General features: G+C 34.9%; 8 protein-coding genes, 3 long non-coding RNA genes and 1 other non-coding gene across 21 annotated transcripts; 7 read left to right on the forward strand and 5 right to left on the reverse strand.

Moving 5' to 3' along the window:
- The first annotated feature begins 17487 nt into the window (after positions 1–17487).
- LOC109184026 lies at positions 17488–23891 on the forward strand. The gene is made up of 3 exons (XR_002054687.1): positions 17488–17580; positions 19518–19523; positions 23881–23891. It is a non-coding gene; the product is annotated as an uncharacterized LOC109184026 (long non-coding RNA).
- Positions 23892–28541: 4650 nt separating this feature from the next.
- LOC109184023 lies at positions 28542–32683 on the reverse strand. The gene is made up of 2 exons (XM_019334058.1): positions 31570–32683; positions 28542–28564 (listed from the first exon to the last, which is right to left on the reverse strand). The coding sequence occupies exon 1, from the start codon at positions 32233–32235 to the stop codon at positions 31573–31575; it is 663 nt and encodes a 220-aa protein (XP_019189603.1). The 5' UTR covers positions 32236–32683; the 3' UTR covers positions 28542–28564; positions 31570–31572.
- A 25913-nt stretch (positions 32684–58596) lies between these two features.
- Positions 58597–67188, reverse strand: LOC109183948 (F-box/LRR-repeat protein At4g14096-like). Its single transcript, XM_019333975.1, has 3 exons — positions 67176–67188; positions 64906–66288; positions 58597–58640 (listed from the first exon to the last, which is right to left on the reverse strand). Exons 1-2 carry the CDS (start codon positions 67186–67188, stop codon positions 64907–64909), a joined length of 1395 nt encoding a protein of 464 aa, XP_019189520.1. The 3' UTR covers positions 58597–58640; position 64906.
- On the reverse strand, positions 62876–63391 carry LOC109183946. Its single transcript, XM_019333974.1, has one exon. It carries the CDS (start codon positions 63389–63391, stop codon positions 62876–62878), a length of 516 nt encoding a protein of 171 aa, XP_019189519.1.
- Positions 67189–68574: 1386 nt separating the features above from the next.
- On the reverse strand, positions 68575–88510 carry LOC109184021 (heme oxygenase 1, chloroplastic-like). Of its 2 annotated transcripts, XM_019334057.1 has the most exons (5): positions 88498–88510; positions 71141–71764; positions 69342–69565; positions 69062–69169; positions 68575–68980 (listed from the first exon to the last, which is right to left on the reverse strand). In XM_019334057.1, exons 2-5 carry the CDS (start codon positions 71550–71552, stop codon positions 68885–68887), a joined length of 840 nt encoding a protein of 279 aa, XP_019189602.1. In that variant the 5' UTR covers positions 71553–71764; positions 88498–88510; the 3' UTR covers positions 68575–68884. The 2 variants fall into 2 exon arrangements, with proteins under 2 accessions (XP_019189602.1, XP_019189601.1); XM_019334056.1 differs by lacking the exon at positions 88498–88510 and having other exon boundaries at positions 71141–71898.
- LOC109184020 (2-oxoglutarate dehydrogenase, mitochondrial-like) lies at positions 77082–82620 on the forward strand. 3 transcript variants are annotated; one of them, XM_019334053.1, is made up of 9 exons: positions 77082–77271; positions 77698–79331; positions 79522–79748; positions 79856–80188; positions 80325–80571; positions 80901–81029; positions 81109–81324; positions 81532–81655; positions 82087–82620. In XM_019334053.1, exons 2-9 carry the CDS (start codon positions 77784–77786, stop codon positions 82320–82322), a joined length of 3060 nt encoding a protein of 1019 aa, XP_019189598.1. In that variant the 5' UTR covers positions 77082–77271; positions 77698–77783; the 3' UTR covers positions 82323–82620. The 3 variants fall into 3 exon arrangements, with proteins under 3 accessions (XP_019189598.1, XP_019189600.1, XP_019189599.1); XM_019334054.1 differs by having other exon boundaries at positions 77116–77271; positions 77702–79331; XM_019334055.1 differs by lacking the exons at positions 81532–81655; positions 82087–82620 and adding an exon at positions 81444–81525 and having other exon boundaries at positions 81109–81382.
- On the forward strand, positions 87039–88701 carry LOC109184024. 2 transcript variants are annotated; one of them, XM_019334059.1, is made up of 2 exons: positions 87039–87302; positions 88177–88701. In XM_019334059.1, the coding sequence occupies exons 1-2, from the start codon at positions 87146–87148 to the stop codon at positions 88419–88421; spliced, it is 402 nt and encodes a 133-aa protein (XP_019189604.1). In that variant the 5' UTR covers positions 87039–87145; the 3' UTR covers positions 88422–88701. The 2 variants fall into 2 exon arrangements, with proteins under 2 accessions (XP_019189604.1, XP_019189605.1); XM_019334060.1 differs by having other exon boundaries at positions 88180–88701.
- A 9830-nt stretch (positions 88702–98531) lies between these two features.
- Positions 98532–98603, reverse strand: TRNAE-UUC. Its single transcript has one exon. It is a non-coding gene; the product is annotated as a tRNA-Glu (tRNA).
- A 1299-nt stretch (positions 98604–99902) lies between these two features.
- On the forward strand, positions 99903–102026 carry LOC109183975. 3 transcript variants are annotated; one of them, XR_002054668.1, is made up of 4 exons: positions 99910–100013; positions 100672–100891; positions 101140–101293; positions 101603–102026. It is a non-coding gene; the product is annotated as an uncharacterized LOC109183975 (long non-coding RNA). The 3 variants fall into 3 exon arrangements; XR_002054667.1 differs by lacking the exon at positions 100672–100891 and having other exon boundaries at positions 99903–100013; positions 101603–101933; XR_002054666.1 differs by lacking the exon at positions 99910–100013 and having other exon boundaries at positions 100462–100891; positions 101603–101933.
- Positions 102027–116350: 14324 nt separating this feature from the next.
- LOC109184044 lies at positions 116351–120558 on the forward strand. Of its 3 annotated transcripts, XM_019334083.1 has the most exons (6): positions 116351–116436; positions 116615–116755; positions 119091–119347; positions 119763–119850; positions 120085–120151; positions 120259–120558. In XM_019334083.1, exons 2-6 carry the CDS (start codon positions 116688–116690, stop codon positions 120310–120312), a joined length of 534 nt encoding a protein of 177 aa, XP_019189628.1. In that variant the 5' UTR covers positions 116351–116436; positions 116615–116687; the 3' UTR covers positions 120313–120558. The 3 variants fall into 3 exon arrangements, with proteins under 3 accessions (XP_019189628.1, XP_019189629.1, XP_019189630.1); XM_019334084.1 differs by lacking the exon at positions 116351–116436 and having other exon boundaries at positions 116458–116755; XM_019334085.1 differs by lacking the exon at positions 116351–116436 and having other exon boundaries at positions 116464–116755; positions 119086–119347.
- On the forward strand, positions 116762–118412 carry LOC109184045. The gene is made up of 2 exons (XR_002054697.1): positions 116762–116908; positions 116949–118412. It is a non-coding gene; the product is annotated as an uncharacterized LOC109184045 (long non-coding RNA).
- A 2493-nt stretch (positions 120559–123051) lies between the features above and the next one.
- Positions 123052–125220, forward strand: LOC109184042 (probable glutathione S-transferase parA). Of its 2 annotated transcripts, none has more exons than XM_019334081.1 (3): positions 123052–123150; positions 123530–123852; positions 124691–125220. In XM_019334081.1, exons 2-3 carry the CDS (start codon positions 123541–123543, stop codon positions 125033–125035), a joined length of 657 nt encoding a protein of 218 aa, XP_019189626.1. In that variant the 5' UTR covers positions 123052–123150; positions 123530–123540; the 3' UTR covers positions 125036–125220. The 2 variants fall into 2 exon arrangements, with proteins under 2 accessions (XP_019189626.1, XP_019189627.1); XM_019334082.1 differs by lacking the exon at positions 123052–123150 and adding an exon at positions 123263–123308 and having other exon boundaries at positions 123520–123852.
- The last annotated feature ends 18959 nt before the right edge of the window (positions 125221–144179 follow it).

Below are 144179 nucleotides of genomic sequence, written 5' to 3' on the forward strand. Positions count from 1 at the left end.
TTACAAGTGAAGAGGGGTTTTATTTAAGTGATCAACAAGCCTACAGGGCAATGTGGAAAGCCAAGAAACAGAGAATTGGTGATGCTGAAGACAACTTCAAGAAGATATGGAGCTACTGTGCTGAAATGGATAGGACAAACCCTAGGAGTAGGTATAAAGTGAAGCTGAGTGACTTGCAAGATGGGATTACTGGCCAGGAAAGATTCTTAAGGATGTACATTTGCTGGGATGCTTCCAAACAAGGATTCAGACATTGTAGACCTCTAATAGGTGTGGATGGATGTCATTTGAGAAGTGGATCTGGTGGGATGCTCCTGACTGCAGTGGGTGTTGATGCTAATGACAGTATTTTCCCACTTGCCTATGCTATTATTGAAGGGGAAAGGAGGGAGTCTTGGTCTTGGTTTCTAAGGTTCCTAGCTGAAGACTTGGGGATAACAAACAATAGAGAACAGGAGTTTACCTTTATAAGTGATAAGCAGAAAGGATTGCTGCCAGCATTTGAAGAAATTATACCTGGTGTGGAGCACAGGTTTTGTGTGAGGCATCTGCACTCAAACATGAAAGTTGTAGGTTTCCAAGGGAAGGCATTGAAGGATGCTCTATGGGAATGTGCTAGGGCAACAACTAGGAATTCTTATACAATTGCACTAAGGAAGCTTAGGGTCTTAGATGAAGCAGCTTATCAGTGGTTGGGTGACAAGTCTCCCACAGAGTGGACTAGGCCTCACTTCTTAACCCACACTCACTGTGATATGTTGGTAAACAACATATGTTAGTCGTTCAATGCAGCATTACTTGGTGCTAGGGACCAACCAATCATAGACTGCCTAGAGAGTATAAGGAAAATGTTAATGGCTAAGTTTTTTGAGAACAGACAAAAAGCATCTGAATGGAAGTCAATGATTTGTCCATCAATTGTGGGGAAATTGAAGAAGATAGAAAAGCAGGCTTCAGGGTGTTTGGCCACTCAAAGTGACTTCTTCAAATTTGAGGTGCAACAGTTATATGGGCCCCAACATCAGGTGGATCTGGAAAGGAAAACTTGCTCATGTAGGGTTTGGGATTTGACTGGGATTCCTTGCAAGCATGCATTCTGTTGTATTTGGAAGAAATATGGGCAAGGAGCACACTATAATTATGTTCATCCCTGTTATTCCAAGGAAACTTATCTTAAGATTTATAGTTACTCCATTAACCCCCATGGCAGGGCCTGAAGAATGGCCACTGGTTAGCAGAGAACCCCCACTGCCACCTATCTATTCTGCAAGGGTTGGAAGACCAAAAAAGCTTAGATTGAGATCTGGTGGAGAGGTGGAGACAAAGCTGAGTGAAGATGGCTTCAATGTCTCTAGAAAGCATATCTTACTGCATTGCACAGTTTGCAAGAAACTTGGCCACAATGCAAGAAAATGTCCTTCAAATCCAAACCCTAAAGAAAAGGTATTATACACTGTGTTATTGTTTTACTTGAAAGTGTATTGTTCTGAAACCATATGTTACTAACACTGTGTTTTTGTTTTACTTGAAGCCAAAAAAAAAAAAGTCATTTATTCCACCAAGCAAATCCCCATCAAGAACAAAGCAAAGGTGCCTAGGCAGCAAGGAGGTACTGATCAAGGACCAATCCAGCAGCAAGGAGAAGGTAGTGATCAAGCACCTAGGCAGCAAGGAGGTACTGATCAAGGACCAAGCCAGCAGCAAGGAGAAGGTAGTGATCAATCACCTAGGCAGCAGCAAGGAGAAGGTAGTGATCAAGCACCTAGCCAGCAGCAAGGAGAAGCTACTGAATCAGTTCCAATTAAGAAGGAGGTCTATTCTGAACAAGGAGGCAACACCAAGGCCTCAAAGAAAAGGCAGTCCAATCGGAAGAAGCCCTACTATACAAGGAGTAAGACAACATTCAAGTCCAAATTCCATGGAAACAATGATGACCCTATCAACATTGAGTGAATTAACTTTAGCCTATGTTTTTGGTTTTGGTAGACTGTACTGGTAGACTGCTTCAGTAGTGGTTTTTTTGTATACTGAATGCACAAAAGCTATGTTGTTTTCTTTTTTTGCTCTTTGGGAATGTATTCACAGTCGAATTTGAAAGTTGCTAATGCTAAGTTTTTGTCTCTTTGGGAATGTCTTATGAAATGCATACTGAATTGCAAAGTTTCAGTACCAAATACAAATGCAATTACTTAATGACCATTTGATTACCACATGTCTAATTAAGTACCAAATGACCAAATGACCAATTCATTACCAAAAGACCAATTCATTACCAAATGACCAAGTCAGTACCAAAAGACCAATTCATACCATTACAACTCAAAAGCCACTGCACACAACTACAATTCATAGGCAATTACTGCCACAATACTTGGTACCAATAAAACATACAACAATTAAAAGCATTATTCCTACAATCTTCTTCAACCCATTTCCAGCCTCTTTCTTGTCACCTTCAATCTTCTTCATGTCTAGAGTTCTTACATCTTCCTCCAGTCTATTTATGCGTTTAAGCAATCCCGGAATAATTCGCTTGGAACGGTAGCACATTGGAGGGTCATACCACTCCACAAATCCACATCCAACGTGCCTGTGACTCTGATTATACAAAATTCACAAACCAACAGAAAACAAAATCAAATTGTGTATACAGGAACACTGAAAAAAAAAAAAAAAACAAAAACAAAAACCATAATTTACTTACACCACCACCAAAGCAATGCCAAAATCTTCGACCCGGATTGTCATTAGTCGATTTTGTTCGAATCTTGAGTTGGTGACCACATCTACAATGGAGAATTGGGAACCTTTCCCCAAATTCATTGTACTGATTACCAGTAGAAGAAGAAGAAGAATAACTCACACTACTCATACCCCCGTACGGAGAAACGCAGTCCTCAAACCTCCTTCTTCGTTGAACCGATTTAGGGCTTCCTCTTCGTGGAAACGCAGTCTTGATTCGTCTGTGAAGGAAGAGAACTACCAGCGACACATTTCCAATGTTAGGGCAATTAGAAATTAAGCGGTTATAATGCAATTCAATCGGGTCGGGTAGCTTCAAGGTCAACAACCCGGACAGACCAACCATATTAGCAACCTGAAATCCCTTATTTGCCCCTGCCAAATCGGAGAAACGTTTGACTAACATATTTCCGGAGGAAATTCGCCATTAATTTGGCCGTCGTGACCAAAATTGATAGAAATCGCATAGTCAAGGTACTGCATTAACAGTTTTAATAGTCAAGTGCTGCAATTAACACACCACTAATAGTCAATGGACCAAAATTGAAATTTTCTCTATAATCTATACTATATATAAAAACAAAATCCTGAAAATTTAACTTCCCGCCCAAATTCTAAAAAATCTCTCATCGCAATAAAATATATTGATTTCTACTTTCCCATTCGTACAATAATTCAGGGTAAAATTTCTATTCTAAAATTATAAAATAGTGTAATACAATTCTCTTTGCACATCTAATCTATACTACATATAAAAACAAAATCCTGAAATTTTAACTTCCCGCCCAATTCCTAAAAAATCACTCTTCCCAATAAAATATATTGATTTCTACTTTCCCATTCGTACAATAATTCTGGGTAAAAATTCTATTCTAAAATTATAAAATAGTGTAATACAATTCTCTTTGCACATCTAATCTATACTATATATAAAAACAAAATCCTAAAATTTTAACTTTCCGCCCAAATCCTAAAAAATTTCTCTTCCCAATAAAATATATTGATTTCTACTTTCCCATTCGTACAATAATTCTGGGTAAAAATTCTATTCTAAAATTATAAAATAGTGTAATACAATTCTCTTTGCACATCTAATCTATACTATATATAAAAACAAGATCCTGAAATTTTAACTTCCCGCCCAAATCCTAAAAAATCTCTCTTCCCAATAAAATATATTGATTTCTACTTTCCCATTCGTACAATAATTCTGAATAAAATTTCTATTCTAAAATTATAAAATAGTGTAATACGATTCTCTTTGCACATCTAATCTATACTATATATAAAAACAAAATCCTGAAATTTTAACTTCCCGCCCAATTCCTAAAAAATCTCTCTTCCCAATAAAATATATTGATTTCTACTTTCCCATTCGTACAATAATTTTGGGTAAAAATTCTATTCTAAAATTATAAAATAGTGTAATACAATTCTCTTTGCACATCTAATCTATACTATATATAAAAACAAAATCCTGAAATTTTAACTTCCCGCCCAATTCCAAAAAAAATCTCTCTTCCCAATAAAATATATTGATTTCTACTTTCTCATTCGTACAATAATTCTGGGTAAAAATTCTATTCTAAAATTATAAAATAGTGTAATACTATTCTCATTGCACAACTAATCTATACTATATATAAAAACAAAATCCTAAAATTTTAACTTGCCGCCCAAATCCTAAAAAATCTCTCTTCCCGATAAAATATATTGATTTCTACTTTCCCATTCGTACAATAATTCTGGATAAAAATACAATTCTAAAATTATAAAATAGTGTAATACAATTCTCTTTGCACATCTAATCTATACTATATACAAAAACAAAATCCTGAAATTTTAACTTCCTGCCCAAATCCTAAATATCTCTTTTCCCAATAAAATATATTGATTTCTACTTTCCCATTCATACAATAATTCTGGATAAAAATTCTATTCAAAAATTATAAAATAGTGTAATACAATTCTCTTTGCACATCTAATTTATACTATATATAAAAAAACAAAATCTTGAAATTTTAACTTCCCGCCCAATTTCTAAAAAATCTCTCTTCCCAATAAAATATATTGATTTCTACTTTCCCATTCGTACAATAATTTTGGTTAAAATTCATTTCTAAAATTATAAAATAGTGTAATACAATTCTCTTTGCACATCTAATCTATACTTCTATACTATATATAAAAACAAAATCCTAAAATTTTAACTTCCCGCCCAAATCCTAAAAAATCTCTCTTCCCAATAAAATATATTGATTTCTACTTTCCCATTCGTACAATAATTCTGAATAAAATTTCTATTCTAAAATTATAAAATAGTGTAATACGATTCTCTTTGCACATCTAATCTATACTATATATAAAAACAAAATCCTGAAATTTTAACTTCCCGCCCAATTCCTAAAAAATCTCTCTTCCCAATAAAATATATTGATTTCTACTTTCCCATTCGTACAATAATTCTGGGTAAAAATTCTATTCTAAAATTATAAAATAGTGTAATACAATTCTCTTTGTACATCTAATCTATACTATATATTAAAACAAAATCCTGAAATTTTAACTTCGCGCCCAATTCCTAAAAAACCTCTCTTCCCAATAAAATATATTGATTTCTACTTTCCCATTCGTACAATAATTCTGGGTAAAAATTCTATTCTAAAATTATAAAATAGTGTAATACAATTCTCTTTGTACATCTAATCTATACTATATATTAAAACAAAATCCTGAAATTTTAACTTCGCGCCCAATTCCTAAAAAACCTCTCTTCCCAATAAAATATATTGATTTCTACTTTCCCATTCGTACAATAATTCTGGATAAAATTTCTATTCTAAAATTATAAAATAGTGTAATACAATTCTCTTTGCACATCTAATCTATACTATATATAAAAACAAAATCCTGAAATTTAAACTTCCCTCCCAATTCTTAAAAAATCTTTCTTTCCAATAAAATATATTGATTTCTACTTTCCCATTCGTACAATAATTCTGGGTAAAAATTCTATTCTAAAATTATAAAATAGTGTAATACAATTCTCTTTGCACATCTAATCTATACTATATATAAAAACAAAATACTGAAATTTTAACTTCCCGCCCAATTCCTAAAAAATCTCTCTTCCCAAAAAATTATATTGATTTCTACTCTCCCATTCGTACAATAATTCTGGGTAAAAATTCTATTCTAAAATTATAAAATAGTGTAATACAATTCTCTTTGCACATCTAATCTATACTATATATAAAAACAAAATCCTGAAATTTTAACTTCCTGCCCAAATCCTAAAAAATCTCTCTTCCCAATAAAATATATTGATTTCTACTTTCCCATTCGTACAATAATTCTGGGTAAAAATTCTATTCTAAAATTATAAAATAGTGTAATACAATTCTCTTTGCACATCTAATCTATACTACATATAAAAACAAAATCCTGAAATTTTAACTTCCCGCCCAAATCCTAAAAAATCTCTCTTCCCAATAAAATATATTGATTTCTACTTTCCCATTCGTACAATAATTCTGAATAAAATTTCTATTCTAAAATTATAAAATAGTGTAATACGATTCTCTTTGCACATCTAATCTATACTATATATAAAAACAAAATCCTGAAATTTTAACTTCCCGCCCAATTCCTAAAAAATCTCTCTTCCCAATAAAATATATTGATTTCTACTTTCCCATTCGTACAATAATTTTGGGTAAAAATTCTATTCTAAAATTATAAAATAGTGTAATACAATTCTCTTTGCACATCTAATCTACACTATATATAAAAACAAAATCCTGAAATTTTAACTTCCTGCCCAATTCCAAAAAATCTCACTCCCAATAAAATATATTGATTTCTACTTTCTCATTCGTACAATAATTCTGGGTAAAAATTCTATTCTAAAATTATAAAATAGTGTAATACTATTCTCATTGCACATCTAATCTATACTATATATAAAAACAAAATCCTAAAATTTTAACTTGCCGCCCAAATCCTAAAAAATCTCTCTTCCCGATAAAATATATTGATTTCTACTTTCCCATTCGTACAATAATTCTGGGTAAAAATTCAATTCTAAAATTATAAAATAGTGTAATACAATTCTCTTTGCACATCTAATCTATACTATATACAAAAACAAAATCCTGAAATTTTAACTTCCTGACCCAATCCTAAAAAATCTCTTTTCCCAATAAAATATATTGATTTCTACTTTCCCATTCATACAATAATTCTGGATAAAAATTCTATTCAAAATTATAAAATAGTGTAATACAATTCTCTATGCACATCTAATTTATACTATATATAAAAAAACAAAATCTTGAAATTTTAAATTCCCGCCCAATTCCCTAAAAAATCTCTCTTCCCAATAAAATATATTGATTTCTACTTTCCCATTCGTACAATAATTCTGGGTAAAAATTCTATTCTAAAATTATAAAATAGTGTAATACAATTCTCTTTGCACATCTAATTTATACTATATATAAAAAACAAAATCCTGAAATTTTAACTTCCCGCCCAATTCCTAAAAAATCTCTCTTCCCAATAAAATATATTGATTTCTACTTTCCCATTCGTACAATAATTCTGGGTTAAAATTCTATTCTAAAATTATAAAATAGTGTAATACAATTCTCTTTGCACATCTAATCTATACTTCTATACTATATATAAAACAAAATCCTGAAATTTTAACTTCCCGCCCAAATCCTAAAAAATCTCTCTTCCCAATAAAATATATTGATTTCTACTTTCCCATTCGTACAATAATTCTGGATAAAATTTCTATTCTAAAATTATAAAATAGTGTAATACGATTCTCTTTGCACATCTAATCTATACTATATATAAAAACAAAATCCTGAAATTTTAACTTCCCTGCCCAATTCCTAAAAAATCTCTCTTCCCAATAAAATATATTGATTTCTACTTTCCCATTCGTACAATAATTCTGGGTAAAAATTCTATTCTAAAATTATAAAATAGTGTAATACAATTCTCTTTGCACATCTAATCTATACTATATATAAAAACAAAATCCTGAAATTTTAACTTCCTCGCCCAATTCCTAAAAAATCTCTTCTTTCCCAATAAAATATATTGATTTCTACTTTCCCATTCGTACAATAATTCTGGGTAAAAATTCTATTCTAAAATTATAAAATAGTGTAATACAATTCTCTTTGCACATCTAATCTATACTATATATAAAAAACAAAATCCTAGAAATTTTAACTTCCCTGCCCAAAATCCTAAAAAAATCTCTCTTCCCAATAAAATATATTGATTTCTACTTTCCCATTCGTACAATAATTCTGGGTAAAAATTCTATTCTAAAATTATAAAATAGTGTAATACAATTCTCTTTGCACATCTAATCTATACTACATATAAAAACAAAATCCTGAAATTTTAACTTCCCGCCCAAATCCTAAAAAATCTCTCTTCCCAATAAAATATATTGATTTCTACTTTCCCATTCGTACAATAATTCTGAATAAAATTTCTATTCTAAAATTATAAAATAGTGTAATACGATTCTCTTTGCACATCTAATCTATACTATATATAAAAACAAAATCCTGAATTTTTAAACTTCCCGCCCAATTCCTAAAAAATCTCTCTTCCCAATAAAATATATTGATTTCTACTTTCCCATTCGTACAATAATTTTGGGTAAAAATTCTATTCTAAAATTATAAAATAGTGTAATACAATTCTCTTTGCACATCTAATCTATACTATATATAAAAACAAAATCCTGAAATTTTAACTTCCTGCCCAATTCCAAAAAAATCTCTCTTCCCAATAAAATATATTGATTTCTACTTTCTCATTCGTACAATAATTCTGGGTAAAAATTCTATTCTAAAATTATAAAATAGTGTAATACTATTCTCATTGCACATCTAATCTATACTATATATAAAAACAAAATCCTAAAATTTTAACTTGCCGCCCAAATCCTAAAAAATCTCTCTTCCCGATAAAATATATTGATTTCTACTTTCCCATTCGTACAATAATTGTGGGTAAAAATTCAATTCTAAAATTATAAAATACTGTAATACAATTCTCTTTGCACATCTAATCTATACTATATACAAAAACAAAATCCTGAAATTTTAACTTCCTGCCCAAATCCTAAAAAATCTCTTTTCCCAATAAAATATATTGATTTCTACTTTCCCATTCATACAATAATTCTGGATAAAAATTCTATTCAAAAATTATAAAATAGTGTAATACAATTCTCTATGCACATCTAATTTATACTATATATAAAAAAACAAAATCTTGAAATTTTAACTTCCCGCCCAATTCCTAAAAAGTCTCTCTTCCCAATAAAATATATTGATTTCTACTTTCCCATTCGTACAATAATTTTGGTTAAAATTCATTTCTAAAATTATAAAATAGTGTAATACAATTCTCTTTGCACATCTAATCTATACTTCTATACTATATATAAAAACAAAATCCTGAAATTTTAACTTCCCGCCAAATTCCTAAAAAATCTCTCTTCCCAATAAATTATATTATTCTGCTTTCCCATTCATACAATAATTCTGGGTAAAAATTCTATTCTAAAATTATAAAATAGTGTACTACAATTCTTTTTGCACATCTAATCTATACTATATATAAAAACAAAATCCTGAAATTTTAACTTCCCGCCCAATTCCTAAAAAATCTCTCTTCCCAATAAAATATATTGATTTATACTTTCCCATTCGTACAATAATTCAGGGAAAAAATTCTATTCTAAAATTATAAAATAGTGTAATACAATTCTCTTTGCACATCTAATCTATACTATATATAAAAACAAAATCCTGAAATTTTAACTTCCCGCCCAATTCCTAAAAAATCTCTCTTCCCAATAAAATATATTGATTTCTACTTTCCCATTCGTACAATAATTCTGGGTAAAAATTCTATTCTAAAATTATATAATAGTGTAATACAATTCTCTTTGCACATCTAATCTATACTATATATAAAAACAAAATCCAGAAATTTTAACTTCCCGCCCAAATCCTAAAAAATCTCTCTTCCCAATAAAATATATTGATTTCTACTTTCCCATTCGTACAATAATTCTGGGTAAAAATTCTATTCTAAAATTATAAAATAGCGTAATACAATTCTCTTTGTACATCTAATCTATACTATATATTAAAACAAAATCCTGAAATTTTAACTTCCCGCCCAATTCCTAAAAAACCTCTCTTCCCAATAAAATATATTGATTTCTACTTTCCCATTCGTACAATAATTCTGGGTAAAAATTCTGTTCTAAAATTATAAAATTATAAAATAGTGTAATACAATTCTCTTTGCACATCTAATCTATACTATATATAAAAACAAAATCCTGAAATTTAAACTTCCCTCCCAATTCTTAAAAAATCTTTCTTTCCAATAAAATATATTGATTTCTACTTTCCCATTCGTACAATAATTCTGGGTAAAAATTCTATTCTAAAATTATAAAATAGTGTAATACAATTCTCTTTGCACATCTAATCAATACTATATATAAAAACAAAATCCTGAAATTTAATTCCCGCCCAATTCCTAAAAAATCTCTCTTCCCAATAAAATATATTGATTTCTACTTTCCCATTCGTACAATAATTCTGGGTAAAAATTCTATTCTAAAATTATAAAATAGTGTAAAACAATTCTCTTTGCACATCTAATCTATACTATATATAAAAACAAAATCCAGAAATTTTAACTTCCCGCCCCAATCCTAAAAAATCTCTCTTCCCAATAAAATATATTGATTTCTACTTTCCCATTCGTACAATAATTCTGGGTAAAAATTCTATTCTAAAATTATAAAATAGTGTAATACAATTTTCTTTGTACATCTAATCTATACTATATATTAAAACAAAATCCTGAAATTTTAACTTCCCGCCCAATTCCTAAAAAACCTCTCTTCCCAATAAAATATATTGATTTCTACTTTCCCATTCGTACAATAATTCTGGGTAAAAATTCTATTCTAAAATTATAAAATTATAAAATAGTGTAATACAATTCTCTTTGCACATCTAATCTATACTACATATAAAAAAAAAAATCCTGAAATATAAACTTCCCTCCCCATTCTTAAAAAATCTTTCTTTCCAATAAAATATATTGATTTCTACTTTCCCATTCGTACAATAATTCTGGGTAAAAATTCTATTCTAAAATTATAAAATAGTGTAACACAATTCTCTTTGCACATCTAATCTATACTATATATAAAAACAAAATCCTGAAATTTTAACTTCCCGCCAAAATCCTAAAAAATCTCTCTTCCCAATAAAATATATTGATTTCTACTTTCCCATTCGTACAATAATTCTGAATAAAATTTCTATTCTAAAATTATAAAATAGTGTAATACGATTCTCTTTGCACATCTAATCTATACTATATATAAAAACAAAATCCTGAAATTTTAACTTCCCGCCCAATTCCTAAAAAATCTCTCTTCCCAATAAAATATATTGATTTCTACTTTCCCATTTGTACAATAATTTTGGGTAAAAATTCTAATCTAAAATTATAAAATAGTGTAATACAATTCTCTTTGCACATCTAATCTATACTATATATAAAAACAAAATCCTGAAATTTTAACTTCCTGCCCAATTCCAAAAAAATATCTCTTCCCAATAAAATATATTGATTTCTACTTTCTCATTCGTACAATAATTCTGGGTAAAAATTCTATTCTAAAATTATAAAATAGTGTAATACTATTCTCATTGCACATCTAATCTATACTATATATAAAAACAAAATCCTAAAATTTTAACTTGCCGCCCAAATCCTAAAAAATCTCTCTTCCCGATAAAATATATTGATTTCTACTTTCCCATTCGTACAATAATTCTGGGTAAAAATTCAATTCTAAAATTATAAAATAGTGTAATACAATTCTCTTTGCACATCTAATCTATACTATATACAAAAACAAAATCCTGAAATTTTAACTTCCTGCCCAAATCCTAAAAAATCTCTTTTCCCAATAAAATATATTGATTTCTACTTTCCCATTCATACAATAATTCTGGATAAAAATTCTATTCAAAAATTATAAAATAGTGTAATACAATTCTCTTTGCACATCTAATTTATACTATATATAAAAAAACAAAATCTTGAAATTTTAACTTCCCGCCCAATTCCTAAAAAATCTCTCTTCCCAATAAAATATATTGATTTCTACTTTCCCATTCGTACAATAATTTTGGTTAAAATTCATTTCTAAAATTATAAAATAGTGTAATACAATTCTCTTTGCACATCTAATCTATACTTCTATACTATATATAAAAACAAAATCCTGAAATTTTAACTTCCCGCCAAATTCCTAAAAAATCTATCTTCCCAATAAATTATTTTATTCTGCTTTCCCATTCATACAATAATTCTGGGTAAAAATTCTATTCTAAAATTATAAAATAGTGTACTACAATTCTTTTTGCACATCTAATCTATACTATATATAAAAACAAAATCCTGAAATTTTAACTTTCCGCCCAATTCCTAAAAAATCTCTCTTCCCAATAAAATATATTGATTTATACTTTCCCATTCGTACAATAATTCTGGGTAAAAATTCTATTCTAAAATTATAAAATAGTGTAATACAATTCTCTTTGTACATCTAATCTATACTATATATAAAAACAAAATCCAGAAATTTTAACTTCCCGCCCAAATCCTAAAAAATCTCTTTTCCCAATAAAATATATTGATTTCTACTTTCCCATTCATACAATAATTCTGGATAAAAATTCTATTCAAAAATTATAAAATAGTGTAATACAATTCTCTTTGCACATCTAATTTATACTATATATAAAAAAACAAAATCTTGAAATTTTAACTTTCCGCCCAATTCCTAAAAAATCTCTCTTCCCAATAAAATATATTGATTTCTACTTTCCCATTCGTACAATAATTTTGGTTAAAATTCATTTCTAAAATTATAAAATAGTGTAATACAATACTCTTTGCACATCTAATCTATACTATATATAAAAACAAAATCCTGAAATTTTAACTTCCTGCCCAAATCCTAAAAAATCTCTCTTCCCAATAAAATATATTGATTTCTACTTTCCCATTCGTACAATAATTCTGGGTAAAAATTCTATTCTAAAATTATAAAATAGTGTAATACAATTCTCTTTGCACATCTAATCTATACTATATATAAAAACAAAATCCTGAAATTTTAACTTCACGCCCAAATCCTAAAAAATCTCTCTTCCCAATAAAATATATTAATTTCTACTTTCCCATTCGTACAATAATTCTGAATAAAATTTCTATTCTAAAATTATAAAATAGTGTAATACGATTCTCTTTGCACATCTAATCTATACTATATATAAAAACAAAATCCTGAAATTTTAACTTCCCGCCCAATTCCTAAAAAATCTCTCTTCCCAATAAAATATATTGATTTCTACTTTCCCATTTGTACAATAATTTTGGGTAAAAATTCTAATCTAAAATTATAAGATAGTGTAATACAATTCTCTTTGCACATCTAATCTATACTATATATAAAAACAAAATCCTGAAATTTTAACTTCCTGCCCAATTCCAAAAAAATATCTCTTCCCAATAAAATATATTGAATTCTACTTTCTCATTCGTACAATAATTCTTGGTAAAATTCTATTCTAAAATTATAAAATAGTGTAATACTATTCTCATTGCACATCTAATCTATACTATATATAAAAACAAAATCCTAAAATTTTAACTTGCCGCCCAAATCCTAAAAAATCTCTCTTCCCGATAAAATATATTGATTTCTACTTTCCCATTCGTACAATAATTCTGGGTAAAAATTCAATTCTAAAATTATAAAATTCTGTAATACAATTCTCTTTGCACATCTAATCTATACTATATACAAAAACAAAATCCTGAAATTTTAACTTTCTGCCCAAATCCTAAAAAATCTCTTTTCCCAATAAAATATATTGATTTCTACTTTCCCATTCATACAATAATTCTGGATAAAAATTCTATTCAAAAATTATAAAATAGTGTAATACAATTCTCTTTGCACATCTAATTTATACTATATATAAAAAAACAAAATCTTGAAATTTTAACTTCCCGCCCAATTCCTAAAAAATCTCTCTTCCCAATAAAATATATTGATTTCTACTTTCCCATTCGTACAATAATTTTGGTTAAAATTCATTTCTAAAATTATAAACTAGTGTAATACAATTCTCTTTGCACATCTAATCTATACTTCTATACTATATATAAAAACAAAATCCTGAAATTTTAACTTCCCGCCAAATTCCTAAAAAATCTCTCTTCCCAATAAATTATATTATTCTGCTTTCCCATTCATACAATAATTCTGGGTAAAAATTCTATTCTAAAATTATAAAATAGTGTACTACAATTCTTTTTGCACATCTAATCTATACTATATATAAAAACAAAATCCTGAAATTTTAACTTCCTGCCCAATTCCAAATAAATATCTCTTCCCAATAAAATATATTGAATTCTACTTTCTCATTCGTACAATAATTCTTGGTAAAATTCTATTCTAAAATTATAAAATAGTGTAATACTATTCTCATTGCACATCTAATCTATACTATATATAAAAACAAAATCCTAAAATTTTAACTTGCCGCCCAAATCCTAAAAAATCTCTCTTCCCGATAAAATATATTGATTTCTACTTTCCCATTCGTACAATAATTCTGGGTAAAAATTCAATTCTAAAATTATAAAATTCTGTAATACAATTCTCTTTGCACATCTAATCTATACTATATACAAAAACAAAATCCTGAAATTTTAACTTTCTGCCCAAATCCTAAAAAATCTCTTTTCCCAATAAAATATATTGATTTCTACTTTCCCATTCATACAATAATTCTGGATAAAAATTCTATTCAAAAATTATAAAATAGTGTAATACAATTCTCTTTGCACATCTAATTTATACTATATATAAAAAAACAAAATCCTGAAATTTTAACTTCCCGCCCAAATCCTATAAAATCTCTCTTCCCAATAAAATATATTGATTTCTACTTTCTCATTCGTACAATAATTCTGGGTAAAAATTCTATTCTAAAATTATAAAATAGTGTAATACAATTTTCTTTGCACATCTAATCTATCTATACTATATATAAAAACAAAATTCTGAAATTTTAACTTCCCGCCCAATTCCTAAAAAATCTCTCTTCCCAATAAAATATATTGATTTCTACTTTCCCATTCGTACAATATTTCTGGGTAAAAATTCTATTCTAAAATTATAAAATAGTGTAATACAATTCTCTTTGCACATCTAATCTGTACTATATATAAAAACAAAATCTTGAAATTTTAACTTCCCGCCCAATTCCTAAAAAATCTCTCTTCCGAATTAAAATATATTGATTTCTACTTTCTCATTCGTACAATAATTATGGGTAAAAGCTGTGATGTGTCAAAAGTTCGGCAATGCATAACTTTTCACTCGGTTGTCCGTTTTGGACAAATGTTTTTTTGAAATTGTGTATTTTTTCGAGATATATCCACCGCAAACAGCCGTATGCGGTTTGGCCCACCAATTTCTAAAAAAAAATGCTTTATTAAATAGTTTCTAAGAAAAAACTATGAGAACCTTATGTTTTATTAATGAATTTTTAAATTTTTTAATTAATAAATTGTCCCGTGCATTTTTTAATAATCTCTCTTTATAATTGGTCAAATTATTTAATTATGGTAAATTAGGGATAATTTATGATGGTAATAGAAATCCTATAAGCGACCTCTGGTGAAATTAACTCTTAAATAATTATACATCGATTTAAATATTCTTAGTATATTCCAACTATTCTATTCCGTGCATCGCATGGGTGAAAATACTAGTTGAAGTAAATAGATTATTGTTGAATTCCTGATGCTCACTAATATGTTTGGTTAAACGTTTTGGAAAATCTATGTTCTATATCAACTTTGAAAAGTTTGTAATATTTATAAATTAATCTTATAATTTTTCTTTAATTTTTAATTATGAATCAAGTCAGATGAATGGATATGATTATTTTACATTTTTTACAAGAAAGCACTGTTTTCATTTGAATTGAACTTGCTCATATATACACACACATGACACACCACATAAAATAAAAATATTAAAATATAAATACAAATTAAAATCTAAATAAAAACATTATATGTGTCAATTTAGGTCATATCAGTGAGTTTGTCTATTTTTTGGTGCTAGTAACGGTATTCATTGTACTTTAATTGTTTTACACTTCATTTTCATTTAACAAAATTGTCTTCTCCTTTCAAAAAAAAAGAAAAAAAAAAAAAAAAAAAAAAAAAAAAAAAAAAAAAAAAACGCAATTGTCTTCACTGCATTGTTACACCGTTTTAACTCTGCTACAATTTATTGTATTCTAACATGTTTTTTTTTTTTTACATTCATCGAATCTCATTACACCTAATTAAATTCTTAATGTTTTTGCCTATTAGGTAATGTGAAATGGATTTGAAAATTTCATATACTAAACCAAATGCAATGTATTCACAGCTTGATATGCTCTAAAAACATGACCTAAAAAAAGGAAATAAATCATTTTGCAGGATTAATTTCTTATATATACTGATCCAAACCTAACCCACAACTCAAAATACGACTATAAAATATACAAAATTTCTTCAAATTAAATGTATATATAACCGTAATTCTCCCTGCAAACTTAGAATGAAAATGACTTTCCATAAAAAGATGAAGCTCTTGCATAGAGGAAAGTGCTGTTGGTTGAATGTCACAATTGTGGGATGCCACAGTGAGTTTGACATTCTTATAAAAAACTCAACAGCGATTATTGTTACTTCTATGGGGATATGTGGCATAGGAAAATATCATAGCAGTGCGATTTGGTGAAAGTGCAATCCTTTTCCATTAATTTATTTGCTTTGATTCTTAAAATTCTCCATGCATTCATGATCTAAAAGAATGAATGGAATGAAAGATTATTTTTTGTTCATCCTTTCTTTTTCAGTCAATGCTAATATTAACAAGTTTCTTTCTGGCAGAGTGGTATAATTAATAATTTCTGCCAATTAGTGGATCCTGGTGGTGTTAAACAGGAGTTACAACTACTAAAGTCTTTAAACATAGATGGTGTTGTTGTAAATTGCTGGTGGGGGAGAGATTGTTGAATGATCGAAATATCATAAATATGAGTGGTCTGGATACAGAGAATTATTCAATATCATCCGAGATATGGAATTGAAATTTTGCAGGTATGAAATTTCTGTTCTGGGACATTAACGCATTTTATTGCTTCTGGTATATCAGCTCATCACTAGTTCTAATAAATGAGCGAACATTTTTTGTCTATAAGCATTGGTCTTTCTCCTTAGACATACATTCCAGAAATTTAGCTCAGCTGTTTCGTCATTATAATTTTATTATTCAAATTATTATTATTTTTTCAGGTTATTAATGAAGACTTGAGGACCACTACTTGACTACTTGAGAGTTGAAAACTTGAGAATTGAAGATTTGAAGTTTATTTTATTTTTGTTATGTACTAATGTACTTATATATGTACTAAGGACCTTGTAGTCCAATGACACCAAGCTGCCCCTTTATAAGAGAGGTTGTGGGATCGAGCCTAATAGAGTAGGTAGTATTAAAAAAAAAAAAAAAAAGTACTTATGTTTGGACTTTGGAGGAGTTTGAAACAATTTAAAGTGTTTGAACATCTTATGATTATTATTTATGTTTGAAAGTTGGAACTTTGGATATTTGTAGGAATTTGTTTAAGGATTTTAATTTTATTAATCTATGTATTTTGGATTTGGACTTTGTTTAAGGATTCAAGGCTTAATAATATAAATTTTTGATAATATTAATTTTTTTAATAGGCATAAATAAATAATGGGGCGGGGATTCTTCGTCTACGAAAAATCCCCGCAGGGATGGGGTTGGGGAATAATTCACCATCCTCGACGGGGAACGGGGAACGGGGCGGGGACGAGGAATGGAGGGAGATAATTCGGGGACGAGGACCCCATTCCCCGCCCCCGCCCTGCCCCATTGTCATCCCTATGTAGCACGTCACCAAGGCCTTGTGTCTACTCAAGAAGCCCAACAAATGATTGATTATGAAACAATCTCCTCTTGAATGTGTTCGTAAAATTTTGTATTTGAAAATAATATTTAACTTTAATTTTTTAAAATAATAATTGTTACTTATATGAAATAAACAATTAAAAGGAAAGCCCAAAATGACATATGAATCAATTGCGCAATGCTCTTGAATTGGCTATAGTTGATCTGACTTCTTTAAATTTAATGCAAAAAGGCTTATAAAATTGCTTGCAATCTTGAATAAAATCCTGTGATTCATATGTCTCGCGGTATTGTAGGCAATGTTGATTATGATGAGTAGGATCTTGAGAAATTGGAGATCATGAGTTTCTTAAAGCTGGAAACTTTAGATATTTCTTGCATTCGGTCTTTTATAAGGTAATACATCATTTAGTATTATTTGTTTATAGTAGTTATAATTTTATTTATCATAATTATTAGTAATATATATGATTGGTTGTGATTGTGAATAGAGGTCTTTATGAAGAATTTGGTTTGGCAACAAAAATCACTTATGGTTTCCTAGATCGAAAATAGATTCAACCAAAATTGATAGCTAGAGATGAGAGGATAGGGTATATAAATGCACAATCTAATATGGGTGGGTGGGTGGGTGGGTTGGGGGGATGTTTATTTAGCCACATATGTTCTTAAGAGTTTAGGTTTTAAATCTAACTAGTATTTGCGCCCGTGCGTTGCACGGAATGAATTTGTTATAATATTTTAAAAATATTTAGATCGATATACAATTGTATAAATTATAACATCGAATATTATATAATATAATTGAAGAATTGAGTTGCACCGATTATGTTTTCTGATGTTATCAATACTTGAATTCGAGTAAATAATTGCCCAATTAATAGTTAACGTGTAGATATACGCATTCGGTGCTGCAACTTTAGAGATTTTATATATCAGTGTTTAGAATTTGTATTAATTGGACTAATTAGCTCGTTGTCTAGCAACTCAGTTATCGAAATTATTTATACGGAAGATAGATTTTCTATGTAGATATATAGCAATTTTGTCATCTTTGTATATAAAAAACCATAATATCAATAACTTGAATTATACATTATTGAAAATCTCTTTGTAGACAGCATTGGTAGTAGTAACGGAATTTTATCCATTCTCGTCTAGAGTTAAAACCATCAGACCATCAGGATGGATGACTCGGGAAAAATTCACATACAATTAACCGTGATTAAAGACCGGGTTTTTTAGTAATAACTCAACGTGAGTTAGTGTTTGACCCTGACTTTTGTTGATAGTCATGGCATATGCGAGCATCAACGTGAATTGTTTTCGTTAGAACTTGAATAGCAATCTCGTATCAGAAGGGCGAAAGACATTTTAATTGAAGATTTTACTTTTATTAATAGTATAAATATAGATTGGTGTAAATAATAATTAATAAATTATTATTTTCTTATAAAATTACATAGAATTTCAAATGGATTTTCTCATTTATTACGCAGAATTTGTTTCCATTATTCTCACAATTATAATGGTTTAATTATTCTCAGCATTTGATAACCATCATCCATTTTTAAGTACACATTGACTTCAATGTGTGATAAAAATTCATTAGATATTAGTTAATTTTCATATAAATTTTTGTTACCAATTAAGCTTTATTAAATTTTGGGAAAATGACACTTTTTCCCCCTAAGTTATATACATATAGCACTTTTCCCCCCTGAATTATTCAAGTGGCTGTTTTTCCCCCTGAAATGTTAAATGGACATATTTATCCTTAAAATAAATATTTCATTTATTTTTTTCTCTAACAAATTATGACCACAAGTTGGTTCAAACCAAACAGACACTATAGAAATCAAATCGAAATATTCTAATTACAATTTAGAATCGAAACACGATATTTAGATTTTATTAAAATCGTGAACCGGGACAGCCGGTTCATGGTCCAAACTGAAAAAAATAAAATACATTTATTGTTGAATTTAGACTATTTTAAAATAAAAAATTAAAATTTTAAAAATAAAGACGATTTAAAATCGCTAACCGGATCTAGAACCGCCAGTTCACGGTTCAGGATCCAGTTTTTTTGATTCATAATTTTAATGAATTGAAATTAAAATATTGGGTTCTAGATCTGAATCATAACCGGAAACTTTTAATTCGATTGCTATAGTGTCTGGTTCAATTCGAATCGAACCGTGGTCATCCCTATGTATACGCAATAATTTATTGAAAAGGAAAAATAAATAAAATGTTTACTTTAAGGGTAGAAATGTCAATAAAATATATTAGGGGGGAAAACCACCACTTTTAAAATAATTGAGGGGGCTAATGTGCTTACATAAATAATTCAGGGGGAAAAAGTGCTATAAGTATATAACTCAGGGGGAAAAAGTGCCATTTTCCCTTAAATTTTTTTTACCAATTAATTAATATTCATATTCATTTGGGCGGGAATGTTGAAGATGAGAATTTTACTTTTATTAATAGTATAAATTGGTGTAAATAATAATTAATAAATTATTATTTGTTTATAAAATTACACAGAATTTCAAACGAATTTTCTCATTTGTTACGCAGAATTTGTATCCATTATTTTTATAATTATAATAGTTTAATTATTCTCATAATTTGGTAACCATTTTTCACTTTTATATACATATTGACTTTAATCTGTGGTAACAATTCATTAGATATTAGTTAATTTTCATATAAAATTTTGTTACCAATTAAGCTTTATTATTTTTTACTAATTAATTAATATTCATATTAATTTGGGTTGGGATGTTGTAAAGGAGGATTTTACTTTTATTAAAGTCATTTCACTAAGAACTTGGAGGGTGTGGTTGAGTGGAAGGGACGCATACATCCTTATTAACCAAAGGCAAGGATTTGATCATTGCCTTTGGGAATGGAGCAACTTTAAATCTCTAGGCCAGCCCTTTCACCCGAAAGAGGGGCATTAGTCACTTTATCTAATCATGTTATATTAATTTCATTTTGAAATCATTGGTTCACATATTTGATTTATTTATTTTTTCTTTAATTATTCCCGTTGTAAACATAAATGATATTGCAATAATTAATTTATAATATTTATCAAATTGTATTTTTTAATGTAAAATTTTCTCATGTTTAGGGATTAAAAATATTTTAAAATTAGTTTTTATTAGTAAGTATTTTTATTTCTAAAATATTTTCCAGCAACCCAAACACTCCCTTAGTCTCTAATAAAAAACTGAAAAATAAAAGTTATTTCATTAAGAAAATTAAAACTAATTAAAGTAAATCTAATCATGCTATATTTATTTGTAATTGTATATTAATTTCATTTTGAAATCATTGGTTCACATTTTTGAATTATTTATTTTTTTCTTTAACTATTATAAATAAAAATTATGATATTTATCAAATTTTATTTAAAAATATATACATATAACATTTACACATGTTATGAGGGGTCAAAAAATATTTTAAATTATTTTTTATTAGTATGTATTTTTATTTTTAAATATTTTCCAGCAATCCAAACACTCCCTTGGCTCCCATTAAAAAAAAAATTGATAAAGAAAAGTCATTTCATTAGGGAAATTAAAACTAATTAAAGTAAATCTAATCATGCTATATTTATTTGCAATTGTATATTAATTTCATTTTGAAATCATTGGTTCACATTTTTGAATTATTTATTTTTTTCTTTAAGTATTATAAACAAAATTTTGATATTTACCAAATTGTATTTTAAAAAATATATAACATTTACACATGTTATGAGGGTTAAAAAATATTTTAAATTATTTTTTATTTGTATGTATTTTTATTTTAAAATATTTTTCAACAATCCAAACACTCCCTTAGCCTCCCATAAAAAAACTGACAAAGAAAAGTCATTTCATTAAGGAAATTAAAACTAATTAAAGTAAATCTAATCATGCTATATTTATTTGTAATTGTATATTAATTTCATTTTGAAATCATTGGTTCACATATTTGATTTTTTTTAATTATTATAATTTATAAACAGAAATGATATTGTACTAATTAATTTATGATATTTATCAAATTGTATTTGTTTCCATTTCTTTTTTCTTCATAATTTTTTCTTAATATTTCATTTGGTGGTTACTAATTTTTTCGTAGGGAAAATTGTGTTATATTTCCAATAAATTTTTAATATTAAATCCTTTTTTTCATTTAACATGATTCCCATGCCTATTAGTATAACAGAATATTAATAATAGATTCTCGTGTGTAAAATTCATTCTTATTTCTGGCCATAAAAACAATCTGGTACATTTGTAATATTCATTTTCAATCATAAAAACAATCCGGTACAATGTTTAATAATCATTTTCTTTTTCCTTTACCCTAATTTTCTGTCTAGCAAATTAGTTATTTACTTATTAAGCACATATGTTTTTTTTTTTAAAATTCGAGTCCATTTTAATATTAATTTCCTTTTTCTTTTGGTCTGATTTCTGTGCCAAAAGCAGTGTTATATTTTCAGTGAAATATAAACATATTCATTCATTTTTCTTCATATTTCATTTTCTTTTGAATATATTTATTTCTTTTTTTTTTTCCTTCATAAAAAAGAATTAATATTGATTTTTATTCATTTTTCTTAATAATTGTCGATTAATTGGCCTGATTTCCGTGTCGATTAGTAACATGATATTAATAACAGATTTCTTTGTGAAATATTCATTTCCTTTCTCGTTCATAAAAAGAATTAATATTCATTTCCACATAATTAAAAAGTAATATAATTCTAAAAATATAATTACTGATTATATTTCCAGTAAACTATTAATATATTCATTTCATTTTTCCTTCATAAATAATTAATATAATTATAATAATTATAATCATATAATTACTGATTATATTTTAAGTGAAATATGAATATATTCATTTCCTTTTTCACTCATAGAAAGAGTTAATATTCATTTCCATTTCCTTTTCCCTCATAATTTTTTCTAATATTTCACGTAGTGGTTACTAATTTTTTCGTAGGGAAAGCGGTGTTATATTTTCAATAAATTTTTAATATTAAATCTTTTTTTTCATTTGGTCTAATTCCCGTGTCTATTAGTAACAGAATATTAATAATAGATTTTCGTGTCTAAATTTTATTTTTTTCCTTTCATATTCATTTCCTTTTTTCTTCATAAATAATTAATATAATTACAATAATATAATTACTGATTATATTTTAAGTGAAATATGGATATATTCATTTCCTTTTTTCATTCATAGAAAGAGTTAATATTTGTTTCCATTTCTTTTTTTCTTCATAATTTTTTCTTAATATTTCATTTGGTGATTACTAATTTTTTCGTAGGGAAAATTATGTTATATTTCCAATAAATTTTTAATATTAAATCCTTTTTTTTCATTTAACATGATTCTCATGCCTATTAGTATAACAGAATATTAATAATAGATTCTCGTGTGTAAAATTCATTCTTATTTCTGGCCATAAAAATAATCTGGTACATTTGTAATATTCATTTTCAATCATAAAAACAATTTGGTACAATGTTTAATAATCATTTTCTTTTTCCTTTACCCTAATTTTCTGTCTAGCAAATTAGTTATTTACTTATTAAGCACATTTTTTTAATTCGAGTCCATTTTTAATATTAATTTCGTTTTTCTTTTGGTCTGATTTCTGTGTCAATTAGTAACAGAATAGTAATAACAAATTTCATTATTACAATTAATTCTTTAGTTTTTTTTTTTGTTTTGAATTAGAATAATCATAATTGTAATTATATTAATTAATTAATTGTATGGATATTTTTTTGCAATGAGATACAGATCCACTAATATGCAATGTACCCAGATGTGTTCTCCTGCCTCAAAGCCTAATGAATCATACACATGTTGCATCTTAAATGCACGTAGATACAGACATTCAATTTTTTTTTTTTTAGAATGATAATCGATTCACTGATAGTTGAAGGTAGATAAAAATACTTATAATATGAAATTAAACCTTTTGGAAAAATAATATGAAATTAAACTCAAATCCAAGTTACTTTACATCTATTAACCCCTAATTGAGATTATATAAAAAGGAAACATAGATTTAAATGATTTCATCTAAGAGCTTGTAAATATGGTGACTGCTTTAGTGTTTTTAGAGAGACAACGTGCTTTACCAATTTGCCAGGAAGAACCAATCTCATGCCGGTCTGGATCTCGCGGGAAGTGATTATCGGCTTCTTGTTGTAGTGGGCCAAGCGAGTCACCTCTTGGGCGAGCTTCAAGAAGATATCATTGATGAAGCTATTCATGATGTCCAAACTGAAAAACATATTGAAGTACGTGAGAATATAGTTAGAAAAATGTAAAAAATTCATACAAAAAGAAAGCTCTTCTTTGATTGAAGAAGCTCTTGTATTTATAGGTAGAAAATACTAATTCAAAAGGAAAGTATAATAATTTATTTATTTAAGGGAAAGTATAATAATTTATTTATTTAAGGTAATAACATTATTATTATTATTATTATTATTATTATTATTATTATTATTATTATTTATTTATTTATTTATTTAATTTCCATTTGACATTTACGTACCAAATAAGTTTTACTATAAAACTTTTGGGGGGAAAATTTGTTAGGAGGATTTTACTTTTATATATATATAGAATATAGATAGATAACTTATATATAAGAACAAATTGCACTTTTGGTCCTGTGACTATTTGGGTATTGGTAATTTGAGTACTTAACTTTTAAAGCTCGCAATTTAGTCCTTTAACTATGAAATTGTTAGCAGATTTGGTCCTGTCGGTCAAATTGCCGGCCAATTTTCACGGGAAAAATGTAAATTGGTTCGAATTGTTTTTTTTTTTAGGGTAAAACGGTCATTGCAAGGGAAATGGGGGTGGGGGGGAATTCCACCAGCGGAGCAGCATGGCGGCAACTGTCGTGACAATAGAAAGAAGAGGGTTTGGATGGACTGCGATAAGCTCATCGCCAACACTGTTCTGCAACTCAACCGGAACCTTGACGGCGTTAAAGATAACACCATTTCCTGCGCCGACGTTGACGCCCAGACGTGGCTGAGCACCGCCCTGACCAACATCGAGATGTGCCGCTCCAGCGCCGTCGAGCTCAACGTTTCGAGCGTCGTTGAACCCATCGTCTCCGAGCTCATCAGCAACTGCTTGGCCGTCAACGGAGTTTTGGTGGACGAACACAACTCCACCGCCGCAGAGGATGACCGTCAATGGAATGATTCACTGCGTTGTTTCCTCTTCCTCTTTTACTGGCGTGACAGTTGACCATTAATATGACTTTATTAGTTTTATTTTTATTTTCTTTAATACCCATTCATTTTAATGTTTTTTTCTTGGTGACCAGAAAACCAATACAGCAATCGTACAACCGCCGCAGAGGGTGACTTGTTTAGATTGTATGATGAATTGATGTTATACTTTCCTTGCACCAGTTTGGAATTTGTTTTACTTTTTAGCCATATTCCCCTTTTTTCTTTTTCCGGTGGTAGTAGCTGCAAGAATGAAGAAGAAGAACGCAACAACTACAAGGATGAAGAAGAAGAGCGAAGAAGAAAGGGGGGAAGGAAGAAGAAGAGAGTGAAATGACCATTTTACCCTCGTCAAAAAACAATTTGAACCCATTTACGTTTTTCGGTGAAAATTAACCGGCGATTTGGCCGGTAGGACCAAATCTGCTAACAATTGCATAGTTAAAGGACTAAATTGAGAGTTTTGAAAGTCCCGTACTCAAATTATCAACACCCTAATAGTCACAGGATCAAAAGTGCAATTTGTTCTTATATATAATATACTTCTATTATATACTATATTCACTTAAAACTAATAAATTCCTTATATGTAGTGAACTATATATTTATATATGAAATTTATTGGTTTGATTATATTGGATGCCAACCACGTGAGGACATTAAGGATATAAAGGAAACATATGCAAACTTATATATTAAAAGGTTTTCTTAATATTGTCATGTCATCAAGTATTTAAGTATATTTTATTTCTTTTATATTTATAGGTGTTGAGGACAACAAGTATGTTGGGTGGAAAGAAATCAAGTCGTCCACCGAAATGGAGTATATGTTCGGTAAGTATTTCATATACTTGTAAAACTATATATATCTTATACGTTTTTTTTAAGATTCTTAATTGTATTGTAATTCAATTGTAGTGTGCCAAACGAATTTGAAGTACAAAATGCAGATATTATGTGATGAAATTCATGTACGATATTCTTTGATTTCTTTCCACGCAAGCATACAAAGGAATGGATAAGACAAGTAGTTTCATAGAATATATTTTAGTTTCAAATTTTAAAAAGGATTGATATTTGATGCACCGATGCATAGATGCTACACACCGACAGTGAAGGAGAAGATGTCACATCATTTAAAAACAAAGACAACATTAACCTAGCCCTTTTTTGCAAAATATCTAAGACTTTCATTTTATTAGGTAACTCTTTTATTTCTAATTAACAAAATATATCTACTTTCCAAAATATATTTATTACTTAATTATTATATATCTAATTATTAACAATGTTAACTACAGGTTCAATTCTACCACAATGAAACCTCTAAAACAATTAGGACTAACAATGTTAACAGGTTCTTTACTTCTAATTGAACTGAATTTCAAAATTATTATAGTGTTCTGATTTATAAATGCGAACAGATTTCCGGTTTGCATTTATTTTGATTCCAGTTTCGGTTTGAACCGCCAGTTACAAATTTATTTATTTACTAGTTTTTTACGCGCATTGCGCGATTGGGATAATGCTCAATGTTTTTTTTTTTTAAATAAGTACTTTAAAGTATATATAAATGCAAGATTATATTGGAATTGTTCATGCATGGATAAATGAATGTTGAATTTACGTATTTAAATAGGTAATTCTAAGTTTACAAATGCAAGATAATATTGTCAAGATAGATTATAATTGTCAATAAAATAATTTTATAGGTATGGTTGAAACCAAATACGGGACATAAGGGAGAGCAAAAAAAAATTAGTGCATAAAATATTAAATATATCATAATATTGAAGAGCTAACTGCTGATTGCCAAACAAGGATATTGCGAGGTAGTTTCCTACTTCAATTTGTGGTGTGATTTGAATACTCTTTTTGGGAATAAATCATCCAAGTAGTTAATATGATTGGCTTAATTATATATATATATATATATATATATATATATATATATATATATATATATATATATATATATATATATATATAACAATTATTATTATTATTATTATTATTATTATTATTATTATTATTATTATTATTATTATTATTATTGAATCAAGTCTAAGCTCGTGTGTGCCGGCACCTGTAGGCCGAATCCTGAAGATTAAATTCATTCGTTACGGAATTAATATTGCTTTAATTCCAATTTTTGAATTCTGAATTTAATCTCACTTAGTGGGGCTACTGTTTCAGGTGTTACAAATTGATTTTAATGCCAATTTAAATGCGATATTGAAGGTTATCCAACTCCCTCAACCCTATATAAGAAAGGGTAGAGCAGAAACATTTTTACAACATAAGAAATCCGAATTTCCATCTCCAAAATCTCTGCTTCTACTCCTTTCATTAGCCAGCCGTGTTCATCCCTTTGCTTTGTTCGCCAGATTCTTTGTTTGGGTGCTCAAACACTGAATCGTAGCACGTTTTATCTTGGGAAACCTATGCTACAACGCTCCTAGCATTTGTGAGAGGTAGCAAATAAGGTTTTAAGGAAAAGAACGATTTGTTCAACTCATGCTAACCACTATCCGAATCATCCAACTTTTCCTTCCCAGTTTTCTGCTTTTTCCCATATAATAATAATCTTTTCGTAGGGTTATTATCTTTGGAATTTTCCACCATATTACCCAACAAATAGTAGTGAATGGTCAATGGGAGACTGTGCCTTGATGACAAAAGTTAGATTAAGGGTGTGTTTGGTTAATAGGTTTAGCTCTAATGAAGAATGGGTATTAAAGTGATTGGTATTGTTTGGTTGATAGGTTTTTAGAATACTATTATGGGTTTCAAATACCCCCTTAATTGAAAAACTCATACCCAAATAAAGTAAGGGTATCGTCCCCTTTCATTCCCTTATTCATTCTCATCCCCTTTGATTAGTCCGATCCTTTTAAATTTTTGTTTTTAACTTTTTTTTGTTTAGAGCACTATTATGGATTTCAAATACCCCCTTAATTGAAAAATCCATACCCAAATTGTCTTGATTTTGTGTTGTTGTATTTTTTTAAATCTGTATTCCATTATTGGATCACACATAACCAAACAACATTATTGATAATCATTCTCATGCATTCAACTCTACCACCAAACATGCAAAATACTTTCAGTAAAATCCATTACCATTACTAAGTATTTGATATTCATTTCGATTCTAATTCCCATATGCCAACTAAACACACCCTAACTGTTTATGATAACATAAGTAAAAAAAATTCAAAAATATTCCAACAAAATCAGATCTTGTAAGTACATTAATTTTTTATCTAACATACCTTGTGGTCAAATTAAATACTCACTTTATACAGATATGTTCAAATTCATTTTATACTTGAGCCAACGACTTCTAATTGGGATCTTCATCATGGAGAATATAATAAATCAGCAAGTCCGAGATGATATGCATACACCATTACCTACAAATGATTCACATTCCAGCTGAGATTTCCAGTTCACTTCAAATAGCTTTTGTTGCTTCACTATCCCTTGCTGTTCTTTGTTGGGAAGAGGGAAGCATTGTATGTTAACATAGGGATAGATTCTAACCTTCTTGAGTTCATCATTAATGGAGGCTATGAGAGAAATAAAATGGACTTGGTTCGACAGCATAACGATTCGATTGACCTGTTACATGTAGTATATGTTAATATAAACTTTCTCAACCTACTGAAGTCCAACGATTCAAAAGGCTCTCATTTAAGAAACCTTATCTTAATAGCTTCTTATTTTAATAATAATGATAATAATAATCCAAACAAAACTATATACAAAATAAAATGAAAATTAAAAAGAAGAAGAAGAAGAACCCATCAATGTGGGCAAGTATTGATAAGTCAAAAGGCTTTTATTTAAGATGCCTTAGTTTTGGCTTCTAATTTTAGCTTATTTATTTATTTATTATTTATTTATTAGTGGGATTTGGGAAAGATTAACCCCAAATGTATGTGTTGTTTTAGTTTTTAGTAGTTTGGAGCAAATTACTGAGTTATTAATAATATTTTTGGTGTTTTGATTAAATATAAAATATTAAAATGACGAATTTGTCAATAATAATAATTTTTTTGTTTTATTATTTTATTATTATTATTATTATTATTATTTTTTTATTATTATTATTATTATTATTATTATTATTATTATTATTATTATTATTATCCAAACAAAATCATATACAAAATAAAATTAAAATTAAAAAAAAAAAAATAAGTAGAAGACAAAACGAAGCCACTGGCTCCCCTTTGTAAATAATCCCACATTGAAAATGTTTGGAAATAGGAGCTCTTGAGCTCATCTATATAAGAGGAGCATTGCTCCTCTTACAAACTTCTATACAAGGGGATGAGCATTAACATAATTGCTTGCCCATCAATGTGGGCAAGTATTGAGATGTCCAATTTTTTTTTTTTTGTTTTTTTGTTTTTTTTTTTTTTTTTTGTGAAGTGAAGGAAAATTATAAATGGAAAGGAAATATTTCAATAATAATATTCTACTTCATCAAATAGTAAATGCATATTTTAAAAAATAGTAAAGATAAATTAAAAATAGAACGAAAATATTTCAATAATAATATTCTACATCATCAAATGAAAATAGAACGGAAATTAGGTAAAAATAAATATTTATCTATATTCTAATTGACTGAAAAGAAAAAAGAATAATTGACTGAAAATGAATCTAATATTACTAATTGAATGAAAATATAAAAGGAAATGAATATTGCAAATAAAAAATGATCCATAATTGAATAAAATAAAAAAATGGTTAGATCATTGCATTTTAATTAAAAATGGAACGGAAAAAATTGGAGGAAAATATTTCAATAATAATATCCTACATTATCAATAGTAAATGTATATTTTAAACAATAGTAAAGGTAAATTAAAAATGGAACGAAAATATTTCAATAATAATATCTACATCATCAATTAAAAATGGAACGAAAATTAGGTAAAAAGATCATTGCATTTGATATTCTAATTGATTGAAAATAAAATAAAAAATAATAATTGGTTGAAAATGGATCTGATATTACTAATTGACTGAAAATATAAAAGGATCACTAATTGAGTGATATTCTACCATTATATATTTTCACTTGAGTAACCAGTCCTGATAGATTGAAGGTGTTAGCTCTAGACGAAGATGGACAAGATTGTACGTGTTGTCACTACCAATGTCGTCTACAAAGAAGTTTTAATAATGTGTAAATATAATCGGTGATATTATGTTTTTTTTTTAATGAAAAAATTGCTATATATCTAAACAAAAAAATATATATATCTTCCATACAAATAAATAAGGATATCAATTCATTTCTATAACTGAGTTGTTAGAAAACGAGCACATTTGCCTAATTTATGAAAATACTAAACAATGATAAATAAAATCTTCAAAGTTATAGCACTTCATGCGTACATTAGACATTATCTATTAATTTGAGCAATTATTTGCACAAATTCAAGCAATGATAACATCAAAATATATAAACGATCAAAGTCATATCTTTAATTGCACTATATAATATTTGATGTTATAATTTAAATAATTATATATCGATTCATATATTCTTAATATTATACAACAAATTCATTCCGTGCATCGCACGGGTGCAAATACTAGTTTTTTAAAAAAATAAAATAAATGACGTTGGTTTTCTTTGAAAATTTTCAATTCCCATTGAAGCGACTAGAATGGTCATTGAAAAAATTGTAAGTAAATATATTATAATTTACTACGATAGTTATGTTGAATATATTAAACGAAATATAATGGTAATTATTATAAAATAATGTTTATATATATTAGGATTTTCTTGAGTTGCAAGCTTTCTCAAGGTGAATTCATTGAGTCAGAAAGACAAGATATATTGTCTGGTGCGTTAGGAAATGATGAGCATCCGGCTGTGTTAGTGATATGGGAATTGAAGTAGATATGGCATAAAAAAATGTATTTGGCTATGCAGCACATGACAAATTATGCCGTGCAACACAGTTGCAAAACGGTGTCGTTTTGATTAAAAACAACACCGTCCAACTTAAAAAAAAAAAAAATCATTTTTGATTGCCGTTAACAGCGTTATGATGTGCATAATTTGAACTTATATCGAGAATTAATAAACTATATATTCAGAATTAATGAATCAAATCTTGTAGTACAAATTTTGACCTAACATTCCTTGTAGTCAAACTAAATACTCACTTTATACTTGAGTGATATACATATATGTTCAAAAACGCATTTTATCCTTGAGCCATTTAAACAACTCTCTCAATCATTTGAGACAATTCTTTCAAAAAATAAAAAAAATGATCGTACTTAAAAGATTCAAGCCTCTTTCACTTGAGCCAACATGATTGGGATCAGATATTCATGCAGAATAAATCAGCAAGTCCGGGATGATATGCATACACCATTACTTGCAAATGATTCACATTCCAGATGAGATTTCCAGTTCACTTCAAATAGCTTTTGTTGCATCACTATCCCTTGTTGTTCTTTGTGGGGAAGAGGGAAGCATTGTATGTTAACATAGGGGTAGATTCTAAGCTTCTTGAGTTCATCATTAATGGAGGCTATGAGAGAAAGCCGATTGGGTGCTTTGATTTTGATATGAATGTCCTGGAGGTTTGGGGCGATAACGTGAGACAAAGGGTTTGATGGGTGCGAAGAAGAATTATGGTATTTGAGCGAAACTAAACTTGGGGCAACAATGTTGACGCCGAGGTTGAATCCTACGTTTTCAGACAACACCAATCTGGCAAGGCTCTGGGTGAGAATGTTGCGGTCCGGGACGGAGTTCCGTGGCTGAAACCGGCAGAATTTCAGACGCAAATCTTGAACGGCGGCCAAGGTTCCGGGGATTAAGTCCATCGGGAGGCGATCTGAGCGCCGGAGAAACGTCACCCTCGTCAGCCTCAACTGTGTAAGGGATTGGTGGCGCGTGAGGTCGATGTTCATCCTGAAAAGCGGCGGGTGTTTGCCACGCACCGGCGACGGCGAGTACTTGAAACGGAAAGCTTGGAGAACCCGGGACTGGATGTCCATGGTCACCGTCTGCGGGTAGCATCTCCGAACCACGCATTCGAAATACTTGAGATTCTCCGCCGGAATCACAATCTTGTAGACGCCGCCGACGGCTCTCTCGATCCGGTCGCAGTTGCGGATGCGGAGGTGCTCGATGGCCGGCGATCCCAGCAGGAACTTGTGCAACACGCGATCTCTCCTGGACAACGCGCAATCCACAAAACCGATCTTCCGCAGATTGGGAAGCTTCACCTCTAATCTCTGAAGAGTGAGCTTGCGGCGAGAGAATCGGCGCCCAAGATTCTCTGGAACCCGGTGTAAGTATTGATCGGCGCCGAGGGACAACCGGCGAGACAAACATCCTGCTCTTTCACTCTGTCCTGATCGGCCACAATACCCAGAACTCGGTTGCAGTAGAGAAGGGATTGTTTATTTGGGAAGTCGATTTGCAGCCTGCTTCTCCGCAGAGACGACGGTATATCTTGGTAAAAGGCGCGTACGCGGCGCTCCGCTCCCGCGTAGAAGCCTTGTATGTTGCTGGGAGATACCTGATTTTCATTGGAAACTAGGATTCTCAACTCGGGGAAAGGGTAATCGGAGACGCAGCGGTGCCAGTCTTTGGACAAGGCGGATGCGCGGTGGACATCTTTAACCGGAAGCCTCGCCAAGATTTGATGAATTATTGAATCCGGCAAGCTGCTTATGAAATCAATGCCTTCTGTTTTCTGCCGTTTTACTGTCCCACCAATACAAATTAAAGGACTCATTTTTGAAAGACTTTAATAATTTTTCAAAATAAACTTTTATTTTAATTTACTAGCTTATTTTGGAAACATTACCAAACATAACCTAAAATAAGCTATGCCAAATTGAGGTTGAATGTGCTGGACGAAATCTTGTTCTTTCTTAGGACTGAATTTATAAAGAAAGTTTGGTAATAATTAATAATTAATTTGTATACATAAAAACATAATTCTATTCCTGCCAATACTAGGAAAAGATTTTTGTTTGTATATTTAAAATTAATCTTTTTTTAGAGATATTAAATAATAATAATAATAATAATAATAGATGCTTTATATATGGTAAATTATTAATATATGTCGAAAATACTATAAACTAATAGTATTTTACGCGCATTGCGCGATTGAGATAATGCCCAATATTTTTTTAAAAAAAATAAGTACTTTAAAGTATATCAAGGCAAGATTATATTGAAATTGTTCATGCATAGATAATTGAATGTTAAATTTGTGTATTTAAATAGGTAATTCTAAGTTTACAAATGCAAAATAATATAGTCAAGATTGATTATAATTGTCAATAAAATAATTGTATAGGTATGGTTGAAACCAAATACGAGACATAAGGGAGAGCAAATAAAAATTAGGGCATAAGATATTAAATATATACTAATATTGAAGAGCTAACTGCTGATTGCCAAACAAGCACATTGCGAGATAGTTTCCACTTTAATTTGTTGTGTGATTTGAATACTGATTTTGTCAATAAATCCCCAAGTAGTTAACATGATTGGCTTAATTTTATTTTTTTATTTTTTTTATTTTTTTATTTTTTAAAACAATTATTATTATTATTATTATTATTATTATTATTATTATTAATTATATGTATACCCTTAGGTCATTTTAAATGTTAATCTAAACCGCTAATTTTTTCAAATATCTTTTTACCAACCGCTGATATAATTCGCTAGTCAAATTCGCTAATATAATCCGCTAATGCCAACCGCTAACTGCTATTGTCAAACAAAGACATTGCAAGGTAGTTCTCACTTCAATTTGTTGTGTGATTTGAATACTCTCTTTGTCAACAAATCCCTCAAGTAGTTAATATGATTGGCTTTATTAATTATATTTTTTAATTTTTTCATGGTATTAATAAAATACGGTAAATAAATATATAGCATTATTTTGTATTATAACTTTGATATTTAATTAAAAAATAGTGCACAAAAAAGATAATAAACAATGTAGTGAATATAATCAATTGATGACTTTTAATATAAATAATTTTTACATTAGAGAAATATAAAGACAATATAACTAATAAAATTATTTCTCTTAATTAATTTATTGATAATGAATAATTTTTTTTTAATAAAGACATTGTAGGGACAATGTAGCGAATATAATCAATTGATGAATTTGAATGTAAAGAATGTTTATATTGGAGAAAAATAAATACAATATTGTTAAGAAATCATAGAAAAAGCAGCGATCAACAAGAAGAGGAATACTGAGAATGGAGAGGGAAAGACAGATCATCTTATTCCTTATCTTCATCATAGTACAATGATCTATATATACAAGATACAATAAAGAGATATAATAATAGAGAATAATTACATCCGTTACAGACGTTACAAAGCTATCAATAATGTCCACCATAAATCTATTTACAACACTCCCCCTTGGACATTATTTGACAATGATCTTGCCTCGTTAAAAACTTGATAGGAAAACCCTGTGGGAAAAACCTAGACAAGAAAAGATTACAATAAAAAATATATTCACGCCTCATTAAAAACTTCACTAGGAAAACCACGTGGGAAAAACCTAGTTGAAGAAAAGAGTACATGATATATGTAAAAACATATATTATATTGGTTGCCTCATTAAAACCCTTAACTTAAGAAAACCCTGTGGGAAAAACTTAGTCAAGGGAAAAAGAGTACAACCATAAGCCTTCAGGGCGCAAACTGCATAATCTTCAGGATTTTGGGGTTTGTCTATTTAAGCAATTATTTTGCAACATTTTCCCATTTACATTATTATATCATACTCATGCCTCGTTAAAAACCACACTAGAAAAACCCAATGGGAGAAAACTAGTGAGGAAAAGAGTACATGATATTTTTGTATTTACGTGTTGCAAATAGTGCGCAACTGTTAGTCTTTTATGACTTAATCTTCAGGATTTTACGTCCAATCTTCCGGATTGATTCGAGTAAATGTACTTCCCGTCTCCCCCTGAAGATAACAATCTTCAAGTTCTACATACATTTCAAAAATTTGAGAAAATGAATTGGACAAATCTTCTGGATTGTCACTAGAGTAAATATCTAATAATCTTATGGCTCTTCTAGAGCTCACATAACATTTGTGCAACACAAGTGTTATTGTCCTCATTTTGAACATTTAGGGAAATTCATTGTATAACCAGTTTGGACTTGGCATTGCGGGGATCAAACAAAAACAGCCAGTACCCAAGTAGCCTATTAAAACTGTATCATGGTTTCTTACATAAATGTCATGTCTTTGTATCTCGAAGATACCGGAGGATATGTTAATCATTATTCAAGTACTTCATTTGTAGGGGGAGCACTAGATTTTGCTAGCAATTTCATCGCAAATATGTTGCGATTATGGAACTTCTGGTTCTATAATGGTGCTCCAACGATAATGAAGTAAGGGACTTCGAGTCCAAAAAGGCTCCTTATCTGCTTCAAGAGATTATTAGGCAACCTTTAATTTGATAAAAACATGACACTTATATGCATATAGACATGTGAAAAAAGCATTTTTAGATATAGGCTGACTGGTATATATATATATATATATAAAAAAAAAAAAAAAAAAAAAAAAAAAAAAAAAAAAAACTTCAAAGAAAAACTCGATCTTCAATTCGAGATAATACTTATAGCTTTCACAAGCTTTTTATTTCAAAAGTCTCAGTATTTAAACATGAACTGACATTATCAAGCTCTTTATATATTTCATTGATGTTTACACCATCAATCTTGACTGAGATAATAAATAATAAATAAGTTCATTATCAACCCTTTATCGAGCACACAATGGTACATATTATTCCTTCAATGAGGATATTAACTCCATTCGCAACCCTTTAAAGAGTAAATAATCACACATAATAATGCTTAAATAAATCCTCACTTCGAGAATTATGAATCCATCCAGGATTTCTCAAAATAAATTTAACTGCATATCTAAATTTATTATTATGTCAATTGTGTTATGTAGCGGAACTTAATGCCATTTACCGTGGGAGAGTATATTTTATTAAAATCAATTCAGGGTCTCTGCGTGAACCCGTAGGCTACAAACTCGCTTCATCACCTCATTATTCTTATTTCTCTTTCATGCACACACCATTTTGTAACCTTCAGGATTAACGCTCAAATGGTGTATTGTTATAAAGAGAATTTATTCATTTTAGCGAGTCGAGCTATGCCTTAATTGCTCCTTTATACGTTAAATAGTTATGGCACTTCCGGTGCCTAACTCTGGATCCAGATTATCATATAACGAGCAATTTGTAATGGCAATTGTGTTGTCGACAACTATAACATTTTTGTAAAACTCCCATATTTGTAAAAGTAATGGCAATTTCTAAAACAACCAGATTCTAGACATTTCCCAAAGATATTTTGATCTGGTCATTCCGCATCCCTAGTATTGTGTTTGTTTGGTGCACCTATAAATTGACTAGGGTTTCTCGTCATCTGGACGAGCGTCTTCAGGACTAAATTGTTCAATGCTATTTCAAGAGTGACAATGTTTCTTTACTAGATTTAGTATTATGATTCGTATCTCTTCACCGATAGATCTCCTACACTTCTGGCGTCAAGGAGTATCGGTAGATATATTTGGCCCAAATTGGGGAATATATATGGGACCTAGCCACTCTTTTATGATCAGTATGATCAATAGATATATTTGGCAGATTATTTGCTAATATCGCAAATATATATCTTCTGAACTTCCAGTTCAGTCTAACTAGTACATGGATTTAAATAATGAAGATATTTTCATTCTATGAAATTTCTTGGCATTCGATTAAATTTGAACTCTTATCTCCCCCTAATGCCGAGAAAAAATCTTCATTAATTAAGTATGCAGTCAGCATACCTAAGGATATGTATATTGGTCTCCTATCATGTGCTCTTAGCATTAATTAATCAAGAGACGGAAGCTTCTTTGGTAGCCTTTTTAGAGGTACGCTGTGGTAGTGATATATTGAAATAGACTGCGCACTATAAATAATAACGCAAATAGGGAAATGTTACTTCTGAAACCACGTACTAGGTGAAAAAAAGGGGGTATAGCAATCCTTGAGGGATTGATTTGTGATATGCATTGAGTTAGACTTGGGTAAAAAGAACTTGACTCATAGTAACGTCATAGCAATCCTTCAGGGATTGATGGGATAGGAGGACCATTTTTGGTCAAGAATTTATCGTCAAGGTTCATCCTAAAGGGTGACTCATAGAAATAAAGTCCTTAATCTACCTTCTGGGCAAATAAATATAGAAAAATGAGGGCTATAAACTTAAATATCATATGCCCAAATCTCATGTCAAAGAGTTTCTATAGATGAAACTAGAACTGTAAACATGTCATAGCCTTTAATTGTTATCACATGCAAGCTAAGGTTTAACAACGACAGGTGCAACCTAACCATATTGAGAATTCATGCTATTGCCTCACTTATAAGTTGTGTGATGAATTTCAATAGCTATGGCCATAGCAAATCATAAATTGCCAACAAGAGAAATAACAAAATCTCTTATGTGAACATAATCAAGAGATTATATGCTAAATGTTGTCAATTAAAGAGAAGCACATGCAATATGTGATATAATTGTCCCTTATGTCTTGGACACCAAAAACTCAATTTAGTCATGCACATCATATTTGGTACACACAAGGCATGACATGACAAGAGATATTCTTATTAATTCATAAATTAGAAAAATGAGAGAAGTACCGTTCACCGAAGAATAATGAGCACATGTTTGCTGCCGGGCCCATTCATTCATTTTGGGGAGTCAAAAACAGTACTTTTCCAAGCAAGCTCTCATTTTATCTCATAGTTTCATATAGGTATGAAAACATCACAAAATAGCAAGATATACAAGCTGAAATCGGCAGAAAATTTCAGAATTTTGACTTGGATTGCAGAATTTTTTGGGGAAAAACGGTAACACATTTTGACTCAAAATTTTGCAGATATGTAGTTCAGCAAGTCTAGAACATACATAAAAAATTTCATGACAATCCAAGGTCTAGAAATATTTTTCCCAAAATTTTTCCAACATTGCGCCAGGCAGAAAAATAACTGGCAGCACACTGCCAAAACTTTACATAGTTTTTCTGGAACAACCAAAGCATATTTTTAAGAAAATCTTTTCACAGGCATCAAATACCACAAGTCTAGGTTCTCCAGAAAAAAATTTTCATGCCAAAAGGAGTTCAAGAAGTATTCTTTACGAATTTAATTTTCAAACTGCGCCGGTCAGAATTTCCAGGCAATGATTACAGTGTAAAAAAATTCACAATTTGTTTGCTTCAGGCAAACCAGCATTTCATAGAGTGTTGACTCTCTTCAGTGTTTTTGACACCACCATTTGTCCATCTATGGGGACTCTTAGTGGGAATTACATTCTAATGTATTCAAGTATCCTTTCCAAGAGGAATTTTTCCAACTCTTAGTGGGAATTACATTCTAATGTATTCAAGTATCCTTTCCAACGTGAATTTTTCCAGCTTTAGATGTCAAATTAGGCGAGAGGCTATTAGCATACTTAGCTATGACTTCAAGCATAGCATCCTCTACTACCTTAATCTCCAAATAAGAGACTAGATCCAACTGTTTTCTTGTTTGACAATCTAAATCACTTTCAGATTCAGACTCAATCTTTCTGATTCTTCATCTCCAATAGAATATTTAGATGTACTTGAATGTGTATGCAAATTCATTTCCAAGGTTTTTCACTAATACTAATTCGTATCTTAATAATATGCAAGTGTATCAATTTCCAGTATAGAAAACACTGGTTTTTGTGCCAGAAAAGTGACTGAATTTAGGTTCAACCTCTTGTTGAGACATGTCAGTAATTGCACACAAAGCCTTCTCAAGACAACCATTTTGAGAAAGATTATCAATGATCACATTCCAAGGAACTACATCTGGTTAAGAATTTCATCAGACGTTTTGCTTGCTTCATTTGACATACACATACAAATATACATTGCATTGATTGTATTCTAAGGATCAAGACATATATATAATGAATTCTAGGTGCATGCAGTATGCAGATATACTCATAAGTGGCAAGCAATCAGCAAGAAACTCAATGATCTAGTCTGCTAAACATTTAAATATAATACTGCCTAATCAGGGCTATCCTAATTGCAATAATTTTGGGGCAGCAGAATATATATGCATATAATAAGTTTCCTTAAATCTAGTAAATAAGCATATAAAGAATGTACTTATCTCATGCATGCTCAATTATTAATTTGTTGGTGCTCAGAATCTGCTAGGAAAATAATCTGATGCCCAGACGAACCAAAAAAAACCGGATATATTAATTCAGCCACTGCCGGAATTAATTTGGAGTTGTTGGAATCAAGAATGGTTGCCGCCCAGAAATCTTCACTGCCAACCAAGGATTATCCAGAAGTTTCCTTCATCTTGATCCCTTAATTTTTGGTTTACAGATCAGAGTTATTACGTCGCCCTCTATTAGAGGGATAATTAGCCTAAAAATATCTACATAATTTACAAGTTAGTTAAGGGGTTGTTAGCAGCAGTTAGTCCCCCTATATAACATAAGATCTGCTCTGGCAGTTGCTCTCATTCTTAACACCTGTAATTCTACTCTTCCATTCAATGTAACAGTACTTTCTCTTCCTCCTCCAAGTTCTCCTTTCATTTCCGTGTTATGGTATCAGAGCTCTAAGATTCATGGCTTGGACAGGAGCAACAAGTTCAATTCGACCCCAAGGACCTCCAATGACAGCAGCTCCGGCAGTAGCTCCGGCGGCTCCGACAATCAGCACAAACTCTGCGTTTGATCCGAATGATCCATCAAGCCCTTATTTCTTGCATCCGAACGAGAATCCTGCCTTGATTCTCGTATCTGTAGCTCTAGATGGGAGGAATTATCACCCTTGGGCCAGAGCAATGGAAATGGCTCTTCTCTCCAAGAACAAATTGGGGTTCGTGGACGACACTGTGGGAACACCTGATGTTAATGATGTAAGGTTTCCTTATTGGAAGAGATGCAATAACATGGTTTCAACCTGGATAATGCGATCTCTTTCACGGAGATTGCTCAAACCGTGTTGTGGATAGGAACGACAGAAAGGATCTGGAAGACATTGAAGTCTCGATTCAGTGAAGCAGACATATTTCGTGTCTCAGATTTGCAAGCTGAAATTCATCAAATCCGACAGGGAGATCTCAGCGTGGGCGCATATTTTGCGAAACTGAAGGTTCTCTGGGATGAATTAATGGTCATCAGACCTCTTCCTACATGCAGTTGTGTTCGAAGATGTGACTGTGGACTGCTAGATAAACTACATACATACATGGATAGTGATAATCTGTCAGTTTTCTTAAGAGGGCTCAGTGACAGTTATGCCTCAATCCAATCTCAGATCATGATGATGAAGCCTTTGCCTACTGTTGATGAGGCTTTTTTGATGGCTCAACAACAAGAAAGAAGGTTCAATAGTGGATTCTCAGCTCAATCCACAGGAGACCTCAGTACAGGGAGGGTTCTCCTAAGTCAGACTGCAGGAGGCAGCACTGATTCAAAGAAGTTTTACTCTAATGGGAGCAAGAAACCAATCTGTACTTACTGTGGCTTTACTGGACATACGATTGAGAAATGCTACAAGAAGCATGGGTACCCCCCCCCCCCCCCCCCGGATGGAAACCAAGAAGCAGGAGTGCAGGATCAGTTAACCAGACTCAAGTGATCACTCAACATCCTACAGAGGACACTATCTCTTTGTCCCAGAATGAGTATATGCTACTTAAGCAATTGCTACAGAAGGAAATCAGTGGTCACAAGCAGAATTCACCTCTGGATATGGAAGCCAAGCCACAGGCAAATCTGATCTTGGATAGTGGTGCTACTCACCACATTGTATGCAATCATCACATACTGACAGAGGCAAAGAAAGTTGAAGGCCTGCATGTGGAACTTCCTAATGGAAGTAAAATTGCCATCACACACACAGGAGTTGTTATTGTGTCAGATAACTTAACCTTACAGAATGTGCTTTGTGTGCCTGAGTTCCACTTCAACCTAGTGTCAGTTAGTGAATTGATAAAGAGTTCTAAATGTAAATTGACACTGCATTCTGATATATGCATCATATAGGATCAAGTTCTTGGGAAGATGATTGGACAGGCTAGGTTGGAAAAGGGCTTATATCATCTGATGCAACCTGATTACTTTGTTTCTTTTGATTCTTTACAGAAGTTCAAAGCAAATGTTTGTAGTGTTGATAGCTTATGGCATGTAAGGCTAGGTCATGTTTCTCATTCAAAAATAAGATTGTTGCAATTGTATAATTCTGACTTGAGAGCAAATAAAGAGAAGGCATGTGATATATGCCATTTTGCCAAACAAAAGAGATTGCCTTTTCCAGTCAGCAACACTACTTCTATTGCTTGTTTTGATCTAGTTCACATTGACATTTGGGGACCATATGGTATACAAACCATATATGGCCATCAGTACTTTCTAACTGTTGTAGATGATCACAGTAGATTGACTTGGGCCTTCTTGATGAGAGGAAAACATGAGGCAAGGGGACTTGTCAAAGATTTCTGTACCTTAGTATCTACACAATTTGGGAAGAAGGTTAGGTGTATCAGATCTGATAATGGGCAAGAGTTCAAAATGGACAAATTCTATCAAGAGAAAGGAATCATCCATCAAATTTCATGTCCTTACACACCTCAACAAAACAGTGTGGTAGAGAGGAAACATGGACATATCCTATGTGTTGCAAGAGCTCTAAAATTTCAAGCAGGCCTGGCAGATTGCTTCTGGGGTGACTGTATCCTACAGGCTGTTTACATCATCAACAGGATCCCTTCTGATGCCCTGCAAGGTAAAATTCCATACCAGATCATCTTTGGAAAGTCTCCTCAGTTCAGCCATCTTAAAACCTTTGGTTGCTTGGCTTATGCTACTGTTGTCAATGGACACAAGCCAAAATTTGCCCCAAGGGCCAGGAAGTGTATGTTTTTAGGATATCCCAATGGTGTGAAGGGTTACAAGCTGTATGACTTACACACTAGGGAAGTGTTTATCTCCAGAGATGTGGTGTTCTATGAAAACACTTTTCCCTATGAGCCACAACACCAGTCAAATACACAGATGGCCAATCCCCCCATTATTCTACCTAATGCTACCTATACTGCAGATGAAACCACATCAAAATGCCCTCCCAGTATTGAAATCACCATCCCTCTCATCCCAGACAATAACCCCCAAAGCAGTGTTAGATCTGAAAATTCCACAACAGATCATAGTGAAGATATTGGTACTGAAAGTCAGACTGAACCACCTCATCACCAGATCAGGAGATCCACTAGACAAGTGTCTAGACCCACATACCTTCAGGACTATGACTACAGTCTTCCCAGCAAAAGAACCTCTCCTCACACTTTGTCTGCAGTTATGTCATATGATAGGCTTACTCCCAAATTCAAAGTCTTTGCCTTGAATGTCTTGAAAGTGACTGAACCCAAGACATACAATGAAGCCATCCATCATGACTGTTGGAAACTGGCCATGCAAGTAGAAATTGATGCTCTTCAAGCAAACAAGACCTGGGAACTCACAACCCTTCCCCCATCCAAGCAAGCCATTGGATGTAAGTGGGTCTACAAAGTGAAATATAAGTCAGATGGAACAGTGGAAAGGTGCAAAGCTAGATTGGTAGCCAAAGGTTATACTCAAACTTGTGGGTTGGATTACATTGACACCTTTAGCCCAGTAGCAAAAATCACATCTATAAGAACCTTGCTTGCTGTGGCTGCTGTGAAAGGATGGCAATTGCACCAGTTAGATGTGAATAATGCCTTCCTCCATGGTGATCTCCATGAAGAAGTATATATGCAGCTCCCACCAGGTTTCACTGCTCAGCATCCAAGGCAAGTATGCAAACTAACAAAGTCTCTTTATGGTCTAAAACAGGCCAGCAGGCAGTGGAATTCTAAACTCACAAGTGAGTTAATTGGGCTAGGGTTCAAGCAGGCTGTTTGTGATAATTCTCTGTTCACAAGGGGCTCAGCTGATGATTTTATGCCATTGCTAGTCTATGTTGATGATGTCATTTTGGCAAGTAAGGATGGAAATCAGATTCAACAGATTAAGGATCACCTACATTCTGTTTTTCAAATCAAAGACTTAGGGCACCTAAGGTTCTTTCTTGGCCTAGAAGTGGCAAGAACTCAAAAAGGCATTGCTGTCAATCAGAGAAAATATGCCCTAGATCTATTAGCAGAAACTGACTTCCTTGGAAGCAAGCCTGTGAGGACCCCCATGGTGCAGTCACCAAAGCTCTCTCAAGACAGTGACTCACCATTGGAAGATAGTACACAGTTCAGGAAACTGGTGGGTAAATTACTATACCTCACCATCACCAGGCCAGATATTTGCTTTGCAGTGCAGCAGTTATCTCAGTTCCTTGACAAGCCCACAATCATGCATTTAAGAGCAGCTCATAGAGTGTTACGGTACATCAAAAGTTGCCCAGCTCAAGGCCTGTTCTTTCCAGCAGATTCCAGTCTCAAATTGAAGGGGTTTGCTGACTCTGATTGGGCAGCATGCCCTGATACTAGAAGATCAGTAACGGGGTTTTGTATGTTTCTAAGGGAAGCCTTGGTCTCCTGGAAATCAAAGAAGCAAAGCACAGTATCCAGGTCCTCATCTGAAGCGGAGTACAGAGCCATGGCTCTGGCTACCTGTGAAATTCAATGGCTAACTTTTCTGCTTGAAACTTTGGGAGTAAAGTTGGAAGGCCCAGCATTATTGTATTCCGATAGTAAATCTGCAATAGCCATAGCAGAGAATCCAGTGTTCCACGAGCGTACAAAGCACATAGAGATCGATTGTCATCTCATAAGGGAAAAACTCCAAAAAGGTGTCATCAGGTTGCTGCATGTTTCAACCAACAATCAGGTTGCTGACGTTCTGACCAAACCCTTGCAACCTTTTCTATTCCAGAAGTTCATCTCCAAGCTGGGGATCCATTCCATGTATACTCCAGCTTGCGGGGGGATATTAGAGTGATAATTAGCCTAAAAATATCTACATAATTGTTACAAGTTAGTTAAGGGGTTGTTAGTAGCAGTTAGTCCCCCTATATAGCATAAGATCTACTCTGGCAGTTGCTCTCATTCTTAACACCTGTAATTCTACTCTTCCATTCAATGTAACAGTACTTTCTCTTCCTCCTCCAAGTTCTCCTTTCACCCTCTGCGAACTCTCGCGATCTTCCCGAAGAACCGTCGAAGACATCTTTGCTGATGATTTCGACGTCCGATCGAGGCACGGACGGCACGGCTGCGTTCACCCCATCATCGCGGTCAACTACTGATGGTCAGATCGTCGATCGGCCAGCAGCGAGTTCTTGGCTGTTTGTAAGCAGCCGGCGAATTTCCGGCGTGTAGAGGCGGCGGACGAAGAGGCTCGATTTGGGTGCAGTCACCGTTGCCAATCGCTTGTCCGGTTGGAGAAAATCTCGGGCACCATTAGTCTGAAATCATCATCTCCAACCAACAAATTCGTTCTGGGATGTAGAAACACAGAGACTACTACGGATCATCTGGTTCCATTCACTATGATGACGGAGGTAGAGCAAAGTACTGATAACGTGTTAAGAAATCATAGAAAAAGCAGCGATCAACAAGAAAAGGAATACAGAGAATGGAGAGGGAAAGACAGATCATCTTATTCCTTATCTTCATCATAGTACAATGATCTATATATACAAGATACAATAAAGAGATATAATAATAGAGAATAATTACATCCGTTACAGACGTTACAAAGCTATCATTAATGTCCACCATAAATCTATTTACAACAAATATAACTAATGAAATTATTTCTCTTATTTCATTTATTGATAATGAATAAATTTTTTTGAATAAAGACATTGTAGACACATAATTCTAAATTAAAGAAATGCATATGTATTATTTTTTGTTGTAGCTACTAAATTATTATATTTAATTTAATAAGAGTAAAATATAGTACTAATTATGCCAATTTTGATTGGGATGAGGTTCGAACCTAAGACCTTTTTTATTGAAATCAATGAGTAAGTTAACGGTGAACTAACAGAAATTAACGGAAAAGATAATATTTAACGGAAAAGTTAACGGATAATCATATTCATTAAGGATAAATTAGGAAATCTTAAGGAAAAATTAAAATCTGATCAATCTGAGCCATTCATTTGATTAAAAAATTTGACCGCAATTTTTTCTACACATTATAGGCCTAACTATCTTGGGCTCTTATTAGTATAGTAGATTTTATGTTAAGAGTTTGTGTATTTTATGTTAAGAGTTTATGTGTACATATATTATGTTAGATTATGTGTATTATGTTAGGAGTTTATGTATATTCTACTATACAATTATGTACATATGAAATATGGGATTTGTAGAGCGCACAATGCACGATATAACAATTAACAATGCAGGCATAGTTGAGGCCAGGTTCCGATGGCTCTAGAATGGCATGACCAAAAAGAAGAAAGAAATCATTTGTCGAATTAATTAAGTTTAAACATTATTGGTTTACAGCAAATGCATAAGAAACAAAAAAATTCATGGAATCTTACGTGCATTTCTACATTTACTGGATTTGATCTCAAGGGTTTTACACTTTCACGACAAGGGGTTGGTTCATTGTGACTTAAAACTTGAAAACATCCTCGCTCTTTTCCTATCACTCGAGAAGTAAACTCATCTTAAAATTTGTTGTGTACCGGTGATAAAGACAAAATATATTACAATGATAAAGATTACTGCTATGGCGAAGAACGTTATTAGTTTTATCCATACCACTACTGTTGTGGCCTGGGAGTATAGTTTATGCATCACCGGAAGGAATATTTGAACACCGGGATACACCAATCCTTGGATTATGGCATACGAAAACACTACATGTACTCTCATTTTCTACTCTCAACTTTTACTGTATTCCCATACACAAATTCTTGATGTAGACACTTGTATGGGACCCACGTGAAAAAAATAGCTTATCAATGCTCGTGAGAATAAAATTTAGAAAGTAAGATTTGGGAGTCCATGCAACAGAGACTTTTATATATAATTATATATGGTTCTTAATTAGGTTGTATTGTTGTCAAGATGTTCACTGGATCGGAGAACCTCAAAACCCAATACACATAATCTATATATTTCTTTGGCCATGATTCCGCTCAATGCAAGGTTGATCGTAGAATAAGAGTATTGAATGAGATTATATTGTGACTTAATGACAAAAGCTGTAATAATATAATTGAAGTAAATAGATTGTTGAATTCCTGATGCTCACTAATATGTTTGGTTAGACGTTTTGGAAAATCTATGTTCTAGATCAACTTTGAAAAGTTTGTAATATTTATAAATTAATCTTATAATTTTTCTTTAATTTTTAATTATGAATCAAGTCAGATGAATGGATATGATTATTTTACATTTTTTACAAGAAAGCACTGTTTTCATTTGAACTGAACTTGCTCATATATACACACACATGACACACCACATAAAATAAAAATATTAAAATATAAATACAAATTAAAAATCTAAATAAAAACATTATATGTGTCAATTTAGGTCATATCAGTGAGTTTGTCTATTTTTGGTGCTAGTAACCTTATGCATTGTACTTTAATTGTTTTACACTTCATTTTCATTTAACAAAATTGTCTTCTCCTTTCAAAAAAAAAAAAAAAAAAAAAAAAAAAAAAAAAAAAAAAAAAAAACACAATTGTCTTCACTGCATTGTTACACCGTTTTAACTCTGTTACAATTTATTGTATTCTAACATTTTTTTTTTTTACATTCATCGAATCTCATTACACCTAAATTCTTAATGTTTTTGCCTATTAGGTAATGTGAAATGGATTTGAAAATTTCACATACTAAACCAAATGCAATGTATTCACAGCTTGATACGCTCTAAAAACATGACTTAAAAAAAGGAAATATATCATTTTGCAGGATTAATTTCTTATATATACTGATCCAAACCTAACCCATAACTCAAAATACGACTATAAAATATACAAAATTTCTTCAAATTAAATGTATATATAACCCTAATTCTCCCTGCAAACTTAGAATGAAAATGGTGTTGGTTGAATGTCACAATTGTGGGATGCCACAGTGAGTTTGACTTTCTTATAAAAAACTCAACAGCGATTATTGTTACTTCTATGGGGATATGTGGCATAGGAAAATATCATAGCAGTGCGAGTAGGTGAAAGTGCAATCCTTTTCCATTAATTTATTTGCTTTGATTCTTAAAATTCTCCATGCATTCATGATCTAAAGGAATGAATGGAATTGAAGATTATTTTTTGTTCATCCTTTCTTTTTCAGTCAATGCTAATATTAACAAGCTTCTTTCTGGCAGAGTGGTATAATTAATAATTTCTGCCAATTAGTGGATCCTGGTGGTGTTAAACAGGAGTTACAACTACTAAAGTCTTTAAACATAGATGGTGTTGTTGTAAATTGCTGGGGGGGAGGGGGGGGGGGGAGATTGTTGAATGATCGAAATATCAGAAATATGAGTGGTCTGGATACAGAGAATTATTCAATATCATCCGAGATATGGAATTGAAATTTTGCAGGTATGAAATTTCTGTTCTGGGACATTAACACATTTTATTGCTTCTGGTATATCAGCTCATCACTGGTTCTAATAAATGAGTGAACATTTTTTGTCTGTAAGCATTGGTCTTTCTCCTTAGACATACATTCCAGAAATTTAGCTCAGCTATTTCGTCATTATAATTTTATTATTCAAATTATTATTATTTTTCAGGTTATTAATGAAGACTTGAGAACCACTACTTGACTACTTGAGAGTTGAAGACTTAAGAATTGAAGATTTGAAGTTTATTTTGTTTTTGTTATGTACTAATGTACTTATATATGTACTAAGGACCTTGTAGTCCAATGACACCAAGTTGCTTCCTTATAAGAGAGGTTGTGGGATCGAGCCTCAGTGGAGGCAATATTAGGTACTGCATTGTAATAGAGTCGGTAGTATTAAAAACAAAAGTACTTATGTTTGGAGTTTGAAACAATTTAAAGTGTTTGAACATCTTATGATTATTATTTATGTTTGAAAGTTGGAACTTTGGATATTTGTAGGAATTTGTTTAAGGATTTTAATTTTATTAATCTATGTATTTTGGATTTGGACTTTGTTTAAGGATTCAAGGCTTAATAATAAAATTTTTTGATAATATTAATTTTTTTGATAGGCATAAATAAAGAATGGGACGGAGATTCCCCGTCCATGAAAAATCCCCGCAGGGATGGGGTTAGGGAATAATTCCCCATCCTCGACGGGGAACGGGGCGGGGACGGGGAATGGATAGATAATTCGGGGACGGGGACCCCATTCCCCGCCCCCGCCATCCCCTTGTGTCTACTCAAGAAGCCCAACAAATGATTGATTATGAAACAATCTCATCTTCAATGTGTTCGCAAATTTTTTAATAATAATAATACTAATAATAATAGTTGTAGTAATAATAATAATAATAATAATAATAATAATAATAATAATAATAATAATAATAATAATAATAATAATAATAATAATAATAATAATAATAATAATCATCATCATAATCATAATCATAATCATAATCATAATCATAATCATAATAAAATGCTTTATGTATGGTAAATTATTAATATATATCGAAAATACTACAAACTAATAGAAATTATAGTAATGATTTAGGTTCAAAATAATGGTTATAGTTAATAAATAATAATTTTGTTCATTTTTTCTTAAATAAGGAAGTTAATTTATTAATTATAGGTTACAATAAAGATCAATAGAATGGTTAAACATTCATTACAGTCAATTTTGTTAATTAATTATATTCAAAATAATGAAAATGATTATTTTGAATCGGATTAATAATTTGGTTTTCGGTCGATTTTTTATTATGGTCTTTAAAAAATTGGTCATTTCGATTTTTTCTAGTTAGTTATCAGTTTTAGATCGAGAAAAATAAAATCGACCGAAAAATCGAGGTCAAGTCCATACATTTTAATGTGGCAAATTATATCGTGCACCAGGGCAACAATGTATTGTGCGCCTTTGCTAAAACGGCATCGTTTTGTATCTCAACTAAAAGCCTAAGTTGATGGCTATATGCTCAATACGCCCCCTCGCGGGCGTGTGCGGTGGGTTCCAAGCAACACGTACTGAGATTTGAACCCATGACCTTTGGCATGGCTCTGATACCAAATTAAAGCATGTGCTCCATCTCAATTAAAATCCTAGGCTAATAGTTGGATTGCACATTAATGGCTATATGCTCAACATTTTTCTTTTTAGAAATTCTATTTCCCGTTTCTGTCGTTAACTTCTTAAAAAAATCCCCTATTTCGAATGTAAATAAACTCATAGCAGAATACACATAAACACATAACATAATACACATAATCTAACATAATACATAATACACATAAACTCTTAATATAATATACATAAACTCATAACATAATGCACATAAACTCTTAACATAATACACATAAACTCATAACATAATACACATAAACTTTAAACAGAATACACATAAACTCTAAATAAAATACACATAAACTCTTAACATAATATACATAAAATCTTAACATAAAAAAACATCGTATTGGGCAGGACGCACAATGCATTGTGCGCCCTGATTCACAATATAACGATTGTTTTAATGTAGCCCACTAGCTCATAAGGTCCAATACTCATTTATATAAATATATTAGTTTGCTTTTAGTCACGTAGCCCAAATTGAAACCAATCGTTATATCGTGCACCAGGGCGTACAATGCATTGTGCGCCCTGTTCAAAACGACATTATTTTTATGTTCAAATTTTATATGTAAGAGTTTAAGTGTATTATGGTAAAAGTTTATGTGTATTATGTTATTAGTTTATGTGTATTATGTTAAGAGTTTATGCGTATTATGTTAAGAGTTTATGTGTATCATGCATTATGTTAGGTTATCTGTATTCTGTTATGAGTTTATGTACATTCGAAACATGGGATTTTTTATTTTTTATTTTTTGAAGTTAAATGTAGAAATGGGAAACGGAATTTCTGAAAAAACATGACCAAACCGGCGTCGTTTTGACCAGGGCGCACAATTGATTGTGCGGCCTGGTGCATGATATAATTTGCCAATTGAAACTGCACAACATAGTGAACACACATTGAATATAGAAAATAACCTAATTCCCTTTTTCTAGCTGTTGGCAAATTATATCCTGTACCAGGACGCACAATGCATTATGCACCCTAAGAGTTTATGTGTATTATGTTAAACGTTTATGTGTATTTTATGTTAAGATTTTATGTGTATTTTATGTTAAGAGTTTATGTGTACATATATTATGTTAGATTATGTGTATTATGTTAAGAGTTTATGTATATTCTACTATACAATTATGTACATATGAAATATGGGATTTGTAGGGCGCACAATGCACGATATAACAATTAACAATGCGGGCATAGTTGAGGCCAGGTTCCGATGGCTCTGGAATGGCATGACCAAAAGATTACCAAAAGAAGAAAGAAATCATTTGTCGAATTAATTAAGTTTAAACATTATTGGTTTACTGCAAATGCATAAGGAACAAAAAAATTCATGGAATCTTACGTGCATTTCTACATTTACTGGATTTGATCTCAAGGGTTTTACACTTTCACGACAAAGGGTTTGTTCATTGTGACTTAAATCTTGAAAACATCCCCGCTCTCACTACTGGAAATTATGAAATTTCCGACTACCCAAGTGATCTTAAATCAAGTCAAAAGCCTTGTTCCGACCACTTTTGGTATCCGGAAAAACCTTTGTTGCTATTTCCGACCACTTTTTGGTATCAACTTGATTTAAGATCACTTTCAAGTGGTCGGAAATTCCATAATTTTCACTAGTGCGATCTTTTCCTATCACTCGAGAAGTAAACTCATCTTAAAATTTGTTGCGTACCGGTTATAAAGACAAAATATATTACAATGATAAAGATTGCTGCTATGGCGAAGAACGTTATTAGTTTTATCCATACCACTATTGTTGTGGCCTGGGAGTTTTGTTTATGCATCACCGGGATACACCAATCCTTGGATTATGACATACGAAAACACTACATGTACTCTCATTTTCTACTCTCAACTTTTATTGTACTCCCACATACAAATTCTTGATGTAGACACTTGTATGGGACCCACATGAAAAAAATAGCTTATCAATGCTCGCGGGAATAAAATTTAAAAAGTAAAATTTGGGAGTCCATGCAACAGAGACTTTTATATATAATTATATATGGTTCTTAATTAGGTTGTATTGTTGTATTGGTGTCAAGATGTTCACTGGATCGGAGAACCTCAAAACCCAATACACATAATCTATATATTTCTTTGGCCATGACTCCACTCAATGCAAAGTCGATTTTTTGAATAAGAGATTATATTGTGACTTAATAACAAAAGCTATAATATAATTGAAGTAAATAGATTGTTGAATTCTTGATGCTCTAACCAATGTTTTGGAAAATCTATGTTCTAGATCAATTTTGAAAAGTTTGTAATATCTATGAAATTAATCTTATATTTTTTCTTTAATTTTTAATTATGAATCAAGTCAGATGAATGGATATGATTATTTTACATTTTTTACAAGAAAGCACTGTTTTCTTTTGAATTGAACTTGCTCATATATACACACATGACACACCACATAAAATAAAAATATTAAAATATAAATACAAATTTAAATCTAAATAAAAACACTATATGTGTCAATTTTGGTCATATCAGTGAGTTTGTCTATTTTTTTGGTGCTAGTAACGGTAGGCATTGTACTTTAATTATTTTACACTTTATTTTCATTTAACAAAATTGTCTTCTCCTTTCCAAAAAACACAATTGTCTTCACTGCATTATTACACCGTTTTAACTCTGCTACAATTTAATGTATTCTAACATTTTTTTTTTTTACATTCATCGAATCTCATTACACCTAAATTCTTAATGTTTTTGCCTATTAGGTAATGTGAAATGGATTTGGAAATTTCACATACTAAACCAAATGCAATGTATTTAGAGCTTGATACGCTCTAAAAATATGACCTAAAAAGGAAATAAATCATTTTGCAAGATTAATTTCTTATATATCCTGATCCAAACCTAACCCACAACTCAAAATACAACTATATAATATACAAAATTTCTTCAAATTAAATGTATATATAACCCTAATTCTCCCTGCAAACTTAGAATGAAAATGGCATTCCATGAAAAGATGAAGCTCTTGCATAGAGGAAAGTGGTGTTGGTTGAATGTCACAATTGTGGGATGCCACAATGAGTTTGACATTCTTATGAAAAACTCAACAGCGATTATTGTTGCTTCTATGGGGATATGTGGCATAGGAAAATATCATAGAAGTGCGAGTAGGTGAAAGTGCAACCCTTTTCCATTAATTTATTTGCTTTGATTCTTAAAATTCTCAATGCATTCATGATCTAAAGGAATGAATGGAATGGAAGATTATTTTTTGTTCATTCTTTCTTTTTCAGTCAATGCTAATATTAACAAGCTTCATTTTGACAGAGTGGTATAATTAACAATTTCTGCCAATTAGTGGATCCTAGTGGTGTTAAACTGGATTTACAACTACTAAAGTCTTTAAACATAGATGGTGTTGTTGTAAATCGCTGGTGGGGGAGAGATTGTTGAATGATCGAAATATCAGAAATATGAGTAGTCTGGATACAGAGAATTGTTCGATATCATCCGAGATATGGAATTGAAATTTTGCAGGTATGAAATTTCTGTTCTAGGACATTAACGCATTTTATTGCTTCTGCCTTCTGGTATATCAGCTCATCACTGGTTCTAATAAATGTGTGAACATTTTTTGTCTGTAAGCATTGGTCTTTCTCCTTAGACATACACTCCAGAAATTTAGCTCAGCTATTTCGTCATTATAATTTTACTATTCAAATTATTATTATGTTTTCAGGTTATTAATGAAGACTTGAGGACCACTACTTGACTACTTGAGAGTTGAAAACTTAAGAATTGAAGATTTGAAGTTTATTTTGTTTTTGTTATATACTAATGTACTTATGTACAAAGGACCTTGTAGTCCAATGACACCAAGTTGCTCCCTTATATGAGAGGTTGTGGTATCGAGCCTCAGTGGAGGTAATATTGTGTCTTATATTGTGTCTTTGTGCTTCAATAGGTTGAGAAAGTAGTTATGAACAGATACTGAATTGTAATAGAGTCGGTAATATTAAAAAAATAAAGTATTTATGTTTGGACGAGTCGGTAGTATTCAAAAAAAAAAGTACAGAGGAGCTTGAAACAATTTAAAGTGTTTGACCATCTTATGATTATTATTTATGTTTGAAAGTTGGAACTTTGGATATTTGTAGGAATTTGTTTAAGGATTTTAATTTTATTAATCTATGTATTTTGAATTTGGACTTTGTTTAAGGATTCAAGGCTTAACAATATAAATTTTTGATAATATTTGTTAAGAATATTTGTGGCTGATATCTTTGTCTCTATTTTAGTTCTAGTTATTCTCCTATTAACTAGTAGTGTTAGACGGGTTGTTACAACATCCTGCTAACTACCTGCTATATTCTCTCTCTTGTATTTTGTTTAAGTATGATTGTTTTCATCAATAAACTTGTTCTGTTCATAACCTTTCAATATTAATTTTTTTTAATTGGCATAAATAAAAAACGGGGCGGGGATTCTCTGTGCCCGAAAAGTCCTCGCGGGGACAACGGGGATGGGGAATAATTCCCCATCTCCGCCGGGAACGGGTAATGGTGAGATAATTTGGGGACGGGGACCCCATTCCCCGCCCCCGCGCTGCCCCGTTGCCATCCCTATGCAGCACATCACCAAGGCCTTGTGTCTACTCAAGAAGCCCAACAAATGATTGATTATGCAACAGTCTCCTCTTGAATGTGTTCGTAAATTTTTGTATTTCAAAATAATATTTAACTTTAATTTTTTAAAATAATAATTGTTACTTATATGAAATGATCAATTAAAAAGAAAGCCCAAAATGACATATGAATAAATTGCACAACGGTCTGCTCCTTGAATTCGCTATAGTTGATCCTTCTTTGAATTGAATGCAAAAAGGCTTATAAAATTGCTTGCAATCTTGAATAAAATCATGTAATTCATATGTCTCGCGGTATTGTAGGCATGGTTGATTATGAGTTGGACCTTGAGAAATTGGAGATCATGCATTTCTTAAAGATGGAGACTTTAGATATTTCTTGCATTCAATTTTGTATAAGGTACGTAATACGTTATTTAGTATTATTTGTTTCTTGCATTGGACTTGAACTTGTGCATTCTAGCAATTTTTCCCGAATTGATTTTTCTCCTCTCTGTATTGGTACCAGCGGGCAGACTGGCGGGCACTTTGCCACCCGCCAGACCACCCGCTGGTACATGGTATAATATGGTGGGGGGTTCAGCGGGTGGTTGACCACCCATGGTACCACCCTCTGGTACGGGGCTTATTCTCGGCGGGTGGTTTGCCTCCCACCCGAACCACCCACTGGTACGTTGGTTCTTGGCTTACGTTTTGTTGACCCATTGTGTACTCGTGTGTATTTATTGATGTCTCGTAAGTCTAGAACGATGTCTTAAGTATCCTAGGTAGGATTTGTGAGTCTTGAATCGTGTTTGTGATCCAACTTTGTGATTCGTTGGATTGAAATGAAGTCTATAACGTTCGTATGAGCCTTTATGATTATCTTATTGATTTGCATGCTAGCTACGTTGTTTGTTGGTACTAGTATGTGCTTTCCTCGTAATAACCTTATTTATCCTTAATGAGGATTGGTAACTTGTGTTTACCAATCGTTGTGGTCTCTTGATTTGGAATCTCTCGATATTGTGGCCATACTTTGGAATGTCTCCTTTGTGTTCTTTCTTGAATTCCTTCGATTGAACCTGTCATTGTGAGCTTGCACAATTGTTGTACTTATCTTTATTATTCCTTGATTGGGCTATTGTTGAGCCTTGATTATCTATGTCGATGATTATGTGTTTATGATTGATATGAGATTGGCGGTAAGGAGCTTTACTCCAAAATGAGATTGGCGGTATATTATATAATGTTTATGAGATTGGCGGCAAGTAGGCGGGGAGCTTAGTTTCCAGATGGTATAAGGTTGGACTGGTGTATAGGGTGGCCTCGGAGGTAGATTTGGAACTGTTATAAGGATGGAGCGGTGTAAAGGTTGGAACTTGGCATAAGGTTGGAACTTGATCATTGATTGTGATTATTGTATTCCCTCTTGTTTATGAGCATACCTTTATGTGATCTTTTCGTTGTTGCTTGATTACCTTACCTTGTTGATTATCTTTGTATCCTTATCATTGTCTCCTCCAATTGATTATATTGATTATTAGCCGTGTGTTGGTCGGTATGATTGAGTGTGTCATTCGATGAGTCAAATGATACTTCTATCTCTCGTTTTTTTTAAAACTAGTGTTGCTAAGACTATACTTATGTATTCCAAAGTCTCAAAAGTGGTTTTCTTATAAAATATATATTATGTACTTCAACGCGTTTGAGTGGGTTTTTAGCAATTTTCGCTAACGGTTGTTATACCTTAATGCTTTTTAGGTACAGTCTAATCGGTTCAAGAGAGCGCTAGTTGAAGCCGTTGAGCTAGATTTAGTCCCTTTGTTAGTTCTTAGTTTTGGTGGCCTGTGAGCCGTTCTGTTAGACTTTGACTTTATGATTAGTATACTTTGTTTTGTAGACGGTTTTGGCCTGTGCATATAAGTCTGTAACTTAGATGTGGCATAACACCCCAATACTATTTGGTTTAGCTTCTGCATTACCTTAATCTTTATGGTTAGACTTTGCCTTAGTATTTAAGTTCAAATGTTTTAAATTACGAATAAAATCGAGGGTATTACAGAGCTTATATCACAACAACCTTAGAATATGTTCTTGAAGATGTGGAGGTTTATTTATTGTTAATCTATTTTTAATTTTTTCATAATATTTTGCTATGTTTACTACTTTCTTTAGTTTTTAAGTTTGAAGTCATTTCTGACTTCCTTCCGATGTCTAGGGGTTCAAATACACACATGAGCATACTTGAGGCTGCTTTGTAAATTTCAAAGAAGATAATTCCATCTACAATCTCTTATGCAATGACAATTAACAAGAGTCAGAGTTAATAATCACTTTCTCACGTGGGCATCTTTTTGAAAAGATCAGTATTCAGCACTAACAATTGCATGTTGTTATTTCAAGAGTTACCAAATCAAATGGTTTAAAGATTTTAATTTACGATAAGGAGGGAACCCAAAGAAATTCCACATCAAACATTGTATATAAGGATGTTTAACCAAATTTTGTAAAATTTTAATATACTATTTAATTATAATTTTTTTTATTCCTTTCTATAATGATTTTTCATTTTTCTAATTTCTCCCCTAATTCATCATATCCTAATTGTTTTCGCGCATCGTACGGGTAAGATACTAGTGATAATAGTAGTGAATGGTCAATGGGAGACTGTGCCTGGATGACAAAAGTTAGATTAATTGTTGGAATTCTTGATGTTTAGGAATTGTTGCAATAGATGAAAAGTTTGTAACATTTAAGTGAGTAATCCATATTTTTTTTCTTTAATTTTCAACCGTTGATTAATTTAAATGGATAGATGTGATTAATTCTCATTATTTACATGAAGAATTATTCTTATTCCAACCTACCTATATATACTGTTGGTCCCGGTAAGATCGAAAGAGAGTCTAGAGGGGGTGAATAGACTCTAATCGATTTTTCAAAGAGACTTCTTTCGGAGTGATGCACATCGGAATAAAATGTTTCGTTTTAAGTTCACTTTGCACAGTTTCGTTATGAACCCTTAATGTTTGGTCAATATGATATGCAATGCACGAGAGATAAAGAGCAGTAAATAAAGAGAGATGGAGAGAGAGAGATTTTTATAGTGGTTCGGCTGTTAATGAAGCCTACTCCACTCTTCTTTCACAACTTGTGAAAGGGTTTGCACTAAACCTCCTAGTACAAACTATTTCAAGCTAGCTTCCTTGATCTCTAAGCCAGGCAGCTACTTTGTAGGTTTTTCAACTCCTCGAGTTTACTCCGCCTCTATCAACTTCTTCCTCAGAGTTGAGTGTTGGAAAGATTATGTTGAGTTTCTCCAACAGGTTGAAGTCTTGACTTGATGGCTGGATGAATCTTCTAATTAGAAACAAAACAAGACTTCTTCAGGTTTGTGAAGTATGAACTTTATATGATCTTCTTGAAAACTTCACAAACACAACAAACTGGTTTTGAAAAGCTTTTGGGATGAGAATGTTTGAAGAGCTTTTCTTAGGATAGCAACAGTTGAACAACCAGCACCTTCTTCAATGGTGAAGAGAGGTATTTATAGGTGGGGGGAATTCATCCGTTGGAGGGAAATGAAGATTTCGAACCTTTTAACCAGCGTGTATTAACCAGTGGGCATAGAGCAATTAATTAGGCTGTACTGTGTAACCGTTGGTGATGGAAAACAACATAGCTTTTTGTCCTTTTCACTGACAACAAGGTACCAATATCATTCCTAGGACACCTTTTTGTCTAGGATGATTGCCCAGCTGAGACGTAGACAACATTCATGTTGCTCACTTAATGAAGGTTGTCTTTATGAATCTGACTTAGACTTGTTGTCTTGGGGAGGTTACATCGAAAGATAGACCTTATCTTTCATCCCTCCTTGTCATTCGAGGGTTGTCCGAGAGTTAGACCCTTCCATCTTTCGATCTGAGTTGATCTCTCGTTCTTCTCTTTATCTTCATGCCTTCAAGTAGACCTATCACGTTAGTCTCGATCAACTAAGATTCGTGCAAATCATTCGTTGAGTTACAATGACTTTCGTTTAAAACGAAAGTTCTATAAAAAATGAAAGTAGGGGTCTACAATCTTAGCAAGTTATGAACTTAAGTTGACGGAGACAACAAAGTCATAGGACCAAAAGTGGAAAAACTCATGTAGTAAAAAATTCAAAAATATTCTAACAAAATTAGATCTTGTAAGTACAATTTTTGACCTAACATTTCTTGTGCTCAAACTAAATACTCACTTTATACTTAGCAATATACATATATGTTCAAACTCATTTTATACTTATGAGCGATTTAAACAACTTTTTCAATCATTTGAGACAATTCTTCCAAAATAAAAAATAAAAAAGAAGTGATTGTACTTAAAAGATTCAAGTCTCGATCTTTCACTTGAGCTAACGACTTCTGATGGATGATTGGGATCTTCATCATGGAGAATAAATATAATTAGCAAGTCCGAGATGATATGCATACATCCTGGGAGGGGTTATATGTGCACCATTTTGATAATTGAGGGGCTACACTTCACCACTCATAATTCAGGGGTGACATTGATAATTGGCATATTATCGAGGGACATTTTCTAATTCCCTTTTTCTAGCTGTTGGCAAATTATATCGTGTACCAGGACGCACAATGCATTATGCACCCTAAGAGTTTATGTGTATTATGTTAAGAGTTTATGTGTATTTTATGTTAAGAGTTTATGTGTACATATATTATGTTAGATTATGTGTATTATGTTAGGAGTTTATGTATATTCTACTATACAATTATGTACATATGAAATATGGGATTTGTAGGGCGCACAATGCACGATATAACTGTAAATTGGTAAAGAAGTGATGAATTTACATTATTCAGAAGAGATATTTATACTACAAAGGTGAAACTAAACCTACTAAACTCAAGGTAACCACAGCAATAAATACGAAACAAACTTAACAAACTAACCACAACCAAGCACTATATTATCTCTTATCATGCCCCCGCAAGATGGACAGCCGTCCGGTGAGGCCAATCTTGGACACCAGAAGCTGAAAGCGGCGCCGTGGTAGAGGCTTCGTAAGAGCATCAGCCAGCTGATAATCACTTGCAATATTAGAAACACTAAATGCACCACTCTGGACACGCTCACGAATAAAGTGAAAGTCAAGAGCAACATGCTTCATACGAGAATGAAAAACTGGGTTTGCACAGAGACTGGTTGCGCCAAGATTATCGCAATAAATAATTGGTTTCTCTGGGAGAGAAAAACCAAGCTCGCTCAGGAGAGATGAAATCCAAGCAAGTTCCGCAGCAGTACTAGCAACAGTGCGATATTCGGCCTCCGTAGAGGAACGGGCAACAGTTCGCTGTTTCTTAGAACTCCACGAGATAGGATTACGTCCTAAGTAAACAATATAAGCTCCTGTAGAGCGGTAATCATGCTTGTCACCAGCCCAATCAGCATCAGAGTAAGCATGAAGTTGCACCGGTGAATCAGCAGAAAGGAAAATACCATGATCCAAAGTTCCGCATAAATATCGAAGCAAACGTTTCAGTGCTGCCCAATGGTCTACGGTTGGTGCTGCCAGAAATTGAGAAAGTTTATTAACAACGAATGCTACATCTGGTCTGGTCAACGACAAATACTACAAGCTCCCAACTAGTGCCCGAAACTCAGACGGGTTCGAAAGAGTGTGTCCGGTTGTAAGATGTAGTGGAGGAGAAATAGCCATAGGTGTGGCCACAGGTTTAGCATCCGCCATCCCCGCACGACAAAGTATGTCATAAATGTACTTCCTTTGGTTGAGAAAGAGGCCGTGAGAGCAAGGAGACACTTCAACACCAAGAAAGAAGGAAAGAGAACCAAGATCCTTTAAAGAAAACCTGCGAGTCAGACAAGAAATAAAGGAGCAAACAGATTTTTCATGTTTGCCGGTTACAATTATATCATCAACATACACAAGGACATAGACATAGTCCGAGTGATGAGTATAGTAAAACAATGAAGTATCTGCCTTCGAATTTTTAAAACCAATCTGCAGAAGGTAATTACGCAGCTCAGTGTACCAAGGCCGAGGGGCTTGTTTTAGACCATACAACGACTTTCGTAACCGACACACATGCTGAGGTAGTGTACGATCAATAAAACCGGGAGGCTGAGTCATGAACACATCTTCATTCAAAGTTCCATTCAAAAATGCGTTGTTAATGTCCAACTGACGAGTTACCCACCCATGAGTAACAGCTAGACTTAAGACCAGCTGAACAGTCGATGGTTTAACAACCAGATTGAAAGTCTCAGTATAATCAAGCCCGGTCGCTGATGAAAGCCTTTGGCAACCAGTCTAGCTTTGTACCGAGCAATGGACCCATCTGGATGATACTTGAGGCGGAAGACCCATTTGCAACCCACCAGATTGTGAGATGGATCGGGGGGGGACAAGATCCCAAGTCTCATTATGAGCTAACGCTGCAAACTCATCCTTCATGGCTGCCAACCAATTTGGATCCTGCATAGCTTGCTTAACAGAAACAGGTTCAATAGGAACAACTTGAGCTGATAAATTGAGTTTTCGAATGGGTTTAAAAATGTTGTTTTTCGACCGAGTGACAACAACACGTGGGGCAGGAACTAGTACAGAAGCTGGTGGGTCAGGAGGAGAAGTAGCAGGAGATGAAACTTGACTCGTTTGTGAGCAACTAGAGGGAGAAGAGTGGGATGTAGAACCAGGCAGAGATGGTGATGGAGACGACTGAGTATTTTGAGTAGGAGGTGAGGGGAGTATAGGTGATAGAGGGGAAGTTATAGGGGAATTTGGAGGAAGATTATGTAGGGGTGGCGGTGTGATGTTTTGGTAATGTGGCTGTGCCGGTGAATGGGCGATGGGAAGAGAGATAGAACACCACTCACCTGCGCTGGAGGACGAAGGGTGGGAGAGGTCTTTAGCAATATGTGCAAATGGGAACCACGCTTCAAAAAACCGTACATGTCGAGACACATATATACGATTTGTAGTTGGTTCTAAACAATAAAAAGCATGTTGAGATGCCCCGTACCCGACAAAAACACAAGGTAATGAACGAGACTGAAGCTTGTGGACAGTATATGGTTTGAGCCATGGATAACACAGACATCCAAAGCTGCGAAGACTAGAGTATTTTGGTTCACTACCAAAGAGTTTAGAGTAAGGGGAGTGATGGTTAAGAGTTAGTGTGGGAAGGCGATTAATGAGGTAGACTGCAGTGGAAAAGGCAAGAGTCCAGTAACTAAGTGGCATGGAGGCTTGGGTAAGAAGAGCAAGACCCGTCTCAACGATGTGACGGTGTCGATGCTCCGAATACCCATTATGCTCGGGAGTGTGTGGCGGAGAGGTGAGATGAGAGATGCCACTTATTGTTAAGAAAGATGACAAGGCTTTGTACTCACCACCATTGTCAGAGTACAAGGTTCGAAGTGTTTTATTAAAAAATTTCTCAACAATCAACTTAAAGCGTACAAACACATCATATGTGTCAGACTTCCGCTTGAGTGGATACAACCATACATATTTTGTATAGTGATCTACAAAAATAATATAGTATTTGTAATTATCAAAGGAATGTAGTGGAGAAGTCCAAACATCACTGAACACAACCTCAAGCGGTTCTGATGTAGTAAGAGTGGAGTTTTTAAAGGGAAGTTTATGACTTTTATTGCTAAGACATGCATTACAATGTGACTGAGCAAAAGAATTAGAAATGCCTAAACGAACCAATAGTTGGTCGAGGATGGGAGCGGAGGGATGACCTAAGGGGTGATGCCAATTATTGTCACAAACCATTGTGGTGAAGACATGAGTAGACACACTAGGAGACGTCGGCCACTCATAAACTCCATTTTTAGATGGTCCGGTTAGGAGGGGTGCCCCCGTCTGAATGTCCTTAACACAAAAGGTAGTGGGTGAGAACTCAATAAGGGAATTATTATCACGACAAAATTGTGAAATAGAGATAACATTTCGACACATGGTGGGAACACACAAAACATTAGAAAGGGAAAATGACTTAGATGTAGAAGGGAGAGAAACAAAACCAGTATGTGAGATGGGAAGACCAGAACCGTTCCCTATCATAACTTCATCTGTACCATCATATGGTGTGTGAAGAGCAAGATTTGAAAGATCCGTGGTAACATGATGGGAGGCACCACTGTCTAGCAACCAGGAGGGTGCAACTGGTGAGGTGGCAGCAACATGAGCCTGTGGTTTTACCTCTTGTTTGCGTGTAGGACGAGGGGGAAACTGAATATTTGGGTACTGTCCACGAAAGACAGAACAATGAAAAAGAACATGACCTTGAACATTACACCACTGGCAACGACCAAGAAAGGGTTTTGGAGCAGGCCGGGATGAATTGTTGGTGAAGCGGGGATATGAGGGTTGCCGAGTCTGAAAATTGCTTACTGGTCGAGTTTGAGTGGGATGAGCTGTAGCTGGAAACGTGGTAGGAGGAGTTGCACGGTGTAGAGCAAGTTCTTTGTTAATTAACTTTTCATGCAACTCTTCAAACGAGATGATGGAGTCACGTCCATTAACAGCATCAATAACAGATTGGTAATCAGAATCCAAACCATCAAGAATTTTGTCTGTGATATCTTCAGGTTCCATGGGTTTGCCTAAAAGGGCAAGTTCATCAACAACTCTCTTGATTTAGTGTATGTACTCGGTAATTGTGGAGCCGCCTTTGATGATATTCTTGAGTTGATCCTTGAGTTGCTTTATGTGACCACGGGTGGGGCGAGCATAAGTATTTGCTAGGATATTCCATGCCTCGTGAGAAGTTTGGGCACTCGAAATGAGAGGCCCGACAGCTGAGGACAAAGTACCAGCTATAGCGCCAAAAATGAGCTTATCTTGGCGTATCCAAGTGGAATAAGCAGGATTTGGAAGAACGCGATCTTGCACAGTGATAGTAGCAGTTGGGATGAGTTTACTGCCATCAATAAAATGTTTAAGATCATAGCCAATAAGAATGGCTTCAAGCTGAATTTTCCATGTGAGATAGTTGGAGGAAGTGAGTTTTTGAATGTTATGAAATGTAACCACAATTAGTGGTTGGCTAGGTTCAAGATGATTAGGAATGGTATTAGCACCTTCAACATTAGGTACCGGATTAACTGGAGTGGGGGAGACAGTAGGTTGAGTATTTGCATCATTAGCAGCCATGGAAAATAGAACTTAAGGTGAAGGGGAAAAAAAATATATAGTTTAGATCGAATAGCTCTTGATACCATGTAAATTGGTAAAGAAGTGATGAATTACATTATTCAGAAGAGATATTTATACTACAAAGGTGAAACTAAACCTACTAAACTCAAGGTAACCACAGCAATGAATACGAAACAAACTTAACAAACTAACCACAACCAAGCACTATATTATCTCTTATCAATAACAATTAACAATGCGGGCATAGTTGAGGCCAGGTTCCGATGGCTCTGGAATGGCATGACCAAAAGATTACCAAAAGAAAAAAGAAATCATTTGTCGAATTAATTAAGTTTAAACATTATTGGTTTACAGCAAATGCATAAGGAACAAAAAAATTCATGGAATCTTACGTGCATTTCTACATTTACTGGATTTGATCTCAAGGGTTTTACACTTTCACGACAAGGGGTTTGTTCATTGTGACTTAAAACTTGAAAACATCCTCGCTCTTTTCCTATCACTCGAGAAGTAAACTCATCTTAAAATTTGTTGCGTACCGGTGATAAAGACAAAATATATTACAATGATAAAGATTACTGTTATGGCAAAGAACGTTATTAGTTTTATCCATACCACTACTGTTGTGGCCTGGGAGTTTAGTTTATGCATCACCAAAAGGAATATTTGAACACCGGGATACACCAATCCTTGGATTATGACATACGAAAACACTACGGGTGCGTTTGAAAACCAGTAAAATGGCTTCTGTAAAATGTTTTCCGAGTTTTCAGTGTTTGGCAAGAGAAAGGAAAATGAGGTCAATGGAAAATGATATCTTAGTCAAAGGAAAATAGGTATGTTTTGGGGAAAAATGACTTCCCCTTTTTTTGGGGGAAAGTCATTTTCCAAAGGGTGTGCATGCAAAAATTTTCGGGCCTAATTTTTTGTTGCCTTTGCGAGTCGGCCCACCAAACCCGCGGGCTAGGGTTCATGCAACCATAGCTCGTCTCATGCGGGTTGGCGGCCTCCGCGGGCCAGTCCGCGGATTTTTATTTTTTATTTTTGAATTCAAAATTTAAAAAATAAGTAAAGTTTACAAATAATATTAATTTTTTCGTATTTAAATATTAAAAAAAAAAGGTTAAGATTTTAAAATGTTAATAATATATATATATATATATATATATATATATATATATATTACAATGATAATCATTCTCATGCATTCAACCCTACCACCAAACATGCAAAATACTTTTAGTAAAATCCATTAGCATTACTAAGTATTTGATATTCATTCCGATTCTAATTCCTATATGCGAACTAAACACACCCTAACTGTATATGATAACATAAGTAAAAAAAAATTTAAAAATATTCCAACAAAATCAAATCTTGTAAGTACAATTTTTGACCTAACATTTCTTGTGGTCAAACTAAATACTCACTTTATACAGATATGTTCAAATTCATTTTATACTTGAGCCAACGACTTCTGATTGGGATCTTCATCATGGAGAATATAATAAATCAGCAAGTCCGGGATGATATGCATACACCATTACCTACAAATGATTCACATTCCAGCTGAGATTTCCAGTTCACTTCAAATAGCTTTTGTTTCATCACTATCCCTTGCTGTTCTTTGTTGGGAAGAGGGAAGCATTGTATGTTAACATAGGGATAGATTCTAAGCTTCTTGAGTTCATCATTAATGGAGGCTATGAGAGAAAGCTGAGTGGGTGCTTTGATTTTGATATGAATGTCCTGGAGGTTTGGGGCGATAATGTGAGACAAAGGGTTTGATGGGTGCTTAGAAGAATTATGGTATTTGAGCGAAACTAAACTTGGGGCAACAATGTTGACGCCGAGGTTGAATCCTACGTTTTCATACAACACCAATCTGCTAAGGCTCTGGGTGAGAATGGTGCGGTCGGGGACGAACTTTCTTGGCTGAAACCGGCAGAATTTTAGACGCAAATCTTGAACGGCGGCCAAGGCTCCGGGGATGAAGTTCATTGGGAGGCGATCGGAGCGCCGGAGAAACGTCACCCTTGTCAGCCGCAACTGCATCAGGGATGGGTGGCGCGTGAGGTCGATGTTCATCCTGAAATGCGGCGGGTGTTTGCCACGCGCCGGCGACGGTGAGTACTTGAAACGGAAAGAGCGGAGAACCCGGGACTGGATGTCCATGGTCACCGTCTGTGGGTAGCATCTCCGGACCACGCATTCAAAATACTTGAGATTCTCCGCCGGAATCACAATCTTGTAGACACCGCCGACGGCTCTCTCTATCCGGTCGCAGTTGCGGATGCGGAGGTGCTCGACGGACGGCGATCCCAGCAGGAACTTGTGCAACACGCGATCTCTCCTGGACAACGCGCAATCCACAAAACCGATCTTCCGCAGATTGGGAAGCTTCACCTCCAATCTCTGAAGAGTGAGCTTGCAGCGACTCAGCTCCAGCACGGCGAGAGAATCGGCGGCCAAGATTCTCTGGAAGCCGGTGTAAGTATTGATCGGCGCCGAGGGACAACCGGTGAGACGAACATCCTGCTCTTTCACTCTTTCCTGATCAGCCACAATACCCAGAACTCGGTTGCAGTAGAGAAGGGATTGTTTATTGGGGAAGTCGATTTGCAGCCTGCTTCTCCGCAGAGACGACGGGATATCTTGGTAGAAGGCGCGTACGCGGCGCTCCGCTCCCGCGTAGAAACCTTGTATATTGTTGGGAGACACCTGATTTTCATCGGAAACTGGGATTCTCAACTCCGCGAGAGGGTAATCGGAAACGCAGCGGTGCCAGCCCTTGGACAAGACGGATGTGTGGTGGACATCTTTAACTGGAAGCCGCGCCAAGATTTGATGAATTATTGAATCCGGCAAACTGCTTATGAAATCAATGCCTTTTACTGTCCCATCAATACAAATTAAAGCAACAATCAATTAGTTGAATGAATTGTAATTTAGTAGAAGAGAATAAAGTAGGAATTTAAATTACGTTATTTGAATTTAAAATGAAAAGAATAATATAAAGTGTAAAATATTTTTATGTAATAATAATAATAATAACAACAATTAGAGGTAATTTAGTTATTTTCATATTTTTTCTATTCCATGACAGTGCGGAATTAGAATTCCCATAGACGAATGTATGAATTGCAAATTTTTAAATGGAAGAAATTATAATTCGATTTCAACCAAACACCTTAATTTAAAATGCCAAGATATTATGTTTTAATTTGTAAAGGAATTACAATTACATCCTGTAAATTTTCTTATAACCATTCTTAACAATAGGGATAAAGTGATGAGATTCAAATATAAATTTTGCCTACAAAACATAAAATTTCTTTATAATTACGTTGAACAATATTAGAGAGATAAAGTGATGAAATTTAAATATAAATCTTGCCTAAAAAAAGGCAAAATTTTATAATCACTCGAATAATATAATGTGGAAATAAAGTGATAAAACTTGAATTTAAATCTAGTCTATAAAAGGTTAAATTCCCTTGCCCTAAGGCCTTATAATTTCACCTAAAAATAGATGGAAGGATAAATTACTGGGCATCAAGCGTTTATTAAGTGGATGACTAGTATTTAGTACCCACAAAAAGTTCACCACATTAGGTATAATTAACTTCCCACTCCGATTGTAATCGTGTATTCTTGTCTACAATCTACTACACGAACCAATTGAGTCACCGACTCAAATGTAAATCTATTATGTAAACTCAGTTGCAGATAATAATGAAAATTTTAACAAAAGAATAGTTCGGAAGAAGAAGATGCATACCTGGTGATTCCATAATGTATGAGGTTGAATGTGCTGGACGTATCTTCTTCTTAAGAATGAAGTTACAAAGAAAGGGTAATTTGTATCTGTATCTGTATATATAAAAATATAATCCTATTCCCGCCCATACTAGGAAAAGATTTTTGTTTGTATATTTAAAATTAATCTATTTTTTGGAGACATTAAATAATAATAATAATAATAATAATAATAATAATAATAATTATTATTATTATTATTATTATTATTATTATTATTATATATGGTAAATTAAGTTATAATAATATAATAATAATTTATGTCTAAAATACTAGAAAATAATAGAAATTATAGTAATGATTTAGGTTCAAAATAATGGTTATTATTTGATGGATCTCAGCCAACATTACTTGACTCGGTTCTTTACTTTCCTTCATGGTAAGTCACAGTACCACGTCTCGAATCGAGCAAAGGGTTGAACTCGACCAACTCGACCGCTCAACAATTAATAAATAATAATTTTATCCATGAATTATATTCAAAATAGTGACAATGATTTATCCTCTAAATACCTTATAATAGCTAAAATTTAGTAAAGAATTAATTATGCTCAAAACAATGAAAATGATTCATAGTTGTAGTGTCTGTTTGGCAGAGCTTATAGCTTATTTTAAGTTATTAATAAGCTATAAATTCTATTTGGTAATGTTTCTAAAATAAGTTCGTAGCTTAAAATAAGAGCTTATTTTGAAACGCTGGTAACTTTCGAACTTTTTTTTAAGAAATGACATCATTTATCCTTCTCAATTAAAATCATTTTCTATTCTCCGTTATCTGCAACTTTCACCGCAATTATTATTATTATTATTATTATTATTATTATTATTATTATTATTATTATTATTATTATTATTATTATTATTATTATTAGGAGGATCATGATTATGCTAATAATTATATTTCAAGATGTTAATTTTTTTTTAAGACAAAATGTTAAATTTTAATATGTAACAAACTAATTTAAATTTTATGAAAATGTCATTTTTTTTTTATCTTTTTTCATTTATCAGCTTATCAAAAAAGTTAATTTTACCAAACACTTTCAAGCATAACAACAGCTAGCTTAACAACTTTTCAGTTTTCAGCTCCTAACTTATAGCTTTCAGCTACCTTTTCAACTAGGTTTGCCAAACATAACTGTAATGATTATGTCCAAAAATATAGTTTAACTTTATCAAATTTAAAGCATTGTTAAACTTGGTGTTACTTGACGATTAGTTCTAACGATTTTACTTACTAAATTTATGGGTCTCTCAGAACTATTCGCGAAAATTAGTGGAGTAGGTAAATTGCGGAACATGACTCAACTACATACCCCGAAATGCTTCAAACCATGCACCCTGTAGTGCCCCGTCATGGAAACCAAAAACAAGTATTGTAGAAATTGGAAACCCAGACATTAATTTTCCAAGCCTTGTCAAACACTAGAAACCTGAAAAATGATTTGAAATCATTTTCCGGGTTCCAAAGATACCCGAGGTTCAAATCCAATTTTGGAATTTGCATATATTAAAAATACAGCAGGCAAAGTACTATATACATAGCCTAATAGTGGACAATGGCATCAGCCTGTGCCATTAAACATACACAATAACAGCAGCGGAAGTGCAATTTTCGCTTTGCTTGGACATTACGAACAGCGCAAGTGAGATTTAACACTCGCTTGGAGATTACGAGGAGAGAATCAAACGGAGAATATCTCCCGAGAGCTTGAACGACTTCTCTGTCTCCTCGAGACAGTGGTCCTTCTGCTCTCTGGTCCAGCTCTGGGTAAAGAATGACAGTAAAATGAGTTCAAAATTTTTTGGTAAATTTAATGAATCCTAAATGGTTACTCAGAAACTTACATCAGCAACTTTGTTCAGCTTCTCCCTAACATTCTGCAGAAGCTGAGAAAGGTCACCGTCCCATTTGTAAAACTCCAACTCTTTCTTGTTCAGTATTTTCTCGGCTACCTGAAAACAGGAGGGCAAATAATCAACTAAAGCTAACCGAATTACATTTTCCACTTGCACGCCATTTGATCTATCAGTCATGGCTTCATCTGCGGTTTGAATATAGCTTGCTCGTGGTCGATCAAGTGTGTGAAGTGTGCAAATTAAACCAAACCACAACCCCAAAAATCACCTTTCTCCCAATCATGCGGCCTCCAGCTGAATGGGCAAAGTATATGTTGTAAAAGTGGCAAAGGAACGCTTGAGGATCGTTCTGTGATAGTTCTTCGAGAATGCGGGCATAGTTGAGGCCAGGTTCCGATGGCTCGGGAATGGCATGACCCTGCTGCCTAAACCATTCCAGATCCTTTGCCAGCCTTTCTGACCTTTCCAGACCCGTATTCCTAAATTCAGCATCTGCAGCCCAACCAAATAAAATATAAAAAAGCATTACACTTAACCAGAAGTCTAGGTTCAAAGGTTTGTTAAATAAGGTCTTACGAGTAGCTCCCCGTTTCACAATAAAGAACTGTTAGGATCAAGTGCTTACCACTACGCTAAAAGCTATACATAGATCGTAGCAAAGGCGCAACTTTGTTTCCTTATACCGTCACATTTTCGAAAGGCAGGGTGTTGGACTTGGCCCTTCCACCTGGTGCTAAACTTGGCCCTTCACCGGCCTCCGCCCAACAAGAACTTATGTATGCAGGTCAGGTACAAGTGTACAACCGTGCAAGCATAAAATGATCATGTTAAAACAAGTAAACTTCCCATTCCTAAGAAATATTGGATGAACAAGCTCTACTAGAAATATGACCAATATCTCTGTCTATTCTATTGTGATCTTCACGAAAATTCCTTCTATAGTCCTAATGATTTCCACCCTTTTAGAAGTATAAATAAAAAGAAAGAAAGTTAAAAGGCCAACAGCCTGACTAGTCATGTTTGACAAAAACCATTCTGTCATTGCGAGCCCCCTAACTTATCAAGAACAGAAACCGGACTCAACTGGACTTAACTGAGGGAAACACTGGACCGAGGCCGAAGCTCTACTTTCTCTTCCCCAAACGTCTTTCAACGTGTACTTCACTAGTTACTATAAACCTCTAAGGCACAACAACTTTCCCATTTTTCAGCCACACTCAAGCTTTATAAATATTACACTCCTTACTGTACCGTTTATTCAAAGCAATTTATAACAAAGTGATCTACGCTCTTTCTAAAACTCATCATAGCTCCATTTTTTCCTGCCCAGCGAGTGCATGCAATCAAGTTAGCCTATCAGCTAATTTTGGCTTATTTGACCACTATTAGCTTTTGACTTGGTTAAATAATCAATATGAGTGTTTGATTAATTAGTTTTTTGTAACAACTTATTGCTCCAAAATGCTAAAATTCAAAAAACTTCTCAATTAACTTTTTTGATCAGCTCTTTGAGAAAGTCATTTTGTATGTAATCAGCTAACAACTAACAGCTAATTTACCAAACATTTCTCTACAGTTAACTAATGCTATCAACTAGTCAAACCCAATAACCCATCTGTTAACAATGATGAGCTAACAATCATTCACCAAACACCCCAGCTATAACTATTATTTTGATGGAAGGAGATAAATTCATCATCTGTGACAAACATGACATAGAAAACAGATATCCCAGCTCATGTTCCAACAGCTTAATTTAAAAACAGATCCTAGCCCTATCTCTTAAGTGTCATAAAAGAAGAAGCAATTATTAGTTATTACAACAACATAGACTGCAAAGAATTTGTTCAAAACAACCACTAACACACCCTAAACAAAGCCAAACCATCAAAAGGTAAGTCTAATTTAATACACCTAAATACCATACATAGATGTTAGATTAATTGCAGAAAAGAAGGCAGATCAATATATATATATATATATATATATATATATATATATATATATATATATATATATATATATATATATATATATATATATATATATATATATGGAGAAACTCACAGTCAGGAAAAGGGGCTTTTTCCACAATCTTCTCCAGAGTATCATATACAAATTTGCTGTCCACCAAGAACTTCAAGTACCCTTCAACACTTGGCTCCCATCTAGCCACAGGCTGACCTTCAGGCTCTTTCTCCCCCTCCTTAGCCTGGTCCCTAGTATGCAGTTTCATAGCCACAAACCTCATCTCCTCCACAAACCCCTTAGCCTCCCCAGGGTACCTCTTCTTGGGCCTCTCTGCCGCAGTTGTAGATGAAGCCACCACCATCTTGGAATTTCTCAAGGAAAGCTTTGAACTTTGCTGATTCCTCCCAACGGGCACCGAGAAAATCGGAGCTTGAGGCCTCTTGATCCCTGTAAATTGGGTGTTCTCAAGAAAAGGCTGGGACTTGGACAAGGGTGCTATAGAAGCCATCTCACAAGGGAAGAGTGTTCAGATGGGTATATATCGTCAGAGTGAAAATGACAGATTAGCCTTATGTATGATGGAAGAAACCCAAAGCTATTGAATCCTTGTTTGTTTTTTAGTATCTTCAGTTGAGGGTTAGAGTTCCCTTCAAGGCAAAGCTATAGACACACAAGTTGTATGTATAGATTGGGTTTTTTTTTTTTAAAAAAAAATTGAATCTTTTTGAGAGTGTATGGGAGGGGAGTATTGATGAGCGTGTATTATTGTTGGGAGCAGCAGGATGTGTCTCCTCCATGGATAAGCTTCTTCATTTCTTTATTGAAGGTGGGGGAAACGGTTTGAAACGGCCGAGGCTATTGTAGTTGAGAGCGTACGACGCCGTTTGTCTCACCCCTATATGGTGTTTTTTCGTGGGCCCCACCCCCACCTTTCTTTTTGTGGCAGTCCTGTTCTCCTGGAGAATCAGCCATCGAAATATGAAACCCAACTCAAAAATCTTACTCTCTAAATTTTATTTCAAGTGTGATAAGTTATTTTTGTCATGTGAATCTTAATATAAGTATTATGAAGTAAATCGAAATTTTGTGTATAAAAATAAAAGTTAAGAGTAAAAAAATGAAGTACACGTAATATTTTCTTATGAAATCATATCTCTCTTTTAATAATTTTCTTTCTTATTGATTTAAATATTATATTATTAGTTGACACATCTGTTACAATTCTAAATATTTGATTATAGAATCGAACTAATAGGAACACTGATATTTTTAACTAAAAATGATTAAAAAAGTATAAAACATATACTACAAAATAAAGAATCACTTTCAGAAAAATATTGTATTAGTTAAATAATAAATTTTATTTGTAAATAAATTGTTGTGAAAGTTTGGCTAAAATTTTATTTTTTTGATAATATTATGGTTGATAGGTACATTATTTGGCAAATTATGCTCTGGACCCGTGTCCACATTGAATTGTGGACACGGGCCCAAAACGCGTCATTTAGTTAAAAAAAAAAATTTCTCGCGTGTTTTGCCGTTAACGGCGTTATATTTTTTTTTTTGATTATGAATGTACAGTTATGCCGTTATGAATGTACAGTTATGCCGTTATGAATGTACAGTTATGCAATTATGAAATTATGAACACAGAGCTCTAACATTATGAACTTACAATTATGAACATATATAGTGATAAAATTATGACCATGGAGCTTTAAAATTGTGAATATAGAGCTTCGAAGATTATGAATGTACAGTTATAGAGTTATGAATCTACAGTTATGGAGTTATGAATCTACAGTTATGAGATTATGAATCTACAGTTATGGAATTATGAATGTACAGTTATTGATCGAATTATGAACAAAGAGCTCTAACATTATGAACTTACAATTATGAACATATAGTGATAAAATTATGAACATAGAGCTCTAAAATTGTGAACATAGAGCTTCGAAAATTATGAATGTACAATTATGGAGTTATGAATGTACAGTTATGACGTTATGAATGTACAGTTATAGAGTTATGAATGTACAGTTATAGAGTTATGAACGTACAGTTATGGAGTTATGAATGTATAGTTATTAACATATAGTAATAAAATTATGAACATATACTTCTATAACAAAGTGATCTGAAATTAAAAAAAAAAAAAAAAAAAAAAAAAAAAAAAAAAAAAAGGAGATAACAATGCCTAACGGCACTGTTACCCGTGTCCAGCAAGCATGCTGGACACGGGTCCAAGGCATAACGATTGTACATTATTTACCATTGGCCCATTGCTTGCAGTTGATTTATTTATTATTAGAGTTAATCATTTTTTTTTAAATATTTATGATTATTTATAAGATAGTATCTAATTTATACATTTTAAATTTTTTTAATCTACAGAGTCAATAGTCTTATCATTGGAGTTTAATTTTGTGATCATCCAAAACAATTTGTTTTTTATCAACGGGATGGAACAATATCAAACACAATCAATCAACACAAAGAAAGAACTTTCTTTATTTGAGAAATATTCATCAATTAAAATCTATAGTATATATACTATATAGTGAAATATATAGAAGTCAATTTGTAGCTCGATTTTGTTTTCTATAAATGTAGACCATTTTGACCTTTCAGTTTGTTTTAATTTCTTGTTTGCAAGCATCCACCATATTTTGGGGGATCTCGAGGCATATCACCTCCATTAGCCCAGCTCCAACGGAGCGCCAAAATGGCCCCAAACGCCAAAATGGCCCCAAACCTTCTCTAGTAAATGCGCCATTTTGGCGTTGTTCTACAATACAGCATCATATTTGGCGCTGCACTATAGATGAAACAGCAAAATGGTGTAAATTCTTAAATGTCAAATTTGTCCTTTATCTTTTTTTTTTCTTAATTCCTTTTGTATCCTTATTTTATTTTTATGAAATAATATATTTTGTTAAAGACATAAACATAAAATATGAATAATTAAAAATAAATTATATCATTTGAAAGATTGAATCAAGTCGATTAAAACAAGCCTAATATTATATATAGATTAATTAAAAATTAAAGTACATAAAACATAATTTTCATAAAATTAAACTAAATACATCCAAAATTAAACAAAATATTGAGTAAATTGACTACTTGATTCACACCTCCTCTATATGTTTGCTCATTAGTTCTATTTGCAACAATTTGTAGTTGCTCTTTCCTTATGTGTAAGATTTTGTTCTCTTCGTAATGCACTGAATGAGCATTTGTAGGAACAATATGGTAATTTTAAAAATTAAATGTAATAGTTGTTATATGTTATATTATTGTGTAATAAGAATATTATTTGCATTACAATTAAATTTTATATTAAAAAATTAAAGTAAAAAAATTAAAGTTTTAATTTATGAGAAAACAAATTATTTTAATGTAGAAATTGAATTTCGTGTAATGGGTTGGAGATGAATAAAAATTGGTGTAAAAATATGCTGGGAATATTCCTTTTGGTGTAAAATTTAGTGCAAAATTTGGTGTAATGGGTTAGAGATTGCCTTAAGTCTCATATATGGATGATCAAGCGGTTGGAGTATGATTCTCGTATTGTTAAATTTTACGAGTTTGATTATTGCTAACACATATTGGTCAAGTCTATGACACGAGGTCTTCATAGTACAATTTACATATCTTTATGTGATTTATGAACCATTACACTAAAATGAAATTTATTCTACACACTTTCAAATAATGATTATGAGTTTCCACATCATTAAACAAAAAAAAAAAGAAAAAAAAAACTTCGATAATGTTTGGTTGGGGACTTTTGCACACTATTATGGCTTTTGATATCCATGGCAAATTATGTTGTGCATCCATATGCACCATGCATGGTGCATACGGATGCAAAAACGACGTCGCTTTATTAAAAACACGCGTCTCACTTTAAAAAAAAAAAAATTCAGTTTCGATTCCCAGCAACAACATTATATTGTGCATAATTTGAACTATATATCCAGAATCAATGAACTAAAATTCCAGAATCGATGAACTAAAATTCCAGAATCTATGAACTAAAATTTCAGAATGAATGAACTTAATATCCATAACTAATGAACTAAATATCCAACATAAATGGAAAAAAATCAGTTTCGATTCACGTCTAAATATTCATAATCAATGAACTAAAATTCCAGAATCTATGAACTAAAATTCCAGAATGAATGAACAACATAATGCTGTTGAGGGGAATCGAAACTGATTTTTTTTTAAAGTGGGATGCGCGTTTTTAATAAAACGACGTCGTTTTTGCCAGGGGCGGAGCCAGGATTTGTTGGTGCGGGGGACCAATATTAATTTAAGAGAGAATAACGGTAAACTGAGAATAATTAACTCCATAACTTGATGGTAAAACTTCTCTACCAACTTGCAAACGTCATCAATTTTGAATGATATACGCATCTCTTTTGGATCTAACGATAAATTGAGAATAATTAACTCCATTGTTTTACCATCAAATCTATTGTTCAACTCTTGTAACTGAGAATTAATCACGGTATTAAAAATATCAAATTTGTAATGATGCCCAATTGTTAATTCATCTTGTTGATGCATATACCTCATCTTCTTGCAATATATTGAGTATCAAAATTCAACACAATTATGTTGACAGTTTCACAAAAAGACTTCACACTTGCAACTAATTCATCACATCCACTATCTCTTAAATTTTGAATAAGCAACTTAGTAAATGACACAAGATGCATTGCAATCAATAGTAAAACTGTTCATTATTATGAATATATAGTTCAAAAATTATGAATATATAATTATGAACATATAATTTTGTAATTATGAATATATAGATCAATAATTGTGAATATGAAGTTCAAAAATTATGAAATATAGCTTTATAATTATGAACATATAATTCAGTAATTATGAACATAAAGTTCTATAATTGTGAATATAGAGTTCAATAATAATGAATATAAAGTTCAAAAATTATGAATATATAACTTTATAATTATGAACATATAGTTCAGTAATTATGAACATAGAACCGTGTCTACCTTGCAAAATGGACACAGTTGCACAGCATAACGATTGATTCTTTGGTGAAGGGGGGCAATAAAATAATAATATACTATAATATTTTTTTGGGGAAGGGGGCCAAGGGCCCAAGATGCCCAGTTAAAAAAATCCTTTAAAGTAATATGTTTGCCAATATTAGTATTATTAATTTTTTTTTTGGGAAGAGAGGGGCCAAGGCCCCTGCAGTAACAATGTGCCTCCGCCCCTGATTTTTGCATCCGTATGAACCATGCATGGTGCATACAGATGTACAGCATAATGATCCAATATCCATTACCATGTTTGTTTGTCTACTTTTATTATCTTACTATTGAATTCAAATTCTTTAGTAATTACAAAATCTATTACTCTTTTATTGATCTACTTTTGAATAATGAAATAAAAAATAAGAAAAAAAAAGTCATTATCCATGCATTAAACGTTGAATTTATTATTTATACACATATATGTGTGTCAATATATATTTTTATATGTTTATTTTAATTAATTAATTAATTATTTATTTTGATTTTAATTCTTATTTATTACCACACAAAGTGACTTCTCCTACTTAAACTCATTACTATTACAAAGTATTTGATTCTCATTACCATTTCAATTTTAATGTTTCGACCAAGACAAATTATTGTGTGGTGTGTGGACTATATGCTATGTGGAGTGTGGACCATAATAAAAAGTACACTTTTAATATATTAAAAATATATTATTCGTGTACTGAATATACATTATTTAACAATATGATTCACACAATTATATGAACCACGGTCTACGCAATAATGATGATTGAACAAATCAACCAAACACATGCTTTATTTTTAAAATTTTGTTACAAAGTAGGGCACAATGAGAGGATTTTGCTTGGCCCAATTCCGAGTATAGTCTCAAAACTTTTTTGAAAGAAAAGGAAAAGCCCACTGGGCACGGCGCCGCATGGCAATAGCATGAGTCACTCGCCATGCAGTCAAACAACCGATTTGAGAAAAAGGCAAGTGGCAATCCAAAATAGTAGTCCGTAGAAGATATTACTAGGAAAAGATCTTCGTTTCAACTTTGAACTTCCATTTCCAAGTATAGACCGAGCTCTCGAAGCTATTTTGGTTATGCCCACATTTTAGGGTTCCTCTGAGCAGCCGAAACTCTCTCATTTCTTGCCCGTACGAGAGGTATCGACATAACTCTTACCTTTCTCCCAATCTTGATTTTTTTTTTTTTTTTGGTTTTCTGAACTTACAATTTTTCAGGGTTTATTAATCTTAATTAATGAATCCAGTGATAAATGAGTTTTCGTTTTCAACAGTCTTGTTAACCCATTAATTTCAGCTCATATTAGTGATGTGTTAGGAAAGTTTAGATCTTGATTTGGTGTTTATCGATGAGGTGGATTCGTTTCAAATTTTGATATTTATGGGTGTTAATTAATTTCTGGTTTATAACTTTAGATGGATTTCCTGATAAGTTTCCTAAACTGCTATGGTAATTTGAGTATTTTGAGATATTAGGTTATGGTTTGCCTGTCATTCTGCTTGGTTATTAACATTTCAGTTTATTTTATCTTGATCTGTTAATCATGGTTGCTGGTTGGCTTGAAGATAGAGTATGGTCTACTGCTGTTAGTGAGGTTAAGTGCATAAGATTTTGGACAAGTTATTGAATTTTGAGAACTCGGGTTGTAGCAATGGTGTGGTTTAGAGCTGGATCTAATGTGGCAAAGCTTGCCCTTAGGAGAGCTTTGTCACATGGTGGGTCACATGTTCCGGGAACTCGTATTCTCCCTTCTCAAAGTCGGTACTTTCACACCACAGTTGTTCGGTCAAAGGCACAATCTGCTCCTGTGCCACGGCCTGTGCCACTTTCTAAGCTGACGGATAGTTTCTTAGATGGGACAAGTAGTGTGTACCTTGAGGAGCTTCAGCGGGCATGGGAACAAGACCCAAATAGTGTTGATGAGTCATGGGATAATTTCTTCAGGAATTTTGTTGGCCAGGCAACTACATCTCCTGGGATCTCTGGCCAAACAATTCAGGAAAGCATGCGGCTCTTGTTGCTTGTAAGGGCTTATCAGGTCAATGGTCACATGAAAGCCAAGTTGGACCCTTTGGATTTAGAAGAGAGAGTGATTCCTGAAGATTTGGACCCTGCTTGTTATGGATTTACTGAAGCTGATCTTGATCGTGAATTCTTCCTTGGCGTTTGGAGAATGTCTGGTTTCTTGTCTGAGAACCGTCCAGTGCAGACCTTGAGATCAATTTTGACCCGACTTGAGCAGGCTTACTGTGGAAGAATTGGTTTTGAATATATGCACATTCCTGATCGGGAAAAATGTAATTGGTTGAGGGAGCGGGTTGAAACACCAATACCTATGGAATACAACCGCCAGAGGCGTGAGGTTATTCTTGACCGGTTGATGTGGAGCACTCAGTTTGAGAACTTCTTGGCCACCAAATGGGTGGCTGCCAAGAGATTCGGGCTGGAAGGCTGTGAAACCTTGATTCCTGGTATGAAGGAAATGTTTGACAGGGCAGCTGATCTAGGAGTGGAGAGTATAGTTATAGGTATGTCTCACAGAGGAAGACTAAACGTTCTGGGTAATGTTGTCCGTAAGCCTCTCCGCCAGATTTTTAATGAATTTAGTGGCGGTACAAAACCCGTGAATGATGCTGGTTATGTGGGAACCGGTGATGTGAAGTACCACTTAGGCACATCTTACGATCGGCCAACTCGAGGAGGGAAGAGAATTCATCTTTCGCTGGTTGCAAACCCGAGTCATTTGGAAGCTGTGGACCCAGTTGTGATCGGGAAAACTAGAGCAAAACAATATTATAATAACGATGTGGATAGGACAAAGAATATGGGTGTTCTGATTCATGGCGATGGTAGCTTTGCAGGGCAAGGAGTTGTTTATGAAACATTGCATCTTAGCGCTCTTCCAAACTACAGTGTTGGTGGCACCATACACATTGTAGTTAACAATCAAGTGGCCTTCACTACTGATCCGAGCTCTGGAAGATCTTCTCAGTATTGTACTGATGTTGCCAAGGCCTTGGATGCTCCGATTTTCCATGTCAATGGTGATGATGTTGAAGCTGTTGTACATGCCTGTGAGCTTGCTGCAGAGTGGCGCCAGACATTCCACTCAGATGTTGTGGTCGATATAGTTTGTTATCGTCGATTTGGGCATAATGAAATTGATGAACCATCCTTTACTCAACCCAAAATGTATCAGGTTTGATCTTTTTTACCTTTTATTTTCCTTGTTCTTTGGAATAATTGGTTTATTTAAAGGCACCATACTATTCACTTTTTGCTTCTACGTAAGGAGCTTGACTATAAGCGATACTGTCCATGCTTTGCATTTTTGTTTTCAATGGTCCTTGATATAAATCTAACTTTCTATCTTTGAATGGTTTTTGTAGGTCATCAAGAATCATCCTTCTTCGATGGAGATCTATCAGAAGAAACTTTTGGAATCTGGTCATGTTACAAAAGAAGATATTGAGAAGATACAGAATAAAGTCAATACTATACTTAATGAAGAGTTTGTTGCTAGCAAAGACTATGTTCCTCAAAAACGAGACTGGCTCTCAGCATTTTGGTTAGGATTCAAGTCTCCTGAACAGCTTTCCCGAATCAGAAATACTGGGTACACTTTCTGCTCTTTGGGAACTGGGAAGTCCAACATTTAGTGTATTACTTTTTCTTTTTCTGTTTTATTTAGAACTTGAGGCTCAATATATGCTTTCTCTGCAGTGTCAAGCCCGAGATATTGACAAATGTTGGCAAAGCAATCACAACCCTTCCAGAAAGTTTTAAGCCTCACAGAGCAATAAAAAGAATTTTTGATGAGCGGCGAAAGATGATTGAGACTGGTGAGGGCATTGACTGGGCAGTAGCAGAAGCACTTGCATTTGCAACATTGCTGGTGGAAGGTAATCATGTCAGGTTGAGTGGTCAGGACGTTGAAAGGGGTACTTTCAGTCACAGACATGCTGTTCTCCATGATCAGGAGACAGGACAGCAGTATTGTCCTCTGGATCACATTATGAAGGACCAAAATGAAGAAATGTTTACTGTCAGCAACAGGTAAGTTGTGGCAGAAATTTTGTTTTTGGGCTGGTATAAAGATTTTCTACTTCAATTACCTTTTTTCTCAGTATGTTCCTGTAATTGCTTCCGTGTATTATATCTTGAATTCTTTATTGATCTGTTCTTTCTACAGCTCTCTTTCAGAGTTTGGTGTTCTAGGATTTGAATTAGGTTATTCAATGGAAAATCCAAATTCACTTATACTTTGGGAAGCCCAATTTGGTGATTTTGCCAACGGAGCCGAGGTGATATTTGACCAGTTTTTGAGCAGTGGGGAGGCCAAGTGGTTGCGCCAGACGGGGTTAGTTGTGCTTCTACCTCATGGCTATGATGGTCAGGGTCCTGAACATTCGAGTGCACGCCTCGAGCGTTTTCTTCAGGTATTGACGGTACTTCTATTCTTTTTTGGTCAGACCACGAGGTGTACTGAGCAGACCCTAACTGTAGGAACCAGGAGGCACCTTTAAGCCCGTACCATACTCAGACTAATCCTCGTTCGCACCGGCCCGGCCCAATTAAGGGGTAAAGTGCTGGCCGGATTAGTTTTTCCATATGAGAGGGGGTTCGGACTCCCGACCTCTCTTAAGGGACGAGAGTGCATGGCCACTCACGCCAACCAAGCTGGTTACAGTGCTTCTATTCTTTTAAGTTCTTTCAAAATGCACTCAACAACGTTTGACCAATACCATCCCGTTAATCATGATTGCAGATGAGTGCTGATAACCCCTATGTTATCCCCGAGATGGACCCAACTCTTCGGAAACAGATTCAAGAATGCAATTGGCAGGTGGTGAATGTAACTACTCCCGCAAATTACTTCCACGTACTCCGACGACAAGTAAGTGTCACCGAGAGACTGTTCTAATCTTGATCTCTTATTTAGTCATTTTCTTATGTACAGTGTATTTGTATCTCAGATCCACAGGGATTTCCGTAAACCTCTGATCGTGATGGCGCCAAAGAGTTTGCTTCGGCATAAGGAATGCAAGTCAAACCTATCCGAGTTTGACGATGTCCAAGGCCACCCCGGTTTTGATAAACAAGGCACCAGGTTTAAGCGCCTCATAAAAGATCAGAATTTTCATTCGGATCGCGAAGAGGGTATTAGACGCTTGGTTCTTTGCTCAGGAAAGGTCTGTAGGGTTCTTTACCTTTATCTCACATCACTTGTTTCCTGTTCATTTCAGATATGTGTTTCCACACGCACATTTTCTTGTACCTCCAAGCATAATGAAGTGTATCACTCGAATATGTTATCGACATTATTGATTTTAGATACTTATCAATTCTCTAATCATACAATTTGATATTTCTTTGGTTTTCCTCCCCGCTTATTTCAGATCTATTACGAGCTCGATGAAGAGAGGAGAAGGGTCGATGGCAAGGATGTTGCTATCTGTAGGGTGGAACAGCTCTGTCCTTTCCCATACGACCTCGTCCAGCGTGAATTGAAACGCTATCCAAGTATGTGCACTGGTCTTTAAGATACCTGAGTTTGTCGTTTTATGTTCTTTTGGCTGTTTAAGTGAGATCAAACAAGTAAGGGATTAGTGTAAGATTTATTTAGCGTTATCATATAGTTTAGATGCTTTAGAACCTCAAGTTTTGTATTAGTCACTCGATGAAGGCTTGCGATCTTAAAATCAACTAAAGGGTCAATAGTGCAGTACTATAAACAAATAGTCACAAGTGGACCAAACAGGCTCTGATACCATCTTATAATCTAAGATTGAGCCAAAGTCACTCAACTAGGCTATAATGTACATTGGCCAAACCACACTAAAAGATTGAATCCAATTAATTAGCTAGTCTAACCCATAGCCTTATAAACCTATATATTCTCTCTTATTTTATCAATATGGGACTCTTAACACATTTTAATGATTTCTTTTCAGATGCGGAGGTTGTTTGGTGCCAGGAAGAGCCCATGAACATGGGCGCATTCCATTACGTTGCACCACGCCTTTGTACTGCAATGAAGGCAGTTGGGAGGGGCAATATGGACGACATCAAATATGTTGGCCGTCTCTCTTCAGCTTCAACTGCTACTGGTTTCCTACAGGTTCACATCAAAGAACAGGCCGGGCTCGTCCAGAAAGCCTTGCAGCCAAACCCAATTGACTTCCCGTGATGAACCCGATGCTCTGGCGATCGCTCGAGGGGAGACTCGCAATAGACTTCTGTTGAAAGTTATCGTTTTTGCTCTCAGATGATATTTTGTATGCATCATCTTGTCTTTGCAATTTTGACATGAGTCACACTCAGGTGTGATGTCTCCTTCTCTGATGTTGGACCTGGTGATTTACTTGTTACAACTTACAACTGTATAAAATAATTAGGAATTTCTATAGCTATTGTGCTACACGAGGATGTTAAAGCTAGTAGCATGAATCAGGAGGTTACATGTTTGATTTTTGTCAACGGTTTTTTATTTTTTTTTATTTATTTTTATTTTTTTTATTTTTTATTTCAATCTATCATATTTTATTAGTACGATTTACCTTTTGAGTGTATTTTCTGTGAGTTCGTTTTATGGATCTTTTATTTCTGAAACATGTCGAGTTGATATAAAAATGTAATACTTATATTGGAAAATATAAAGACTAATTTGGAATAAATTGTCTGAGTTATTTCAAAAATATTTCTCTTGCAAAGTATGGTATATTTGTTGGCCCAGTAGGTAAGAGAAATAATAATTAAAATATAGTGGGTTAAATGGTGGGTCCATAAAAAATTGAGAAATAACTTAAAACTGATGTGGAGAAGGATTTTTTGTAATTGAATGAGATGGTGGAGGATAAGGTGGATGTTGGGACCTACAAATAACTGAAAAATAATCTCAACTGATAAGGATGCTCTTATAAGAAAAAAATGTAGTAATACTTTTAAAGAAAAACAAATGTACTATGTAATATTTAGAGGTTTAATAATTATTTATAAGAAAAATGTAATGCTAATTATGGTAAATTTATTAATTGTTATTTATGATATGTAATATTTAGAGGTTTAATAATTATTTATAAGAAAAATGTAATGCTAATTATGGTAAATTTATTAATTGTTATTTATGAGGAAGAATGTAATACTAATGAGGAAATATATGATACTTATGATTAAAAAAAATGTAGTAATTTTAAATTGAAAAGTAATATTAGGAGTTGGAAGAGTTATTTATATATTTTATGGTTAACAATTATGTGACGAATTAACTTTGACAAAATCATAAAAGTTAAAATTAAGATGTAATGAAATTATTTGTTTAAAAGAATTACATTTAAAAAAAAATTGTGAAAATTAATGACCAAATATGGAATTAATTTATATGTGTTTTTAAAAGTTAGTACAACTAATTACTTTGGAAAATATATAAATGACTACGAATTCTCTAAACTCATTTGGGAAAATTGATAATTTCTAGATCAAGAATATGTTACAATACTAATATAGTATCGCTAATTATATAGTTATTTTGACTAATTGATAATATTTGTTATTTGTAATACAATATTTGATAAAATTAATTGTTGACGATTAACTATTAACATGTAAAATGATTTATAAAGTAATTTATAAAGATGTGTGCATTTTATTGTTGGTAAAAGTGGTATAATTACTTAAAAATATAAATTAGTCATCCATATTTTTAAACAAGTGACATATATTAATTCAATACGCTTCGCCGCCGACCTCGGGGCTAATAGCTGAAAATATGAAATAAGAATTGGAGGTAATGTCTATGAATAATGCTAGTTGCAGTGTGAGGAGTTCAAACCCCAAACGGGGTATTTAATATATTCGCAATAATGTACATATTATCAAACCCAAAACGGGGAACTTAATAGTATACTCGCAATAATGTACATATTATCAAACCCCAAACGGGGTATTTAATAGTATACTCGCAATAATGTACATATTACTTTTTTGATTCTATGTACAACAAATTTATTTAATGGTATTAAATTTTATATATATATATATATATATATATATATATATATATATATATATATATATATATATATATATATATATATATATATATATTACACGTAATAGAATTATGTATGTATAGAATTATGTATGTAGTAGTTTTAAGAGTAAATAATTCAAAGGGATTAAAAATTTTGATATGTGGGGATAATGTACCATGTGTAAGTACGACTAAAAATGTCGTTTATAAAGAAATTTTCAGTAATTTGTAATACAATTCTAAAAATTAATCATTAGTTGTTAATAAGTAATTATCCAAATACTTTTTTTTTTTCTATTGTTAACCTTTTGTCGAATATATTTGTCTGTGCATCGCACGAGTGCAATTACTAGTGATAATTAAATGCAATTGAAGCTGCATAGGCAGCTCAACGGGTCATAGAGGTGAAAAAGTGAAAGAATGACCAGGGATCGAGTCTTACCAGCCACAGTGTGGGAGCAACCTCTCAAAGTGAGGTGGGCTTCTTGTGCGCAATAAGCAAAGGTCTAGCCTCTGTGGTTCATGTTCAGTTGAGTTATCATAATTTACATCCTCTCAAATGCTCTGTCGGGTAAGGGTGCAATAAGCAAAGGTCTAGCCTCTGTGGTTCATGTTCAGTTGAGTTATCATAATTTACATCCTCTCAAATGCTTTGTCGTGTTGGGGTTCAACCTTTTGGAAGAATTAAATGCAATTGAAGTATAAAATAATTATAAGGAAACAGTGGTATAGCATGTTTAAAACATAGTTGGATTTAATTAAGGGAAAATGACACTTCTTCCCCCTAAGTTATATACTTATAGCACTTTCTCCCCCTCAATTATTCAAGTGGCTGTTTTTCCCCCTAAAATGTTAAATGGACATATTTACCCTTAAAATAAATATTTCATTTATTTTCATTCTCCAACAAATTATGACAATAATTTGGTTCAAACCAAACAAACACTATAGCAACCAAACCGAAATATTCCAATTACAATTTAGAATCGAAACTCGATATTTAGAGTTTATTAAAATCGCGAACCGGAACGGACGATTCATGTTCCGAACTGAAAAAATAAAATACATTTATTGTTGAATTTAGACTATTTAAAATAAAAAATAAAATTTTAAAATAAAGACGGTTCAAAATCGCGAACCGGATCCAGAATCGCCGATTCACGGTTCAAGATCCAATTTTTTTTATTCATAATTTTAATAAATTGAAATCCAAATATTAGGTTCTAGATCTGAATCATAACCGGAAACTTTTAATTCAATTGCTATAGTGTCCGGTTCAGTTTGATCTGAACCGTGGTCATCCCTACGTATACGCGATAATTTGTTGGAGAAGTAAAATAAATAAAATGTTTACTTTAAGGGTAGAAATGTCAATTTAATATATCAGGGGGAAAAATCACCACTTTTAAAATAATTGAGGGGGCTAATGTGCTTACCTAAATAAGTGAGGGGGGAAAATGACTATAAGTATATAACTAGGGGGAAAAAGTGTCATTTTCCCTTTAATTAAATATAACTATTACAGATTTTCCTTTTTCCTAAAAATGAGAATTAATTACTATAAATGCACCCTTTTTAATTATCCCTCATCAATTCATGTTTTTTTTTTTTTTTTTTTTTTTTTTTTTTTTTTTTTTTTTTTTTTTTTTCGCTTTTGGTTTTAATTTTGTACTATTTGATATATCTTGGCATCTTGCAATGCCATGTTTCCATTTATGTATTGAAAAGTTTAAGATATTTTATCAGAATAAAATTTACTTGAATTGATGTAATTATTGATTAATTATTAAATTAAAATAAAATTATCCAATTTTACTATTAATTAATCAGAAGATTTTATTTTATTTTTTACAAAAAAAAAAAACTTTTAGTCCATCGATTTTATGACATTTTTACTTATAGTCCTTAACTATTTTATTTTTCATTATTAGACCCTGACTTTAAATTTTTTACAATCTTTAATCCTTTCTGAATTTTTTTTGCCAAACACCATACTAAAAACTTGCAAGAAAACATTTAATTCAGATGATGTTTCGTTGAAAAACTCACTAAAAAGACAAAATGATAAAAGATTCAAAGTTGTGAGTTTAATAGTAGAAATAAAATAGTCAAAAATTATATGTGAAAATGTACGTAATAACAAAAAATGAAAATTACCCACTCTTATACTAATTAAATTTTTTTATGTGATTGTTACACAATTATTCATAATGTTACACAATTAGTTCTTTAATTATATAATGTATAGGACTATAAATGTACAACATTGTAATTTGTAAATAATTAAGGGATTAAATTTATTCAAATTGATAAATAGGAATCAAATTTCAAAAGAGAAACGATTTACAGATAAAAAATACAAAATTTCATTTTTATAAATAAAAATTTTAAAATATTATTTTATTTATAAAAGTATCTTCTTTTTTTTTTTTCATGTATAATAATCGATGTACTCACTGTATAATATTAACTCAAAATAAATTCCCTACCAAAAATTTTTTTAACTCAAAATAAACTTAAAAATTATATTTTTCTTGTTCTTTATCTTATTTATTTACCCGTCTTTTTGAGTATGACTATGAATAGCTTGCACGAGCTTAACTCAATAATTCAATAGACAGTATTTTGGAGAAGAGATTAATGTTCATGAGAATTATGTTTAAAGTGAGCAGATCTCTTGTGCGCACCCATCAACATTTAATTCTATCTGCTAAGTCATTAAATTACCGTGATTTACATCCTAGAGTGGGGCTCTTGAAGTTAGAAATTCAACCTTTTGGGAGAAGAATAGGAGTGTGAATATACATCAAGTTTGACTCAAACTTATAAAAATTTCACAACAATATTTATTACTCTCTATATCACACACAAAACCAAACCACCTTTCTCTCTTCCCCTTTAAGTCTCTTTCTCTTCTCTCTCTCTCTCTCTGTCTCTCTCATTTATTTTCAATTCTTCAAGAAAAGAACTGGTTCGAATCCATGTTGACTTCTCAAGCAATGGTTTTAGCGACGGCCATGGCGGTTTCCGGCACGGTGGTCCTCCTCGCCTGCCGGCTGCAGAGGTCTATTCATCTGCCGGAAACCAACCCAATTCCCCAGTCTTCATCTCCTCTCCTTCGCCCGTGCATCTCTTCAGGTTTTCCCAGAAACTATATTATATATCTCAATTATCTTCTCTGCGTCGCTATTAATCAAGAAACAAGAAATAATAATAAAAAAATATATTCTTTTTATTATTACTATTTTTTTTCTTTGAAAAATGTTTATGGATTCGCATATTCCTTGACATGATTGGAATCCTCGTTCTCTGCATGTGAAGCTTTCACTTTACGCTTTTTTCCTTCCTTTTTCGATGGATTTTTTGGGGTAAAAAACAACACTTCTTGACCCTATAAAGAATAGTCCTTCTTCTTCTTGCATTGTCCAATAAAGAATATTCTTATTGTTAGTGTCATAGTGTGTAATATTCGTGTAATTCTAGAGATATTTTTGACGAGACAAATTTCGTCTTTATTTGTCTTAATTAATCAATTAAAATACGTTGATACAAATTATCGAATATGATCTGTCTTGTTGAAATATCTCAAACATTTTTGGTAAGACGGTAAGGTAATCGACATGTGCATAGGATATTACTATACTTTGCACTTTGCGAGTAAAAAACAAAAATTTGTTATAATTTTGTATGTCACGATGTGTTCTACCTACCAAGAATTGGAAATAGAATTACGTTAAGTTGTAAGGGGTGTGTAATAATTTTTAAATAAAATTAAATATTTGACATAAGAAAATTTTGCAACGTCGAACATTATTCTATATTATTTCTAAATTAGAAAGTACTAAATGTATATTTGTAATTTTATAAATTATATACTTAAACATTTACCGCTTATTTATTTTGAAATTACAACATTTTTATCTTTTAGATATGGCATTGTAATAATTTCCAATAATGTTTTTAATATAATAAAGTGTTGTTAACTTTTTGGACTAATGTGTGAAATATGCAGAAGGTAAGAGCAAGAAGGAGAGAAACAAGAAGAAGAGGGTGCGTTTTGCAAAAGATGTTGTGGAGCCAAGTGGGAATAACGAAGAATACAGGAGGCTACACTGCAATAATACCCAAAAGTCATCATGTACAAACTCTGCATTAAAGAAGAGTGGAAAATTGCAAGAAATGCCACCCAATAGAATGGCTCTTTACACCGCCATTCTCAAGGAAAGAGGGGTTAGCCGTGTGGGCTATTCCTATTGAATTTGTGAAAATTGCTTTTCACACCCCTGATTTGTGCAATATTTCCCTTCCCCACCCATACTTCTTTAATTGTTACATTTTTTTTTGGGTCTTTTTGTTTAGTTGGATCTTGGATGTTGCCATGATGGGCATTTTTCATTTCAATTGTATAGTGGTACTAAGAATCAAGGAACATGAAATGGACCTTTCATCCAAGTTAAAGGGTCAACTTAGGATGTTTTTTTAAATGTGATGGAATTACTATTCAAATTTTGCGGCTAGTTATAACTTATATTAAGTACAATCATTGTACCATGGACCATTGCCCACACTAAAATGCATATAAGTGACACACATGTTCATTTTTAATATATTAAAGCTAAGATTCATTTCTCATATATTGAATATCATTTTTTAAAAGTTCAATTTTAGTGTACAATCTAAAAATGAATATTTGATATACTAAAATCGCTATTGATAGAATTTGATACTTAGACTTACTATTCACTAGTGTAAAAATAGTCTTTCATTTCTCTAAGTTAGAGAATTTGTTACATTGGTATTTCTTTTTTTTTTTTTTTTTTTTTTTTTTTTTTTTTTTTAAATGGGGAAATATTTTCTATTTCTTTAAAAAAAAAATCTAAAAACTACTCTTCTATTTTTGCTTAAATTTTTATCAATTTAATGTTTATTGTAATTTCATGGTCATTTAGTTATGATATATTTTATTGAAAAATGTTACCATGGTGAAAAAGTTGTTGTGCATAGTACTATAAATAAAAAGAATCGGTGATATTCTTAAAAAGAACTATTATATATTTTATTTGTATTGTTCATATTTTATATATAATATTATATTGTTTATTCATTGTTTGGATGGTCAATTGCATGCCTAATATTGAAAGGCATGGATAGCATGATTAGGTATAACAATAAACAATACAAGTCTTGGCAAGTTCGCATATCTACCCTAACTTTTTTATTTAATTAAATAATAATAATAATAACAATAATAATAATAATAATAATAATAATAATAATAATAATAATGGGTCAAATATATCCTTACACTATAATTGGACGTACAATTGCACTATCTTTTTAGTTGGGATATAATAATTGTATTATTTTTAATTGAGGTACTAAATTACATCCATGATCCATTTAACTAACAGCACGTTTGGTTCGCAGAATGAATTTTGAAGGAATAGAATTACTATTACATAAGGAATAGAATAGGTAAGGAATAGAATAGAAATTGTATTCTGTTGTTTGGTTCGGCGAAGGAATAGACTTTAGGAATGTTATTCCAGCGTTTGGTTGGTTTAAGGAATATAAATGGAAAATATGTGTAAAAGACATAATTTCAACGTAAGTTTTGATCTTTCGGAGAAAGAATGCCAAGCATTGACAAGATGCAAAGGACCGAGAGAAAAAGATGAAGGGTAAAATAGGAAATAAAATATAAAATCTATTCCTGAGAACTCAGGAATAGGTTAATACCAGGGGGGCCTGGTAATAGCTATTTCCCTTGCAGGGGGAATATGACATTCTCAGGAACACTGTTCCTGTGAATAAAAAATTTTACCAAACAAAAGAATAGGCCTATTACTGGGAATGCTATACCATTCCAGGCTTATTCTGCGAACCAAACGTGCCATAATAGTAGAAATAAATTAAAGACATATTTGACTTTTTACCCTTCTATTTTGAAAAAAAAAACATCAAATTAGCCTCTAAATTTAACGAATAATGTAATTAAGTCTTCTAATTGAGAAAAAAATAAGAAAGCTCTAATTACGTATCCTAAATCGGTAATTACTACTGCAATTTGATTTTAATCTTACATGTTCAATAGGTTATCGCTGACAGTGGCTAATTGGGTTAACACGTAGCATCCTATAATACTTTTACATGAATTTTGAGTGTACAAATTTTATATATTTTTTTAAAACATTATTCGAAATTTGGTTCTTATTTTTGTTAACGGACAAGTACATGCTATTCAATTCAGTGGTGAGCAAGATAGTTATGGCTCTCTAGACCTAAACCTCTTTAGACCTAGACAAATAAAGGCGTCCATGCCACCTTCATTTCTTAGAGGGAGAAGCAAGGTAGGAGGTAGCTTTCGTTTCTCTAAGATGAATTACGGTTATCTCGCTTGTCTAAATTTTGATTTTTTTGAGATCATAATATAGGTAGTCATGCATGACTATTTTATTTGTTGATGGACAACCAATTCCAATGGCAATTCATCAACGTAAACATCCATTGGTTGTCTATTTGTAAAACAAATTTTAAATAAAAAATTGTATATACACGTACAGATTAAGACACTATATATTAGCTCAGCTTGTGGACCAAACATATTGAACATGTATGATTAAGACATAATTACACTATTTTACCCGTTTAAATTAAAGCACCTAATTAGATCAGAGTCTTTTCAATTGGAATACCTAATGACATTATTCATTGGATTTAAGGGGCAATTAGACATTTTTTTTTAATTTTTTAATTTTAATTTTCTTTTCCTTTAAAGGAGTATAGGGGAAGCAAACTTAGCTGGCCATTTAATTCTTGGTCAAAGTTCACACTTCTCATATTATATTATTTCATACTTACAATGATTATTAAATTATGAAAATTAGTAATAGAATTAATAGTATTCAAAAGAAATTATGAAAATGAGAACATTTAATCATGGACTATATATAAATTTATGAGAAAGTATATCATGTTGATCATTATTTGTGTTTCTTTTATCACGTATAATAAAAAAAAATGTATGTATGATTATACTGGGTACTATTGGAATGAATAAGTTTATTTTACACAAAAATAATATATATATATATATATATATATATATATATATATATATATATATATATATATATATACACTAGCATTTTGTACGCGCGATGCGCGAAAACTTATGCCCAATATTAAAATATTTGTAAGTAACAAAATTTAAAAAATTAGTTAAAATTATGTTTTGCAATTTCTTAAAGTGATGATACTTTTGAATTATCATATATTTGAATAATATAGTGATCAAAACAAAAAAAATAAATTATATTTTTATATAATAATAATTTACAAATAATACTAAGCTAACACTCACATATATGATATATTGATATGGATACAGAAATAATATACATACATATTATATATATATATATATATATATATATATATATATATATATATATATATATATATATATATATATATATATATATATGATACACATATATAATTTAACATTCATATAAATATTTAATTAAAATATAATTTATAATTAAATTAATTGTTATATGATAATTTTAATAAAATGATAATTAAAAATAGGAAAAAGATATGATAGATGTAGGTGTATGGTAAGATTGATAGATATATTAAAAACTAACGGTGTTATAACGGTGTAAGGGTGATTTTGTCCAATGCAAATGAATGTACAACAATTAAAGCAAAATGTATATATTTATTAGCATATAAAAAAGGGACAAAAATCAAGGACATAACTTGTATTGACACTTATTATGTTTTTAGATATATATATATATATATATATATATATATATATATATATATATATATATATATATATATATATATATATATATATATATATATAACGAAAATAATGGAATTTATAATCTTGAAGATATAATTCCAACCAACATATATATAAATAAGGGATTGAATTTATAAAATAATAATCTCACGTACCAAGAAAAGGATAGGAAACGAAGGATCCAAGTCGAGCGAAACACTATCTCCTTAAAATCGATTCCTCACCTCCCGGATGTGCTATGAGCGTTGTGATGTCGGTCTCCCAGGATCAAATAGATCAACGATACTACGTTTGAGCACTCAAACAATAGTACTTTCGGCGAACTAGAACAACAAGCTTGAACACAAATTATTTTTAGAGAGAATGGGCAGAGTTTCGGGAAGTAATAGGACAAAGTTAATGGAGAGAAAAACTGATTTTCTAGCTATGAAAATCACTACCCAAACACAAATTTAAATAGGGGATGCATAAATTCTAGCATTTATGGCACTTAATAAATCGAATTAATATATGGATTATGACGTCTGAAACGGTCATACTTATTATCGTAATAATATTTGCGGTTACGAAATCAATTTATAATTAATTATATCGATCATAATGACCTATTTCAAAATACCTGAGTGGCCAAGAAATCTGTACATTCGAAATAATAATTCAAAATTTTCGAATTGACACCGAATCGGTGCACACCAAATCATCGAATCGTGCTTAGCTATAGCACTGAGTCTATGTAATTTACACGAATCGTGTAATTTGCACCAATGCAGCTACAGGCAAATAAGGTGCAATTAGCACCAAATTGTCACAAAGCTTATACTTAAGCTTAATCAACTCGTAATTATATTGCTTAATTATTCTCACAATCCGGTGTTGTCAATTTCAAAGCTAATATTACATTTTTCAAGCACTCCACGAGTCCTAAGTAATTAGTACAACAAATATTAGTGCTAATCTTATTTAGCACCTAAAACTTACAATTAAGTTTTTGACTTCTCTCAAATAGGTTCACTTTGAGAATCAATTTCTCATTCGCCTATTGCCCATTTTGCACGTAAAATATATCAATTTCTTCGTCTCACAACAAAGAACCCAAATCCACTTTGACCCGACCCAAATTGGTAATGGACCCCACATATATTTATACCACAAAATAGCTATTTTAGCCAAAATTTCTAAAAATCTCCCACATGAATGAAAATTGATTTTCGGGACTAAAAAACGACACTACTGTGTTCAACGGTCGATCCCTAGATAGCATAGGTAGATGTTACCCTTTGAACCTTGCCTTGTGAATATATGTTTACTCTACTAAAGGTACGGTAGAATGCGATGTCTTTGAACCGACTGCTGTTTGTGTAGACGATGACATATCCCACACAAGAACCTTCCAACCTTTGTTTTGTTCTCACTAGTGTGCCCATTTTGGTAATGGGTCACCGTTTCTGGTTCTGCAAGAATTTCTAAAGAATTGAGCCCATCAATTCTCCTTTGAAGCGACTCTCACTTCTCTCTCACATAGGTAATTCTTTTCCAAGTATCCTGCATACTCACACATGTCAATCGACATTCGAATCATTAAAGCATCAACGTGCTAACCTCGTAGGGGAGTCACTGTTCTAACAAGGAGCGGTAGGAAGTCCGAGACCCCCATAGTGACACGCTTCGCTCCATAATTTAGTTGTCCCATTGAACCTAGGTGCCAGCTAGGTTGGCTGTCCACTATAAAACTTTTATACCAAGAGTTTTAGTCCTATTCATCGTTTCAATTTCTCTAACAACTATTTGCTTACCCTCAAGTTAGCGGGCCCCTGTGTTATCCTTTGACCTTGCATAGTCAATAGAGATAACACCAGTTGTAAGAAATTGTTTTAAATGGTATTATGTCTACAATATATAAGTCTAGACTTACCACTGTACATCTTAACTCTGTACACAATCAATTTTGGCTAGACTATCGCAATGCACACAAATTGGAGGTACGAGTTTTCCTCAACTAGGAATGTCCTCGAGAAAATGGTGTAGCCATTCAGCCTATTCGCGACACATGTCTAAGGCAATCAGCTTAGATTCCATCGTGAATCTAGCTATCACAGATTGTTTCGAGGATTTCCTCACAATCGACTACACTAGCTTAAGTGACCACGTAGCCACTCATGGACTTAGCAACCTAAAATTTTGATATTCGGTTAACGTGTTATACCCTTCATGTAAAATTGGACCACGTAGTCTTGCTTTAATCGCCTTGATGAGAATCTTTTAAGTGATATAATTTATTATTAATAATATACAATTTATGTTTAAATATTTAACTATATATATATAAGATTTTTTTTTTAAAAAGGGCAAAACAATAAGGAAATAATCCCAAAGTTTTGCCATTCATGAATAGTACTGTTTTGGTGTATTTTTTGGAGGCAAATTGTGACAAATCTTTAGACTATATGTCTATTTTTTTTTTTTACAACAAACAAATATATTCCGTTGCCGGGAATCGAACCCGGGTCCCCTGGGTGAAAGCCAGAACAACAGGTTTGAACACAAACTATTTTTTAGAGAGAATGGACAAAGAGTCGGGAAGTAATATGACAAAGTTAATGTAGAGAAAAACTGATTTTCTAGCTATGAAAATCACTGCCCGAACACAAGTTTAAATAGGAGATGCATAAATTATAGCACTTATGGCACTTAATAAATCCAATTAATATATGGATTATGACGTTTAAAACGGTCATGCTTATTATCGTAATAATATTTGCGGTTACGAAATCAATTTACAATTAATTTATACCGATCATAATGACCTATTTCAAAATACCTGAGTGACCAAGAAATCTGTACGTAGGAAATAACAATTCAAAATTTTCAAATTGACACCGAATCGGTGCACACCAAATCGATGAATAATGCATCAACTCGTGCTTAGATATAGCACCGAGTCTATGTAATTTACACGAATCGTGTAATTTGCACCGAATGGAGCTACATGCAAATAAGGTGCGATTAACACCAAATTGTAACAAAGCTTATACTTAAGCTTAATCAACTTGTAATTATATTGCTTAATTATTCTCACAATTCAGTGTTGTCAATTCCAAAGGTAATAACATTTTTCAAGCACTCCATGAGTCCTAAATAATTAGCACAACAAATATTAGTGCTAATCTTATGTAGCACCTAAAACTTACGATTAAGTTTTTGACTTCTCTCAAATAGGTTCACTTTGAGAATCAATTTCTCATTCGCCTATTACTCATTTTGAGCGTAAAATATATCAATTTCTTCGTCTCACAACAAAGAACCCAAATCCACTTTGACCCGACTCAAATCAATAGTGGATCCCACATATATTTGTACCACAAAATAGCCACTCAAAATAGCTATTTTAGCCAAAATTTCCAACAATCCCCCACATGGATAAAAATTGATTTTCGGGATTGAAAAACGACACGGCTGTGTTCAACGATCGATCCATAGATAGCATAGGTAGGTGTTACCCTTTGAACCTTGCCTTGTGAAGATATGTTTACTCTACTAGCGGTACGGTAGAACGCGATGTCTTTGAACCGACTGCGGTTTGTGTAGACGATGACATATCCCACACAAGAACCTTCCAACCTTTGTTCTGTTCTCATGAGTGTGCCCATTTTGGTTATGGGTCAACGTTCCTGGTTCTACAAGAGTTTCTAATGAATTGAGCCCATCAATTCTCCTTTGAAGCGACTCTCACTTCTCTCTCACATAGGTGATTCTATTCTTTTCCAAGTATCCTGCATACTCACACATGTCAATCAACATTCGAATCATTAAAGAATCAACGTGCTAACCTCGTACGGGAGTCACTGTTCTAACAAGGAGCGGTAGGGAGTCCGAGACCTCCACAGTGACATGCTTCGTTCCATAATTTAGTTGTCTCATTGAACCTTGGTGCCATCTAGGTTGGCGGTCTACTATAAAACTTTTATACCAAGAACTTTAGTCACATTTATCGTTTCAATTTCTCTAACACCAGGTTAGCGGGCCCCTACATTATCCTTTGACCTTGCATAGTCAATAGAAATAACACCAGTTGTAAAAAATTGTTTTAAATGCTATTATGTCTACAATATAATATATAAGTCTAGACTTACCATTGTAAATCTTAACTCTGTACTCAATCAATTTTGGCTAGACTATCGCAATGCACACAAATTGGAGGTACGAGTTTTCCTCAACTAGGAATATCCTCGAGAAAATGGCGTATCCATTCAGCCTATTCGCATGACATGTATAAGGCAATCAGCTTAGATTCCATCGTGAATCTAGCAACCACAGATTGTTTCGAGGATTTCCACACAATCGACTACACTAGATTACGTGACCACGTAGCCACTCATAGACTTAGGGTCCTAAAATTTTGATATTCGGCTAACGTGTTATACTCTTCAAGTAAAGCTGGACCACGTAGTCTTGCTTTAATTGTCTTGATGAGATCTTTTAAGTGATATAATTTATTATTAATAATATAAATTTATGTTTAAATATTTAACTATATATATATATATATATATATATATATATATATATATATATATATATATATATATATATATATATTGATGGGGATATTGGGTATGGGCTGGAGACCAGGTAGGTTGGGCCGGGGGTACAGGGGGGGTTTTTGGGCCGGGGCAGGACGCCTTGGGGTGGCCGGAATGACCGCCGACTAGGGCTCTGGCCCTGGCCGGCGACGGCGCGCCAGGCGCGGCCCTAGTGCCCCCGCCCGAGGACGCGGGGTAGTGGCCGCCGGCGCCCACGGCCGGAAGGACGGCGCTGGGCGCGTGCCTAGCGCCCCTGCGTGAGGACGCGGGTGCGGTGGCCGCCGGCGCCCACGGCCAAGGCGGGTCGCGGGCCTAGCGCCCCCGCGCGTGGACGCGGGGCGGTGGCCGCCGGCGCCCATGGCCAGGGCGGGTCGCGGCGTGGGTGCTGGCCCCAGCCGGCAACGCCGCACCTAGCGCCCGGCGTCCCCACCACGGGTGGCGCCGCCTACGGGGCCTTGGCGGGTCGCCCGGGGTGCGGGGGTGCGTGCGCGGGGTGTGCAGGGTGCGTGTAAGGGGCACGGGAATTTCGGAAGCATGGTGAACGTGCGGATTGGCATACGGAAAAGGAGGGAGTGGTGACTAAAACACGTGGGGCACGTGGAGGCCTAGGAGGGGAAGGGGCAGGCTATATATAGGGGTCCCAGATCCTTAGCTAAGGGCAAGTCAAACATGATAGGCACTACGGTCTAGTGGTCTTGATCTCATACTCTCAATTCCTCAATTCAGTCACCTGGGTTCAATTCCTACCAGTATCATAGTTAGTTATAGCCTATCCTGTGGGCCTTGTTCTTTGTATTTGGACCGCCATTCTGGGCATTTACCTCAGGCCTATCCTGTGGGCCTTGTTCTTTGTATTTGGACCGCCATTCTGGGCATGTACCTCGGGCTTTTGTATGCATTGTTCTGGGCCTAGCGTCGTACTCCCGTTTTGTATCTCTGTACCCGGTTTATGGTGGACCCGGTTCCAATAAAACCATCATATATATATATATATATATATATATATATATATATATATATATATAGATTTAGGTTCTCGTGCGGGTGAGGGCTTCAGGTGCGGTTTAATCCGAGTCATTCATCTCGCTTTAATCAACGTCCAGGATTATCAAAGTTTAAAAAAAAAATGCGGTGGCAATTTTGTAATTTTTGCATCTAGGTCAAAATTAAGGTGAGCGGATCTGTGATTAATGTGCGTGAGTTTTGTGCTTAATGTGCGTGTGTTTTGTGCTTAATGGGCGTGAGGTTTGTGCTTAATGTGCGTGGGGATGTGCTTAACATGAATAGTTGTTAAAACTTAAAGTCTGTGAGTGAATATTTAAAGTGCGTGAGTTTTGTGCTTAATGTGCGTGATGTTTGTGCTTAATGTGCGTGGGTTTTGTACTTAATGTGCGTGAGTTTTGTACTTAATGTCAGTAGTTGTTGAAACTTAAAGTCTGTGAGTTAATATTTAAAGTGTGTGGGTTTTGTACTTAATGTGCGTGAGGTTGTGCTTAATGTGTGTGAGTTTTGTATTTAAAATGCGTGAGTTTGTGATTAAGATCTAACACTTAAGGTGCACCTTAGCTTATACTTCTATGTTCCAGGCACGCGTTTTTTTTTTTTTTTTTAATTTTCATTGATTTGAGCCGTTGATCTAAATTTGATCAACTGCTCAGATTTAACCGCACAACCGCCCGGGAAGCTATACCCGCACCTAAACCCTTCCTTATATATATATATATATATATATATATATATATATATATATATATATATATATATATATATATATATATATATATATATATATATAAAAGTTAGAAAAGAAATTATTTTAAAAAAACAAGGGCAAAACAATAAGGGAAAAATCCCAAAGTTTTGTCATTCATGAATAGTACTGTTTTAGTGTATTTGTTGGAGGCAAATTATGTCAAATCTTTGGCCGATATGTCTTGTTTTTTTTTTTTTTTTGACGACAAATAAATATTCCGTTGCCGGGAATTGAACCCGGGTCTCCTGGGTGAAAGCCAGATATCCTAACCGCTGGACGACAACGGAACTGATCGTTATGCTGTGCATCCGTATGCACCATGCATGGTGCATCCGGATGCAAAAACAACGTCGTTTTGACGTCTAACTTAAAAAAAAAAAAATCAAAATTGCATAATTACATATCCATAATTTCATAACTATACATCCAGAATTACATAACTACACATCCATAATTTCATAACTATAAATCCAAAATTGCATAACTACACCTCCATAACTTCATAACTACACATCCATAACTTCATAACTACACATCCAGAATTGCATAACTATACATCCAGAATTTCATAACTAAAATTCAGAATGAATGTACTAAAAAATGAATAACATAATGTTGTAAATGAGAATCAAAACTATTTTTTTTTTAAGTAGGACGTGCGTTTTGATGCAAAACGACATCGTTTTTGCATCCGTATGCACTGTGGTGCGGAGGCAAATTATGCTATGCGCACGTGCGCACGGCGCTAAAACGGCGTCGTTTTCCGTGAAAACGACGCTGTTTTAACTATAAAAAAAAATTTGTTCGAAACGCCGTTAACGGCGTTAACGGCATATTCGTTATGAAATTATGAATATACAGTTATGACATTATGAATGTACAGTTATAGAATTATGAATGTATAGTTATGGAATTATGAACTTACAATTATGAACATAGAGCTTTGAAAATTATGAATGTTCGGTATGGAATTATGAATATACAGTATGGAATTATGAATGTACAGTTATGGAATTATGAATGTACAGTTATGAAATTATGAACATAGAACTCTGACATTATGAACTTACAATTATGAACATAGAGGTTCGAAAATTATGAATTTACAGTTATTGAATTATGAATGTACAGTTACGGAATTATGAATGTACAGTTATAGAATTATGAATGTACAGTTATGGAATTATGAATGTACAGTTATGAAATTATGAACACAAAGCTGTGAATATATGCTCCTATAACGAAGCGGTCTGAAATTAAATTTAAAAAAAAAAAAAAAAAAAAAAAGAGGGAAGATAACGGTGCCTGACGGCACCGTTACCGTGCCCATGATACACGCTGGGCACGAGCCCACAGCATAACTATCCGCATACGGATGCACAGCATAATTTGCCGTCAATATGTGATTTTTCAATATTAGTTAGAGATAATTTTACAGTTGCAGCCTTGCAGGCCCATATCCAATGGGCATTATAAAATATTTGTATATAAGGATTCAGTAAAATCTGCAAATAAACCCAGGAATTTTGGTCCCATACATACAATACTAAAATCACAATATAAGACCAGCCCACTTACGGGACTTGTGAGCAATCTGCAATTAGCAGAAAACATTGTTCAGCACAACACAATCGAATCGAAGTTACCCAAATCTTGATTCCAATCCCTTCTTAATTAACAAGTGACAAAACATTCAGGTACTTGTTTTTCGCTTTCTCTGTACATATGAGTTTGTGTTTTTGTGTATGCATGACTGTATGGTATATGTACATCTTCTATTTTGATGCTCAGTATTGAATTCTTTCTATGGGTTTAAGGAAGTGAGGGTTTTGTTGTCAAATGTCAAACGAACAGAAAGAACTGAACTTGTAATGGATACTGGGTTCATGTTTGATTCTGGTAGATTGCATCTTTTGTGTAATAATTAGGAATGAAGGGAAGGTTAATCATGCCCAAGAAGATGAAATTATTTGAATATTTGGAAATTGGAAAGCCCCTAATAATGATTGTCTAATCTTAAGCTATTCCATGAGTAAGAGACCAAGAAAGGGTAACTACAAGTTTCCAAATTCGACTCCCAATGAAAGCGGTCTGCTGGTCTTTTTGGTTTAAGCCAGTCAGCTGTGGACAATCTACGCTGGTTTAGCATCTGTTGGTCCTTTGCCGGTTAGGATCACTAGGTAGGGTCTACTCAATACACATTCTCGGATAATGGTTGCGGGTTTCTCTCGTCACTCACTTAAAGAAAGGGTAATTGTGCTAAGGGAGATTGCATTTTTGGAGGTGTTAAATTTGTAGTCTGTTATTGGGCACCTGTTCTTCACACGTCGATTGAATGTGATCTTTATGTGTTAGCCAAAAGCGAGAGGGACAGCGAGTAGAATTTATCAACCACAGAGAGGATTACAATTTCTTCTTTATTGTTTTATGGTGGCGTTGAAGTTTGATTCAGGGAGATTGCGTCTTTTCTGCTAAAACTGAAGGAATGGGTACTTGCATCTAAAATGATTATGTTTTGTGACAGCCCTAATAGTGACCTTTTTAGCTCTGCCCCAGTGCCATTAGTTTGGAGAAGGTACTTGTGTCCTAAAAGATTACATTTTGACTTATCAAATTCTTCGCCTTTCATTGATGAGCACATGTTCTCTACCCGAACCCATCCTAATAGGGTTCGAGAGAGTCGGGTGCCTCTATAAGGCTTCAATCCCAGTTAGCTATTCTCGTTAGCTCGATAAATGGCTCTTGATTGTCTCTCTCTTGGTCTCTAGTGCAGACATTTATTATTTATTATCGTTGTTATTGTTATTGCTGCTGTTGAATTAGGTATGAAGGTGCGATCATCGGTGAAGAAAATGTGTTCTTTCTGCCGCACAATCAGGCGACACGGGGTAGTGTATGTGATATGCTCGGCTAATCCCAAACACAAGCAGCGACAGGGCTTTATAGCATATGCATACGAAGGACCTATATCCACCATGTATGTATTCTTTCTCACCAACTCTCTCCTTTTTGTTTGGAAACATCGGTCCGATCCTATGCTTGTTTTATGCCCCTATTAGCGATAAAGTACTTAGTTAGACACACAAAATTTGAAAGTCTCAACACTATTCGTCAAGTTCCTTTTTAGGTCGAGCATTATTATTCAATTGGACAAGCTATGCTGTTATTTGCTCTTTTAAGGACAACGGGGCAATGCATACTGTCTATAATTGTCACGCTTTATGGAACCGGATTCCATTAACACAGCGAGCTTAAATGCTTAATAGTGTTTTGGTCACATCTCCAGGTCTCTGGTGATAACTCCAAAACAGGAGAAGACGCCTCTCGGCTTTGGTATCAGCAGTAGTTCCTCGCCTTCTCTTATATCCGAAAACGGTGAGGCATCTGTGAATCCATGGCGGAGAAAGGGTATGGCTCCCATTAATCTGCTCAACCCAGCCGCTAAGCAGTCGATTCTGCGAGCATTATAAGCTGGCTACTCCATGTTTATCACACACAAAGATGCCATATATTATGCATTGTCTGAGAGCAGCAGTTGTAACTTACCAACTGGAAAACATCATGTTTAACACTTGTTTTCTGTGATATGTTGGAATCATGATCTGTTATTCATTGCACCTGAAAATTATACATTTAAGCAATATAATTCACGTATTTGTGGCTAACAATCATGTGAATGAGAAAATTTTCAAATTGCCTGTACGGGCTTAGCTCACCGGTTCAATAAGTAGACAATATTGTCAAGATTTACAACCGACATTACATTGTATTGTAGACATTTATAAATGAGTTAATTCCATCGGAGGTCCCTTGTCATTGGTGGCAATTCCAAATTTAGTCTCAGATTATCGTTTTTGCCATTTTACATCCTAGACTATTGTTTTTTGGACACTTTTAGTCATTCTCATGATTTTTTCTATTTGTAGTAAGAACATTTTTATCTCTTCATATTTTTCTTTTGTTATTTTTCCGGTTTCAACTAGTTTAATTGGCTTAAAATTTTAGGTAATCTCTGATTTTTTAGTAACCATATTTTTCAACCAATTTTTAGTAAAGTCCTAAACCAATTAAACTGATTAAAACTAAAAAAATAACAAAAGAAAAAACATGAAGAGACAAAAATGCCCTTACTAAAATAGAAAAAATCATGAGAAGGATTAAAAGTGTCCAAAAAACGATAGTCTGGGATGCAAAATGGCAAAAACAATAGTCTGGGACTAAATTTAGAATTGCCACCAAAGACAAGGGACCTCCAGTGGAATTAACTCTTTATAAATATATACACAATTAACTTGGCCAATTAACTAAAGAGTCTTGGTAACCACAATGTTTCAAGTCCGATTTCATGTGAGAGTTATCTTTTAGCCTTCTTGGTTTGAGCCGGTCAGTTATAGACAACTTAAGCTGGTTTATTTCTTTGTGATCCTTTGTTAGGGTCACAAACTGAGCTTCATCCAGAACACATTTAAATAACGACGGTAAATATTTTCGTAAATTAAAAAGTCTCGCAAAACTTTTCTCTTAATGTCTATGCTATAATATATTTTATGACATTAGTTAGAGGTGGCTACAGATCGATTTAAGGTCGAACCAACACTGAACCCGATCGGGAAAAAATGCAATAGTTATGCTGTGCAACCGAATGCACCATGCGCATGGTGCATACGATGCAAAACGACGTCGTTTTGACTAAAAACGCGCGTCCCACTTAAAAAAAAAAAATCAGGTTCGATTCTCGGCAATAACATTATTGTGGATATATAGTTATGAATTTCTGGATATATAGTTATGAATTTATAGATATTTAGTTCATTCGTTGTGGATATTTAATTCATTCATTGTAGATATTTACTTCATTCATTCACTGTGGATATATAGTTATGAATTTATGGATATATAGTTATGAATTTCTGGATATATAGTTATGAATTTATGGATATATAGTTATGAATTTCTGGATATTTAGTTCAATCATTGTGGATATTTAGTTCAATCATTGTTGATATTTAGTTCATTCATGAGTAAATACTCAAAATGGTTCCTCGACTATAGCTAAATTCACAAATTAGTCATCGACTTTCAATTTCAACCAATTAAGTCCTTAACTTTGTAATTTTGACACGATTTGGTCCTCCATCTATTTGACCGTTTGTTGACTGTGCTTTTTGAGGATATATATGTAATTTCATGGTCCATCGTCAGATTTTTAAGGTTCCGGTTGCATTTCCAGACCGCACTGTTACATTTGAATCCACTGTCGAAAGTAATCTACCAAATTCGGTCGCCTTTCTTCATCCTCCCTTTGGATTCAATGTAGTTGAGTTCATACAAGAGCGAAGAAGATGGCGTGTTTCCGAACCAGTGCAACGTCATCCTAGAGGCCTCCACGTGCTCTGACGAGAGCTGAAGGTTCTTCTAGAGATCGTCGATCACGGTCAACAAACGGTAAAATAGATGAAGGACCAAATCGTGTCAAAATTACAAAGTTAAGGACTTAATTGGTTAAAATTGAAAGTCGATGACCAATTTGTGAATTTAGCTATAGTCGAGGGACCATTTTGGGTATTTACTCTTCATTCATTGTGGATTTTTACTTCATTCATTCACTGTGGATATATAGTTATGAATTTGTGGATATATAGTTATGAATTTATGGGTATATAGTTATGAATTTATGGCTATATAAAAATGCTATTGCCGGGAATCGAACCTGATTTTTTTTTTAAGTGGGACGCGCGTTTTTTTAACCAAAACGACGTCGTTTTGCGTCGTATGCACCAAGCGCATGGTGCATTCGGTTGCACATCATAATTTGCTGAAAAAAAAAGAGCATGGGCCTGGGTCGGGCTTAATTGGGACCAAAACCGACTTGTTAAGGGCTGATTCAGGACCTTTAAAAAAAGCCCAAGGCTTGACACGGGACCAGTTAGGCCAGGCCCGATCACGGCTCGGAACCGACCCAAGCCCGGGTTTTGACCACCTACATCAGTGTATATAAAGAGAGTTTATTTAAAAAAAAAAAAAAAAAACTTAAAAATAATATCGCGTCAAAGAATAGACAACATTAATAACAATTGGAGAGAGAATCGCGTCATCTGTATGTTGGTCGGGTCTATTACGACGTTAGCCAAAATGGACAAGAGAGATTGGTTTGGTTTGTGATCTCTCTTGGATATGAAATTATGAATTGTCACACCAGAATTTATGTATATGGTCCAACAGTATTCAAACAGTATCATATGGGATATTCATGTGGGTTCCAACTTCCAAATGTACAAAACCCAATTGCAAAATAGGAATAAAAAAAAAAAAACGTAAGATGGGGACTACCCTAGAAACAAAAACCAAAATGTTGGTCCGAAAGCGAGTGAATGAGTGATAGAGCATAATTTTCATATTAAAAAAGATTACAAATCTGATAATGATGTATTAGGTATGCATATACGCATCACACTGTGTTTGGAAACGCACAATTAGGTGTGAGAAGGTATGGTGTATTTTTTAAGTGTGTTGTGTGTTTTGTGGTGTATTTATGCATTTTATTGTTGTGCGTTTTCTAATACTATTGGTGCGGCCACATCGACCTCACGTTAAGGCGCGACCGCATTTGAGTTGAGAATATAAAATTTGACTTCGCAGGGCGGAGAGTAAAGAGATGCCAATATTGAGATTTATAAATTGTCCCTTTATTTAATATCAATTTGACGGAATAACAAATGGAGAACTAAATTTAGCAAAAACATAAAAGTCTATGACTAAATTATGTTATCAAAGTTGTTTAGGACAAAATTGAGAAAAACAATATAATCAATGACTACTTTGGATATTAACTCAATTTTAATTTCAAATAAGATTAGGGAGGTCGTAAGCTCAATCATGTGCAAATATAATGCAACTACATACAAGATCCGAGAATGTAGCTGCCTACCATTAGGCAACAAGAAACTTGGGATACTGAAAATGATTGAATATATAGGCCGGTAACATAGCTTATCGTTAATTTTGGTTTATTAATTTGATCACTATTAGCTGTTTGATCACTTGATCAAATAGTCAATAAGAGTGTTTGGTTAATCAACTTTTTGTAATATTACTCCAAAATGTTAAAATTCAAAAAACTACTCAAACATTTTTTTCTATTAGCTTTTTGAGAAAATAAATTATTTTTTTCGAAACACCCCCCAACAAAAAAGAAAAAAAAAAAAAAAAAAAGAGAATGTGTAGACGAATTCAGCAATCCCGTCTGTCAGTCCCATTACTCTCATTGTCTCTTCACAATACTAGGCAACGGAGTGCTTGAGCCCGTTGCCTACTACCATGAAGGTAATTAGCTACGAGACATGTGATTATTACTGATTAGTGTTCACGGGCTTCCTAAAAGCCCGTTAACATATGTTTATTTTTATTTTTAATATAATAATAATAATAATAATAATAATAATAATAATAATAATAACAATAACAATAACAATAACAATAACAATAACAATAACAATAACAATAACAACAATAACAATAATAATAATAATAATAATAATAATAATAATAATAATAATAATAATAATAATAATAATAATAATAATAATAACAACAACAACAACAACAACAACAGCATAATATATATACTCATACAGTCATACCATTCAAGGTCATTTTGCATATAATCAGCTAATTTATCAAATATTTATTTTCAATCAGCTAATGCTATTAGTTAGTCAAACCCACTAATAGCTATCAGCTAAGTTAATCCGCCTTCAGCTAACATCTATTTGCCAAACACCCTCATAATCAATCAATCGATTTATACATATATAAAAGTATGTATAAAGCACAGTTAACAATTATTATTAAGGCTGTGTTTGGAAACCATAGCTATGGTTTTTGGTGTTTGGCTACACCTGGAAAATCCAGTCAATGGAAACATTTTCCGTTGACTGGGGAAAATGTGCTCAATTTGGCGGAAAATGACTTCCGCCATTGCTATTTCAATTTTTTTTAATTTTTTTTTTTTAAGTTACTGGCGGAACTGGTTTCCGCCGAAAACCAAGGCTATGGTTTCGGCGGAATTGGGTTCCGCCGGAAACCATAATTCTTTTTTTTTTTTTTTTTAGTTTTAAAGATTTAAAATATATTTTTTATTCTAAATAAAATAATTAAAATATTTAATTATATCATTCTACTCATTTTTCAGAGAATGAACCAAACACACCAAAACAGTTTTTCAAATGCAACCAAACACTGAAAAAGGAAAATGTTTTCCGGAAAATGACTCATTTTCCAGAAGTCATTTTCCTGCTTTCCAAACGGACCCTAAAGCAATAATAAATTAACAATAATTAAAGAAATTTTCAAAAAACAATAATTAAAGAAAATACTACTCATATTTTCGAAAATATAAACTTCAAAACAGAAAAAAAAAAAAAAAAAAAAAAAAAAAAAAAAAAAAAAAAAGAGAAGAGAGAACGAACACACTCTAAAACTGATAATTAGTTAACGTGCAGGGTAAGAACGTAAACAATAAAATGAAATAATTTCATATATAATTTTTTCATATGAGGATGAAGTTGCTCACTGCATTATATTGCATTATGGACTATACAAACTCGTACATTAAGCTCTTTGTTACCGATCTTATCATACTCCTTCAAAGCTGATTACATAGTAAAATTTCAAAAAAAAATTTAGGAGTATTTGAATTGTATCATATATATATATATATATATATATATATATATATATATATATATATATATATATATATAGCTTTTACGGTTTTATCATGTGTTGTTGTCATTCATTAAGTAACGACAACTCATATTTATAATAGTGTACGAAATTGTTAACATAACTTCCATTTTATCGAATATCACTCATAATATGCAATGTGTCGTTATCATTTATGAACTAACTAACACCAAATTAAATGACAACTCCAATTTATTTTGATACATACACGAAATCACCAACACAATTTCCACCCCATCAAATTCAAAAATCACCTACTTGAAAACTTGTTTTTGGGTACATAGTCATATTCACAGAAAAACTGTACTTAATTGCTTTGCCAATCTTTCTCAAAAAAAAAAATAAATAAAATTGCTTTGCCAATCAAGACTCAAGATTTTCAGGTCCACACTCAACCCCCTGCTGTGATGGGATTGTCTGTTGGATATCAATTTAGAAACATTGATTATACTGACAAATGTTGTCCTAAACAAAGTACGAAACTTGCGGACATTCTAGAGCATCCCTATCAATGCATTTTGGATAGTTTTTGAAGAAGTTTGACTTATGTGGAGGAGAGAGAAAAAAATTACATGTAAACACTTGGTTTTTGGGGGCCCCACCACAGCGAAACAACATTGCCATTTGTGACGTGTGAGCCGCAACACAGCGCCCAACTGGGTGCATGACTATACGCTCCCATCCAGCACGTTAATGATCGATGCTTTTCAATTTTTTTTTTTTTTCCCCTCTCATCTTCTCTCTATTAATTGCACTTGCAAAAACTCTTAAAAATTATAACTATTGAGGATGTTGTAATTGAGGGCAAACACAATGACGGAGGTAGAAGACAGGGAAATGAGTGTAATGAAGATTAAGACAAACAAGTTTATGAATTTCTTGGGTTGGGCATAATGGAATGGAATTGCAACTAGGCAGGGCAGTGAAACCCTAATAATGGCTTAAATTAGGTATGATTATTGATGAGGTTAGGTGAATGATTGCCACAATACTGCCCAACCCATTATTGTTTTATAACTTCAATTCATTATTTTCATTCATCAATTATTCCCAACTCAAAGCCCCATATTTCACATTTCTTCATCATACTACAACGCCATAGTGCTCTTAACACACTCTCTCGTGAGAACAATATTTCTTGTAAAAAATGCGAATTAATTTTAGCCATCTATTTAGATTGATCAACAATGAAAAAAAAAAAAGATGGGTCAACTTAATATTATAAACTTTAAATGGTTAAAATATTTATGAAACTGACTTTACATTTTTTTCTTATTTTTCAGGCATTATTGATCAATCCAAATAGATGAATGAGATTATATTAATTCACATTTTATATATAAACCATTGTTCCTATATGATCTTTCATATGCACATACACGTACACACATGCTCACACAAAATGTTTACTCGATTATGTCATAATTCTCAAATTAGTCATCATTTACCAATTCACTCAAAATGATTTCTCAATTATGTAAATTTTACTCAGTTTAATTAGTCCCAATATGTAAGTAAAGGATCGGAGGACTAAAATGAATAATATTTGCATAATCGAGAGATCATTTTGGGTAAATTAATAGTCGAGGGTCATTAGTTAGGAATTATGATAGTCAAAAGAGCATTCTGGAGTATTAACTGTGTAAAAAAAAAAAAAAAAAAAAAAAATTCAATACCTTCTACTCTAGTGTTGTTATCATGTTAGAAAAAGGAAATTTGATGACTTCATTTTTTTTTTTCATAACTATTTGATATAATCAAAATCAAAATATGGCACATTTTCATTTTTAATACGAGAAATCGAAATTCTTCTTCTCCTGAGGGTTGAATCCTAATCAGGATCCCCACACCTCTGTCAATATTTGAGAGGATGTAAATCACGGTGACTCAATGGCTCAGCAGTTAGGGTCAAATGTCGGTGCGCACAAGAAATTTGCTCACGGACAAAAAATGTGTTAGTTTGGACACAATCCCCATACTACCGCCGCCAACGTTCGAACCTTAGTTTTTTCTCCCAAATACTGTCTACTGAGCTATTGAGCTAAGCCCGTGCGGGCGAGAAATTGAAATTCTTTTTATATATAGACGCGTACACATTAAAGCAAGGTTTAAAAATATATAGGGTATATATCCTCCTTTCTTATAATAATAAAAATATACTTGTGATATTAATCACAAAAACTTTAATAAAGTGATTGATTAATTAATGCATATATCATGCTTTAGAAATTAGAACCACTTTAACACCTCATAAAAGGAAATTTGTACCCATAAATCCCATCCCAAAGAAAAAAGAAATCATACATAAAATCATGCAATTCACATTCCCCACCCATTGTCCACCTCTTCACGTATATATCACACATGATTTTTGTCAAGCGAATAAAAAGTTAAGATTCTAAAGCTTGGATCAATATCGATATCAATTATGTTATATGTAATTAAAATTGAATGCCAATTTTTTTTTTTTTTTTTTTTTTTTTTTTTTGGCATTTGTACCCAATACAATGGGGATATTGTTACCTAGAGGTGGCCATACTTCAGTTTAATTGGTTCACACCTTAAAACTTACCGTTCAAAGTTCATTATTGATAAGAATCGTTTTTTTTTTTTTGAAAATTATTGATAAGAATCGTTAGTTGAATTGTTACTATACAATTTTAGACAATTCACGAACCGACGGTTTTGATTCATGAACCATTAGTTAACCAAGGATTTTTTTTTTTTAATTTTTAAATATAACTAAATTTTTGAATTTTAATTTTCAATAAAAGATTGAAATATAAATTAAATTAAATTAACATGCTAAATTTTTATTTTAAAATTTAAAATTATGTATTTAAGTTTTAATTTTTAAAATATTAGGGTCCGTTTGGAAATCCAAAAAATGACTTACAGGATTTTTCAGTGTTTGGGTACTTAAAAGAAAATTATTTATTCCGGTCAACGGAAAAAAGGTCCAATATGACCAAAAATGTCTTCCTAGTTTTTTAGTACGAAGACTTTTTATGGATTCATTAATTTCCATCTCTCTTTCCACTATTCTTCTTAAAACTAGTTTCCGGATTATTATTTTTACCACCACCACAATAAACAAACCAAACCACAACACAACCATAGCATCACCACCACCAATATCATCACCATCGTACCATCACAACAATCAGCACCACTGCGATACCACCAACACCAACACCAACACCACCACTACCACACCATCACCACCACAATCACCACGCCACCGCCACCATCACCACTACCAACACTACACAACAACAACAACCACCACCATCACAGTAGCACCAACACCACTACCATCACACCACCACCACCGCCATCAATAGCATCACCACCAGCACCACTACCACACCACCCCATACCACTACCACTACCACCACCACCACTACCACTAACACAACCACCACAATCTCCACCACCACCACCTCTACTACCATACCACCACCACCTCTAACACTAACACCAACACCAACACAACCACCACAATCTCCACCACCACCACCTCTACTACCATACCACCATCACCATCATCACCACCCCATACCACTACCACCACTACCACCACCACCACAACCACACAACCACCACTACCACTAACACCAACACCAACACAACCACCACAATCTCCCCCACTACACCACCACCACCAAACATATGAATTCATATGTTATAACTTAATTGCATAACTCTTTAATTACTATTTGGCAACATTAATAAACATATTATAAGCATGTCACTTTTAACAAAAAAGAAATTATGTTTTATTGACTCATCACATCACATTAACCAACCTTAATTTATTTTAATATGAAAATTGTTAGGATATCATTTTTATTTATGATTATAACTATTTACAACAATACTCATCTTTACTATTACTTTTTTTTACAATTTAAAAATACTCATTTTGATTATATTGAAAATAGTCATTTTATTTTATGTTAATTATTTAATATTTAAAAATTATATTAAGTTAATTATTTTAATTTTTGTAGTGGACATTAATTTAATTGCGCAATACATACATTATAACTAGTATTAAAATAAAAAAGAATGACTTGCCGGTATTTTTGTCTCACCATGTTATTATTTCTTACCATATAGGCATTGAAAAGGAAAATATCAAAGTGTGGAACTTATTTTCCTCAAATTTGAAAGATTCATTCTATGGGGAACATTTTCCCTGGAACTAAACAACATAAAATACTTTTCCCCTCAAATTCTAGGAATTCCAATTCCAAGAAATGTATTATATTTTCCGTCAACCAAACATTCCATAATATGAAATTTTAAAGTACTAAAGTGGATTATCAACTCATAATCTTAACTTGTCAACACTTTTTTTTTAGTAATGATTTGTTACAGTGAATTGTTCAATTTGAATCATAACTGCTCGTCAAAATAAAATTTTTTAATCGTAACAATAGTCAGTCAGTCCTGTTCAAGCATTAATTGTAATATTTTGTACAATTACAATTTATGACTAGTTTGCACAGTGCACGGTTCAATTTTGAACCTTTACTAAAATTGAACCATAGCCACCTCTAATTGCACCCGATCCAACTCCAAAACTTTTTGAGTTGTATCTAATGCAATTATCACAATAATAAACCAAACAATTAACGTGAGTAAAAGGTGACTTTTAAAAACTAGATACAAATCAAAACAAAATTTCTCTCTAGGGTTTGCTAGAGTTCTCTTCTCCCCTAGGGTTTGCTAGGTTTCCGACGGTTTCCTACGTTTTTTCCGGTGATCATCACTGTTTGGCGACGCTAATGAGTACGCTGAGTTGGAACTGCCGTGGCTTGGGTAATCCACGGACAGTTCGAGAGGCGGTGGACATGGTGTCCAAAAAGCAACCCGACTTTGTATTTCTAATAGAAACTAAGGTAGCGCGAGATCATGCTGAGCGTCTTCGTGTTACGATCGGTTTCGAAGGCTTATTTTATGTTGACAATGATGGTTTGAGTGGTGGATTAGCGTTATTGTGGAAGAAGAATAATACGGCGAGACTCCTTAGTTACTCAAGAAACTACGTTGATATTGAGGTAACTATGACAGGTAATCCGGCCTGGAGAATGACGTGTTACTATGGTTATTCGGACCGTAATAGGCGTGCTGAATCATGGGATTTGTTGAGAATGTTGGCGGCAAAATCGAATCTCCCGTGGGTGGTGGTGGGGGATTTTAATGATTTGCTATACCAGTATGAGAAGAGAGGGGGAAATCCACATCCGAATAGCCTTCTTCGAGGTTTTGGGGAGACGATTGAGGATTGTGGATTGGCCCAGTTGCCAATGATTGGATACCCATATACCTGGGAGAAGGGGAAAGGGACTGCAAACTGGATTGAGGAGAGACTTGATAAGGTCCTAGTAACGAACGAGTGGCGCAATATAATTCCCCATGTAAAGGTTATGAATTTGAGAACCAGGAAGTCAGATCATTCAGCCATTTTTTTCACAGTTCAGGAGGAGGTAGGGAGGGATGGGGTTAGAAGAAGGGGTTTTAGGTTTGAGATGGCATGGTTATATGATGAGGGATGTAGGGGTGTGGTGGAGCAGGCGTGGCAGGAAGGGAGAGGGCAGGGTTTACAGGGTTGTGTTCAATACTGTGGAAACCGGTTAACACGATGGGGTGGGGATCGGTTCCATAAGTATGGGAAACAGATTGTGCAGCTGAAACGGGATCAACAACGTTTGAGAGGATGCACTGACTCGGCCTCTCTTGTCGAGTTTCAGCGAATAGAGCAACTTCTGAGTCGCACTGAGGCCCAAGAGGATGCATACTGGAGGCAGAGAGCCAAGCAGCACTGGCTCAAGGAAGCTGACGCCAATACCAAATTCTTTCACAGGTATGCCTCTCACCGAAAGAAAAAGAATACTTTACTTAGATTAATGAATGACAATGGGGATTGGTTGGAGGGGATCCCATGAGAGATATCATTCTGGACTATTTTAAGAATATTTTCAGCTATGGGGGTCCGGGAACTGGAGATGATTTTTTTGGGGGGATAGAACCCAGGGTATCACAGGCGCAGAATGACTCACTATTACGGCCATTTAATCTGGAGGAAGTAAAGGATGCATTGTTTGCAATGTATCCGGATAAAGCACCAGGACCGGATGGAATGAATCCGGGTTTTTATCAGCATTTCTGGGATGTGGTAAGAGGGGATGTTGCGAGTTTTGTGCTAAACTGTCTTGAATCAGGTGACCTCCCGTCTGGCTTGAATGAGACAGATATTGTGTTGATCCCTAAAAAGAGTAATCCAGAGTTAGTAACTGATTTGCGCCCTATAGCACTTAGCAATGTCATTTACAGAATAATAGCTAAAATGATGGCTAATAGAATGAAGCCTTTGATGGAAGGAATAATATCTGAGACACAGAGTGCTTTTATCCCAGATAGATTGATAACAGATAATATTCTATTAGCTGCAGAAGTGGGGCACTTTCTGAATCGAAAACAGTGTGGATTGAGGGGCTGGGGTGCACTTAAGCTGGATATGGCTAAGGCGTATGATCGAATGGAGTGGCCTTTTCTCCGTAATATGATGATGGCATTGGGTTTCCATGATAGATGGGTTGATTTGATTATGAAATGTGTGACCACAGTCTCCTATAGTATTCTGATAAATGGCTCAAGGAGTGACCCAATAATACCCACGCGTGGTTTGAGACAGGGAGACCCGCTATCCCCATATTTGTTTATTATCTGTGCAGAGGAACTCTCGTTGTTACTACAACAGGCTAACAGAGCGGGATTAATTCATGGATGTAGGGTAGCAAGAGGTGCCCCTCAGATTTCTCATTTGTTTTTTGCGGACGATAGCCTTTTATTCTTTAAGGCTAATGTGGAAGAGGCTAATGAGATAAAGAAATTCCTGACTGTATATGAGGATCTATCGGGACAGGTGGTTAACTACCACAAGTCGAGTATTTGTTATAGCAGGAATACGAGTAATGTGGATAGGGAAAGTGTGGCCCAAGTTTTGGGGGTGGAGCAGGCACCAAACTTTGGCAAGTATTTGGGTCTACCTTCGTTTGTGGGTAGGAATAAAAAGGCAGCTTTTGCATATATTGAGGATAAAATACGCCAAAGAATTGGGTCGTGGAATAAAAGGCTATTGTCTCAGGCAGGGAAAGAAATACTGTTGAAAAGTGTGGCACAATCTATGCCTACCTTCTCAATGAGTGTTTTTTTGCTACCTATATCAGTATGCACGGCTATAAAAAGAACGATGAATAGATATTGGTGGGGTTCTGGGACGGACAACCGAGTTCACTGGAAGGCTTGGGACAAGCTATGTGTTCCTAAGAAGTATGGTGGATTGGGTTTTAAGGACCTACGTGCATTTAATCTAGCTATGTTGGGGAAACAGGCATGGCGAATGCTCACTAAGCCTGATTCCTTAGTAGCTCGTGTTTACAAAAGCCGATATTTTCCCAGGGATACTTTCTTTGATGCGCAGGTAGGAAATAATCCCAGTTTTTGTTGGCGGAGTATAATGGCATCAAAGAGCATAATTTGTAGTGGGGTCAGACGAAGAATTGGGAATGGGGAAACTACATCTATATGGACCCATCCATGGTTACTGGATGACCAGGACCCTATGATACAAACAGAGATGCCTATACAGTTACGAGAGGCCAGAGTAGTGGGGCTAATAGATCAACAAACTGGTACATGGGATAATGAAATTTTATCAGATTTATTTCAACCTACGGATGTCGAGAGAATTATGAGAGTACCTGTATCCCGGGATTATAATGATGCATGGTATTGGTACGGGGACCCGAGAGGATTATATTCTGTGAAAAGCGGGTAGGTGGGAGATTATGAGAATAATCAAGGCCCCTTTACTAATTGGTTAGCTTTATGGAGACTAAAAATTCCACCAAAGTGGAAAATGTTCCTCTGGAAAGCTATTTGTGATATTTTGCCTACAACTACGAACTTGCTTTTAAAGAGGGTGGAGGTGAACCCATATTGTGCTATGTGTGGGATATCACATGAGAATACAATGCATGCATTAGTCTTGTGTGATTTTGCAAGAAACATTTGGGATCAATCCAACCTTACAATCCCCAATATTGTCACGGATATTTTTCATGTTTGGTTTGGGGAACTTCTAAATATTTTAGATTCTGATGGAATGTTATATGCAGCATCAATTCTATACAATATTTGGAAAGCTCGAAATGGTGCAGTTTGGGAGGCGTTTTTACCACGCCCGGGGTCCCTACTCAGAGCCGCAGCGGCAGCCAAGACCGCATGGACTCAGTCCCGCCCAGCCGTGGCTGCCACTGCCACTGCTACGCTGCCGACAGAAAACCGCCACGCTGCCCAGGCGAGTCCCACCGCCGGCCGCGGTGCTGCCGACGCCGCCGGATCCTCTGTGCCGCCAGTGAGAAGATGCAGGGTCGATGCGGGATATCTACACGAGACAGGGAATGCAACTGTAGGGGCCGTTTTATTAGATGGAGATGGAGCCTATATCTCGGCACTAACCGCGCCGCTACCGGCCTGTACGTCACCACTTATGGCTGAGGCTTTGGCGTGTAAGGAAGTTTTATCATGGCTAAAGGATCGAGGTGAACAGAATATTGAGATCTACACGGATTGTTTGACACTACAACGCTACCTTACATCATCAACCACTGCGTTTCGCTCTTACGTTGGCTATGCCATTGATAGCTGCAGGCAAATTGCCGTTTATTTTCACTCATGTTCTTTTAATTATATTTCTAGATCGGACAATTATTTAGCTCATGCTTTAGCCACTACGGCTTATCAGCAACCTGATACTATGTACTGGGATACTCACCCACCAGACATTACTTCAGCATTTTTCTAATGAAGCACCGCAGAAAATTTTCAAAAAAAAAAAAAAAAAAAAACGTGAGTAAAAGAAAAAAGAATATCTCAAGTACAATGTGATATGTCTTTCTATAAAGAAGGTTTTAGGTTCGAGAACTAGAAGTGAAATTTATTTGAAAAATATAGTTACTTTTTTTTTAAAAAAAATAACATTATATTTTAGAATATAAGGTCAAAAGTTTTTTTAAAAAATATATAAAAAAAATTCCAAATATGTCAAATATTAAAAATAAATAAATTAAAAGGACTTACGTTAATTGTGTGGATAACAAAAGTGGATAATTACCACTTCATAATAATCACAAACAGATCCATTTTCACACTTCACAAAAAGAAGTAGAGAGAGAGAGAGAGAGAGAGAGAGAGGAGAAGAAGAGAGAGAGAGAAAGGAGTTGTGACGGCGGCGCCCCTCCCCACCCCCACCCCCTACCCCTCAAACCCACCCCACTCGAGTTCCATTCTCATTTGCGCCAGGTACACACAGTGGGGTTTCATAATTTGAGTTTCATTTTCATATATGATATGATATTATGCCCATATCTGTGTATCTTTCTGTATGTCTATATATGGGTATGATTTGCCAGAAAAAAAGCTGTCACCTTGCAATGTTTAAAATCTTCTTGGAATAAAATTGGGTTCGTTCTGGGCGAAGGTTTCCATGGTCTGGGCTTCATGATCTGGAGAATTTGGAGTGGTGAGGAGCTGCTATTTAGCCTTCTTGGTCTATGTTTAGGTATATGATGTTGTACAGCTCTTTCAGTGCTTGGATCACTCAGTTTCTTGCTTGCATGGGGTATGTCTTCGGATTCCACCTCAACATTTTATTTTCTTTTCTTTTAATTGGTAATTAATTTGGAGTTGTTTCATATGTTTAATTTTTGTTTTGGTGGAAACTGGAATTTGGAAAGGATAAAATTAGGAAAGGGGTTGAGGGAAATTGGGGAAAGTTTTAACCTTTCTTCTGTTAATTGGTATTGGGAGTGTAGATTCTTTAATTTTAGGGGTTTAGCAATTTATCAATGTTGAATTTCATCAATCAAGCTGGAATGCTGATTAGCTGCATATATCATACACCCTGTAGTTTAAGAGCTAAGATGTAAATTGTTAAAATTTTAGCTGTTTGGGGAAGCATATTTTGTAGATGGCAAAAGAGGGTAAAGTTTGGCAATATGATATCATGGGATGAAATGATGAATCACAATCGAGGCGAAGATAAGAAAGAAATATACAAGAATTCCAGTCTGAATCTTCTAAAAATTTCTTGGTGCTTGATGTTTTCTTCTTATGAAGAGATTGAGGTTTTTTTTGGGGTTCTTTTTGCACTTGTCTCACCTCTTATATTTTCTTTTCCCTTGCAAAATTATCCTTACATTCAAAATAGCAAAATTTAAATCTTATAAATATGTTAACTTGGAATTAAGGCTGTTCTGCCTATGATGGAAGCTCCAAAGTTTTTAAAAAGATAAAAAAAAAAAAAGTACTTTTTATTGGAATCTGCATAATTATGGGTACTAGTTGTCAGAATTATTCCTCCTGCTTCAGTATAGTCAAAAGAAATCGAATCTTGCAAAACATATTCTGAAATTTAACTCCAATTATTCCCCCTGCTTCAGTCTAGTCAAAAGAAATTGATTCTCGCAAAGCATATCGTGAAATTTAAGTTGACTCCTTTTTCTGACAATAGGCTTATCTTTGATTAAAGTCATGCTAGGAGAATAAATTGCTTAAGTTCAAACATTGTATCTGTACTGAAAACTTACTATTTCTTTTCCCCTTATTTCTAAATCTCTGTTTATAATAGAAGCATGTTCTTTATTCTATCATTAATATTTCTTTTCCATTTAGTGTTTTTCAAAATCAATGTTTATCCTGGAAGCTATTGGGTAGTATGCAGAGAGAGGCTAAAGTTTATACTGGAAAAGTTATGTGAATTATCTATTCTAGTGGTTTGTGTTCCAAATGGCCAAATGGGAATGTGGAATCTGAAATAGTAAGCAGAAGAATACCTCGGGAGCTCTTTATGTCACTGAAATATTTCTCGAGGTTTTAAAAAAAAATTATGAAGAGTGCAATATGATACTCCGTATGTTCTTTATGTGATTTAGAATTTGGGAAAGATGAGAAGCACATATAACTGAATTGAGACTGTAAAAATGGTTGCGTTGCAAGGTGAGGATGAATAGAATGTGGAAAGCATACAAAGATAAGATAATAAGATGCTTTGGGCTTATTGAAAATAGTCTAGTCAGAACCAACTTGGTTGGCGTGAGTGGTCGTGCACTCTTGACCGTTAAGAGAGGTCGGGAATTCGAACCCCCTCTCGTATGGAAAAATTAATCTGGCCAGCACATTGCCCCTTAATTGGGCCGGCTCGGTGTGAACGGGGTACGGGTTTAAAAGTGCCTCCTACAATTAGGGCCTGCTGGACACCTCGTGGTCTGACCAAAAAAGAAAATAGCCTGGTCAGAAGGATTTGTTGGAATTCTAATTAACGGTAGGAGTAGAGAGGATGCCTCTCCCCCACAAAATCATAGTTAGAGTGTGTTTGGTAAGCACCAAAAGCTAGCTTTTGGCTTTTAGAGCTGTTTGGTTTGACAATATTTAAGCTAGCTTTTGAGAAATTACTCGAAGTAGTGTTTGAGAAGCTAGAAGCTAGCTTCCAATAATTTATTCCGGTTTTTGACCGTGCAAAACAAATAGAGAGGATTATAGTGGCGTGTACTTGACAACTCAAGGCCTGTAGTGAGTTTACAATAAGTTCCTTTTCAGCAATTTCGAAACGATAAACTTGTGTTATAATCTTATGACTATTTTTTAGTTATACATTTGAATCTATGTAGAGATCTTAATGCCAAGTACCTTGTGTTTTGATGGCATCACTGTTATCTTTCCAAATGGAAGGTCACGGATTCGAGTCCCATCCCAGTTCAAGGGTCATATTATGTGGAACAACTACTACAGATAGGGTTAGATTGTAATCATAAAAAAAAATGTAGAGATTTTAATCGGTAATGCATGATCTTTCGGCTGGTGATGAGCTAATTCTTATTATTTTGTTTTCGTTAAGACATACTCCATGTTGTCACTATGTATTGTATATGCAAATAAACTCAATTGAAACAGAGCAGAGGTTGCTTTGGTTGCTGCGGAAAATCTCAACCAATAATTGCTGTGGATGAGCCATCGAAAGGGCTGCGAATTCAAGGGAGATTGGTGAAAAAACATAGTATATCGGAAGATTTCTGGAGCACAAGCACATATGAGATGGAAAATAGCACTATTCAATCTCAGAGAAGTCTGTCATCTATCAGCGTTTCAAATCAGATCCTCAGTCATAATATCGGCCCTGGAAGCACTAGCAACCATTCGGAATTTGTAAATCATGGCAAGTTCACCGCATTTTCTAAATCTTCCTTCAATCAAAACACCTCACCACATCTATTTTCCACCTTCGGTTGTTATCTACATTTAAACAAGAGTCTAGTCTTCGGTTGTTATCTACATTTTCGTAAGCCCGCTTGTTCGGTTCACTTTGGTGGCGTCCAAAGCTTTTGTTTCAGGGGAGGGTCCGGTCCAATTTCAAGTGGTCAACCGGTTAGATTCAAAATGGCCTGGTTGTCCACTTGAGGTGGAGTGTTAAGAGTTCCAGATTGATAAAATAAGAGTGAACATATGAGTTTATAAGGTCATGACTAGCTAATTGGTTGGATTCAATTTTTTAGTGTGGTTTGGCCCATGTGCACTCTTAGACGACTTCGTCTTTGCTTTTATATTATTTTAACAGTTAACTGATTTTTCAGGTTATCTTCTTTGGAACCATACCAGGCTTCAGTGGCTTGGAAGTAAAAAACCTGAGAACCAAAGACAAGTTCGGGAGCCAGTACTAAAGTGAGAATCTCACATATTTGATCCAACCCTCTTAAAAACTCCCGAGAAAAATGCCTTTCTTGAAATGGTCCCGCCATATTGTTTAATATCTGTTTATATCACACCATATGTGTCTAGTTAGTCGATCAGGTTGTTGAAGTTCTTGATTTTATCTACCCTGTCTGTGGCTTTTCCCGTCTCTTCGGGTTAATCTTGTTCTTCCTGCTTACACCGTTTCTGATTTGCCATTTTCAGTTGGAATGCTACCTACGATAGCTTGCTTGGAAATAACAAGCGTTTCCCTCATCCAATTCCTCTCTCGGTGAGTTCCCTTTGTAATCAATCACCTACATACATATGCTTATGTATCTATCCATCTATCTATCTATCTTTCCGGTTTCCACGATAATAAAAATGCTACGATGACAGGAAATGGTTGATTTTCTTGTGGATATATGGGAGCAAGAGGGATTATATGACTAACACTGCTGACATGATTGCTGGAAAAGATTTGTGTATAGTTGAGTTCCCATAAGAGAAGAAAGGTGGTAAAATTTTAAACAATGGATTTTTTCTTTTCAAATTTCCTTTTGTTGTCAATTTCAAAAATTAAGTGTTATTGTAAATGCAATGCAAATTTGGGACCTCAAGATTTGAGAAATGCAGCTATTACATAGTATTTGTTCCTTTATAGAATGAATGAATGGTCCAAAAGGAGAAATGCCCAAATTGTTAAGCTCTCAAAATCTTCAATGCCCCATTTCAAGTCAATCATTAGGTGGACCATACTATCAAATAATGTACATTCAGTATACAAATAATGTACTTTTAGTATATTAGAAATGTACATTGTATTCAGGAAAAGTACATTATTTGAGTACTAAAAATATATTATTTTGTATAATGTACATTCAGTACATAAATAATGTATTTTTAGTATATTAAAAATGTATTTTTTAGGGAAAAGGGTCAAATAGGCCCTCGAACTTTAGCTTAAAAGTCAATTAGGCCCCTAAACTTTTTAAAGGTGCAATCACACCCCTCAACAATTCATTTAAGTGCAATGAAGCCCAAAAATAAATTAATGACCTGCTATCACAAGTCATTAGGGTTTAGGTCACCTTCCGGCTAATTTTTTGGCAAAAAAAAAAAAGTGACCGGCGAAATTTCTGACAAAAAAGTGATCAACGAATTTTTCGACAAATTTGGGTCGGTTGCTGGTCACTTTTTTTTTTTTTTTTTTTTTTTTTTTTTTTGCCGGAAAATTCACCGGAAGGTGGCCTGAACCCTAATGACCTGTGATAGCAGGTTATTAACTTGTTTTTTGGCTTCATTGCACCTAAATAAATTGTTGATGGGTGTAGTTGTACCTTTAAAAAGTTTAGGGGTCTAATTGACTTTTAAGCTAAAGTTCGAGAACCTATTTGACAATTTTTCCTATTTTTTAGAGTAAATACCCAAAATGGTCCCTCGACTATAGCTAAATTCATAAATTGGTCCTCGACTTTCAATTTCAACCAATTAAGTCCTTAACTTTGTAATTTTAACACAATTTGGTTCTCTGTCTATTTGACCGTTTGTTGACTGTGATTTTTGAGGATATATATGTAATTTCATGGTCCATCGTCGGTTTTTTAAGGTTCTAGTTGCATTTCCAGACCGCACTGTTACATTTGAATCCACTGTCGAAAGCAATCTACCAAATCCGATCGCCTTTCTTCGTCCTCCCTTTGGAATCAATGTAGTTGAGTTCGTACCAGAGCGAAGAAGACGACGTGTTTCCGAACCAGTGCAACGTCATCCTGAAGGCCTTCACGTGCTCCGACGAGAGCTGAAGGTTCTTCTGGAGATCGTCGATCACGGTCAACAAACGGTTAAATAGATGGAGGACCAAATCGTGTCAAAATTACAAAGTTAAGGACTTAATTGGTTGAAATTGAAAGTCGATGATCAATTTGTGAATTTAGCTATAATTGAGGGACCATTTTAAATATTTATTCTATTTTTTATTATGATCAACATAGCACTGTGAACCAATTTCCACTTATGTGGTGCACATTTGAAGTATTTACAAACCTAATCCTAATTCCTAGTACTTGGAGTCCATGGATTGTATTAATATCTATTTGTTTCATTTTCATGGGGTCATTTATACTTCTTTACAAAATTACATGAAAAATATAATGTTGACAATTTTATTTTTTTTTGAAGGTATAATGTTGACAATTATTTATATAAAAATTAAATAAAGCAATAAAAGTATTGATTCATATATTATTTAAGGATTGCACCCAATCTCAAGGGTCTCATGTGGGACAAACGTTATTTGTGTTCATGCAACTAGTTGGTCTCACTTTTGTTTTTATGGGAGTTTCATGGGGTAAGATATGATTCTATTAAACATATGTCACGATTTACTCTTTTACCTAGAATCTAAAACAAAAATGACCAACATATGACCAACATTGTTGGGAACATTTAATGAGACATTCATTGTGTTTGTCTCCATCAAGTTGTCTCACATTGCTGGGCTAATCTAATTTTTCTCACCTTTTATACTTCAAGCCTTTTTAAAAGGTTTGAAGTGTTATGAAGAGGGAATAAGGAGAAATCTCGCGTGCGTTGCCGTCCGCCTAGCTCGGCCTACTTAACACCTATACTTGCTTGGTCGGTGTTTGGGGACGATGAAATTTTGCCTTTTGTAGACGAAGTATGGCGGCCAACATAACATAGTATTAAGTTTCTTGGGAAAGAAGCACAAGACTCATGCATGGGTGATATTTTAATCTGCATATCCACAGAGCTAAAGTAAGCAATGGGGTCGACCAAAACACAGTATTATAAACAACAATGGCTACCTCGTACGTATAGTTCATCTCAAAGGTCAACTAACTATAATTTCCATTCTGTACTGAAAATGGAAGGTGAGGAGGAGGTTGTACTTCTGGATTCATAAACTTGGTTTTGGTCTTTTGCAGGTTAGGGTTATAAGACAAGTTTTACTGAGAGAGTGCACATTCAAGTAAAGTTGCCGTAATAAATCAAAGATTTTGGTCAACCAAGTTAGGATGTAATTAATTTGTTAGATTCTTTTCATATTTAGTCTTTGTATGTTTCTTGGGAAAGAATTATAGGACTCCCCCAAAGTCCAAACTCTAATAATATTTTATCTTCCATGTCCAATAATGAAAAGTAAGCAATGACGTCCACTTCATCTCTCCAAAAGCACTATAAATATGACTGAACTACATTGAATATATATATATGCATCTCCACTGTATAAACACTTACTGGCCTCTCAAAACAGCATTTTGAAGCCAGGTATTATTATATTCTTAGTATATATATATATATATATATATATATATATATATATATATATATATATATATATATATATATATATATATATATATATGATTTACCTCTCTCTTGTATGGTTTATGAGATATTATACAGGAGCGTTTTAAACAATCACTATAAGGGTATTTGGTAAATAATTGTTAGTTGATAGCATTAGCTGATTGCAGAAAAGTGTTTGATAAATTAGTTGTTAGCTGATAACTGATTACATGCAAAATGATTTTCTCAATAAGCTGATCGAAAAAGCTACATTTTAAAATAATAAGTTGTTTCAAATAAGTCAAAATTGACTTATAAGCTAACTATGTTGCCAAATAGGGCCTATATATACTTGCAGAAATCAAGAAAATGGAAGATAATGTTGTGCTTTTGGATTGCTGGGCAAGTTCTTTTGGAATGAGAGTGAGGTTGGCGCTGGCGTTGAAGGGAATCAAGTATGAGTACAAGGAAGAAAATCTGGAAGACAAGAGTAGACTTCTGGTTGAGATGAACCCGGTTCACAAGAAGATCCCTGTGTTGATCCACAATGGCAACCCCATATGTGAATCCCTAATCATTGTTGAGTATATTGATGAAGTCTGGCATGATGATTTCCCCTTGCTTCCCTCTGATGCACATCAAAGATCTCTTGCAAGATTTTGGGCAGCATATGCTGACAAGGTAAACACATTATATATTTCCATCAATTCAATAGCTACTTTTCTTGAACGGAAAACTAAAAAGTGGTTGAAAATTCAGAGTTTTTGGTCAAAAATAACATTTTTGATCATTTTGAGAATCTAAACAAGTAAACAATTGCTCATTGTTATTATCAATCACACCCATCGAAAGTGATTGGTATCGCTGACCACCAACAAAGGTCATAAAAAAACTTAATTGATTAGGTTGTCAGGCGTGTTTACAGATTTTAGACCACCAATATGGTGGTTAGAATTTCAGTGGAAATTTATTCTCTCAAATGCTCTGTCGAACCAGGGTGTGGAGGCTCTTGGGGTTGGGGATTCAGCCTTTTGAGAGAAGAAAGAATTTCAGTGAAAATTCATCTAATTTTGAGTACAGTTGTCAAAAGTTTGATGTATATTTTATCAATATATAATATATTCCATAGAAAATTACAATAGTATATGTGGCATCCATGTATACAAAGAAAATTACACATGCATGGAAGTCACTCCAGTAATAGCAGGTAATTTATAAGTAAAAAGGTTCTAATTGTATTTTTTTAATAGTTCAAGGGTTCGTTAATATGGATCGAACTTTTTGTAGTTCGAGAGTACAATTTAAGGGTGTCAATGCAGGCCACCCCACCCCACTGCAAACTTTTTTTTTTCGTTGGCCTTTGCCGACCAGCCTGCAGAGCCCGCGGGCTAGGCATATCCAACCCTAACTTGCCTCATGTGGACGTACTCCCTATAACATATTAATTAAATTAATTGCATATCAACCATCAACATTACTATCTATAATCTAATGTTTGTTCAATTCATTTTATAAGCAGTTGTATGGCATTTCAAAAAGATTGTGGATGGGGAAAGGGGAAGAGCAAGAGAAAGCAAAGAATGAATTGATAGAATGCTTGAAGACCTTAGAAGGAGAGCTTGGAGAGAAGGCATACATGGGAGGTGAGAAGATAGGGTTTGTGGATGTAGCCCTTCTTCCCTTCTCAAGATGGTTTTACTCTCTTGAGAAGTGTGCAAACTTCACCATAAAGGATGAATGCCCTAAGCTTGTTGGATGGGTTGACAGATGCATGGAGATGGAGATTGTGTCCAATTCACTTCCTCACCCTCACAAAATCTATGGGTTTGTGCTGAACCTAAAGGAGAAGCTTGGCATTGCATAGTTATCTAGCTAGTATGTCCTAGCAGAAAATTTAATTTGCACCTAGTATTTATATTTATCTTCAGGTTGTTATGATGATTAGATGGTAGTTTGTCAAGATTCTAGTTATCCACAAAACTAGAATTCTACTCTTATTGTGTCATTTATCATGAATAAAGTAGAAAAATTGTGTTAATTTTTGTGATATAAAACTGATGAGTTAGTTTTCGAGAACTCAAGTTGAGTTATATATACTGTAAGTTGATTACCAGGTGAATCCCATGACTCATCAAACCCCAAAACGAACTACTCACACCTAACTAATAGACATAAGCATAAAGTAAACACAAGTATTTAACAAGAACATTGCACAAATAAATAAAAGAGAGAGAAAGGAAAACTTCTCTATTGAAGATATCCAAGTTGAGGTGGAATCCAACTCCAATCCGTGGTTACAAGCTTGATAGATGGATCCCCAATGGAAAACTAGGCTAATCTAAGCTAGACTGATGAACAGAAATGAAGGAAAATAGTTCTCAGCCACCTAGGATTCGAGATGGCTCAAAAACCGTATAGAAAAGTGAGAAAACCAGCTTAAATAGCTGTACAGCAGGTGGCGCACGGGCGATCTCACGCCCGTGCAGGTGCCCGTGCGTAAAATAGTGCACAAATCTCAGATCTGGATTGTCCGGTGACTCTGCAGTGTAGCTTTGACGTCCAGACCGATTTTGACCCTTTTAACGTTAGAACTGGACTATGTAGTCTTCATGAAAGTTGTAGCCTTTCGAGTTTTCTTTCCAATGACGCAAGAATCACTTCATTTGGACACTCCTAGGCTGAGATATGGTCTAATTACCAAACAGTGGTCAATATGTGCGAGAATTTCAACTTCCTTCTCTTTTATTCAAAAAAACCATTGAAGACAACACTCCTTGGGGTCTCTTGGAAGTATTTTAGCTTTCTCTTTAGCTTCTTCCTAGCTCCCATTAACCGCAAATGCATCCAATACGTTCAATTTGACTCCAATACCCTCCAAAGTGCATTAAAATACTCATTTTAGCTTCAAGTGAGAGATATTACACCTAAATGCACAAACAAAGCAAATAAGAGCTCTTTTGACATATATGATATCTACATTTTGGGGCTTGAAAATGAGATTAAACATCGAGTAAAGTACATGCAAATTGTGTACAAAAATACATTTATTAGTTTTTCCCTACTTCCTATACCTGAATGGATGAATACTTACATTCTATTATTATGTTTTCACTATTTCAGGTATTTTAAGTATGTTGGAAAAAATAGCTTAAAATGGCATGTTAAGTGGCTATTTTGTGGTACAATTATCAGTGGGGTCCACTTCCGATTTGGATCGGGTCAAAGTGGATTCGGATTCTTCGTAGTGAGACGAAGAGATCGATATATTGTACGCTCAAAACGGATAATGGGTGAATGAGATATTGATTCTCAAAGTAGATCCATTTGAGTTGGAAAATGAAGGAAAAAAGTGGCTTTTGTCCCACATTGCTTTGGAATGAAGATTTTCCCCCCTTATATACAAGAGCTCTTTTGAAGCTTGTAGAATTGTATAGCATAGAGGCTCTCTCGCGCGGAGGGGGTGGGGGGGGGGGGGGGGTGCAAATCAAGTTCCAACTAGACGAGATTGAAAAAGGCTTGATTCAAGCCCGAGCTCGTGTGCGCCGGCACCTGCGGGCACGGAAATTGGCTGGCCTTGCGGGCTAAGTTATGCCAAACTTCGGTATCATTTTCCAAACATGCCACTTGTAGTTCGGTATCATTTTCCAAACATGCCACTTGTAGTTTCGGCTCCCTGAGCCGTGTCCAGTACTTTCGGCCTTGTGGCCGAAATGTCCTGAACAGGCCGAAAGTTTCGGCATTTGGGCCGAAACTGGGTAAGGTCGAAAGTTGAGACCGAACCCTGTACGCCAACGGTCTGGAACCCGAAAGTTCTGACTGTTATGGGGATTGAATTCATCTGTTACGGAATTAATATCCTATTAACTCCAATTTTGAATTCTGAATTCAATTCCCAGGTAGTGTCCTGCTGTTATAGCTGTTGGAAGGCAGCTTTAATGTCATTTTTAATTGCCATAATAAAGGCTATTGCCTCCTTCAACCCTATATAAAGAGGGTAGAGGCAGTGGAGTTATACACACACAGAAATATAGAACATGAAAGTTCGATTTTTAGCCTCAAAACCTCTCTGCTTCTACTCCTTCTTTAGCCTCCTGTGTTCATAGCCGTGTCTTGCTCGCCGGATTCCTTGTTTGAGTACTCAAACATTGAATCACTAGCAAGTTTTATCCTGGGAAGCCTAGGCCACAACGCTCCTAGCATCTTTGGGAGGTGGCAAATAAGGTTTTAAGGAAAGAGTGCTCACTTGACTCTTGCAAAAAACCCAACACCAAACACTAGCCAAATTTCTTCATCTTTTCTTCCCATCTTTCCAGAAAATAATAGTCATATTTTATTTGATTATTATTTGTTTTCTACCAACAGTTCTAACAAAGTATGCTATTATGAATGTATGACTGTAAACTTGTAAGTTATGTCCCTCAGAAGCTCAAACCCTCAGCCCGTGCTTAGAGAGTGTGGCTCAATGGCTTGGCAACTGTTATGGAAAATAGAATATATATTTGATATATAGAATCCCTATAGATTAAGCAGTCTTAGGGATTTAGGAAGGTAGGGTATATGGAAACTTGTTTTCTATACGTAGTCTTCTAGTACCTATTTATAGGGATTTGTATTCTCTATTCTAAGGACAGTTTGAACAATATACGACAACACATTAGAAACTCTTTCTCTTCACTTTCGTAACATGGTATCTGAGCCTTTATGATAAAGAGATTTTTTTTCTTAACTCCGCTGCCGTCACCACCCATCCAGGAAGCACCACCAGTGACCGTGCCTGCAAATTTCGGTGACGATCTGGGCAGCACGTGAGGCTCACGCACCGGCGCGTGGGGCCTTTCCGGCCATTGGAAAATTTTTTGGTTGGTTGTTTCTGGATCGCCTGAGTCCCCTCTCCTCAGTTTTGGACTTAGTTTGGACTATTGATTTTTGTTTTCCAGTCAGGTTGTTTCGTACCCCTTTAGGCTCCCTTTTTGTGTGGTTTTGTGATCTGTTTTGGTGGGTATGGCTGAGTATAAATATGCTGTTGCTGTTGCCTTGGGATTTTCTGACGAAAAGGGTTTTTGGTGTGTTATTGGTGAGGGGCTTGCGTCTAGGGGTCTTTATGTTCATGGCCTCTAGAAGGATGGAGTCCGTTGTATATTTTAGTGTTGTCTCGTTTTGATGGTGTCTCATTTCGTGTTTTAGTGTTGTCTCGTTTTGTATTTTATATTAGTGCTGTCTCGTTTTGTGTTTTGGTGCTGTTTTGTTTTGGTCCTATCTCGTTTTTGGTTTTGTCTCTTTTGTTTTGGTTCACTCTCTCCTTCGTTTTGTTGTTGTCTCTCCTTTTTTATGCTCGTCATTTGGAGCATACTTCCCTTTTGTTAGTCAAGATACTTCCCGTTTGCTAGTAAAGAATTTGTGTCCTCCAGTTTGGAGTTTGTCTTCTTTACCTTGTGTGTTCAAGCTTGTTCGGTCCACTTTGTGTTCACCCGGAGTTGCGGTATTGGTGGAGTCCAAGCTTCCGGTTCAGGGGAGGGTCCAATCCCAAGCTTGTTCGGTCCACCACGCTGAGTTCACCCAACTGTCCGTAGGTATTGGTGGCGTTCACAGCTTTCGTTTCAGGGGGAGTATCCAATTTCAAGCTTGTTCGGTCACTTTGTGTTCACCCATTGTTCGTGGGATTCGTGGCGTTCGAAGCTTTCGTTGGAGGGGGAGTATGAGTATCCAATCTCAAGCTTGTTTGGCCACTTTGCATTCACCCGTTGTTCGTGGGATTCGTGGCGTTCGAAGCTTTCCTTTCAAAAGAGTGTCCTAAATGGACTTGAGTTATTTGTGATTTAGTTATTTTGGGTTATCACTCATTTGTGTAACAAGTTGGGCATTATTAAAATACTAGTATTTTTTATGCGCGATGCGCAAAAAATAGGTGTCCAATATTAATACATTATATTAAAATTTTAAATTTATTTAAATTTTAGATATTTAAATTATTCTAAATAATAATAATAATAATAATAATAATAATAATAATGTAAATCATTTTTATAAATTTGATATTTATATTTATGTAATAATTAACATATAACTCAAATATTTAATGTGTATATATTATTATTAATGAAGAAGATAAGAAAATATATGGTGGATGCATGTGCATGGTAACAATAGTGGAAAAGATAACGGAAGTTATAACGGTAGGGGTATGTTTGTCCAAAATATTTTAATGTACAACCTTTATAGCATAATGTACAAAAAAACTTAACGAAAAAAATGGACATAAATCAGGGGTATAACTTTCATTCACACTTATTATGTTTTTAGATTAGATATGCTCCAACTTGAGGGGGAGTGTTATGGAATATAGAATATATATTTGATATATAGAATCCCTATAGATTACGCAGTCTTAGGGATTTAGGAAGGTATGGTATATGGAAACTTGTTTCCTATACGTAGTCTTCTAGTACCTATTTATAGGGCTTTGTATTCTCTATTCTAAGGACGATTTGAACAATATACGACAACACATTAGAAACTCTCTCTCTTCACTTTCGTAACAGCAACATTTTACATGTTGTTGCCCTTGAGCCAAGAACTCAGTACTACCCAAGTATTATTAAAACAGTAATCAGTTTGGCCATTTATCTTTACATGGTAACTAATATACCACCGACCCTTAAGGGGCGCAGATACCCTAATTTTTTTTTTTAAACAAATAAATTTGTGATTGTTCTGTACAAAGAATAGTCGTAGAAAGACATGAATAAAAAAAAATTGAGTTAATTACCGATTTTGTCCATCGACTATGAGGATTTCACCAATTTGGTCCTCGACTATCAAAAATTCTCAGTTTAGTCCCCCGACTATGCTTCTTTTACACAAAATGGTCCTCAGTTTAATTTTCTAATCAAACTACAAGGGTAAATTTGGAATTTTAAAAAATCATATTCGGTCAAGTAAGTAGGGATTTGCCAAGGGCCTAGATTTCCATTTTCGGAAATGCTGAAAGTCTGCAACTTGGGTAGACCAAAGAGGAAATCTTGGGGGACTGAGCTGAATTGGTTGTTGTCCAGGTAGAGCTCCTGGAGGTTGGACTGTTGGCGAACGATGGCAAGGCTGCGGAGAGGGATTTTTTCTGGACAGAAAGAGTTTGTAGACTGGAAAGTTAGGTGATGTCGAAGGGAGGGTGCCAGAGACGGACTTAGAGTCGAGGTTGATGGAGACAATATTGCTGGTAGACTTTTTTGTCGCAGTTCACGTTGGTCCAAGTGCAGAACGGTGCGGAGGTGGACCAGTCAAAAGGAGTCGGAGAGAGGGTGACGAGGAGCTTGGACATGACAGCGGCATCTTTAGAGAAGGAGACACAGATGAAGGTCATGAAGAAGAGGAGATGGAGTGGAGGGTATTATGGTTAGTAAGATAGTTGTCTTCCTCAAGTTTGGCGGAGAGTTTTTCTCAGGCGACATGGTGTGTGGGTCTCTTTCTGTTGCTAGCCTGCTGAAAGTTGTGCATCTTCGGTGGCTGTGTGGATTCCGATGGTACGTAGAACACTTGACGAGACCATGCTCTTCCTTTTATGGCTTTCTATTTTTCACGGTGAGGGGAGTTGGTGGTTGGATTTGGAATGTTTTCCCTTGGGCCTTTTCAGGTGAGTCCTCATGGGAAATGGTTTGGGGAAACTTGGACGTTATGTTCTTCATGAGCGATGGAGAATTTTTCCTTCTCTGGATATGGCGTTTGGTGGCTACTAATTGGAGGCAGGTGAGGTAGTTTGGTTTCAGGTTTGAGGTGAGGTTGCTGGCTTTGGAGTTTTTGGCCATGTTTAATGGTTTAGTTAGTAGCTGCATGTGAGTTTCCCGCTAGCGACTGGTGGAGAATTTTTTCCGACAAAGGGTTGAAGCATAGTCTGGGGATTAAATTTTTTCGTGTAAAAGAAGCATAGTCTGGGGATTAAATTGAAAACTTTTGATAGTCGAGGACCAAATTGGTGAAATCCTCATAGTCAAGGGACCAAATTGGTAATTAACTCAAAAAAATTAATCCGTGACTGTTGTTAACAGTCGCGGAAAGTCCAAGGCTTTCCGCGATCCTAGTATCCGTGATTGTTGTACAATAGTTACGAAAAGTCCTTTATAACAGTAGCGGATGTGCATTTTTGTACTAGTGGAGCCTCCTTTATTATGTTTAACCATTCAATTGTTATAATAATTCTACAATAGTAATTGCCTTTGATAAGTTAACTAAATACTACTCCGTAATATATTTAACATCTTAACTTGTTCAATTTTATGTGGAAGAAGATTAAGATTGGATACTTGGATTTATTTGTTTATGATCATTTTCAGAACACATAAGGGCATTAAGCATTTCGGTATTTGACATACTGCTTCCCAATTTGTATAACATATTCCATTTTGTAATTTTGTAAACTATCAAGTGTAAATTTGTATATTCTATTTTGGATGTTTGTAGTTGTAGTTGTAGTTGTAAGTTGAAACTAAATCGATAAATTGCCTGACGGTAATAACGTTACCGGTAATAATAATATAATAATGCTATAAGAGAGTAACAATAGTTGTATTGCTTTTTGTCTCAGTATAGAAAGTACAGTGTGTCCATTGCTAGCTGAGGGGAGCCCCATTTATACTTAGAGTCCTAACGGTAACAACATGGGATATAAATGGGGAGCCTAGCCTTTAACTCTCTCTCATCAATGGGGACTTCAATGCTGGCTTCAATGGTAGTAAAGTGGCACCTGTTGGAATTCCTGACCGTTGGAGTTCTGCCCGTTGGGTTCCCATGTGATGCTGAGTCAATGCCCATTTGTGATCCGGGTCGGGTGCCAGCCCTATTATCCTGTCACCAGTCCCCCCTACTCATGAGTCAACGGATGTGTTTGAGTTTACTTGGGAGTAAAGCTGAATCCATTTTGATCTTGTGTAGAATTCTCTTGATTTAGGATATTTTATTTGATCCTGTGTAGAATTCTGCTTAATTTAGGATATTTGGTTTTGTTTTCCAAATCCCTAACTTGCCTTCCAAATCCCTGATTTGTGCTTTCCCAATCCTTTCCTGCTTCACTTAACTTTTTTATCTCAAGCTCCTCTCCAATATAAACCCCTATCTCTCTGAGCAATTTGAGAGCACTTCTTCAACAACTTTCTGAGTTCTGTAAGTCTTCGCTATCATTATTATTTTGCAATTTATTTTACAACGTATCTATGTATGTATGAATATACTTGCTCCCTTTTCTTTTCTTTTTTTTTGATCGGGGCCGAGGCGTGTGCCTCGGCCTTTTTTTTTTTTTTTTTTTTTTTTTTGATCGGGGCCGAGGCGTCGCCTCAGCCACTTGGCCGAGGCGCGGCCTCCTCTTCTTATTATTATTATTTTTTTTTGAATCGGCTTGTGGCCGAGGCGTGTGCCTCGGCCTTGGCTGAGGCGCGGCCTCAGCCATTTTTTTTTTTTTTTTTTTGACACGCTCTTTTCCTGACAGGTAGTTTTTATACCCAAGTCATCCGTAACCGATGTGAGTTTAGTGTCTTTTGCTTCATAATGGATGTCACTCCCTTGATTGATGTTGGAGAACTTGAATTTGATGAGGAATATGATGATTCCCCTCTCTTTGAAAATTTTCCCCCTCTTCCATTTGTTGCTGACTCGCCTACACCTAAGCCTCAAATGAAAAAGAAGAAAAAACGCAAGGCCTCCTATTCTGTTCTTGATAAGTCCCTTGTCTTGTCCATACAACCTCAATTAGGGGAACGGGATTGGGATGATATTAGAGGTCTCTTTAGTCCTGACGTTCTGACTCTCCCTCCAGACCCTCGGGGTAATATCACCGACCCACTCCTGGATAAGTATTTTGGGGTCCACCTTCTGTCGCTACAGGTTGGGCTGCGGTTTCACCTCCATAGGTTTGTGGTAGATTTTATGAACCACTATGAGATAGTCCCCGGCCAGCTTGTTCCCAATGGTCACCAGGTAATTGCGGGCTTTCTTGCTATATGTAAGGACAAAGGGATAGAACCCACGCTAGATCTTTTCCAGGTTCTTTTCATAGTTGGTAGGGCTTCTCAGGAGGGTAAGGGATACGTCCAGATTTCGAGCAGGCCGCATTTCAAACTCTTTGAGGACCGTCCTACTTATAACAAGGATTGGAAACCCAAATATGTCTTTGTCACTCTTGTGGGTCGTCCGTTTCCCTTTCGTGTTACGTGGGGATCCCATTTACGTTGCCCTCCTACTCTTGACATGAGTCCCTCCCTCAGCCGAGATGTAGATGATTTACTGGGGGATGGTCTCTTATCGACCGTTGATTATACTACCGAGTGGAAGCTCGCGGGCTTAGGCTTCGTGAGGGCTCATCCGGCTGTTCTTTCGCCCACGGGTACTCTTTAGTTACCACTCAGTATTTTATTCGTCAACCACTAACTCTAACTTGTCTTCTTTTTATTGCAGGTACCATGTCTTCATCTTCGAGGACTAGCCGATAATTGTCGCGACCTGATCCCCGCTCTAAGAAGAGCAAGGTGGAGAAAGGAAAGAAGAGTCAAGCCGAGGCCACGGAGGTAATGCCGCCTCCGCCGGCACGCACGCCAGCTCCATCCAAGGACGTTGAGCGTACGCCTACCCCAAAAAGGGTCGCCCCGAAGGTGCGTGTGCCTACTCCAACCGAGGTTGCCGAGGGGGTGACGCAGCCTCCATCGACTCGGACGCCCACGGCCGTTACCTTTTCCCCTCAACCCCCCGAGGTGCAAGGAGCTACTTCTACTGAGTCCGGCTCGCGTGTTCGGACCAACTTGATTCGACTGGGAATGGACGTGCCACCCGGAGCGTCGTTAATAAATAAGAGTCTTGATGCGGTTGAGTATGCTGCCCGTATCGCTCCTCCTGCGGACTTGGAACACCTTGTAGCCATGGATGTCAACATGCTGCAAGAGCGTTATCTCAGGCACAGTTTTGAGGTTAGTGTTTTCATACTTAATGTTCCCTCTCTGCCCTGGCGTGTGTCTTACTCTGTTTACTTTCAGGCCCTGCTAGAGGGACAGATCATTCATGCCCAACGAGGGCGAGTGACGGACTCGCTCCTTGAGGATGTTAAAATTAGGGACGCGGACAACAAGAGCCTCAAGGACCTGCTATCGATCCGGGAAGGGGCCTTGAGCAAGATGGAAGGCGAGCTCGGGGCGCTAAGGAAGGAACACCAGGCGCTGTTGGCTCGAGCGAAGGCTATAAGCAAGATGGAGGGCGAGCTTGAGGCCCTGAGGAAAGAGCACGGAGCGGCTAAACTTGCCATCGTGAAGGAGCGGGAGGACCACGAGAGGACCCGTGCTGGCCATGCTGACGCCCTCGGCCGGGCTGTGGAGGTCTATAAGAGTTCCGCCGAGTTTAGGGAGGACACGATGCACTATATGTGCACTCCTGAGGCTATCCGAGAGTTCCTCAAGACTGGGGCTGGCCAAGAGGCGGTTGAGGCTGAGGCATAGGTGGCTTTTAATATTGGGCGGTACACGAAGTAACAGGAGATCTTTTCAGTGCTGAGGGAGAAGGTTCCAAATTTTGACCCCGTGTCCCTTGGCTTGCCTGTGATAGAGAAGAATCCGGATCCTGATGCTGAGAATGAATCCACTGATGATGTCACAGACGCACGTGAGGATTCTTTGGTGGACGAGTTTCACGGCATTGACACTAGCAACGTCCCCAATGTTCCACTGGATCAGATTATGATTGAGGAGCTCTCGGATCATGAGTAGTTCGTAGTCTTTGAGATTTTCCCTTGCTTTCTAGTTATGTCTTTGAACAATTTGCTTCCTGTTTTTGAACAACTTATTATTTTTAGAATATTCGAAATAAACTAGTTACTTCGGAATAAACATGTTGTTATAATGTTTTTTTTTTTTTTTTTGCCGAGACGAACCTGTGGCCGAGGCGTGTGCCTCGGCCTTGGCTGAGGCGCGGCCTTAGCCATTTTTTTTTTTTTTTTTTTTTTTTTAACATGGGCGGACCACGAGCACAAGATATTATTTCAGAAAATTTTGTAAAAGATGATAACGATCTTGTTTTATTAAGTAACATGGACGGACCATGAAAGTAAGATATTATTTCCCAGAAGTTTTAGCATGTAGAGCGGACGGACCGCGATTGCCATGCACTAGTTCTAATGGTTGCTATTACAGGATTTTTAAGGAAAGTACTTGATCAAATGTTCCGAGTTCCATACCCGATCGATCATTCTTCCCCCTGTAGTTTTTAACTTGTATGTCCCTGGGCGAACGACTTCCTCCACGACGTAAGGCCCCTCCCACTTTTTTGCGAATTTTCCCCCTTCAAGGGGTTGGCTGGCTTCCCTTTTTCGCAGCACAAGGTCGCCGACTTGGAAGTACCGGGGTCAGACTTTTGCGTCGTGGTAGGACTTTAGTTGACGACCGTAGTTCTCCATCTTGCAGAATGCCACCTCTCTCTTTTCATCCAAGAAGTTCAGATCCACCCTTTGGTGGAGTTCATTTTGTTCTGACTCGAATTCCTCCACCCTCCTACTAGGTATGATTACTTCCACCGGGGCCCGAGCTTCAAATCCATAGGCGAGTGCGAACGGGGTTTCTCTGGTGGCCCTTCTTGGTGTCGTGCGATAGGCCCAGAGGATGCCGTCGAGTTCCTCCACCCAGGCTCCGCCAGCCACTTCTAGCTTTTTCTTGAGGTCGTTGAGGATGGTTCTATTCGCATTCTCCACTTGCCCATTCGCTTGAGGATAAGATACCGCCACCCGGCTATGCTTAACGCCCCATCCTGTTAAGAATTCTGAAAATTCTCGTGCCTCGAACTGACGGCCATTGTCTGTGATTACCTGGACAGGGATACCGAAACGATACAGGATGTTTTTCTCGACAACCCTTTTGCACCTTGCTGCGGTGATGCTTGCCAGGGGCTCGGCCTCCACCCATTTCGTGAAATAGTCGATGGCCACAATGATGTACTTCCTGCTTCCAGTCCCCGTGGGAAGGGCTCCTACCAGGTCAATTCCCCATCTCGAAAAAGGAATCGCGGTGCTTACCGGGGTGTAGTTCGTCGCAGGTCGACCCGGTAGTGCTTGGAATTCTTGGCACTTGGGACATCGCTTTGTATACTCGGCGCAGTCCCTTAGCATTTTGGGCCAAAAATACCCTTGTAACACAATGCGGCGTGCGATGGTGTACGCCCCTTGGTGCGCGGAGCATACCCCCTCGTGGACTTCTTTTATCACCAACTTCGCTTCGTCTGGATATAGACACCTCAGTAACGTGCCGTTGTAGGAGCGTTTGTACAGTTTATCGCCCGAGACAACGTAGCTGGGTGCCCGTAACTTCGTTACCTTTGCGTCTGCCTCGTCTTGCGGTAGGGTGCCTTCTGCCTTGTATCGTTTGATATGATCAATCCAACATGGCTCCCTAATCTGCACAGGGAAGACCCACGAAGCGTCGATACTTGAAGTCTCGAGGTCTTCTAGTCGAGCGATCTTCCTAATGTGGCTGGGGACTCCGGTACTTAACTTTGAGAGCATGTCGGCGTCGGCGTTCTGCTCTCTAGGCACCTGGTGTATCTCATATCCCTCAAACTCGCGCAGGGTTCTCAACACCGCGTCTCTGTATTTCTGCATGCTTCCTTCGTTGGCTTCATACTCCCCAGACACCTGGATTACCACCAGCTTGGAATCGCATCGAATTCGGACCTTCTCAGCTCGTAGTCCCGCCGCCAATCGCGGTCCATTGAGGAGGGCCTCGTACTCTGCCTCATTGTTAGATAATCTGAAGTGGAATCGGATGGCATAGTAGGCGCGGAATCCCTCCGGAGTGACGAGCACTACGCCGCCACCGCAACCTTTGCTGTTTGAAGAGCCGTCTGTGGACAAGGTCCACCACCCTCCATCTTCAGTTTCTACCTGGTCCGTCACTTCCCGAGCTGTGCACTCCACTATAAAGTCTGCGAGAGCTTGGCCTTTGATGGCGGGCCTTGGTTTGAAATCTATGTCAAACTGACTGAGGTGCATGGCCCATCGTGCCATCCTGGCGGAGCTGTTAGTATTCCGTAGGAAGCTCCCCAACGGCTGATGTGAGAGTACGTGGATGGGGTGAGCTTGGAAGTAGTGAGCCAACCTTTTTGATGAAGTGACTATGGCAAATACTGTTTTCTCCAACACACTGTACCGGAGCTCCGCGTCGTGTAGGGCTTTGCTTACGTAGTAGATGGGACGCTGAGTCCCTCCTTCTTCTTTGACCAGCACAGAGCTGATCGCACCCTGTGACACGCCAAGTACAGGATTAGGGTTTCACCTGCCTCTGGCTTTGCAAGCAAGGGCGGGGACAACAAGTATTTTTTCAACTCTTCGAAGGCCTTTTGACAGTCTGGCGTCCACTCGAACCCTTTGCTCATTTTCAAGATTTGGAAGAAGGGGAGGGAACGTTCAGCCGATTTAGATAGAAAACGGCCTAAGGCCGCCAGACGCCCGTTGAGTCTCTGGACTTCCTTTATGGACCGCGGAGGCTCCATGTCAAGGATAGTCCTTACTTTTTCTGGATTCGGCTCAATGCCGTTCCTAGTGACCATGAAGCCCAAATATTTGCCCCCATCAACGGCGAAGGTGCATTTTTTTGGGTTCAAGCGCAAATTAAATTTCTTCATAATGGAAAATACCTCATTGAGATCCTCGATGTGGGAGGTGGCCTTACGACTTTTGACGATCATGTCGTCCACGTATGCTTCCATGTTTCGTCCCAGTACTGTCTTGAACAGCTTTGCCACCATCCGGGTGTATGTGGCCCCGGCATTCTTCAGTCCGAATGGCATGACCACGTAGCAGAATATCCCCTCGGGAGTGGTGAAAGAGGTCTTCTCTGCGTCCTCCTCATGCATGGATATCTGATGGTACCCACGGAAGGCGTCCATGAAGCTCATGAGTTCACATCCTGCCGTCTCATCCACCAATTGATCTATATTGGGTAGTAGAAAGCAGTCCATGGGGCATGCCCTATTGAGGTCCGTGTAGTCCACGCACATCCTCCATGTTGATCCTTTGGGAGCCAAGACTACGTTGCTCAGCCACTGTGGGTAGTAAATCTCCTTGATGTGCCCTACGTTGAGTAATGCGGTCACCTCCTTTTTCACGAACTCTCTTCGTTCTGCCGACATATACCTTTTTCGCTGATGCACTGGTTTTCCGCTGGGATCGACTGCGAGCTTGTGGGTTATGATCTTTCGATCTATGCCCGGCATGTCCTCTGGCCCCCATGCGAACACCGTGTGAGAACGGCGGATTACATCCACTATCTGGGCCCTTAGCTCTGGGCTTAAGCTTGTGCCGATCTTCACCACTCGGTCTGGTCTGGAGGGATCCAGAACTATATCTTCCGTCTCTGACACGGGCTCGGCGCGGGGCCAGGCCTCTTCTTCTTTGAAAAATTTCTCCGCGATCGTGTGGACCTGTAGGTCCTTACTGCCAATCTTCTTGCATGCCTTCACGTAGCAACTGCGGGCTGCCCGTCGATCACCTCTGACGACTCCTATTCCATTCGGAGTGGGGAACTTCATACACAAGTGTTCCACCGATACTATGGCCTTGAGGTCCTCCAGTGCCGGCCTCCCGAGTATGATGTTGTGCGCGCAGGTGAGTCTTACCACGATGAACTCCATGTCCAGCTTGCGAATGTTGGGGCTCGTGCGCATTTCCACGGGCAGGGTCACTGACCCTTCTGTTTCCACCGAATCCCCAGTAAACCCAGAGAGTGGAGTTCGTACCTCTTTGAGCTGGCTTCTAGGTAGCCCTAACTTGGTGAAAGCGTCATAGTACATCACATTAACCGAGCTTCCCGTGTCGACCAAGATGCGATGTACGATCGTGTCATTGATATCCATCTTGATCACAAGTGCATCGCGATGGGGTAAGGGGCCCTCGGGGAGGTCCTCGTCAGAGAAAGTGATGGCCTCCCGCCTCTGCTTCTTTCCTTTGGGAAGACTTACCACTTCTCCGACGTACAGCTGTCTGCTCCACTTCTTCCTCTCTGTGGGTGTGTCGCCCCCCGCAGGTCCACCATAGATAAAGTGTATGGTGTGTTTCTTTTGTCGCCTGAGCGCCACCTCGATTTCCTTCTCGCTGTCATCCTGCTTAGATATTTGGTCATGTTCTCTTTTCTTGGCGTTCGAGGTGGACGGCTCGGCGCCATCCTCCTTCCTCCAGACATTTTTTGGTGGATTTTTTGATGGATCGCGGACTGCGGCTGTTGCTGCTGCTTGGATCGCTTGACGAAATGCCGGAAGTAGCCCTGCTGGATGAGTTCTTCTACTTGTCTCTTCAGTACGTTACATTCATCCGTGTCGTGCCCGGGTTGCCTATGGAACCTGCAGTACTTTGCTTGGTCTCCTTTTGGGGAGACCTTCATGCACTCTGGTGGGAACTCGACTATTCCCATCTCCTCAGCCTGTTTTAGGATGACGCTGACGGGATGGGTAAGAGGAATTAGGTTACGCAGGGGAACCAGGCGAGGCCGTTCATGGTCCCGGCCTTTCCCTGCGGCCGGGTGGTTCGAACGCGGTGCTTGGCTGGACGGACCAGCTTTCCCAGGTTTCCCGTTTTTCCTGCCATCCTCCTCATCTTTCTTTTTCCTGTCAACGTCCTCTGCCTCGGCATAGCGGCTAGCCGTCCTCATCAAATCTTCGTAAGAACGGGGGTGGTGGGCGTTCAGCTGCTTGTGAAAATACCCCGATCTCAAGGCGTGGATGAATATCGGGATCGCCGCCTTGGAGTCGAAGTCGTAGACATTATTGACTTCCTTTTTCCACTTGATCAGGAAGTCTTTGAGGCTCTCGCCTCTATCTTGCTTTACCACACAGAGGTGAGAGAACGGTTTCTTACGCTGTATGCTACCCGAGAAGTACGTTAGGAAACTTTTGGACAACTCTCCAAAGTTTTGGATCGACCCGTCCGGGATGGTGTTGAACCAATCTTGGGCCGTTCCATCCAGGGTGGACAAAAATGCTCGGCACATGATGGTGTCCCCTGCCCCAATCATTACCATAGCGGCCTTGTACCTAGTCATGTGGACACGTGGGTCCGTGGCTCCCGTGTACGCCTTGATGGCGGGTAACCTGAAGTCCCTCGGCAGAGGTACGTCCATGATACTTGGGGAGAATGGTGCTGCCATTCGTACCTCGGGTTCCGGCGACTGCTCCCGTGCCTCCACCCTTCTTGCTAGCTCCTCGATCCTTCTTTGCAGCCTTTCAACTAGGGCCGACTCGTCAGGGTGCCGGCGCGGGGCCGGATGCCGCTCCTCCATGTGTGGGGCTAGTTCATCGGCGCGCCGTCCATCTGAGTGTCGACGCGGAGCTGGTTCCTCGACGTTTCGTCCCTCTAGGTGTCGGTGTGGAACTCGCTCACCAACGCGTCGTTCGCCCGCTGAGTGCCGACACGGAGCCGGCTCATCGACGCGTCGCTCCGCCGAGTGCCGACGCGGGGCTGGTTCATCGAAGCGTCGCTCATCCAAGTGTCGACGCGGGGCCGACTCGTCATCGTGCCGGCGCGGGGCCGGCCCACGAGACTCGCCCATCTTTTATGTGGGCGATCTTTCAGCTTCTCTTTCCTCGTGTCGGCGAGGGCCTCTAGCGGAAGACCCCTCGGTACGCGATTCCGGCCTTTGCCGAGCGGGCGCCCCGTGTCCCAACCGTTCTAAGGCAGAGCGGGAGGGCCTAGGTTGCCGTCCGGCCGGTCCGCTTCTTTGGGTGCCCTCTCCCGGGCCCCCAGTCCTAGTGCGACGCCCTGCGCCCCTCGCGGCACGGGTTGCATCCTGGGCATCCACTCTCCGTGGGGATTCTACCTCTATTTCCTGAGGCCGCGGCGGGGGCACTTGGCCTTGCAGTCCCACCGCCACTTGGTTTAGTGCCGCCGTCACTGCTTGCTGAATGGTTGCCTGGAGGCTCATGACTTGGTTCGCCCCCCATTGTGGGGTTGGTCTCGGAGGTCTCCTCCATTGTTGAGTTGGTCTCGAAGGTCTCCTCCATTGTTGAGTTGATCTCGAAGGTCCCCGGGCCTGCCGTTGTTGAGATGTTCTCGAAGGTCCCCTCCGCGATTGTTGGTGAGTAGGTCACGGAGGTCACCTGAGGCGTTGCCATTGTTCACGTTGCGAGAACCGTGGGAGCTGTGGGACACCATTATTTCAAGCTTGCTGTTGAAAGAGAAAAAGAGTTGTGTTGTAGCCTGCTTGAGTATTGGACTCAGGCTCTCAATGAAAGCACCAATGACGGTAATAACGTTACCGGTAATAATAATATAATAATGCTATAAGAGAGTAACAATAGTTGTATTGCTTTTTGTCTCAGTATAGAAAGTACAGTGTGTCCATTGCTAGCTGAGGGGAGCCCCATTTATACTTAGAGTCCTAACGGTAACAACATGGGATATAAATGGGGAGCCTAGCCTTTAACTCTCTCTCATCAATGGGGACTTCAATGCTGGCTTCAACGGTAGTAAAGTGGCACCTGTTGGAATTCCTGACCGTTGGAGTTCTGCCCGTTGGGTTCCCATGTGATGCTGAGTCAATGCCCATTTGTGATCCGGGTCGGGTGCCAGCCCTATTATCCTGTCATTGCCAATTTGTCATGTATGCTTGTAGACTTGTAAATTGGATCGAAAATCATGAATAGCTTGTAACTTAATTTCAAATTTTAAAATTTCAATTTTTTCCAAACTCGATATATCCGATATATTTTCAAATATCCAATGAATTTTTTAAAAAATCCGTTTGGTTTGGGCGTCTAAAAACTAATCTAAATTCCAATCGGGTGAATTAATGAATTATCCTAATCAATCTAATTATCGCTTATTAATTCAAAATGTGTTATAAATATATTATTATGGTGGACATTATGGGCATTCAATACATAACTGTTATAACGGTCATCATTAGTATCGTCATTATTATTTGTAGATTATATATGCTTGTTGTAACCTTGTATTGAATCGGCTTGTGTAATGGAATGACTCTCCTTGTCTCTTGTTCTACTCCTCTTTGTCTTGTACATTTGCGTTTATCTATATTGATCCAATCCTATAATTCACCGATTAGGAGCTAATAGCCAACGGGCACAAACAACACAACAACATTACAACACGTTATCAGCACGCTCAATTCCCGGTGAACGGTAATTTTATGCATTTTTTTATGCATATTATATTAGTATTTGGCGTTCGGGATTTTATTTTATTTTTACTATCTCGAATTGCTGTTTAAACTAATTTAGCAGGAATAATACAATGCATGAGACCTTTTGGTAGTAAAATTTGGGCATACATGATACCAATGCTTGCATATAATTCTCCATCTAGTTCTTCTGTATTAAGTCAGACTTGTATGATTGCTCTAGTTCTTCTGTATTAAGTCAGACTTGTATGCTTGCTCTACAATTTACATATGCATTGTTCATTCTAGCATATTGGAAACATTATTCAGTGCGCAATTTTGACAGCATAAACTGTTTTTTTTTCATACAATTTTTTTTTCAAAAAAAAAATCGAATTTATTTTATATTAAAATATACATATATTATCCTGTATGTATTCTCTGTGAATAGCAAGAAGGAATTTGAAATCTTGTCTATACAAACCATCTTCAGTACAAGAATGGAGAAATTCATATATATATATATATATATTTATATTTCGGCATACACATTTAAAAAAAAAAAAAAGTGTAAAACAAAAACCTGTTTTGTTTTTTTTGTCGTCGTTATCTGCCTTCGATCTGCGTCCCGGGTGGTCGTAGCTCGGTTAGAGAAGGCAGGCGGCGGCGCTTGGGCGGAGGACAACAAGCGACAACGCTCCTCCGCGAGGTTGCCGCTACCGTTCACGATCTTGCGGCTCAGGGGGGCTGTGGAGACGGTGGATCCCGCCCACGTTTTCTGTCCCCGATCTGCTCCGATCTGTGTTCTGGGGACGGTGGCGCTATTCTCTCTGTCTTTGCCCTTGCCTGGCTGCGAAGCTCCGGCGACGGGTGTAGCAGCTAGGTTTTAATGGAGTTGACTGATGAGGCTTTTTGAGATGGATTTGTGTTGGGCCGGGTCTGGCCCAATTCTGCCAGACCTGGTCCACTATAAAAATTAAAAAAATGTTAGGCCTATTTTGTTGGACCATCTTTATTACGATGGACTAAAATCATATACATGTTTTTTTGGGTCTGATTTATTTATATATATATATAAATAAATTGTTTTGGGGCTGCAATTTAATTTTTTTTTAAGCATTGAGAAATATATTGCTTTCAAATTGCCATTCAAATTATTGAATACGCTCATACATCAAATTGTGATTATGTTATACAATTTATTTGGAAATGAGCTGCTTGTACTCTATGCTTTACTAGCATAACACCCTGGATGAGCCTAGATAAGGTTTTTCTTTTGAAGATAACATGTGCATTATTTTACTATGGCAATTTGTTTAAGAAACTATATTGCGAAATTGGAGTCATGTACGTTCATAAAAACTCCAAGATTAATAATTGGCACATTTCATTTTGAATGCAATGATTATCGTAATAACAATCTATGATAGTTTGATTATCCTTATCAAACATGTAAGAGGCAACATTGGCAATTACCAACATTAGAAGAGATCATGCGATGGCCAGACAATTGTTAAACAGTATTCTCAAACAAACCAGATAAGTGTTTTTTTTTCTCAAAAGACAATATTTTATAATTCTCTTATATTGGCAATTGTATGCATGTGTATATCACTGTGATATTTTATTATGACAAATTGTCAAAAAGAATATTTGTCATGAATCCAAATTGATAGAAAACATGATCCATAGACAAAATTATGATATGTTATCTTGATTAGTTCACTCCATACTACATAGTATGTTGAGTACTCGACTTGTTTCTCTAATTTTCATGAAATAAATATTTAAGATAAACAATATCATATTTTTTTAACCAAATCTCTAAATCTTAATAGAGCTTTGTTCGGAAAGCAAATTAAGCATTTTTGGAGGAAATATTTTTTG

The sequence above is a fragment of the Ipomoea nil genome, unplaced genomic scaffold (genome assembly GCF_001879475.1).
Source record: "Ipomoea nil cultivar Tokyo-kokei standard unplaced genomic scaffold, Asagao_1.1 scaffold1237, whole genome shotgun sequence".
Classification (NCBI taxonomy): Eukaryota; Viridiplantae; Streptophyta; class Magnoliopsida; order Solanales; family Convolvulaceae; genus Ipomoea; species Ipomoea nil.

Bases quoted from the DNA above. Each gene is read 5' to 3' on its own strand.
- LOC109183946 (XM_019333974.1), bottom strand. From the start codon at position 63,391: ATGGCTGCTAATGATGCAAATACTCAACCTACTGTCTCCCCCACTCCA.
- LOC109184024 (XM_019334059.1), top strand. From the start codon at position 87,146: ATGTTGACTTCTCAAGCAATGGTTTTAGCGACGGCCATGGCGGTTTCC. The intron at 87,303-88,176 runs GTTTTCCCAGAA...TGAAATATGCAG, and splicing joins TCGCCCGTGCATCTCTTCAG to AAGGTAAGAGCAAGAAGGAG.
- LOC109184042 (XM_019334081.1), top strand. From the start codon at position 123,541: ATGGAAGATAATGTTGTGCTTTTGGATTGCTGGGCAAGTTCTTTTGGA. The intron at 123,853-124,690 runs GTAAACACATTA...TTTTATAAGCAG, and splicing joins GGGCAGCATATGCTGACAAG to TTGTATGGCATTTCAAAAAG.
- LOC109184021 (XM_019334057.1), bottom strand. From the start codon at position 71,552: ATGGCTTCTATAGCACCCTTGTCCAAGTCCCAGCCTTTTCTTGAGAAC. The intron at 69,566-71,140 runs GTGAGTTTCTCC...GTTGGGCTGCAG, and splicing joins AAAAGCCCCTTTTCCTGACT to ATGCTGAATTTAGGAATACG. The intron at 68,981-69,061 runs GTAAGTTTCTGA...TTCTTTACCCAG, and splicing joins AGCTGAACAAAGTTGCTGAT to AGCTGGACCAGAGAGCAGAA.
- LOC109184020 (XM_019334053.1), top strand. From the start codon at position 77,784: ATGGTGTGGTTTAGAGCTGGATCTAATGTGGCAAAGCTTGCCCTTAGG. The intron at 79,332-79,521 runs GTTTGATCTTTT...TGGTTTTTGTAG, and splicing joins CTCAACCCAAAATGTATCAG to GTCATCAAGAATCATCCTTC. The intron at 79,749-79,855 runs GTACACTTTCTG...CTTTCTCTGCAG, and splicing joins TCCCGAATCAGAAATACTGG to TGTCAAGCCCGAGATATTGA.
- LOC109184044 (XM_019334083.1), top strand. From the start codon at position 116,688: ATGTTTAGGTATATGATGTTGTACAGCTCTTTCAGTGCTTGGATCACT. The intron at 116,756-119,090 runs GTATGTCTTCGG...GAAACAGAGCAG, and splicing joins CAGTTTCTTGCTTGCATGGG to AGGTTGCTTTGGTTGCTGCG. The intron at 120,152-120,258 runs GTGAGTTCCCTT...CTACGATGACAG, and splicing joins CTCATCCAATTCCTCTCTCG to GAAATGGTTGATTTTCTTGT.
- LOC109184023 (XM_019334058.1), bottom strand. From the start codon at position 32,235: ATGGACATCCAGTCCCGGGTTCTCCAAGCTTTCCGTTTCAAGTACTCG.